General features: G+C 37.3%; 1 protein-coding gene across 3 annotated transcripts; it reads left to right on the plus strand.

Moving 5' to 3' along the window:
- Nucleotides 1-7,032: 7,032 nt before the first annotated feature.
- BARD1 (BRCA1 associated RING domain 1) lies at nt 7,033-94,305 on the plus strand. Of its 3 annotated transcripts, XM_033230382.1 has the most exons (11): nt 7,033-7,326; nt 19,248-19,304; nt 24,261-24,409; nt 39,813-40,744; nt 53,286-53,366; nt 55,287-55,459; nt 69,474-69,582; nt 75,012-75,144; nt 75,707-75,799; nt 90,445-90,542; nt 91,942-94,305. In XM_033230382.1, the coding sequence occupies exons 1-11, from the start codon at nt 7,169-7,171 to the stop codon at nt 92,272-92,274; spliced, it is 2,316 nt and encodes a 771-aa protein (XP_033086273.1). In that variant the 5' UTR covers nt 7,033-7,168; the 3' UTR covers nt 92,275-94,305. The 3 variants fall into 3 exon arrangements, with proteins under 3 accessions (XP_033086273.1, XP_033086274.1, XP_033086275.1); XM_033230383.1 differs by lacking the exon at nt 19,248-19,304; XM_033230384.1 differs by lacking the exons at nt 19,248-19,304; nt 24,261-24,409 and having other exon boundaries at nt 7,254-7,326.
- Nucleotides 94,306-120,892: the final 26,587 nt, after the last annotated feature.

Consider the following 120,892-nt stretch of genomic DNA (forward strand, 5'->3'; position numbering starts at 1 on the left):
ATTTTCCTGCTTTGCATCGCAGCATCCTTTTATTATAGTATCTCCTCAAAGTATAACTTGCTTGCTTTAATCACGTTTACAGAGATTTATGACTTGATGCTTATTCAGTGGTAGAGCTTCTCAACACAAAATGTCAGTGAGCCTGTTATAAATTGCTTCTGGCATTCCTACTCTATCTTTTATTTGGCTGGGAGTATTTCCACCTGAAAGTGATAAATTCCTGTTATAACCACTTTATGTGCTTCAGTAATTACACTGTACAGAAAAAAGGGATTTCTACTGAGGTGTGTCCTTAAAAATAGCAAGCAATAAAAGGCAGTGGAATGGGCTGAACTCTGAAGTCTATTGAACAAAAAACAATGACCAGTGAAATATCTGTGTCAGATTGAATTTGATAAATGATCAGGAAGTACAGAAGATACCAAAACCTTTAAAACAACTACTGTGGGGTCACAGTAATGTAAGTATGCCCTTAGACTAGTTACTTTTAAGCCTGTGACAGAAATTTGGCCGGTGTCCCCAAGAATGGAGTTAACATCCTTTCAAAAACAATCTTAAAACACCTAGATGCTTCTAGAGACTTGGGTAATTCTAAACCAAATGCCAAGGTGTACATGACATAGGGACTGAGTTTGTATATACTAGTCAAAGAGACTGTGGCATGCTAAAACGGTTCAGTACAGTACACTGCAGCCAATAAGTTGATCAATACATATACACACAATCGAACTGATTGAAATACACATTAATCATGATGATATTCATGGGTGGTTTGTTTGCTTCATATACATTGTCTCTAGTACATAGAACAAAAATTACTGTTTTTAATTGCTTAGGCTTTTTTTGTTCTTAAATGAGCAACAAAATGATGTAAATAAAAGATCTTTAAGTTAATGAAACAAAATTATAAACATTTTCATTGTCACATCCTAATATTATACCAACGATGGTGTTATGAATCAGGTGGATACTTTATCTGAGATGATACTAAAATAGATTATAATCAGTAAATATGATTTAAGCTTCCTTTCAAGGTTATTGCATTATATTTGCATAGGAATTGCTACTGTAAGTATCTCTGTTCCAATAGCCACAGAATAAGTGGTTCCTGGCTTAGAATATGTATTCTTTCATAGGCTAAATCATAAGCAAGTGTAGTTGGCTTCATGCAACTCAACAACGCCAGTCCTAAAAATGGAAAAATACGTTGTGCATTTATTGTGTTTTAAGCTTTAACATATGTATTAAAGTTTAGGACCGTCCATTGCAAAGGGATGTCCATTGGTTGTGCTGCACTTCTGGTTTAGGACAGTTTCATAAACTGTAATTCCTTTCTCACCACAACCCTTGGAATATGAGATTGACATACGTTAATCCTAAATTTACAAAAGACGAAACTAAGTTCCAAGATGGGTTACATAATGGACGAAACTGTAGGAAATGGCAAGGCTAGGATTATTATTTAGTTCCGCTTGACTCCAAATCACTGTATACTTAATTATTACGTCACATTGAATTTCAGAAAAAAAAACCAAAACAAAACAGCACAAAGCATATGACTTTACCTTAACAGCATCATATAAAGGCAAGCTCAGTCAAATGTGCAGAGCACATACCACAGTCCTAGATGCTGGGATGGTCTGCTCTATTCCATCAATTACCACATTCAATCGATCCTTATCAAATGTTTCAAACTGCATTTTTTTGGGGGGAACTACATTTCATAGAGGGGTCCTTGCAAACAAAATTTGCATCTGACAAAAAGAATGCTCTCAGGAAGTCAAAGCGGCCCATTCCAGTGCATAATACCATAATTAAAAGTCAGAGAAGAATTAATATAAAGGTAAGAATTTGTGAGATATCTTTACACTCCTTTGGAGTAGTCTGCATATTATGGATATCCCATTTTGCTTGTTATATATGTTTATCCAAGTGAATATGAGGAAGAGTTACTTCTTTGTAAAACACTTCATAACACAACAGAAGAAAAAACAGCATTTTGACTATTTTCAACAAATCGTTATATTAAGCCTGAAGATCAGAAAAGAGATCAAGGGGCCGGGCACAGTGGCTCATGCCTGTAATTCCAGCAGTTTGAGAGGTCGAGGTGGGTGGATCACCTGAGGTCAGGAGTTCAAGACCAGCCTGGCCAACATGGTGAAACCTCATCTCTACTAAAAATATAAAAATTAGCTGGGCATGGTGGTGTGTGCCTGTAATCCCAGCTATCAGGGAGGCTGAGGCAGGAGAATCACTTGAACCCAGGAGGCAGAGGTTGCAGTGAGCCCAGATCATGCCACTGCATTCCAGCTTGGGCAACAGAGCAAGACTCCTTCTAAAAAAAAAAGAAAAAAAAGAAAGAAAGAAAGAAAAGAAAAGAAAAGAGATCAAGGCTGGAGATGCCTTCATACCATGGTAACACTACAGAGGGTAACTGAAGCAGTTGGGGGCATGAGGGGTAAGTAGACCTGGAGAGAGGAGGATAGGTAAATAAGGCTGAAGCAAGCTTATCTGTATGCCTCAGAATCCAACCAGGACTAGAGTGTTACACTGGGGGAGGGATGGATGATTTTGAGTCTAGGATACTTGGGAATACTGCTTACCAGGAAGAGAACAGACTAGGAGTGAAACGGAGCAACAAGACTAAACTTTTATGTACACAGGAAGTCCTTGCAGGGAAAACTCTGAAAAAGAAAAGATACCATTTAGTACTTTTTAAAGTGACAAGAGGTCATTGTTCATGTCCTAAACCACGGCTTTACTGAGACCCTGCTGATGGCTGGAGTTCCTGCAGAACTTTTTCTCTGGGACAAGAATTCCAGGATTTTACACATTGTTGGTGTACCCCATGGGAGAAGGAATTTGCCCTTGAAACTCAGGATCCAGGGTTAAGAGGAAGAGTTGGTTCAAAACAAACATCTCATCTCCACTAAAGGCAAAGCACCAGCAAGCTAAGCTGTAGAAGAGTAAGGCTAGAAGGAAGAAAATGGAAGGAGAAGTTGCACATGGGAGAGTAAACCTGCTTATTCTCTTTATGAGTTTCATTATGGCCACTATTAAACAGCTGCCACGAATGTCATGACCCTTGGGGAGAGGGAATAGGACAATGACAGAAGAAAGGAAGAAAGGAAACTGACAGTAGTAGAAAGAACTCATTGTATCTGCATCATAATTAATTTAATAGCATGGTATGAATATGCCAATTATAAATGTCTGGTCCCAAAGCATTTTACCAAAATGTGAAATTTTCATTTACTCTCATCACAGTTAAATTATGCCCTAAGTGTAGTGGCGCACGCCTGTAGCCCCAGCTACTCGGGAGGGTGAGGCGTTAGAATTGCTTGAACCCCTTTAACCCAGGAGGCAGAGGTTGCACTGAGCTGAGATTGTGCCACTGCACTCCTGCCTGGGTGACAGAGAAAGACTGTCTCCCAAAAAAAAAAAAAAAAAAAAACTGTGCCTTTAATAAAAAAAAAAGTTGATTATAATGTTCAGTGTTATTCTTTAGTAGATGAAACATTAACAGTACTGATAATAAATAATCATCCTCAATCAGTTACCATTTATTGAGTACTTATGGTGTATCTGACTTTACATTTTATTTAATAGTCCTCTTACATCTTATTTAATAGTACTCCAAATCCACCTAATAAATATTATCCCCATTTTGCAGACAAGGAAACTAATGCTCAGACAGCTTAAGGCTTGGTTTAAATCACTCAATTATTTAGTGAAAGTGGGCTTAGAAGTGGAACAATCTGCCCTCTGAAATCCTCAGTTTACTCCATTAACACCACAGTATCGCTCCAGGTTTTAACATTTTCAGTTCTCTTTCTTGCTTTGTTTCTTTTTCTTTCTTTCTTTCTTTTTTTTTCTTTGAGACAGTCTTGCTCTATTGCCCAGGCTGGAGTGCAGTGACACCATCTCGCCTCACTGCAACCTTCACCTCTTGGGTTCAAGCTATTTTTCTGCCTCAGTCTCCCAAGTAACTGGGATTACGGGCGCATGCCACCACACCTGGCTAATTTTTATATTTTTAGTAGAGACAGGGTTTCACTATGTTAGCCAGGCTGGCCTTGAACTCCTGACCTCAAGTGATCCACTTGCCTTGGCCTCCCAAAGTGCTGGGATTATAGGTGTGAGCCACCGCACTCGACCCATTTTAAATTTTCTAGAATTGGATTTCTCCCACGCTCAACAAAGAGTAAGCAATGGCTTAACAGGACTAATAAGGACTAACTTCTTAGGTGCCTCTGATTTTTTTTTTTTTTTTAAATATTGGTTCGTTTGTGTGCTATCATTGTTTTAGTTAAAACACTTAATAAAGCCTTATTTAGCTGTGCTTACTCTAACCAAGTGTGTGATTTTGGCCAAGTCATTTAAACTCCTTGAGCTTTCATAATTCAGTGGAGCTACAAGGCACAGTGGCTCACACCTGTAATCCCAGCATTTTGGGAGGCTGAGGCGGAAGAACTGCTTGAGGCCAGGAGTTCTAGAGCAGCCTGGCCAACATAGAGAGACCCTGTCTCTACAAATAATTTTAAAAAATTAGGTAGGCATGGTGGGGTGTGCCTGTACAGTTTCCAGCTACTCGGGAGGCTGAGGTGGGAGGGACATTTGAGCCCAGGAGTTCGAAGCTGCAGTGAGCTGAGATCGTACCACTGTACTCCAGCCTGGGCAACAGAGTGAGACTTTGTCTCAAACCCCCCCCAAAAGACCAAAAACATAATTTACTGGGTCCATTACTAATCAAAAAGATCTGGGTTAATATTCTGCCGCTGTTCTTATCTGTGCCTCCATCCTGGGCAAGTATGCTTTTCTTTTTACAAATCTTATTTTTCTCTAAAGATGGGGATCTTGCTATGTTGCCTAAGCTGGCCTTGAACTCCAGGGCTGAAGTGATTCTCCTGCCTCAGCCTCCCAAGTAGCTAGGACTACAGGCATGTGCTGAGCCCCTTGGGCAAGTAAATTAAGATCTCTGAGCCACATCTGCCTCCTCTTATTAGCAAGCACTTAGTTGTTACAACAAAATACTATAATCTAGATGGCGTAAGCAACAGAAATTTGTGGTATTTCTGGAGGCTAGAAGTCTGAGATTAGGGTGCCAGTATGACTGGGTTTTGGGGAGGGCCCTCTTCTTTTGCATTATTGCTGTGTCCTCACGTGGGGGAGAGAGAGAGAACTCTCTCTTCTTACAAGGTCATTAATTCCATCATGGGGGCTCTGCCCTCATAACCCCATCTAAATCTAATCACTTCCCAAAGGCCCCCTCCAAATACCATCACGCTGGGATTACAGCTTTTGACATATGAATTTGGGGGTGACACAACAGATACTAATGCCCATTTCATAGGGTCCCGAAAGCACTTAAAGCCGGAGTCTGGCTTGGGTAGAGGTAGTCCAATTATTCAACAAACACTGAGCACCTGCTTGGAGCCAAGCACTGCATGTGCTACATGAAGCTATATTGGGAAATGAGTCACATGCAGCCAGTCTCTGGCCTTTTGGAGGTTTTGAACTAGAAGGGGACACGCACATAATCGTGTGTGTGTATCTACATACACAGGTGATATGACGCACCTGAGAGAATCTAGTCTAGGAACTAGGGAAAGCTTTAAGGAGTGATATTTGAACTGTATTCTGAAGGATGAGGAATGGGGAGGACAATTCCAGGTTCCATAGTGAATCTTTGTGCAAAAGCCATAGGCAGCAAGGTGCAGGGGCTTTTAATGACCTAAGGGAACGCACTGTGGGGTTGGGACCATGATGGCCAGAGGAGGTTTTGACAAGAGGCTAGTCAAAGAGCAGCGAAAAACTTTATAAAGAGTTTTATGGAAGGGAAGTGCCACGATGAGTTTTGTGTTTGGAAATGTTTTAGGCGGCCACACCGCAGTCTTGGAACTGGCTGGGACCTGGATAGACACTTGGATATCAGCTAGAAAGCTACGACAGGAAACCAGGCGAGGATGAGGCAACTGAGGATGTTGTGGAGCAGAGACGGAGAGAAAATGGGTGCATTCGAGACAAGTTAGGGGGAAAAATGCTAGGACTTGGAAATAAACTCAGGGGGCGGCAGGGAGGCATGACGAGTTGCTCTGTAGGTCTTACTGTAAAACACGGTGATCAGTGAAAGATCCAGAGGAGGAAGGTGAACACACTTTCTAACAAAACAAAACAAAAACACAACTTTTTTTGAAATTTTATACCAGTCATATTTTAAAAGTAAACCAGATCTTTTCAAACATGCCTTTGAGCTGATATTTGTAACTAGTTAGAATTAGACACAAACTTTTCTTATTTTTACTCAGTTACAATATACGCCACAGCTGGGGTGAGAGGAAAAAAAAGGTTGCCTTCTCAGGAACAAAGAGAGTGGTACCTTCAGTATCGGGGGCAAAGCTCTTCCAAGTTCAACAGTAGTCAAAACAGCGCTTTTTATAAATAACACTCAACTAAAAGTTTCTGGGTTGGTCACTGTTCCAACGATTAAGTTCGGATGAGCGTCCCTGGAGTCATAACCCCGGGAAACCGCGACTGACTTTCCACCTGGACTTCATCCCTCCAGGCAGCCCAGAGAGGTTTCAGGCCCCGCCAGCTCTCCCGCCAACATCAGCCTAGCGACTGCGGCCCCGCCCTCAGGCCCCGCCCCTTCGGTCAAGCGGCGGGCGCTGGCGGCCTAGCCCCTGGGTCCCGCGCGCAGGGACTTCGGTTTCGCCCATCTTGTCCCGCCCCCCCAGGCCCCGCCCCCTCCGTCCCGCGGCGTGTGCTCGCCGCTCCGCCCCTAGGACCCACGCGCCGGTACTTCGGCAAGTTTCAGTCGTCCGGCCCCGCCCCCTCGGTCCCACGGCTCTCGCGGCCCCGCCCCTGAGCCCCACGCGCCGGGACTTTGCAAAGCTTCAGCCTCCAGCCCCACCCCTAGGCCCCGCCCACTCGGCCAGCCGCTGGCTCTCGTGGCCCCGCCCCTGTGCCCCGAGCGTCCCTAGTTTGGGAGCATTTCGGCCTCCGTGCCCCGCCCCGCCCCGCGCGCCCCGCCCCTCTGGCGGCCCGCCGTGCCGGACGCGGGAAGATCTCGGCCGAGTTTGAGTTGCTGGTCTGCAACTTCCCTGTGGTTTCCCGAGACCTCCTTGCCTCTCGCTCCCCGAGGAGCCTTTCACCCGAAGGCGGGGTGATGCCGGATAATCGGCAGCGGAGGAACCGGCAGCCGAGGGTCCGCTCCGGGAACGAGCCTCGTTCCGCGCCCGCCATGGAGCCGGATGGTCGCGGGGCCTGGGCCCATAGTCGCGCCGCGCTCGACCGCCTGGAGAAGCTGCTACGCTGCTCACGTTGGTAAAGACGGAGCCTTGAGGGGGTGGTCGCGAGGGCACGGGTCGCCCAGTTTCTAGGGGCGGGGGCATCTTTTCAAATCTCCCGTTTCCTCCTTCCATTCCCGCGCTGCAGTCGGGTTGGCGTGCAGTTAGCACCTGCCCAGGTATATGGTATTAACAACTTATGCCTCTCATTCACTTTCTTTTTGGGCGACTTTCCAGCCTCCCCTTGCCCTAAATGCAGCTGAAACGGTAGTTTTTGAACTTGAGCGGGCTGAAGAACCGTCTGGAGGTGTGGCTTAAAAAATGTTCATCCTGGCCCCGCCTCCAGAGTTTGAATCTGGGGCTGGGATAGGGCTAAGGCTTCTGCGTTTTTTACCTGGCTCTGGTATTACCCCGCTGCTTTCCGGGAGCTATGGCGCCTTGGGCTGCTGGGCGCCCCGGAGACCCTCTAAATTAGAAGCAGCTGCCACTCTAAGTTAAACTGGCCTTTTTGACATTTTCTCCGTACTAGCTTTTTCGGGTGGGATGGAATGGAGCATCGGATATCTACCATAGGTGTAGATTGAAGATGGCAGGAAATTTCTGATTTCCTTAGTTTGCTGACAAGACTATATCTGGTGTTCCAGCTCTTAGTGATGCTGTTTGTTGTTTTCCTTCCTGCTGTCACACTATGGGAGTCCTCTCAGGGTTTTCATTCTGTCCAGAGGCATTTTCATGAGAGTTACTTCTTGCTTTTTTTCGTATAGCACTTTCTAGTATGCAAACCAAGAAGGTTTGTAAAACCCAAGAAAGGCTTTGTCTCATTTTCATTTCTTCTGAAAAACATTTTTATTGAGCACTTGCTGTGTGTACAGCTAAGTATTTCTGCATGAAGATCATTGGCAGGTTTTTTGTTATTTGTAGCTGTCAAAAGCATATATCCTTTTTGGACTTTTTTCTTCCTTTGACTTCTAACTTGCAGAACTTAAGTCACTTAGTTGCATAAAGTTTTGTGGTTTTTTTTTTTTTTTTTTTTTTTGAGACAGAGTCTCGCTCTGTCGCCCAGGTTGGAGTGCAGTGGCAGGATCTTGGCTCACTCTGCAAGCTCCGCCTACCAGATTCTTGCCGTCCTCCTGCCTCAGCCTCCCCAGTAGCTGGGACTACAGGCACCCGCCACCGCGCCCGGCTGTTTTTTTGTATTTTTAGTAGAGATGGGATGTCACCGTGTTAGCCAGGATGGTCTCCATCTCCTGACCTCGTGATCCGCCCGCCTCGGCCTCCCAAGGTGCTGGGATTACAGGCGTGAGCCACCGTGCTTGACCGAAATTTTTCAGTAAAAATGAAAGACTTAACTGTCAGAGTTTTGCGCTTATATTTTCTTTTACGAAAACTTTTAGTATCTGTGACAAAAGGACGTTACACTTGTTAGAAGAGTGACACTTTTGCTAGAGTGAGTACATGAAGACATTGAGTTGTGTGTTTGTTTTCCTGTAGCACATGGGTCATCTGAGAATAGGAAATTTATTTATTTATTTATTTTATTATTATTATTTTTTTTTTTGAGACGGAGTCTAGCTCTGTAGCCCAGGCTGGAGTGCAGTGGCCGGATCTCAGCTCACTGCAAGCTCCGCCTCCCGGGTTTACGCCATTCTCCTGCCTCAGCCTCCCGAGTAGCTGGGACTACAGGCGCCAGCCACCTCGCCCGGCTAGTTTTTTGTATTTTTTAGTAGAGACGGGGTTTCACCGTGTTAGCCAGGATGGTCTCGATCTCCTGACCTCGTGATCCGCCCGTCTCGGCCTCCCAAAGTGCTGGGATTACAGGCTTGAGCCACCGCGCCCGGCCTGAGAATAGGAAATTTAAAACTGACACTGCTAGTTGCAATAACGGAAGCATCATAATTCACACCTTAATAGTCCATCGAAAGTTAGACATTCCGTTGGCACATATCTATGTGGAAGCATAGGGCTTCACTTAGACTTTAAAGTCAGAATGCCTGAGTTCAGGTTCTAGCTTTGACACTATGGAATAGGCCAAGTTATTCATCTCTCTGAGCCTCATTTTCTTTTCTGCATGTGAGTAATACTAATGATTAGCTTCTTTTCTTGTGAGGGTTCATTAATAATCGTAAATTTATTGAGCACCCATAAAGTGCCAGACCCTATTGTGGGTATTGGGGATTTGATAGTGAACAAAGCAAACAATAAATTCCAGCCCATATAAGGGAGCTTATATGGAAGAAACTAAATGAAATTTTACATGTGTGTAAAGTGTTGAGTTTGGTGGTTGTCATAGAATAAATGATAAATAATGGGTGTCTTCATCTAAAAGAATGTGATGTTTGCTAGCTACATGATTTGGGAGAGAAAAAATAGATAATATATATGAATATATGTTGTCCTGAAAAATAACAAAACCAGTTTCACTTTTTAATCCCTTACCAAATATTTTTCCAGTTTCTAACTGAAGTGAGTGAACAGTAAGAGCCAAAGGAGTGTAAGTAGACATCAGTAACTAGGCCCAGACTTATAGCATGGCTCACCCATTTGTTTGGAGAATGCTATTGAATGCCATTGATTTTTTTTTTTTTTTAATTTATATCCAAACCTCTATGGATGAATTAAATGTTAACTCTTCGAATGCATGTTTCATAGGGATCTGCAAATTTTTTCAGTAAAGGGTCAGATAATTAATATTTTAGGCCTTGCTGCCCACAAATAGTTTTTGTTCTTATTTATTTTTACTTCCCTTTAAAATGTAAAAACCATTCTTTCCTTAAGGGGTATACAAAAACAGGCTGTTGGCTTGGTTTGGCCCACAGGTAATAGTTGCTAAACTGTCAATAAAGTCTTAATAAACTTAATGTCTTAAGTTTAAAAATCCTTTTTGGTGTACAGTTTTATATCACATGAGCTGCCTTATTTTTTTTTTAGACAAAGTTTCACTCTGTCACCCAGGCCAGAGTGCAGTGGCATTATTTCAGCTCACTGCAACCTCCATCCCCTGGGTTCAAGCAATTCTCTTGCCTCAGCCTCCTGAGTAGCTGGGACTACAGGTGCATGCCACCATGCCCAGCTAATTTTTGTGTTTTTACTGGAGACAGGATTTCACCACATTGGCCAGGCTGGTCTCAAACTCCTGACCTCAAGTGATCTGCCTACTTCAGCCTCCCGTAAGTGTTGGGATTATAGGCTTGAGCCACCATGCCTGCCCTTTACATGGGGTTTAATATTTAGAAATGATTTTGCTTTCCTCTCTAGATGTCTCTGCAACTTTGGCACTATCTATAGCGAAAAAAAATAGCCAGCTGCACCTTACTCAAGGAGGAAGAACATTCTTCCTACCTCTGCCTTTGCCCTGGTAGCCACCTGACAGTGCCGGCAAGGAGCAACTGAGAATGGTCTGCTTCTTACATTTGCTACCCTGCATTCAAAGCAGTGTCATATTATTTGAAATTGTGTCAGTATGTCCTTTTACAGAGTTTCAGAGTTCTACCCAGTGGGCTAGTGATTACCCTGATTACCCTCACATTCAGCTTGCAGCTGTCATCTGTCTTGTGTTGCACATGAATCTGTTTTGCAGCCGGCATTACTTGCTGGTGAGGGTGGATTTGTACATAACCGGGCATCCTTTCTTGACCTTTAACATGAATATGGCTTCAAGGTGAAGCTGATGAAAGTGTTCAAGAGGCCAGATGTGACATTTGTATTAGGATCAAGCCTCACAACCAGATAGAAGCTGTTTAAGGATTTGGAAAAATGAGACAGGAAGACCATATTATTTGAGAGGCTGGCAGAAAGCACAATAATAATGTGTTCCTAAAGGAAGCAGGAAATGATAATAGGAGCTACAGTGTAGAAGCCCCAGGTGTCATATAACACTGTTTTGTGAATTAATAGGTACCTCTTGGCATATTTTTGAGGGTGAGAGTGGGACTAGACATCTATGACAATCGTAACTTGGGCCATTTTAATCAACTTTTAATGAAAAGTTAGAATCTTTTAACCTTTGTGATAAATTTTATATATATATATATATTTTCTGAATTCGTGTTTAAGAGGTGATCAAGCTTAATTTTGTATTCTCTCATACTTTAAGGCAGCATGATATAGATGTTAAGAGCGTGGATCTGGAGTCATATTCCCTGGGTTCAGATCCTGGCTCTGTTATTTAGGTTATTTTATCTTTTTATACTTCCTTTTCTTCATCTGCAAAAAATGAGTTGATATTCATAAGATGCCTTGAGCAGTGTCTGTTATTACTAAATGCTGTATGAATATTTGTAAAATAAAGGATAGGTTTTCTGACTCCAGGTTCAGCTTTTGCCTTTCATCATGAGTTTCGAATGTTCAGAGGCATTCTCACAGCACAGTGATCCCCAAATGGAATGATTTCTCCGTGGCACTGGTTATTCATTAGAATAACAGGAAATCTCTGAGACAGTGCGTAAGGGGTGGTAAGGTGATGCATTTTCTACCTGAGTGTATGCTTAATTATAAAATATATACAAGTTTAGGGAAAATTGTGCAGATCGACATGGTGCTGAGAAGAGTACTTGGGTGGGACCAGTGGAAGGAAGCTTCATGGGCTTTTAAATTGAGATATGAATAGATTTTCTTTTTTCTGAGACAGAGTTTCCCTCTGTCACCCAGGCTGGAGTGCAGTGGCGTGATCTCGACTCACTGCAACCTCCGCCTCCCGGGGTCAAGTGATTCTCCTGCCTCAGCCTCCTGAGAAGCTGGAATTACAGGTGAGCGCCACCACACCTGGCTAATTTTTGTATTTTTAGTAGACACGGGGTTTCATCATGTTGGTCAGGCTGGTCTCGAACTCCTGACCTTGTGATCCGCCCTCCCTGGCCTCCCACAGTGCTAGGATTACAGGCATGAGCCACCATGCCCAGCTGAGATATGAATAGATTTTTAAAATGGAGCCAGGTTGCGGGGAGCAGGGATGGTGGATGTTATTAGCAAATAACTAGCTATAAAGAATTGTAGGATAGAGGGGGACTGGGTCAGGTGAGCAGAGAGTTAAGACAGGGTCAAATCAGTGATTAATAGCCTAACAACAAAATACTCAGTTGGTTTACATGGTTAACTTCCTAAAGAGAGCAATTTGTGTAGCTTTCCTGGACTCTGGTTCCTCATCTATAAAATGAGGAAAATGGACTCGTTGATTTGAAAGTTCTCTCCAGTTTGCAGATTTCATAGTTATTTGTGTCCACTGGATGAAGTTTAACATACATACAAAAAAGGCACGAGTCATTGGTGTTCAGCTTGTATCATATCTTCCAAATTAGAATTTATTTGTGAGATTTATTTATTTATGGAATATTTTGAATGATGTCTGTCTCCTTCAATTATATATTTAGTAAAGCTAGGTTCACGTTTGTAGCCACAATGCCAGACACATGGTTTCTTAGTGTATGTTAATTAATGTACGAAAGAACTTAGGTTAAGGTAGGATCACATTTGAAGGGCCTTTGCAAGTGGTTTCCAGAAGGACCTAGTTAATTTACATGAATTGCTAAGAATCCCCTATAGGTTCCATGTCATTATCCATGTACTTTACTTGTTAAACACTTCATTCTTCTAAAGATAAACACAAGAAAAATTGTTTAATTGGCTTGGTGAGCCTGTACATTCAGATGTTCAACATGTTGGTCCACACGTGAAAATTACCTTGAGGATTCTTTCAAATGTAAGAGCATTGTGGGAGCTGTCTTGCCTAATATTAAATAGCAGTTGATATCTCATGGAAACATAGGGGAGCCATTCTATTAAGAAATAGATCTGCCTCGGTATTATAATCTCAGATGAATTTACTTTTCTTTTTTTCTTTTCAAAGAAAATTTTATATCAGTAAGAACTTCTTTAAAAAAAAAATGTTCTCACTATTTAATTCTTCCCTAAGTTATCCTCTGACAGCACTGATCTTTCTAAATCAACTACATGTAAAGTTACAGAAGTATGACTGTAGATGGGGAAAAAAGTAGAGTAGCTGAATTTTCAAGGTACAGAAATCCTGTTACCATGCAAATGTCTTTTCTTATTTGTGTGGACATTTTCTATCTAATATATATGTATATCAAACAGAAAATAGGGAAAGGATAAAATGGAATTGTTAATACAAATGCCATTTTTGTATATAGGCTTCCATTTGGTTCATTCTCTAAGAACTTACTGAAATCCTGCAGTTAATCTAGCACCATGCTAGTTAGGTAATGGTGGGTTGGGGAGCTCAGAAAAAATGAAAGTAAGATCTCTTGTCTGTAGGGCTGGAGTCTATTTCAAGAAAAGAAAAATAGAAAATCAGTAAGTTAAAATATAGCTGCTCCTGAACTTGAGATGGGGTTATGTCTGGATCAACCCATTGTAAGTTAAAAATATTGTATGTCAAAGATATATTTAATATACCTAACCTGCCAAACATCATAGCATAGCCCAGTCTGCCTTAAACGTGCCTAGAACACTAACATTAGCCCAGCTGGATTAAATCATCTAACACAAAGCCTATTTTATAATAGAGTGTTTAATAGCTCATGTAATTTGTTGAATACCATACTGAAAGTGAAAAACAGAACGACTTCCTGCTGTGGCCCAGCATTGTACTGCATATTGCTAGTCTGGGAAAAGATAAAAATTCAAAGTGTGGTTTCTATTGAATGTGTATTACGTTTGCAGGATAATAAAGCTGAAAAATTGTGAGTCGAACTATTGTAAGTCAGGGATCATCTGTACAAAATATTTTGTTTTCAAGCCTGGGCAACATGATGAAACCCCACCTCTACAAAAAATTAGTCAGTTGTGGTGGTCTGCACCTGTAGTCTCAGCTACTTGGGAGGCTGAGATGGGAGGATTTCTTCAGCTCAGGAGTTCAAAGCTTAGTGAGCTGTGATCGTGCCACTGTACTCCAGCTTGGGCGACAGAGCAAGATCTTGTCTCAAAAAAACAAAAACAACCCCACCCCCACCAAATATTTGGTTTTCAACATTGAATCCCAGAGCCCCAACTAGATGCTGGCTCTCTCTGTAACTTTAGAGCATTTTGTACATCTTTTAAGTCATATTAATTTGGTTTATATGATTAATTGGCCAGATTATAAGTCCTTTACAAAAGAGAGGAACATAGTCAACTTTGTTCTTCAAATGTTACATGGCATGAATTTTGCAGAAGTGATGGCTAGAGACTAAAATCCAAGAATTCCTGTGCTAACTGGTCTAGTGTCATGTTTATTATATCATCCTGAACCGTGTTTGGGTAATGTCTTGGCTTGAGTAGTTGCTGGGGAGAAGGGACTATATTCAAGGCTGGGGAGCATGACTGAGTGAAATCATGGGGTTGGAGTTGGACACAGGCTAATTAGAGTTGTAAGAGACACTGGCCTGACCACAGCAGAGTTTTTGTTGAGGAGCAATGACAAAAAAGGTTGCATGGCTTAGGTGTTACAGTTTGTGAAGAACTTTTTAATAGTAAATTTTTTAAAATGGTAAACAGTATGTGAAAAGAATTAAAATAACACAGTATATGGCCATTCAGTATTTGTTAAATGAACAACAGATAAGTGTGAATCTTCTTCAGTAACTCGTAATTATCAATTTCTTGTGTATCCTCCAGTAAGTTCTGTGTTCATATAAGCGTTGTACTGCCTCAGATAAACGGGCACTAAACACCATGTAGTTGTTGCATGAGTCATTTAACCATTTCCTTATTGGAAAAATTTAGGTTGTTTGTGGTCCTTTGCTGTAACAAGCAGTCCTAGAGTGATATTGATATCATGTGCCTTTACATTTAAAATGTTTTTTAAATAAAGTTATACATGTATATAGTTGACAGAGTCAATAGGACAGACTATTAATGAAAACATTCTTTGATTCATCCTTCATCACCTCTGAGTTCTATGCATCAGAAACATCTTTTGTCTTTTTTTTAGTTTTACAAACATGTACCTCTACATTTCCAAATATGTTTATATTGCTATTGTTTTTATTTCATTTTAGACATTATTAACTTCCTAACTACTCTGAAAGATGAATTTTCTTACTCCTGTTAATTTTGACAGTGAAAGTTGAGTGGATATAGAATTCAAAGTAAAAATAATTTTCAATAATTATTTTGAAGGTGTCATTCCACAGTTCTGTAGCATCTCTTATTACCCTTGAGAAGTTTTATGCTATCCTATTTCCTTTTAAAAATATATATGACATTTAATTTTATTATTCCTTAATCTCTGGAAGCTTTTAGAATCTTGTCTAGATATCTTTGGTGTTTGAAAGTTTCATTTTTGCAAGGATCTAGTGTTGCTGAAGAATAAATTCCTGGCAGTGGAATAGCTGAGTTAAAGTTGGATTCATTTATATTCTTGATAGGTATCTCCTAGTTGTAATAATTTTTTTTAAAAAAGTTTTTTTCTAAAGATACGTGTTCTTGCTGTGTTGTCCAGGCTGGAGCCCAGTGGCTATTCACAGGCACGATCATGACACGGTATATCTTGAACTCCTGGGCTCAAGCAATCCTCCTGCCTCAGCCTCCTGAGTAGCTGGGATTGCAAGCCTGCACTCAGCTGAAAATGTTTTTATTCCAGTATATCTTAGCTGAGCGCTGGCCATCCTCACAAAGTCTGACTTTGGCACAGATGAGTTCACCTTTTGAGCTTTTCCATTGAAATTCTTTTGAATTTGGCACTCCCTTCTCTCTCAGCTTGGCTCACACACTTTCTTCCTTGTTCCCTTCCCCAATACACACAAGTGCACATACTTCTCATTCACATTTCCATTATCTTTCCTTATCTGTTAACAGCAACACAAATATATATTCTAGCTCACTGGTTAGAATAATTAGTACTACTGATCAGTTATTCCCACATATTAAATCATTACTAATAGATGATAACATCTTATTGCTAGAGTGAAGGTTACGAACTATAGCTAAAGAGTTCAGTCATCTTAGGAAGGAAATTTAAAGTTGAAAACCAGAATCAAGGCATTGAGTCAAGTATTGCCAGAGAAAGCCAGAAGGCTATGGACTGCATCCTGGGGGTATGCCTACGTGGATAGGTAGGAGAAGCAGCTAAGGAAATGCTGAAATAGGCAGATAAATGTGTATTAAAATATTAAAATTTGGTGGAAGGAAAGGTTTCGGGAAAGAAGATGAGATCAGTGTTATTTCCCAGAGTGGTCAGAGACAAAGGGACCAAAAATGCTTTGGAGAACAGTTTCAGCAGAGTGGAGGGAGTTAAAGCTAGGCAGGTGAGGAGATGGGAGTAGCTGGGATAGAGCACTCATTTGAGAACTTTTATCTGTTCAAGAAAGGGAAGCGATGGAGCAGCAGGTGGAATGGGAGGTATGATCAAAACAGTGTTTTTTTTCTGCATTGAAGGAGAGATTACCTGTTCATGTGTAAATGCAAATGAGAGAAGAAAGGCAACTATTATGAATATATAGTGCTTTGGGAGGCAGGAAAGATATGGGAACTAGAGATAGAGCAGCACATTTTGGGAAGAGTGACTAAAGGAGATTGAATTTTCCTCTGAGACTCTTGGAAGGGGTATGATTACTGGTGAAAAGATAAAAATGTATTTAGGTGGTAAAAAACCTACACCATTAAGTTTCAGTAAAGTTAATGAGATGAGGAAGCATAGAGATTGTTTTGAATAGCCATCTATTCATTTGTTTGTATACTTATGGAATATCTAATACATGACTTTGGTAGAGAGAGAAAAATGAAGAGGCTGCCGAAATGTTATGTTATGTAACATTATGTTATGTTATGTTATGTTATGTTATGTTATGTTATGTTATGTTATTGTTTTGAGACAGAGTCTGGCTCTGTCACCCAGGCTGGAGTGCAGGGGTGTAATCTTGGCTCACCTCAACCTGTGCCTACTGGGTTCAAGTGATTCTTGTGCCTCAGCCTCCCAAGTTGCTAGGATTACAGGTGTGCACTACCATGCCTGGCTAATTTTTATATTTTTAAAATTTTATTTATTTATTTTTGAGACTTGTTCTGTCACTCAGGCTGGAGTACAGTGGCTCAGTCTTGGCTCAGTGTATCCTCCGACTTCCAGGTTCAAGTGATTCTTGTGCCTCAGCCTCCCAAGTTGCTGGGATTACAAGCATGCGCCACCACATCTGGCTAATTTTTGTATTTATAGTAGAGACAGGGTTTCACCATATTGCCCAGGCCGGTCGAGCTCCTGGCCTCAAGTGATCCTCTTGCCTCGGCCTCCCAAAGTGTTGGGATTACAGGCATGAGCCACAGTACCCAGTTGCTACCAAATGAATTTATACAGAGAAGTTTATACGTCTTTCTTTCTCTCTTTCTCTTTCTTTCCTTCCTTCCTTCCTTCTTCTTTTCTTTTCTTTTCTTTCTTTTTATAGTGGTTATTCACAGCCTGAGTAGGCAAGGAAGAAGTAGGCTCTGGGGCCTATCTAGCATTATAGATTGGCATCCATGGGTGTCTAAGAGGTCAGCACAGTTAGGTAGTGGTGAAGGCGGCTTGGAAATAGTTAACTCTGGCCTGGGCTGGATAGGGAATCCAAGGTCTTGGAAACTGAATGGAATTCTTTCAAGGTAGAGAGCAACTTGAAGGTGGAGGTTTGGCCAGGGTGATGTAATAAAAGAGAGGAAGGATTATTGTGATAGGAGGAGCTTGCCACGAAATAGAATTCAGTACACTTGATGGAGAAAAGGAGGTTAGGTTTGGTAGGTCAAATAACAAAAATTATAGGCTCAGTATGAGTGTTAAAAGAGATCATGTTAATTGGCAGAGTCACAAGTCATATTTTTATCAGTACCTTGTACATACTGTGATACAAAAATCAGGCATGGTGAGTTTTTAAAAAGTAATAGGTTTTGTAATGTCAGTGAGCACCATTTTCAGTATCTTGAGAATAATATTGTGGGTGTGTACTCTGTTTTTAGCAATCTTTCTGAAAAGCTCAATTTCACTTGAATGTTCATATCTATTAAGATGTGCAGTGTGATACTTTCAATCTTTCAAGAAATGTGGAGAATTATTTTTATTAATATGTGCTATGTGTACAGAGGTAATTTGATAATAATGGTGTAAATACCTAAAGATTTTAGAGTTAGTATAATAAACCAAGCACAAAAAGTGCTCATCATTTAAAAGGCTTTACTTCTCTGGGTACGTTACATCCACTGAGTATAATATCTTGGTGTGTATTTATTAGTATCCTTACCTTCCTAGGATTAACAAATGTAGCAGGTATTTTGATGGACAGTAGTAGGAATATTTTGTTTCTGTGTCTCTTTGCTCACTGCAGGGAACTTCATTCTGTCTGCAGACAGACTGCCAATCTGATGATTTCTGTTTACATTTGCTTAAAGAACAATTAACTTGCTTTGAACTGAAAGAATGGCTGCATTTTCCACAATATAGCTGAAAAATGGGTGGCTACTTTACAATAGTAAGAAGCACGTTTTTTTTAATGGAAAACCGTGGTTTCTTACGGTCAAAATGACTAGATATCCTGGTTTGTCTGGGCAGTCCTGGTTTATTCTTATTGTCCCAGTATCCTATTCAATTATCACTTGTCTTCATTCTCAGTTTTCTCATTTGGACAATACATTATATAGTCATTCTATGTGTGGGTGACATTTTGAGGTATATGATCTACACTTTGAATCATCAGGGGAAGATACACCTTAGTAGTTGAAAGAAGCAGCCAGTAGTTGGTTTTGCCTCAAGAGTTTTAGAGACGCTTGAACAAAATTGTTCCTTTCTCCAACCTTCTTTGGTAGTTACTATTTAAAATCAGCAGGTATGTTATGGTATAATATTTAACCAAGGAGTAACAGCCTTTCAAATATTCATCCTTAATACCTTCTGCTTTGAGAAAGTGAGAAATATGGTAGTGTTGGGCCTTGGATGAAGTATTGGGTGTGAAATGTTTATTTAACAGTGACTCAAGTCTTGATTGTTTTAATTTCTTCAAACAGTGCTAACATTCTGAGAGAGCCTGTGTGCTTAGGAGGATGTGAGCACATCTTCTGTAGGTAAGTAATTATGGCTTGATATATATAGTACAACTGTATTTTTTACTAGATAACAGTCATGTAATTTTGTTGATAATAATGTTACTTGATATTTGTGTAACTTTCAAAGTCTGCAGAGTAACCTACTGTATGTTATCTTAGTTTGATCTTTAAAACTGTGTCTTAATTTACAAATAAGAAAACCAAAGCTCGAAGAGGATGACTTGTCCAAACTTACAAAGCTTAGTAGACAGCTTTGCCAAATTTGAGGAAAGAAAATAATACTATTTGTATCATTCAAATAGGTGTTTTAAAATTTTCTAGTCAAGTTTTGAGTCTAGACTCAAAATTATGGAAGTATAGTTCTTGTGGTTATTATATTAGTTTCCTAAGTCTGCCATAGCAACGGAACCAAAAACTGGGTGGCTTAGAAGAACAGAAACATATTGTCTCTCTGGTTCTGTAGGCTAGGAGTCCAAGATCAAGATGATGACAGGGTTGGTTCCTTCTGTGGGCTGCGAGGGAGAATCTGCTCCATGCCTTTCTCCTAGCAATCTTTGCTGTTTCTTGACTTGGAGATGCATCACTCCGATCTTTGCTTTCGTGTACACCTGCCATTCTTCCTTGAGTGCATGCTTCTCTCTATGTCAAATTTCCCCTTTTTATAAGAATACCAATTATATTGGATAAAGGCTCACCCTAATGATCTCATCTTAACTTGATCATCTAGATCCCCTGTTTCCAAATTAGGTCACATTCACAGTTACTGAGGGGTGAAGACTCAAACATCTTTTGGGGGGACACAATTCAATGCATAACAGTTATTGTGAAATTATATCCATGTGACAGCCCTGGCTTATAGGTGAGAAGATTAGATTTTTATCTCTTATTTCTTGTTCAGGAGAAATCAGTTGAGAGATTAAGTGTCTTAGTTTAATTGCCTATGAGACAGGGAAAATATAATCTCCTTTGAATTAATCTTTTAATTATTTCCAGTTATGAGTATGTTACTGTCTTGCATGAATAAACTGCATCCGGAAATTTGAACACGTATGAAAATAACCTTGTGTATTACTTCACGGGCTAAGGTCGTCTGGGAGGCAGCTATGTTTTGGGTGGCAATTTTGTTTCTGGAAAAACAGATCTGTTCTATGAGGGATATCCAGCAGGAGGATGGAGTAGGAGATGGTACCTGTTGCCTACCAGATACGTCTGTTTGGATGATGAAAGAAAAGGCATTTTGAAGTTGCTATGTTCAGAGCTGATCTCTTGATCATCCTCCTCTTCAGCCTTTTCCTGTCTGGGTAGTCTTCATCACAATAAATGGTACCAGTTACTGCTAGGTTGTTTATCCCATGTCACTAAGTTCTGTCAGTTCTGCTTCAAAATGTGTCCTGAATCTTGAATTTTTCCACCTTTTTTTCTGAATTTGCTACTGTTTATAGTTTGTTCCAAGCCACCGTCATATTATCTCTGCTCATACTATTGTGATAAGTTCATAACTGGTCTTCCCTTTTTGGCATCATCACCCCTTCCTCATTTTCTGTGTTCTTGACAGTGATCTTTGAAAAATCTCAATAATATCCGTATCATTACCCTGCTTAAACTCTTTAGTGGCTTCCTATTGCAGTTAGAAAAAAATCCAAACTCTCCCTTCTGGTCTGCAAAACCCTGTATGGGACCTAGACCCGGTCTGCCTCTTGGACATCATTTACCTCTGGCTCACACTGTTCCAGCACTTCTCCTTTTAGTTCAGGAAGTACACCAAATTCACTCCTGCCCCAGGACTTTGACACTTGCTATTTCTTCCACGTGAAATGTACTTAGGCCAGAGTTCTGTGAGGCTTACTTTTTATCAGTTATATATCAGCTGAAATGTCACTGCCTCCAAAACGCCTCCCGTGGATCTGCTTACAAAATGATGCCCACTCCCTGTGCCCACTGTGTAGCAAGCAGATGTATTTTGTTTCAGCTGATGGATGATGGGTTTTCTCACTGTATACAGTGGGTCAGTCACAAAGCTGCTAGAGCATGATGAACTCCATGACATTTTATGCAAAGTTGTTTTGTGTGTCCGGTGGGGTGGGGGATCCATACGTTTAATGAGATTCTAAAGGACTCTGTTACTTAAAACAGCCAATAAAAGGTTGAGACATGAGAACATCCTTTTTTTTTTTTTTTTTTTTTTTTGAGACAGAGTCTTGCTCTGTCCCCGAGGCTGGAGTGCAATGGTGCGATCTCGGCTCACTGCAAGCTCCGCCTCCCGGGTTCACACCATTCTCCTGCCTTGGCCTCCTGAGTAGCTGGGACTACAGGTTCCTGCCACCATGCCTGGCAAATTTTTCTATTTCTAGTAGAGACGGGGTTTCACCGTGTTAGTCAGGATGGTCTCCATCTCCTGACCTTGTGATTTGCCCGCCTTAGCCTCCCAAAGTGCTGGGATTACAGGCGTGAGCCACTATGCGCCTGGCCAGCAACATCTTGAAAGAGAAAATGATTATGTGTATATGACATGAACATAGGAAAGAATTCATTCAGTGCAGTTTTGATTTATGATTATATAATGCCAAAAATTATGGTAGCTATTTTTATTCTTGCAGATTTTGAGTTAAAACTGCTCAGCAATGAGGTTTTAAAATGATTTTGAAATAGCTCAGGTCAACTGATAAAAGTAGTTCATCTACTCTCTCAGATACAATTTACGTGGCAGGGATGCTCAAACATTTTGGTCTCAGACCACTTTGCATTCTTCCAAATTGAGAACCACAGAGAGCTTTTGTGTGTGCATGCATTTACCATACAAAACTGAGACTTAAAAAAAAAATCATTTAAAAATAATAAACCCATTACATACAAACACAAATAACACTTTTTAAGGAAAAATAACAATTTTACAAGTCAAAAAAAAAATAGGAGTGGCACTGTTTTACATTTGTGCAAATCTCTGTCTTGCTGAATAGAAAACAGCTACCTTCTCAGCTTATATATTCAGTCTATTATTATATGTTTTTTTGATTGAAGAAAATCTGGCCTTATACATAATTGTAGTTGGAAGAAGTATTGAAGTATTTTCAGTAGCTTTTTTAGATAATTGTGGCTATTCTTCTTTAATACTACACCAAAACTTGACAAGGGTTTTTTGTTTTTGTTTTTGTTTTTAATTTGTGAAGACATGAGTCTCACTCTGTCACCCAGGCTGGAGCGCAGTGGTGCGATTATGGCTCACTGCAGCCTCAACTACCGGGGCTCAGGTGATCATCCAGTCTCACTTTCTGAGTAGCTGAGACTGCAGTTGTGCCTCACCACACCTGGCTAATTTTTGTAGTTTTTTTGTAGAGGCAAGGTTTTGCCATGTTGCCCAGGATGCTCTTGATCTCCTGGGCTCAAGTGATTCTCCTGTCTCGGCCTCCCAAAGTGCTGAGATTACAGGCATGAATCACCATGCCTGGCCAAAAAGTGCTGTTTTCTTTAGGTTCATCACAGTGTGGAATCTGAAACTGTATCAATAAATTTTTATACTCTGTTACATGAAATTTCATTGGTTTATCTAGTACTTTGGATTTATCTTTTCCTCAGCATGGTTTTATGACATCACACATGGGTCATTTGGGAAATATTCACTTCCTGAACTCTACAGATCCACAGAAAAATGACATTTGTTCAGAATTCCGAATTAATGTATATAAAATAATTTGGGAATAGTTTATAAAATGTTACAGAATATATAAAATACTAGTCTGATCTGAGTACTAGTGCAGTACTGGACTAGTAACTTGAATAACTGGATCTCATTTTCTTCATCCAAAAATGAGGTAGTAGTTCTTGATGAGATGATTTCAGATTGTATTTTACTGATAATTAAGTATTGCACAAATGATTTAAATTGTGTGAGTAGTCAGTTTTATATATTTTTTGTGTGTGTTGGGGTTCCAAGTTAGAGTTCTTAACTACTAGCGAACAAATGTACAGAAGATCCTTTGCTAAAGAAAGTTGACATTTATTGACTTCAGTGACATTTTTTGAATTAGGTGGTCCCAAAAGTGTCTGCCAGCTCTGGTATGGGTTACAGATTCATTTTACAATTATTTTGAGTTAGATTCTGTCAGGAATCATGCTAGAAGCCAAGGATACAAAAATTAGAAATGGCATAGGTTTTGTCTGAAGATAGTTCATGTTGTAAGAATCCTATCTGCCTACAGAGGATTGAGTCCTGTGACAAGGAATGTCCTGTGGTGCTTGGGGAAGATGTGGCTTTTCAACTGTTATATTACCCAGTCCTGCTGGAACCCCATCTCATGAGGCCAATGAAGGAGGAGAGTTATAGAATTCTTACTCTGGAATTCACAGATGGGCTTGGGCGAGGGGGATCGCAAATCTCTCTTTTTACATAAGTGTGTATATATATTCATCAAATTTGCAAAAGGTTTATAAACCCCAAAATTAGAAAAACTCTTCTAACTCTGAAACTTTAGTGCTTAGATAACCCAGGTAATTGAGTCTACAGGTTTTAAAATTATGCAAAAGAGTCAAAGATCTTTTCCCAAAAGCTACTTTAAAGCCTTGAGATACTAGTCCAAAAACAAAACAAAAGGTCTTTCCCGGTCTCTGCAGTAGTTTTAGGTATTTTCATGGAATGTTAAGATAGAAGAAGTTAGGATGCACGACTACCATACATTAGGCATTCTATCTTTCTGTTACATCTCTGTAACCTTTAGAAGCTACAGATTTATTTGTAGGAAGAGTTATGCAGACTAATGTCAGGCTAAGTGAAGTCTCTTCATAGCAAATTACATGAGCAACTTTAGATTTGATGTGTGTATTTTACTCTTTAAAACAGTATTTAACTAGTATATTACAATTGTCTGATATATGTTAGAATAACCTCTGCTCCATTTATTTGTGTTCAAACTGTTTGATTTTTGGAACTTAGATTCTGCTGAATGGGTTGATTTTTTTTGTTTTTTAATTCTTTTACAGTAATTGTGTAAGTGACTGCATTGGAACTGGATGTCCAGTGTGTCACACCCCAGCCTGGATACAAGACGTGAAGATAAATAGACAACTGGACAGCATGATTCAACTTTGTAGTAAACTTCGAAATTTGCTACATGACAATAAGCTCTCAGGTAAGAACTATCCTTGTCTCTTAGTTAAAAACTGATGAATTCATATTCTTCACATGTGAAACATCTGTCTGGAATTCTGAAATACATGTTTCAGATTTTAAAATCTGTAGCTTTTTTTTTTCTTTTTTTATTTTTAATAGCCATTGAGTCTCTATGTTGTCCAAACCAGACTTGAACTCCTGAACTCAAGGGATCCTCCTACCTCAGCCTCCTCGGTACATGCAGGTGACACCACACCTGGTGATTTTTTGGAGGATCATTTTGAGAAATGACAGGAACTGTAGAGATAATTAAAGTCTAACCCCCTTATTTTATAGTTGAGAAATCAAGGTCCAGAGAGGTGAAATAACCTTGCCTACAGCCACATGTGTAGTTAGTACTAGAAGCTGGAAAAATAAAACCCGTTTCTGACTATAAATCTAGGAACTTTTTTGCTGCTTCACACTGCCTGCTTTTTACATTTATGATAAGATCTGTAGAATATATATGGAATACTGATTTTGCCCTTAGTAGCACTTAACTCACTTAAATACACTTTCCCAAGATAGAATACAACATTTTTCCATGGATCACTTTTCTAGACTGAATTAATTAGATAAGCACATTTTGAAAGAGCAGAAATCTAATACTCATTTTCTTTTTTTTTTTTTTTTTTTTTTTGAGACGGTGTCTGGCTCTGTCGCCCAGGCTGGAGTGCAGTGGCCGGATATCAGCTCACTGCAAGCTCCGCCTCCCGGGTTTACGCCATTCTCCTGCCTCAGTCCCCGGAGTAGCTGGGACTACAGGCGCCCGCCACCTCGCCTGGCTAGTTTTTTGTATTTTTTAGTAGAGACGGGGTTTCACCGTGTTAGCCAGGATGGTCTCGATCTCCTGACCTCGTGATCCACCCGTCTCGGCCTCCCAAAGTGCTGGGATTACAGGCTTGAGCCACCGCGCCCGGCCTCATTTTCTTTTATATTTAAGTGGGGGTTAACATTTTTCAAATTGTCCTTAGACTCTGTGTATTAACTATATATCTTTCCATTGTGCTTTCTGCTAAGAACTAATTAACTATGGAAAGAAAGTAAAATGTTTTGAGTCTTCATAATTGGATATTGCTGTTGTCTTTTTATTGACCGGATCATGCTATTTTAGTGTGTGTTTGTAGAAGAACCTGTTCTTGACTGGCAGGATGCCATGGATGATTGATAATGCTCATATAAAATTGTTAGATTTTTTTTTTTAATCTTTTGTTCTTAGAATCCTGCTATGATGTCCTAAAGAACAATTACATTGACTATACTTATATACTTTAGCTACTAAAGATGAAGTTGATTGTACAAAATAAAGAAATGTGACAAAAACTTTTGAGTGTTACTACAGGTCCATATTTTTAAGAATTAGAACTTACATCACTCTGTACCTATGAAAATTTTCCTTCAGCTAGTTATTTGCATCATTGTATTCAACTCCATTCTTTTGTGATAAAATGTGCTATAGTGCAGAAGTTTTTCTTACTTTCAGATGTAACTATACACACACATTTTTGAAAGTTACCCTTTTTTAAAAATGATACTGTAGTTGTAAACCTTTTTAAGAACACACTGAAGAAAAATTAAGTCATTAGTTCGTCTGAACTCTTCTTGTTCAAAGACAGTACTGACAATGTTTATTTTCTAGTTAAAAAAGATTGATGTGTGATCTAGCTTTCTCTCCCCACGTAGATACCAAGGGTCAGTGCAGGGGTTCTTAAGGGCCCATACACCTTTGGCAGTGTTCAGAGTTGAAGTGGGTAAGATGCCAAGACCAGCTTGGTCAGGGAGACCCTAACCCAGTGGCGCTAGGGGAATTAAAGACACACACACACAAGTATAGAGGTGTGAAGTGGGAAATCAGGGGTCTCACAGCCTTCAGAGCCGAGAACCCCGAACAAAGATCTACCTACGTATTTATTAACAGCAAACCAGTCATTAGCATTGTTTCTGTAGATATTCGATTAACTAAAAGTATCCCTTATGGGAAAAGAAGGGATGGGCCAAAATAAAGGGATGGATTTGGCTAGTTATCTGCAACAGGAGCCTGTCGTTAAGGCACACATTACTCATGCTGTTGTTTGTGGTTCAAGAACACCTTTAAGCGGTTTTCTGCTCCGGGTGGGCCAGGCATTCCTTGCCTTCATTCCAGTAAACCCACAACCTCCCAGCGTGGGCGTCATGGCCATCATGAACATGTCACAGTGCTGCAGAGATTTTGTTTATGGCCAGTTTTGGGGTCAGTTTATGGCCAGATGTTGGGGGGCCTTTTCCCAACATGTCCCCTTTATTTGATTTGCAAAGTGATAAAAGCAAGGGCAGCTCTGTCAAGCTGAGCTACTTCTCGCAGGAGTCAGGATCCACATCTGTAGACTACACAAAGACAAACAACACAGATTAAAAGCACAATCATAGAAATGACAGAGCTTCCAAGTGTTTTTATCCATTTTAATGGGTTACTAGCTGCTAATCTATCTGTAGCTCCTTCAAGCACTCCAGTTCTTGGCATTAAGGTCAGGTGTGCCTGGGATGCTTTAAATATTTGTTCTTTTAATTTTGCAATATTCAAAGACAAGTTTGTAGAGTGTCTTTCTGGTTGCTTTTTTATTCTTTCCTAAATTTTGATCTCATTATTAATAGTTTCCACAAATCCTTATGGCTCCTACAATGGGCCATATCATTTGAGGTTGAGGTGCCACTATACCGCCATGGTTCCAGATAATAGGAACTCTTGCTGTACTTCTTATCATTTCTACCATCTAACCCTTTTGTTCAGATCAGCGGAACGTAGTGTTGCCGTGGCACGCAGACTGAGAGGTGCAATTTAAGCTAAATGTCCCCTTAGGGGACCAATCAACAATGATACCATAGGAATCCTCGTGCAGCACCTCTGCCTGTTCTGCAGTGCAATCTTCCTAAACAAGGACGTTCATTTTTTCTGGTCAGGTTCAATTTTGTTTACAAATAGGTTTTTGAGGGTGATATGCCTCTATTATAGGAGCAGATTTTTTATGGTAAATACTGAGATCAGAAAGCATGTGTAACTGCATCATAGAGTGATTACATCTAGGCATTATTGCCAGCCAAGATTGATAAATATGCCCAATAAGTATAATTGTTTTCTGTGTCAGCCCTTGTTGAAGGAATACTCAACGGCAATGGTGATCTTCGCTATCATAGCTACCATTAAATTACTCATTGTGACCAGCTGTCCCGCTTTCCTTAGGTTTTCTTCTGCCATCTGTGACAGCTTCTTGATCTGTCCCCAGGTGGGTGACTGTGTTCAACAGGTGTTGCTTGTGACAGTTGGAGTCCTCCTCAGCATCATCCTCAACATGGCTGCAACCAGGGGGTCCTCGGGATCTTCCCAGAAACTCTTCCTTGGCATCTGGCTCGTGATAAGATTTCAGGTGTCTTGATGGTATCCAAATCGGCTGTTGATTTTGACCTGGAGAAACACAAATATAACCTCTACCCCAAGTTATAATTTTACTATTTCCCAATTTTTTGTTATTGGATCTCTCCACCAAATCAGTTGTTATGCTTCTGTCTTTGCACCTGGTTTTTGTAGATGCTGTTCAGCTGCTGATAACATCTGGCCTTTGGGCAGGCTCAAAAAATTTAAAGTTAGTAATGCTAGATCCAATTGTGTATGGGCTGTGCTATAATCCATTTCTCCCCCGTTTTTGTTTTTGTTATCAGTTGTTCATCTGTATGAAATCGTAACTGAGCATTCTCAGTTAACTGTGTGGACTGAACCATGTATGAAGAATCAGAAATCGTATTAATAGGCATATCAGAAACAGTCAATACCTTAATTACAGCTACAATCCTTGCTTTTTATAGGGAGACTGGAAAACTTTTCAAGCCAGAATAAGAAGCTTTACCGTTACTAGACCTATCTGTAAAACAATGAAAACGCTTAGCAGGCTGTAGGTTGTTTACCACAGGAATTGTAAATGCAAACCATTCACAGTCTTGCTCAGCTAAAGGGATAGTAAAGAAACAGTCTTTTAAATCTATGACTATTAAAGGCCAGTTTTTTGGAATCATAGCAGGAGGAGGCAATCCTGCCTTTAATGCTCCCATAGGTTGTATATCTGAATTGATGACAGTTAAGGCAGTTAACATTCTCCGTTTACCTGATTTTTCCTTAATTACGAAAACTGGAGAATTCCAGAGGAAAAATGTTGGAGCTGTGTGCCCATTTTCTAATTGTTCAGTAACTAATTTCTCTAAAGCCTCCAGTTTGTCTTTACTTAGCGGCCATTGTTCTATCCAAATTGGCGTCTCTGTTAACCATTTTAAAGGTATAGGTTCTGGAGGCTTAACAATGGCCGCCATCAAAAATGATATCCTAATTTTTGGCGGGAACTTTGTCTTTCCACTTGAAGCGGTTCTTTCAAACCTTGCAATTTTTTTTTCTAGTCTTATACCAGGGACATACCTCATTTCATGCATTATATGTTGACTTTGAGGGCTATATAATTGTTCTGGAATTAGAACTTGTGCTCCCCATTGTTGTAATAAATCTCTTTCCTATACATTTATTGGCACAGAAGTTATAATTGGTTGAATAGTCCTAGGTTGTCTGTCGGGCCCTTCACAATGCAAAAATATAACTACTTTGATATACTTCAGGGGCTTTACTGACTCCAACTATGTTAAATTGAGCGGGTTGAATTGGCCATGTGAACGGCTAGTGCTGTAGAGAAATGATTGAAATGTCTGCTTCTGTATCTACCAGACCTTTAAATTTCTTTCCTTGAATAGTTATTACATAGGTAGGACATTTATCAGTAATTTGATTTACCCAATAAGCTGCTTTGCCTTGTTTATTGTGCTTCCAAATCCTCCTGTTCATTTAATTTCACTTTTTCCCATTCCTACATATGGCACAATCAGGGGCTGTGCTGTATGCTCTTCTCGCTCTGCTTTCCAGGGAACAGCAATTTGAATTTCCCTATTGTAATCTGAATCAATGACTCCTGTATGTATTTGTACCCCTTTTAAAGTTAAACTAGACCTTCCTAAAAGTAATCCTATCGTCCCTGCTGGCAAGGGTCCATAGACTCCTGCTGGGACCTTTTGCAGGGGTTCCCCAGGTAGAAGGCTCACAGCTTTTGTGCAGCATAAATCTACTGTGGCACTACTGGCTGTGGCGGGGGACATTGTACAGGGGTGAAGGAATGGCCTGAGCTGGAAATGCCCCAGTTTAGAATGGGGCCTGGCACGGACCCCTCATGGCGTTTCCCAAAATCGGGTTCCCGTCTTTATCAAACTTAGAGTGACACTGATTAGCCCAATGTTTTCCTTTTTTATGTTTTGGACATATTTCAGGATCAGTAGTTTTCTTTTTTCCTCTATCTGGCGACCTGACTTGCTGATTTTTTCTACATTCTTTTTTAGTGTGACCATGCTTCCCACAGTTAAAACAAGCTCCAGGAAACAGAGTATTTCCTTTATCCACTCTCAGTCCTGCCACTGCCTGTGCTAGCAGAGTAGCTTTATGCAGATTACCTCTGATACCATCACAGGCCTTGAAATAATCAACTAAATGTGCTTTCCCTCTGATAGGATGCAGAGCAGCCTGGCAGTTGGGATTAGCATTGTTGAAAGCTAATAACTGCAACACTATATTCTGAGCAGCCAAATCTGCAATCATCTTTTTAAGAGACTCCTGTAACCGAGCTATAAAGTCAATGTATGGTTCTTTGGGTCTCTGTTTTATAGCACTAAAGGAAGGGTATTGTTCTCCACCTGAAGTGATTTTCTCCCAAGCTCTAATGCACACTCCTCTAAACTGTTCTGTGGCCTCATCCTGCATGAACACTTGTGCATCTAAACCAGCCCAGCCGCCAACCCCCAAAAGTTGGTCTGAAGTTATATTAATTTGAGGTTGGGCCTGGGCATTGCGAGCAGCCTGAATGGAAGCTTCATCTGCCCACCAAGTTTTAAATTGTAAGAACTGAGCAGACGTTAAACAAGCTTAAGTAAGAGTGTCCCAGTCAGTAGGAATCATCCGACTGGAAACAGCAACATTCTTTAACAGTCCCATTACAAAAGGAGAACCTGGTCCATAGTGATTTATAGCTTGTTTAAATTCTTTGAGTAATTTAAAAGGAAAAGGCTCAAATGTAGCTATTATATTTCCCTGTTGATCTGGGGAGTGTATTCTAACAGGGAACTGCCAAGCCTATAAGTCACCTTCTTGTCCAGCTTGCTGAATTCCTGCCTGAATAGAACTAAGAGCAGTCGCTCAAGGCGCGCTCGAACAGTCACTGGGGCAACTACTTTTCGCCCACTGTCCTCTGGAAAAGCAAGATCTGGAGGGTCACGCCACTCTTCTTGAAAATAATAACGAGGGAGTGCAGAAGGGTAGGGAAGAACCTCTCCCTCCTTTGCCGCTTTAGCTTTACCTGGCAAATAAACATGCTCTGTAACCTCTTTTGTTATTTCGTTATACTCTCCTTCCTCCCTCTCATCAGTGTGAAAAAGTTCCAAGGTGGAACGAACCACAGCCCATACTTGTCCCACTGTTACCCCAATGCTTCCAAGCTCCCCTTCTTACTACGGGGATTGCTTTAAGAGTACTCAGGTGTCCTCCAGCTAGTTCCACGTTCTCCAAGTGTTGCTCCAGCGACCCTTCAACCTGGATTCGAGCCCCAGATTGGGCGCCACTTGCCAGACCAGCTTGGTCAGGAAGACCCTAACCTAGCGGTGCTAGAGGAATTAAAGACACACACAGAAATATAGATATGTGAAGTGGGAAATCAGGGGTCTTACAGCCTTCAGAACTGAGAGCTGCGAACGAGATTTGCCCACGTATTTATTAACAGCAAGCCAGTCATTAGCATTGTTTCTACAGATGTTTGATTAACTATAAGTATCCCTTATAGGAAACGAAGGAATGGGCTAAAATAAAGGGATGGGCTTGGCTAGTTATCTGCAGCAGGAGCATGTCCTTAAGGCACAGATGGCTCATGCTGTTGTTTGTGGTTCAAGAACACCTTTAAGTGATTTTTCGCCCTTAATGGGCCAGGTGTTCCTTGCCTTCATTTCGGTAAACCCACAACCTTCCAGCATGGGCATCATGGCCATCATGAACATGTTACAGTGCTGCAGAGATTTTGTTTAGGGTCAATTTATGGTCAGATTTTGGGGGATCTGTTCCCAACAGTAAGGGATCAGTGAGTTTCTTGAGTTAATTGTGCAGTATGAAAACTGTTCATGTTTGTGTGAAGATGACTTTTGTTAGATTCTTAGGAGTGTGTGGTCTGTTAGGATTATTGGCTTTGCATTGAAATTTGGAGTGCTACTTTGGGGTTTGTGGCTATGATGATATTTTGATTTGGTTCTTCACCAGTTGCTGTATAGTAATGTATTCATTTGTTAGAACTGCTGTAACGAAGTATCACAGACTGAGTGGCTTAAACAACAGAAATTTATTGTCTCACAATTCCAGACACTAGAAGTCTGAGATCAAAGTGTATGCAAGGTTGGTTCTTTGTTGAGGTCTGTGAGACAGAACCTGTTTTAGGCCAGTCTCCTTGTCTTGTAGATGGCCATCTTTATGTTTACATGGTGTTCTCCTTGTTTGTGTGACATCTCCCTCTTTTAAAAGGACAGGAGTCATATTGCATTGGGGGTCCACCCTACTCCAGTATTGCTTCATTTTAGCTAGTTACATCTACAATGACCTTATTTCCAAGTAAAGTCACATTCTGAGTTATTGCGGGGTTAGGACCTCAACATATGTGGATTTTGTTGGGGGAAGAACACAATTTCTAACATATAACATTTTTAATAGTGATAAATGGAGAGCAGGGTAACCCTTGATCTATTTACTGCTGTCAGTTATGTTATACCATAGGGGTGCAAAGAAGAGTAAGATAGACTCCTTTCCAGAAATTTTACTCTAGCTAGTGATGTTTGAATCATTTATATTTTGAGGACTATGGAATATGAAATGCTTTCTTCATATTTCATCATTAAAGATATTTAGGAAAATTGTGTTTAGAACAAGTTTCTGAGGCCTTTAAGAATGTAGTCTTTCTCATCTAAGTAGAGTTGGAGATTGGAGAGATAATTCTAGTGATTAATTTCCCAAAGACAATTTTGTGTTTGTTTTCTTTATTATGATTAGGAATAATTACTCTAGTCCTTACCAGACTTAAGCACTGGTGCCCTCAGCATTACTTATATTAAGCTGAGTGGAATTTTACTGTTTAGATAACACATAATCCAGAATTTAGGAACATGAAGGTCATCTTTGATCCCATTATTCTGTAGGTAAGGAAACAGTACCCAGGCTACACAGGGCAATTGTGTTGTACATTTCTTACTGTTTTTCTATTTTGCACAATTTTTTGGTTAGAAGTGTAGGTATTCATTATGTTTGTTGAATTGAGTTGCATAAAAATTGGCAGTGCTAATTCATGTCCCAGAGACTAAACTTAAAATTATTTATTTACTTATTTTGAGACAGACAGTGTCCTGCTCTGTTGCCCAGGATGGAGTGCAGTGGGACCATCATGGCTCACTGCAGCCTTGAACTGGGTTCAAGAGATCCTCCCACTTCAGCCTCCCAAATAGCTAGGACTACAGGCACTCACCACCACACACCCAGCCAGTTAATTAATTAATTTTTTCTTTTAGAAGAGATAGGGTCTTGCTGTGTTGCCCAGGCTGGTCTTCAACTCCTGGCCTCAAGTGATTCTCCCACCCTGACCTCCCAAAGTGCTGGGATTAGAGGCATGAGCTAATTGTGCCTGACCTAATTAAAATAATTTAAAAATACATTCTTAGAATTTGGTTTAAATAATTCATTTTATAGTGATAACATCTATGCATTCATAGGCCTTCTTAAAAAATTATAATAGTAATATCTTTCTTTGCTACTTTGATAGAAAATGACAATAAATTTAGAGTATAAACATTTGAATTATAACCTTCTGTTGAGATCTCTAAATTCCATGGTGCAGAGCTTTTTCTACTTTAATATAAGTTGTGTAGTCACCAACTTTTCATCCCAAATTCTTCCAAAAACAAATTAGCCTTAAGGGCATTTGAGATTTTTTTCTGGAACATTTCCCTTTGTTTCTTTACAGTTTATCTATTCTGTGTATTTTATGCAGTACCTTATGTGGTAGTTGATTATCTAGTAAGTACTTCTAGAACTAAAAGGCTAGAAGATAAACGATATACCAGGAACTGATAGTTGGGGACAAAAGACAGTTAGTCTTCTTTATAATAATGAGGACGTTGGAAGAAAATGATCTCACTAGGATAAGTGTATTAGATTAAGTGATTCCTAAGCTGTCATTCCAAAATTGTATGATTCTGTTAAATGGTCATGTGTAGAAGATGATGAATTAAGTGGAATGGTGAACATCTCTCACATTTTCTCTTTTAAAAACCCTGTAGTTCACAATTTATCTTTCAAATGAACCTTGTTACTTGCATTTACTATAATATATATAATTACTGTAATTAAGGTGGGCAATTAGGAAGAACTTGTCAAATCATGGACATAGTGTATGGTATACTGGAGATAAAGAAGCCTGATTTATAGTAATACTTTCTAAAATGAGCTTCTAAATACTTGAACAGATTTTTCTTGGTTCAGTGTACTTTAAAGAGGAGATTGTCAAATTTTGCTGACAACCATTTTTGGATAACTTTACCTTAACATTTATAACACTTTATAACATGATCTTCTTTTTACTAATGGAGTTAAATTTTAAAGTTTTTATTTTCTCTTGAACCATATCATATTAAAGTCAGACCTTGCAGGTGCTGGTCAGGCTCTGTGAAACATGTTGGTGTTGGTGACATTAAAAAAAATACTTTGATTATGCTCTTACAGTATTACAATTTCCCTTTCTATTTTCTACTTTAGAGAGAGATGCTGGTCTTTCTCTAATGATTACACAGTGTTTCATATATGCTCTGATGTTTTTATAATAGAGGAAGATGAATGTTTGAATAGCTGTGTTGCTGTTGTTTTTTTAAATAGAGCTAAATGCTCCCTAAGTTATAAAATAATCATTCTTTAGTGAGGGCGTTAATGTTGCACAGATGGTAGCGAAGGACTTTCCTTTGATTTTTAATAAGGAACTGGTTCGTCAAAGAGATTTCTCAACTTCGGTTGGGAAACCTATAATAGAGAATAATTTGAAAGGCACACAATGTGCATCATTATAATCCTTTGATGTAGATTAATGATAGCTAAATCACATTTTCTAATTGCCTCTTTTCTATAGTTGATTATTAAATTTTAAGAAAAAACTTGGCTAAGCAGCTCTTTAGTAGCACGTGCATCTCTGTTCCTTAATATTTTGTGATGTACCCTGAAATTCAGAGAATAGAATTTTCTTTTAAATATTATCATTAAGGAATTTACTGTGCAGAGGAAGGACCAATGTTTTTCTTCATGAAATGAATATTATGATTTATCATGCTGAGAAGCATTCACCCATAGAAATTGTTGGTAGTTGTTAATAATGTGATTTATGTTCCAGCAGTAGTGTTTTGCTTTTTACAGTTTTATCTTAGATATTATCTTAGATATTCAGAATATCTAATAAAATTCAGAATATACAGTCATCTTTGTTGTTGTGCTCCTGGCTTAGTTATGCAAGATACATAATTAAAATCTTCTTGCATAATGTTATTACCGGATGAATAGTAAAATTGTGTTCATATCAATTACATTGAATATGTTATCTTCATTGGCTCATTTATAAGGTAGGAAATGTGTACACCTGAGAATGAAATTTCTTGTCTTTTTAGATTTAGGTTTTTAGTCAGTTGAGTATGTTGCCGCTATATATAAGGCTTAATTTTCCTTTAAAAGCTCAATTCTACATTTTTAAAGTTTTTCAAACATTGAGAACCTCAGGGTTTGACATGGTTTTAATTGAAAATGTCATCTATGTTTAAAATAATTTAAAACAAAATCAAATGCAAGTTATTACAGACTATCAGAGGATTAACCTTTATGTCTTTGTTATCCTGAGTCTTTCTTGAAAAGTAATCCTGGTAACATTTCATTTTGACCTTTCCTATGGACTTGAGATTGTATCAGAAGTGACTTGGTTTTGAAATCTACTTATCACTGCAAAGAAAAGACCTTGTTGAATCTAGACATAAAGTCTCTATGTGAATGGATACCTCTTTCTGATACTTTCCAAGATCCTGTCTTAATAACACTTTGTGGACCAGGTCATGTTCACCTGTGACATTTAAAGGGTTTATGTAGGAGAATCTGCCCTTACTCAGATGCGTACTCCTGCCTCCAGCAGGTTTATCATTTTACTGCCTTTTCAGTGGTATGCTTCCATTCCTTCTGCAGGAACCAATGGCTACACTTTGGAGTAGAAAATCTTTACTCTTTTGCTAGGCAGGGATCATGTCTGAAATTTCTAGAGTTAAGTAATAATTATTTTATTTTTCAAAGCCTGTTTCCCATTTCTTCTCACCTGTTTTAAGGTTCTTTTACCAGGTGAATGTATTTTTAAAGATAGGACTTTTGTACTCAGGAAATATGAGGTGAAAGAATAGGCAGAAGAAGCAATTTTGAACTTGAAAGAATTGAGATGATCCTAAACAATCTTCTGGTGCATTAATAATTTTAAGCTGGTAAAACAATAAAGCTGTTCTGTGTGAATAAAAAATGACTAAAAGGAAATAAAAAATAATTGATGATGTACTTTTGCTAAGAAAGATATGAGAATGTTGAGAAGAAATTTATTCCACAAAACAGTAAGAAAATGAAAATAATGTATCTCTTGAGTATTAAAAGTTTGCAAGAATAATCACCATTTGAAAATGTTATTGAACACCTTAGTAACATCAGATGTTTATTTCCTATATGGTGGATGTTTTAGCCCTTAGGAATAAGACTAGTGGCCACTGGTTTTCTTCTTAAAGTACCTTATGTTTAGAACTCCATTCCATTAAAATTTTTCTTTGGTTCTGTAATGTAAGTAAAGTTTTATGCAGCATTCTTTTCTATTTGAATGAAGAGCAACTTTAAAGGAGGAAAACAAAATTTGGGTAGTTTCTTTTTCTCTCTCTCTTTTTCTCTCTCTCTTTTCTCCTCTTTCTTCTTTTAATAGGAATCACAAAACATATTGTAAGAAGCCTGGTTGGTTAGAGGAGATTGTCTGTGTTAATTAGGAGAATGTTTGTCAGGCAGCATGAAATCATTTGTTAATTATTGTTTTTAATCTTATCAGGTTATTGTTATTTTTCCAACTTTCTTCTCTTTCTTATGTTCTTTTTTTCTTTCTCTCTTTCTTTTTTTTTCTGGACCTGAAATTACCTTTTGCTAATCCAGTTTGTGTGGAGAGATAAAGCACCAGATTGGGAGTTAGGGGACTCCTTCCTTCTTTTTGTTTTGACTTTAGTCCTTCATTGTTAAAATGAAAGAATTAGACTAAATTATTTTCAAGTTTTCTTCTGGCTCTTAAAATTAATTCTAACGTCTCTTACACAAACATTTGGAAAGATTTAAGAGACTATCAAATAATATATTCACTAGTACTTACTGAGTACTCTCTGTTCATGTGCTTACCACTGTGCTAGGCTGACCTGGGTTGATTTTTACCTATGTTACATGGAGTGGGAGAGAATTTTAAGGCAATTTTTTTTTCTTGAAGAAAATGAATATCCCAAAGACAAAAACAACGTAAGACAACTTGAAGGAAGTTGTCAAAGTCAGAAAAGTGGATGATTTGTATGATTTGTCAATGAAAAAAAACTTTTCCTCTACACTCTTAGGTTCATTGTATGGAGGCCTGTGAATTAAACTGTAAAAAAGTTTAGCAAGAGAAAAGACAGATTTTTATTTATGAATATACATGTAAGTTCACAGAAAAATGTGACTCTCCAAACTGGCAAAAATGGGGGTTTATAAACCTAAATTAATGGGAAGAGGTAGAGGGAAGAAAAGGCTTCTGTGGGAAGAACAAACGGCTTTATTTCTTTTTTTAAAATTATACTTTAATTTCTGTGATACATGTGCAGAACATGCAGATTTGTTACATAGGTATACATGTGCTGTGGTGGTTTGCTGCACCCATGAACTCGTCATCTACATTAGGTATTTCCCCTAATGCTATCCTTCCCATGATCCCCCACCCTCTGACAGGCCCTGGTGTTTGATGTTCCCCTCCGTGTCCATGTGTTCTCATTTTTCAACTCCCACTTATGAGTGAGAACATGCAGTTTTCTGTTTGGTTTTCTGTTCCTGTGTTAGTTTGCTGAGAATGATGGTTTCGAGCTTCATCCATGTCCCTGCAAAGGACATGAACTTACCCTTTTTATGGGTGCATAGTATTCCATGGTGTATATGTGCCACATTTTCTTTTTTTTTTTTTTTTTTTTTTTGAGGCGGAGTCTCGCTCTGTCGCCCGGACTGGAGTGCAGTGGCCAGATCTCAGCTCACTGCAAGCTCCGTCTCCCAGGTTTACGCCATGCTCCTGCCTCAGCCTCCCGAGTAGCTGGGACTACAGGCGCCCGCCACCTCGCCCGGCTAGTTTTTCTATTTTTTTTTAGTAGAGACGGGGTTTCACCGTGTTAGCCAGGATGGTCTCGATCTCCTGACCTCGTGATCCGCCCGTCTCGGCCTCCCAAAGTGCTGGGATTACAGGCTTGAGCCACCGCGCCCGGCCGTGCCACATTTTCTTAGTCCAGTCTATCATTGATGAACATTTGAGTTGGTTCCAAGTCTTTGCTATTGTGAACAGTGCTGCAATAAACATACATGTGCATGTGTCTTTATAGTAGAATGATTTATAATCCTTTGGATATATACCCAGTAATGGGATTGCTGGGTCAAATGGTATTTCTGGTTCTAGATCCTTGAGGAATGCCCACACTGTCTTCTACAATGGTTGAACTAATTTACACTCCCACCAACAGTGTAAATGCATTTCTATTTCTCCACATCCTGTCCAGCATCTGTTGTTTCCTGGCTTTTTAATGATAGCCATTTTAACTGGCCTGAGATTGTATCTCATTGTGGTTTTAATTTGTATTTCTCTAATAATGATGATGAGCTTTTTTTCATGTTTGTTGGTCACATAAATGTCTTCTTTTGAGAAGTATCTCTATATCCTTCGCCCACTTTTTGACGGGGTTTTTTTTTTCTTGTAAGTTTGTTTAAGTTCTTTGTAGATTCTGGATATTAGTCCTTTGTCAGATGGATAGATTGCAAAAATTTTTCTCCCATTCTGTAAGTTGCCTGTTCACTCTGATGATAGTTTCCTTTACTGTGCAGAAAAATTTTTTAATTTTTCTTTTTAAAAACTCTACTGAATCTTTGTATATTCTGTCTACCCTCCATGGAATCTTTGTGTTTTAATTCTTAATTATAAATCTATATTTTTAAAAAACTTAGTTATTTTATATATATGTAGAAAATACATATATTTTCTAACTGTATAGTTTAATGAATTTGCACAAACTGAAGTCGCCCAGAACAAAAACAATACCCTGGAAGTCCCTCTTGTGCTCCCTTTCAGTCACTGCTTTTCCCTATAGGGATAACCAACTACTATTCTGACTTAATACATTAAATTAGTTTTGGCTGTTTTATATTTGATGTAAGTGAAAACATCCAATGTGTATGTAGCTTCTTACGCTTAAGAGATTATGTTTGAGTATGTAGTTATTGTTTATTCATTCTTACTAATCTTTGGTTATACAGCTTGAAGTTAATATTAGATGATACCTAAAGGGTCGTGACTATTGTCTTTAATCCCCTGTATTCATTTTGTCAGAGATAAGTCTTGAAATCATATAGTGTGGGTCCTCCAACTTTGTTCTTCAGTATTATGTTGGTCGTTCTAAGTCTTTTGCCTTTCAAATTGTACCTTTCTTTTTCCATGTAAATTTTATAATTGCTTGTTGAGTTTTACAAACAAGCCTACTGGAATTTACATTGGGATTTGTTATATCTGTAAATCTGTTTGGAACAATTGGCATCTTAACAATATTGTTATAGTTCATGAACATGGTATATCTCTCCGTTTGCGTAGAATTCTTTAGTAAGTATTTTGTAATTCCTAGCAAACAGAACTTACACATTCTGTTAGATTTGTATTTTATGGGGTTTTTTGGTACTATATTTGGAATATAAGTTTTATGTTTTGTTCTCTGCTGTATCTTCAGTCTCTAAGATATGGCACAAAGTTGGATTCAGTAAGTATTTATTGAATGAGTGAATATCTGCTGTCAAAGAGTTCATACTCTAGGAGCTGACAAAGAAGTACATAATTAAAAGATGATACACTTTAGGGGAACTATAAACAGAATTCTTTTGGAGCTCCTTGTGGAAGCAATAAAGTTCATGTAACAGATTTCTTTCTCTTTTTTTCTGTCAGATTTGAAAGAAGATGACCCTAGGAGAAGTTTGTTTAATGATGCAGAAGACAAGAAGAATTCAATTAAAATGTGGTTTAGCCCTCGAAGTAAGAAAGTCAGATATGTTGTGAGTAAAGTTTCAGTGCAAACCCAGCCTGCAATAAAAAAAGATGCAAATGCTCAGCAAGACTCCTATGAATTTGTTTCCACAAGTCCTCCTGCAGATGTTTCTGAGAGGGCTAAAAAGGCTTCTCCAAGATCCAGAAAAAAGCAAAAAAAGAAAACTTTAGCTGAAATCAACCAAAAGTGGAATTTAGAGGCAGAAAAAGAAGATGGTGAATTTGACTCCAAAGAGGAATCAAAGCAAAAGCTGGTATCTTTCTGTAGCCAACCATCTATTATCTCCAGTCCTCAGATAAATGGTGAAATAGACTTACTAGCAAGTGGCTCCTTGACAGAATCTGAATGTTTTGGAAGTTTAACTGAAGTCTCTTTACCATTGGCTGAGCAAATAGAGTCTCCGGACACTAAGAGCAGGAATGAAGTAGTGACTCCTGAGAAGGTCTGCAAAAATTATCTTGCATCTAAGAAATCTTTGCCATTAGAAAATAATGGAAAACGTGACCATCACAATAGACTTTCCAGTCCCATTTCTAAGAGATGTAGAACCAGCATTCTGAGCACTAGTGGAGATTTTGTTAAGCAAACGATGCCCTCAGGAAATACACCATTGCCTTCATGCAAACGTAAAGTTGGTGGCACATCAGGGAGGAAAAACAGTAACTTGTCAGATGAATTCAGTAGTCTTTGTCCGGGTACACCACCTTCTACATTAAATAGTTCAAGTTACAGACGAGTGATGTCTAGCCCCTCAGCAATGAAGCTGTTGCCCAATATGGCTGTGAAGAGAAATCATAGAGGAGAGACTTTGCTCCACATTGCTTCTATTAAGGTAGGTTGCTTACTCTGAAATACCATCTCAGAATGAGGCCAACTATAAAGCAATTTCTTTGGAGTTGGTGAAAAATGGCATAGGATTACTAGGATAATTAACCTTTCACAGACATGATACTTTCTCTGAACCAGAGAAGCCAAATTTACAGGGACAGCATCTCTACTTCAGTTGGAGCAGTGACCCGTGAGTCTGGGCAGCAGGATCTTGTAGGAGAAAACCAATATTTGAATATTTCAGCTTTTATTTTGCCAAGTGCTTTTGCTTTTGTCTATTTTACCTTCAGTTTTTATCATTTTGTTTACCTGTCCTCATGCTTTATGAATGTAGACAATTGCTAAGTTATTACAGGCAACAATGTTTACCTAGTAAAAGAGCCCACCAGAATTCGGAAGGTTGAAAGATGTGGTCTGTACATTTCTCCAATGACCAGGACATTTGACTATCAGAAATGGCTCCTCTGGTTCACCACAAAGGAGCTGCTTTTTGCCCTACAATCAGCCATTCCTTTTACTGACCTGTTTAATGACGTTAATTCTCTAATTATTCTCAGCACCTGGGATGTGGCAGCATTTTTTGGAACCTGGCCTGTTTTCTAAACACTTGGCAGTGGTTAATCTTTGAAATTGACACAAACACTACATGTGAAACAGAGCAGTAGGCACCATAGCTTTATAGGCTTTGCTCTGTGATTTCATGCAAGTGTTAGGAAAGTATGATATGGTAGACCTTAGTACTAAATTAGGATAGCTTTTATGCTCTCTTAGCGACTGTACGTAGTCAGTTCACCCAGAAAACCCTTTGGTCTTCTGGATGGGTAGAGAACTTTGGGGCGCCTGGGAGGAACCACTTGGAGGCCCACAAACATGAGGCACCAGGGTAACATAAAACATTTGGGAAGAACATGGAGTAGACATTGAGCGTGGTCCAAAGATTCCTGTATTTCTGTGTGGAGAAAGGGAATAGCACAAACAGAGCTTATCCCAACTGCTGCTGGTTTGTTTTCCTTGCTTTTCTTCCAGATTAATGAGGAATACAGTCAGCTCTGTGTATCTGTGCGTTCTATGTTTATGGGTTCAACCAACTGCGGATCAAAAATATTTGGGAGAAAAGCCAATAACAATACACAATAAAAAGTAATGCAAATTTAAAAATATCGTATAACAACTATCTGGCCGGGCGCGGTGGCTTAAGCCTGTAATCCCAGCACTTTGGGAGGCCGAGACGGGTGGATCACGAGGTCAGGAGATCGAGACCATCCTGGCTAACACGGTGAAACCCCGTCTCTACTAAAAAAAAAATACAAAAAACTAGCCGGGCGAGGTGGCGGGCGCCTGTAGTCCCAGCTACTTCGGAGGCTGAGGCAGGAGAATGGCGTAAACACGGGAGGCGGAGCTTGCAGTGAGCTGAGATCCGGCCACTGCACTCCAGCCCGGGCGACAGAGCAAGACTCCGTCTCAAAAAAAAACAACTCTCTATATAGCATTTATGTTGTATTACGTATTATAAGTAATTTAGAGATGATTTAAAGTATACTGGAGGATCTGTATAGGTTATTTGCAAATACATCATTTTGTATGAGGGATCTATGGATTTTGTTATCTGCTGTGATTCTGGAACCAGTCTCCCACAGATACTGAAGGATGACTGTACTCTATTTCTGATACCAGTGAGGCAGGGACCTTACAACATGACCTCATATCCTTTGGACATCTTGAATTTTTGGACTTGGCTCTGGTTGTGTTTTAGTTTTATTTCTGAAAGGCCTGACTTACAAAATCAGACTTTTTTTGTCATCTTTGTTATATATATGTGTGTGTATATATATATATATATAAGCTATTGTAAACATAAAGTTATAGACATAAGTAACTAGTGTAATTATTATTTTTGTTCATTTTTCTGACTAATACATAGTAAGTTACATATTTTGCTTTCTGGGAATTTTTTGGACTATCAGGCAAGCATTTGCTTATATTGGTGGAGACTTTTTCTTCTAACCATAAGAATAATTTATTAATGAGGATCCCTAGGGTCTAGGCCAGAGTTTCATAAATTCTTTCTTAAAAGGGCAGTTAGAGTAAACGTTTTCAGCTTTGCAGGCCATGAAGTCTCTATAACTGTTCAGCTCTGCTGTCTTAGGGTAAAAGTAGCCATAGATTGCTTCATACGAGTTTTGTCAGTTTACTTAGAGTTTTGCCAGAATTAGAATAATCCATTTTTATTTCCTTGGACTTAATTATTAAATGTCATTATTGTCACCAGTTATCAGATTATGTGATGGTGCATTTTTTAAAAGTTAATTTTTATTGTTTTTAACATCACCAATTAATAGTGTCCTTTTAAAATTTTTTTATGAGTTGAATGTATGCCTCTCACCTTAGCTTTATTTTAATAGATATATCCTTAAAATCAGTAGATTTGCATATATATATATATATATTATTTTATTTTATTTTATTTTATTTTTGTGACAGAGTCTCGCTCTGTCACCCAGGCTAGAGTGCAGTGGCACAATCTCAGCTCACTGCAACCTCTGCCTCCTGGGTTCAAGCATTCTTCTGCTTCAGCCTCCCGAGTGGCTGGGATTACAGTTACCTGCCATCATGCCAGGCTACTTTTTGTATTTTTGGTAGAGACGGAGTTTCACCATGTTGGCCAGACTGGTCTTGAACTCCTCACCTCAGTTGATCTGTCCGCCTCAGCCTCCCAAAGTCTTGGGATTACAGGCAGGAGCCCACACCCAGCCAATCTTTTTAGAAGCAGTTTTCATTTCATTCCTATCCTAATTTTCTCATTTGCAGCCAAGAATAAATAATCTATGTGTACACATATTGCAGTTCTGCCATCTTATTTATACTTTGTACCCACCTACTTCAGAAAAGGATTTGAAGTGGCTCTAAAGTTAAAACTAGTATAAAATGGAACAAGGAGTTGGTAAAGAGGAAAGAGTTACTACAACTAGAGTGAATTTAGTTTTGGTGACCTTAAAGGCAGCCAAAGCAAATAAGGGGAAGGATGAGGTTTTGTGCTGTCAAAAGGTACGTGTCTTTTTTGGTGGTGATTGTATTTTGTACCCACCTACTTCAGAAAGGATTTGAAATGGCTCTAAAGTTATTTATACTTGCATTGTATTGTTTCTTTCTTTTTTTTTTTTTTCAAAGTTTTCCCATTAATATAAAAGTTTATTCTTTTAGTGGGGGACAAATATTTTAACATATTTAACATAAGCAAATTTTGACATACCTATCACATACATTATAATTATGACATCTTAAACATTTAATGGATAAACTTAATCCCTGCAAGCCAGGTCTCACTATTTTAATTACACTCTTAATTTCAGAAGATGACTGTTAGGCAAATAGCAGAGTTATTTAAGACAGCTCATATACGATATTGAAAACAAATGTATATTTATATAACAATAACATCAAAAAATGAAAATAAATCATTTTCTATGAACAGTATTAATGAAATGATAATGACTGATCGATAATACAATTTCATTGTCATGTATATTAACAGTACAAAAGAAGAAAAATATATTCGTGGTGGCTTACAACAATATTATGTAAAATTTTTGCTTTTTTTTTTTTTTAATTTAAGTTCTAGGGTACATGTGCATAACGTTTATATCATGTATATTGTATTGTTTCTTAAGCATGTTGGTAAACTTGCAGTTTCTACAGTTTGAGCACATGGTTGCACTGAGCATGCTTAGTGTATGCACTGAGGGCACAGAACCCAGCAGGAGTTTGTTCTCCTGCACCAGTTACCTTCCCCCACTGCAGGTAGGGCTTTACTGATTGATTTCTGAACTTGGAAACATTATTAATAAATATTCTATAATACCTGGCCCCAAACTACCTCTGGGCATCATCGTTGGCCATAACCTTTCCATAGCTACCACCCTACTAGCAGCTACTTCTCTTTTCTTGCCCCGACCACTTGCATTAGTTTTCTATTGCTACCAAAACAAACTACCACAAAGCTAGTGATTTAAAGCAATGCAAATTAATTTTCTTACAATTTTGTACACCTGAAGTCTGGTATGGGTCTCATCACACTAAAATCATGTTGTCAGCTGTTTTCAGGAGGTTCTGGGAAAGATCCATTTTATTTTTATTTGGATGGTTGGCAGGGATCTCATCGTTCTTGTGGTAAGACTGAGATCCAGATTTCTTGCTGGTTTTCAGCTGAGAGTTGTTTCCAGGTTCTAGAGACTGTCACATTCCTTGAGTTCGTGGTCCTCTTCTTCATCTTCAAATCCAGCAGCAGTAGATTGAGTCCTTCTCACATCTCATCTTTCTGACATAGCCAGGAAAGATCCTCTGCTTTTAAGAATTCATGTGATTAAATTGAGCTACCTGAGAAATGCAGAATAATCTCCCCATCTCCAGGTGTGTCCACTTAATTATATTGCAGTGTCCCTTTCACCACGTAAGGTAATATAGTCACAGGTCCTGGGGATTATTTGTGAACATTTTGGGGGGTCATAATTTTTTGACCACACCACTGAAGTAGCTTCCTAATTTCCCTTTGTATTTCCTGCAGTCGGTTCTCTATGTAATAGAGTAATCTGACCGAAGTCAAAATTGTCATTTCTCTACTGTCCTATCAATAAGTCTTTTTTATACCCCTCTTCCTATTTGAATATCTTCATAACTCATGTTCCTGTTTGAATGTCTGCATCACCTGTGTTAAACTGCTATTGAGAACACTGTTATGAATGGGAGATTTTATGAGAAAGTATTGTACCTAAGTAGAAACTAAGATACCCATTATTTATTCTTCTGATTTATTACCACAGTTACTTTTGCACCAGCCCAATAGAAAACAAAATACTAAGGATATAGAGAAAATTTTTTATTTTCTATTATGTCAGTTTTGCTTGAGAATTTGTATCATACTAACCTTCCTCTTTTCTTACCCCACCAAGTTCTCTAGCACAAATTCTTAAAATGGTAGTGATTACTCATAATTTATGCCACATCAATGGCTTACTGTGGAATAGAAGAATGACTTGAAGCTGGCATGACATGATGTATTAGTGATGTAGACATAATAGATAATGTTTTGAATGCAACTTACAAGGCATGGTATGCTTAGAACATAACAAAGGTGGTGAAGATCCCCTGGATAGAGAGAAGATCCCTTGTGAGGAGACTCATTAAGAGTTTAATTTTGTAGTTTATTATGCTTGAACATAGTCATGTTATATTGTGTGTGAAATTATGTATCCTTCATAGCAGCTTCATGAGAAGGTAGCAAAGGAAACAAAAGGAGCCTTGGCATATGTGATACTTTCTCAAGAGTTTAATTTCTAAAATACCTCTTGAAGTCAGTATCTATTTTCCTCCTCTTTTGCCTACCACATATGTATAAGTCTGCTTCTGTATTACCAGTAACTTATTGTGCCATTGACTGGGTTATCAGAATTATCTGTTAAATTACAGGCTCACCTCATTTAATTGCACTTCACTTTTTTTGTGCTTCGCAGAGAGTTTTGTTTTTGTGTCTTTTGACAATCCTGCATTGAGCAAGTCTGTCAGTGCTATTTTTCCAACAGCATATGCTCAGTGTGTCTCTGTGTCACATTTTGGTAATTGTCACAATATTTCAGATCTTTTCACTACTGTTGTATCTGTTATGGTGATTTGTGATCAGTAATCTTCAGTGTTACTATTGTAACTGCTTTAGGGCACCACAAACCCTGCCCATGTAACATGGCAAACTTAATTGATAAACGTTGTCTTTTCTGACTGTTCCACTTACTGATAATTCTTCCATCTCTCTCCCTTTGAATCCCTGTTTCCTGGGACACAAGAATATTGAATTTAGGTCAGCTAACAGCACTACAATGGCCTTTAAGTTTTCAAGTAGAAGGAAGAGTCGCTCATCTCTTACTTTATATAAGAAGCTAGAAATGATGAGTGAGGAAGGCATGTTGAAAGTTGAAATAGGCCAAAAGCTAGGTCTCTTGCCAAACAGCCAATTTGTGAATGCGAAGAAAAAGTTCTTTAAGGAAATTAAAAGTGCTACCCTGTTGAATACACAAATGAGAATAAAGCATAACCGCCTTATTGCCAATATGAGGAGAGTTGGAATGGTCTGGATAGATGATCAAACCAACCACATTTCTTTAAGCCAAACCCTACTCCAGAGGAAGATCGTAAATCTCTTCAATTCTGTGAAGGCTGAGAGAGGTAAGGAAGCTGCAGAAGAAAAGTTGGAAGCTAGCAGAGGTTGGTTCATGAAGCTGAGGATAAAAAGCTGTCTCCATAACACAACAATGCATGTTGAAACAACAGGTGCTGATGGAGAAACTGCAGCAGGTTATCCAGAAGATCTAGCCAAGATAATTATGAGAGTGGCGCACTAAACAACAGATTTCAGTGAAGTTGAAACAGCCTTCTGTTGGAAGAATATGCCATCTGGGTTTTTCATAGTTAGGAAGGAGAAGTCAGTGCCTGGCTTCAAAGCTTCAAAGGACAGGCTTTCTTGTTAGGAGCTAATGAAGTCAGTGACTTTAAGTGAAAGCCAATGCTCATTTAACATTTGGAACAACAAAGCCTGGATGAGAGCACATCTTGACAGCATGGTTTACTAAATTTTTTAAGCTCGCTGTTGAGACCTACTGCTCAGGAAAGATACTCAAAATATTACTAATTGACAGTGCCACCTAGTTACCCAACTGTTCTGATGAGGATGTATAAGGAGATTAATGCTGTTTTCAAGCCTCCCAACAAAACATCAATTCTGTGGCCCATGGATCAAGGAGTAACTTTTACTTTCAAGTCTTACTACTTAAAAAAATACATGTTGTGGCTGGGCGGGGTGGTTCACGCCTGTAATCCCAGCACTTTGGGAGGCCAAGGTGGGCGGATCACAAGGTCAGAAGATTGAACCATCCTGACTAACACGGTGAAACCCCATCTCTACTAAAAATACAAAAAAAATGAGCTGGGTGTGGTGGCGGGTGCCTGTAGTCCCAGCTACTCTGGAGGCTGAGGCAGGAGAATGGCGTGAACCCAGGAGGCAGAGCTTGCAGTGAGCTGAGATTGCGCCACTGCACTCCAGTGTAGGCGACAGAGTGAGACTCCGTCTCAAAAAACAAACAAAAAAAAAAACAGAAAACATTTTGTAAGGCTATACCTGCTATAGATGGGATTACAGTGATGGTTCTGGAAATGACTCACCATCCTAGATGCCATTAATATCATTGGTGATTCATGGGAGGATGTCTAAATGTTAACATTAACAGTGGTTTGGAAAACAGTTGATTACAGTTTTCATGGATGACTTTGAGGGGTTCAGGACTTCAGTGGAGAAAGTAACTATAGATACAGTAGAAATAGCAAGATAACTCGAATTAGAAGTGGGGCCTGAAGGTGCAACTGATTGCTGCAGTCTCATGATCAGACTTTAATGGATGAGGCATTGTTTGTTATGGATGAGAAAGAAAGTGGTTTCTTCAGATGGAATCTATTTCTGGTAAAGGTGCTGTGAACATTGTTGAAATGACACCAAAGGATTTAGGAAATTGCATCATCTTAGTTGATAAAACAGCATCAGGGTTTGAGAGGATTGGCTCCAATCTTGAGAGAAGTTCTGCATGGATAAAATGCTACCAAACAGCATCACATGCTACAGAGAAATCTTTCATGAAATGAAGCCAGTTGATGTGGCATACTTTATTGTTGTCTTGTTTTAAGAAACTGTCATAACCACCCAAACCTTCAGCAACTACCTGCTTGCTCAGTCAGCAGCCACAGCATCAAGGCAAGACCATCCAGCCAAAAGATTGTCACCATTTTTTAGCAATAAAATTATTTTCAATTAAGATCTGTTCATTTTTTAAAAAACATAATGCTATTGCACGCTTAGTAGATTACAGTATAGTGTACATATAACTTTTATACGCACTGGGAAACCAGAAGATTCGTGTGACCTGCTTTATTGCAGTATTTGCTTTATCGCAGTGATCTGGAACTGAACCGACAGTATCTCCGAGGTATGCCTGTATTTTATTCAGTAAATTCTAAGAAGCCAGAGAAATATTTAACATATTTTAGAGCTTCATTCCAGGTGGTTAATTTTTGTTTGTTTGTTTTAATGGCATCTAATTGCCAAGAAGGGAAGTTTTTGGTTCCTGGTCAGTTCATTTACATGGAAAAGCTTAATCATGCTAGCCAAGTCATTTGTCTTATACTTAATTGTAATGTTCTGTATTGTTTTTATGAATATGTTTATTAATAATGGTATTTTAGAAGAGCTAAGCTTTATAATAAGGAAAAGTTTTGTTTGTGTGTGTATGTTTTTGGAAAGTTTATATTGCTGGAATATGTGTGGATCTGCAATATGTACAAATGTGTGAAGGATCTTTCCTTTGATTGAAAGATTAGCAATAAAAGATTCAGTGGGATACACACACTCTTATTTTCAGCCTTCAATATATTACTTGAAAATACCAAATTCATTGAAAATTTTTAATAAGCCTTGGCAAATACTTTCCTTAGATAAATTATTTTTGCTATGGTTTAAGAAAAGTTCAATTACTCTTTCAAGTTGTGAGAAGCTCAAAAGTGAGTATTGGAAAGTAATTTAAAGAAGCCAGAATCAAAACTTAATTTATTTTCTGGTTACTTCGTATCAGTTCAAGCTTATCCAGGTACTGTAGACTCTATCTAATTATCATAATTTTATTTATGCGCATGACATTACATTTACATGAAGTAGAAAGATGAAAATATGACAAACTTTCAAGTACTAGGGAGGAGAAAGCAGATTGGTTATAAAAAGCAAGCCTTTTGCTAATCAGCTATACAGTTCAGGGGTGGGGAGAATGTTAACAGAAGACACTTTGATAATATGAAGAGGTGACATGAAAGAAAAATAGCAACTGTCTAGCAACCTTAAAAGAGAGTCTACCTTTATTCTTTAAATTGTCACTCTGTTTCTGTTTGACTATTCCCATGAGACTCTTCCATTTCACAATTGTGTTTGTATTATTTTTGAAGCTTCTTTAAGTTAATGTTTTTTTTTTTTTTTTTTGCATTACCATGTAGAATTAGAATGGGGAAATTTTTGAGAAGGTTTTCTTGTGTGAGTACTTTCATGTTGAAGATAGGGAATGTGTGTGGTTCTGGCAGTTTATCTGCTCACTTATTACAGAATTGTTTTGGAAAAAAAATCAAATTTGTATCTTGGCAGATATTCCTGCATTCATTTGTAACTGATATGAATATAAAGCAAAAGTTGCAGGGGCTCACACCTGTAATCCCAATCATTTTGGAAGCTAAGGCAGGAGATTGCTTGAGTCCATTAGTTTGGGCAACATAGTGAGACTCCCATCTCTACAAAAAAATTTTAAAAAAATTAGCCAGGCCTGGTGATGTATGCCTGTAGTCCTAGCTACTACTCAGGAGGCTGGGGCAGAAGAATTGCTTGGGCCGAGGAGCTTGAAGTTACAGTGAGCTATGATCGTGCCATTGCATTCCAGTTGCTAAATACGTGATTAACTTGCTCTAGAAATGGAATTTGCACTGTTAAGAAATCTGGGAAAATGTTGCCTTTTTTTTTCTTTCTTTCTTTCTTGAAACTAGGGTAATTAATTTGAAACCTATAATCCTTTTAGGCCCATTGAGCATTTAAAATCATTTTGTTAATTTAGGAATATAAAATATGTGTTGCATGCGGATTTACTTTTTTAGAAAACGGAAGATTTGAGCAGCAGCCCAGAGCACAGAAACAGAGACAATTAGAAATAAAAAGCATTTTTTTTTTTTCCCTGAGATAGAGTCTCGCCCTGTTGCCCAGGCTGCATTGCGGTGGCGTGATCTCAGCTCACTGCAACCTCCGCCTCCTGGGTTCAAGCAATTCTCCTGTCTCGGCCTCCTGAGTGGCTAGGATTAAAGGTGTGCGCCACCACGCCTGGCTACTTTTTGTGTTTTGAGTAGAGATGGGATTTCACCATGTTGGCTAGGCTGATGTCAAACTCCTGACTTTGTGATTTGCCCACCTCAGCCTCCCAAAGTGCTGGGATTACAGGTGTGAGCCACTGCATCCGGCCAGCAAAATTTAAAAAAAAAAAAAAACAAATATTGTATTTAGGAGAATTAGTGATTTCTACATTATCAAACCAACAGAGGAAAAAAAATTCATTTCAGGAAAGAGTATTGGGAGAAGGGGTGGGTGGGGAGAGATTTATTCACTAAAGAAGCACAAAACTCATTGAACACAATATTATGCATATAACTTCTGTCTGTAGCCTTTTATTCAGTCTTTTTTGAGAGTATGCTCTGCTGGTTATTTTTGCTTTATATTCATGGACTTAGGTACTGCACCCTGCCCTGTTATCCTAAAAGAACTGATTTGGTTACATTTGCAGTGACTGGTGATAATAGTGTAATTTCAAGAAAATTTTTACCTTCATCCCACTGCATAAATGTCTCCTTCTTCCTAAAGCCTGACATTGTTTTACAAAGGGACAGTATCTTTTATATTACAGCTGGAGATTTTTAAAAAGACTTTAAGAGTTAACACATACTTAAAATGTAATATATAATTAAATATAAACGATAGATGTCAGATCTTTACACATTACATGAAGGGACAAATTTAAGAGACCCTGGTATTAGATAGCTTGAGGATTATTATCTCTCATTTCTAGGAAAATGAATTAAAAAGAAGAGTGGGAGGGCAGACTACCTGAGACCAGTTCCCCTGACTTAATTCCTTTGCCACAGTCTACCTGTGCTGGAGGCTGGCAGCAGAGGGAAGCTTTTTTTTTTTTTTTTTTTTGTTCTCCTTATTTCAAAAGACAGCTTTAAAGTGACCTTAAAAGTCCACTCAGTTATGGTAAGATTTAGTTGGATCATGACACACAAGACCCAGAGGGTTCAAAACTGGAAGGGGGTCTTCAATTTTAATGCTATTTAATAATTGACACTGTCTTAATATGAAAGCTGAATTAATATTGTCTGCCTTTAGAGTATTTTCCTTGCCTTGTACCTCATTTTAATTCACTTATTCCCCAGATCTTGTTCATCTCATTTAAAAAGAGGTTGTGAATTCTAAAGTAAAGTTACTGTATTTCTTACTTTTCCTCATCTGCCTCCTCTCCACTGCATCAGTGTGCTACTGTTGCTACTGTTCCAACATTGTTGCGTAGCTCTCCAGAGTACTGGAATAGAGAAATAGAGTGAGAAATTGAAAACTGTTTGTTAGAAAAGACTTGTAAGGCTGGCCGGGCATGGTGGCTCACACCTGTAATCCCAGCACTTTGGGAGGCCGAGAGGGGCGGATCACGAGGTCAGGAGATCGAGACAATCCTGGCGAACACGGTGAAACCCCGTCTCTACTAAAAAATACAAAAAACTAGCCGGGCGAGGTGGCGGGCGCCTGTAGTCCCATTTACTCGGGAGGCTGAGGCAGGAGAATGGTGTAAACCCGGGAGGCGGAGCTTGGAGTGAGCCGAGATTGCGCCACTGCACTCCAGCCTGGAAGACAGAGCGACATCACAGAAGCTCTATTTCCTATAGTTGAGTTAGTTGATAACGGGTGTTGATTTTAGTCTTGAACTGGGCGGGGAACAGGGGAAAAAAATTTAATGTTGATTCTGTGGGCTGATTTGAATAGGTTTGTACTAATCTCTTTTGCCATTTTAAACAGAGCAGTTGTTGCTTCCTAGAAAATGTTGTTTAACAAATAAGGTGACTATAAACTAGATTAATGTATTAGGATGGAGTAACTGCCAATAAAATGGCAGTTTTTTAACTTTGGTTTCACTTAGTACTCTTCTGAGCTAAACAGTTTTGTTTGTTTTAAACAATACTCAGAAGCCATTTACATATATGCTTAAAAATTGTTTTTTTCCTATTTCAAATACAAAAAGTTATATTTTTCTTAAAACAAATGAAATTATGGCTTTTACAACTTCATTATGAGCAGATGATCTTTGGCCAGGGTCCTTTATTTGGTACCTTGAAATGAATTTTGAATATGGCTTTCTAATAGGTTTTGTAGTCTGTATTCAAGCATGGCTGTATTTCTTGATATCTCAGAATAATTTATACATTGATAATTTCTCTTTTGTTTCATTTTTTTTGAGACGAAGTCTTGCTCTGTGGCCCAGGCTGGAGTGCAGTGACATGATCTTGGCTCACTGCAACCTCTGCCTCCCAGGCTCAAGTGATTCTCCTGCCTCAGCCTCCCAAGTAGCTGGGATTACAGGCTGACACCACCACACCCGACTAGTTTTCTATTTTTAGTAGAGACAGGGTTTCACCATGTTGACCAGGCTGGTCTCAACCTCCTGACCTCTGGTGATCCACCCACCTTGGCCTCTCAGAGTGCTGGGATTACAGGCGTGAGCCACCACACCCAGCCTAATAATTTATTAACTCATGAATAGTAGCCTTAAGAGAAAATGATTTAAGTTTTACTTTATATTGAAGAAGACAGCATTTTTTAAAATCTCAATATTTTCCTTTCTTTCCTTAATGCTTTTTAATTTCCGTTTTGTTCATTTTTCTAGGGTGACATACCTTCTATTGAATACCTTTTACAAAATGGAAGTGATCCAAATGTTAAAGACCATGCTGGATGGACACCATTGGTAGTTGTCTGGTTTTTATTCTCATTCTTTTTGTGTTTTACAGTTACTATAGTTTATAGTTACGTAGTTGTCTGTATATCATCCTCTGCCACATACCCTCTTTTTAGTGTGAAGAATTTGTGTTTTCATCAAATATGAGGAGATGATTATTTTCCTTCTAGCTTTTCATTTGTGACAGGCAAGAAATTGGTTACCTTTTGACATACTACCTTTAAATTTAGGAATCCACTTGTACTATATTGCAGAATTTAGCTAATGTCTGGAGGTAACAGCTACAGCTGACATCAGGCTCCATTCTGTAGCCCTGCATGTTACTGGAACCAAATTTCTTGGAACAAAAAGAGGTCAGAGGAACTGAGTACAGGAAAGTGATCACAAGGAAGTGATTCTTACTGAGGGTCTGTCTTAGCCTTACTTATACCCTACCCAATTGTAGATATATAAGGCAGTAGAAATCTTTGCTTACACTAAACAATTTTTAAAAGTCTTTGCTTATTATTACTAAAAATAAAAATGTGAGGCACAATCTGGAAACAGAATGACACAAATACTTGGAAACAATTGCTATGTAGGCCAATTACATTAGGGCAATAAACATGAGCTTTGAATGCAGCCACAGAAGTGTCAGCAAATGAAGTAGATGCCTTCATCCTATAAACTAGAGATTCAGCCAAGAAATTAGGAGACTCAATAGGCTAGGTGCAAAAAAGCCGGGAGGGTTTACTCTGAATCAGTCACTTTGCTGACTGGACTCTACTGGCTGGCTAACCTTTTCAAAGAAAGGTTAATTTTGGCTGGGCGCGGTGGCTCAAGCCTGTAATCCCAGCACTTTGGGAGGCCGAGACGGGCGGATCACGAGGTCAGGAGATCAAGACCATCCTGGCTAACCCGGTGAAACCCCGTCTCTACTAAAAAATACAAAAAAAAAAAAAACTAGCCGGGCGAGGTGGCGGACGCCTATAGTCCCAGCTACTCGGGAGGCTGAGGCAGGAGAATGGCGTAAACCCGGGAGGCGGAGCTTGCAGTGAGCTGAGATCCGACCACTGCGCTCCAGCCTGGGCGACAGAGCAAGACTCTGTCTCGAAAAATAAAAATAAAAAAAAAAAAAAAGAAAGGTTAATTTTATTTTTTCTTCAAAGCCACTAAGGCAAGTTATAGTCAAGATTGGTTAGTGATTTAGAGGGTTTAGTGCCTAATTTGGATTCCTTTCTCCTAAAAATAGACCTACAGATGTTGAGTGTGTTATCGCTTATTATGAATTGAAATAGATGTACTTAAAAAGTATAGAATGCCAGAGATTTGTTAGAATACAGCATTGTTTGTAGTTCATTAGACATAAGGAAATATTTAGATCTAAGGCATCTGTGAACACTCCATTGTTGCCACTTCTGTCATTCAGCAAGCTCTTTTTGTATTCCTACTCGTGTTATTTCTCTTATCAATAACAGCAGCCATACAGCAATCTGTAGTTTCAGCAAACAGCTTGTCTTAAAACCCTCCTTCATGGATACTTACTTTGTTGTATGATATGTGTATGTACTGGTACAGATTTTATATACCATCTTGTTATTAAATATGCAGTCTTTTTTTCTTAATGTTTTACATTTATTGTAGAACATTTAAGGAGCTACCATTGGTTTAAAACTACATTTTCTTCTTTAAAAAAAAAAAAAAAGTGCTTGACCCAAGGCTCAAATGAGAATAGCCTTTTCTTTTTTCATGAATTACACAGATCTTGATAGAAAGATTATTAATAGTAACTTTCACTCTGTCAACAACTTATAGTCTTTTTGAATATTTAGGTAACAATAAATTTGCTGCCTGACATTTACATTTATTTTTCTAAAGTGTGGTATTATAATATCATCCATTGCTCTTTCTTATCACTTCTTTCACTTCTTTTTCAAAAAATTGAATTAGCATGAAGCTTGCAGTCATGGGCACCTGAAGGTAGTGGAATTATTGCTCCAGCATAAGGCATTGGTAAACACCACTGGGTATCAAAATGACTCACCACTTCACGATGCAGCCAAGAATGGGCACATGGATATAGTCAAGCTGTTACTTTCCTATGGAGCCTCCAGAAATGCTTTGTAAGTAGTTCAACTTAAAAATTATTTTTAAAATCAATCTATATTCTTGAATCAAGGTATGTGATAAAGCAGAGACTTTAATACTCAAGTTGATGGCTTTCTTCACTTTCACAACTAAAATTAGATGTGATCATCAAATTCTGCATTTGTAATCGGCATTCATGCCCTTCCTCTTTATGGTACAGTTGGTCCTTCATATTCTTGGGTTCCACACTTGAGGATTCAGCCAACTGCAGATCAAAAATAATTGGGAAATATCAATGACGGATTGGATAAAGAAAATGTGGTACATATATACCATGGAATACTATGCAGCCACAAAAAAGAATGAGATCATGTCTTTTGTGAGCACATGGATGGAGCTGGAGGCCATTATCCTTAGTAAGCTAACGCGTGAACAGAAAACCCAGTACTGCATGTTCTCACTTATAAGTCAGAGCTAAATGATGAGAATTCATGAACACAAAGAAGGGAGCAACAGACACCAGGGTCTACTTGAGTGTGGAGGGTGGGAGGAGGGAGAGGAGCAGAAAAAATAACTATTAGGTACTAGGCTCAATACATAGGTGGTGAAATATGTACAACACACACCTGTTACACAAGTTTACCTATATAACAAACCTTCACAACTTAAATAGAGACCTAAAATAAAATAAAAGTTAAAAAAAAAAGGGGGAAAAAAGACAATAAAAAATAACAATACAATAATAAGTAATATAGGTAAAACAATATAAATATTTATACAGCATTTCAAACTATTAGGTATTACAGGTAATCTGGAGATGATTTAAAGTATACGGGAGGATGTGTGTAGTTTACAAGTAAATACTGTGCCATGTTTTACAAGAGACTTGAGCAGCTGCACATTCTGACATCACCAGGATCGAATTCCCCATAGATACCAACAGGGATAACTGATATATTTAGGGGAGATTTACTTTCTTAATTCAGAAACAATTGTCAAGTTTGGAAGCCTTCACTTAATGGAAAAATGTCCTTAAGTGTTTATATTCTGTAGATTGATTTACACTTTCATAAGCAATTGTTGTAGAAATAATTATTTTGTATGCTTCCTAATAGTTTGGAATTATTTTAAATATTTCATTCCCATTTTATTTTTTCTGCGTATTTACTATAATGACAGGTAAAGCATGTAAGAATTTAAATATTGGGCCAGTGCAGTTGAATTATTTCTTAGATTTTTCACATCATTCACATGAGGTTCTAGGTGAACTTTTTGCAGTATCAGGACACAGAGATGCATTAGTGAATGCCAGCAGCTGGATTTTAAAATTGGTATTGTCAAGAGTGTCACAAGTAAATGCTGTATGTAGATTTTGTATCTTTAATCTGTAACTTGGTTCATGTCTCCCTATGTATTATTTTATTCTTTTCAGTTAATTAAGTAATCGAAATGAAAATGTAGGTATTGTCTCTCTGCCCTTGTTGCTTCTATAGCTTTGAAAAGAGCACACAAAAATTAAGTTTCCAATGGTAACAGATGCAAATAAGAATTATAAAATGCAAAGCCTCTAGGTTGTAATTTTTTATTGGTAACTATTTAACATAATTGAAAACCAAATTAATAATGCAAGAATGTACCATACCTTGGTGCTTTAGTTTCGGTAAATGTGTCTAATCTCTTTTATCTCTCATAACAGGTTATAAGATAATTGGGGCAAATTCAGGGGATGTGTGTGTGTGTGTATATATATATACATACACATGTGTATATGTGTGTGTATATATATACACACACACATCCCCTGAATTTGAATTCATATTTGAACATATATATATATATATTTTTTTTCTTCTGGTTTGTGTGTGTGTGTGTGTGTGTCTGTGTCTCCATATACATGGACCTAACAGAGATAACTATTTCTTTGTAAGGACCTAACCAATATGACCCTCCTGTATGTGTTGCAAGCTATTTGGTAAAGCAGATTATTGCTTGGGTCAGGTGAAACTGACTAGTTATCATTCTAGGGTTCTTAAATCAGCCATGACTACTTTAATGAATAGAGCACTGGTCAGGGCGTTAGGGAATCTAGCTTTTATTTGTGACTCCATTATTGACTTTATAGCTTCAGGCAGGTTAATTTCTGTGCCTTGGTGTCCTCACCTATAAAACATGGGTGATGCCTGCTGCGTTTCTATTTCTTCAGAGCATAGTGAGGATTAATGAGCCAAAACACAGAGCCTCTCTTGTGGTTTGTACACCATGATTCGTCACTGCACTGTGAGGGCTTATTAATATACAAGGAGTGGCATGAGACAGTGAGTCTGCCTTCACAGGTACTTTCAGTGTTGTTTTAAGTAGGACTACCTAGTAAAGTGGCAACTTTAGGTATATCTGTACCTCAGCACTGTCCAATAGACCTTTCTGTGGTGATGGAAATGTTTGTATCTATGCTAGACATTCAATAGCCACTAGGCACCTCTACTCTTGAACACTTGAAAATTAGCTGTTGCTACTGAGGAATACATTTTAAAATGTATTCTATTTTAACCACATGTGCCAGTGACTACTGTGTTGGACAGCTGGTTGATACAGCTGGATAGTTGGGAAGTAGGGTTTATTTCACACAAGACGTTGGGATCGATATTGGATAAAGGATAGTAGCGCAGATGAAAGCATAGATCTAATCCTACGGTACAAGAGTGTGGTAGCTGTTTCCAAAAATTTCCTTTCCAGACTATTGGTCTTCATACTTCAGTATTTTCCTGTGTTTTTTGCCTTTTAAAAAATGTTATAGTCATTGTTCATCTGATTGGCTTTACAAATTTCCTAACTGTTCTCCTCCTTTTCATATTACTTTTCTTTAATTCTCTTTCCGTACTGTAGCCAGAGTGCCTTCAGAAAAACCAGATCATTTATTTGCTTAAAACCCTTCCATGGCTTCCTCTTAATGTTTTTTAAAATAAAGGTTAAACTCCAAAATATGATTTATAAGACCCTGGATGGTCTGGTGCTACTTTCCTCTCTGTTCTCATCATTCTTTCCACAGCTTCTCCTTTCCCCCTTTCCTTCAAGCATTTTTTTGCACCAGCTTTTCTGAATTTTTGTTTCCTTAAAATGTTTAGGATCTTTTATCTCCTAGCCTTTGTACATGCCTTTGCATTGTCTAGAATATTTGTTTTTGGTAGCCAGTTTCTCATTTGAGTTTCACTTGGGTTATCCTGTCCTTTTGGCTGCCTTTCCTGATGTGGTGCTTCTCCCCAGTCACAGGACTTACTATTTCCTACCTTCTCATGAGGCTGTAAACTGTATGGGCCAGAGATCCCATCTACCCTCCCTAGCTCTGCCAAGTGCCTAATGTAGTCTATATCCACATTTGTTTGTAGAGTGAATTCGTGTTTGAATGAATGAAGATTATGGTATACTTTTTCCTCTTTTCTGATAAAAGATCAGATGACATGAAAATGGGAATTGCGTCCTTCTGCCACTACCTTTACTGTATGACAAGATGTCTAAAACTAAGTTTCCCTTATCTGTGCCTTTTCTAAGGTGGCTGAACTGGTTCCTGGTAGCTTTTGCCCAATTGGCATCCATGGCATATTACTTTTTGTGGGATTGTGGCTACCCAAAGTAATTCCTATAGCCTTGACTTTTAAGTGCATGCTCTCTCAGTGTTCTAGATACTGTCTTCTAGAATTAGGTAGTAACAGGTGAGAATAGATGAAATTTATTCCTGCCCTTTTCTCCATTCCTTAAGAAGATCATGGGAAGGGAATCTGGAGCATGGAGACTATGGAATTCTTACTACTATTTTTCTTCCTGAAGCTCTTATTCTTTATAAGCCATTAACAGCTCAGATTCTGGAATCTGAGTTGGCAAACAAAATTTTTCTTTCTCTGCTTACTGTATCTCTTACTCTTGGTGGAACTCCTTTCTCAATAAGTAGGCCTAAACTCTTCCCATGGAAGAAGGGTAAGAACCAGCAAGGGCAAACACCATTCTGTCTGACCCTCTTTAGGGTTTGCTACTTTGACTGATTGAAGAAGTAAAGTCGTTTTTGCTTATTGTAAATTTCTAAATGGCCTCCTTTAGCTCTAGGATAGACGTTTTGGCTGTCTTCTTCATGACCTCAAGGTTGAAGTTTTCTCTTAGATGCCTTCCTCTCCTCTTAAGTCTTCTCATAGTCCCTCCATTGCTCCTTTGCCTCATCACCTCCTCAGTTGTCTGGCTGCTTCTGTTCTAGTAGGAGTAAACAGGCTGTTAAAGCACTGATTATAGAATGGTGTGAGGCATGCCTTCATAGCATGGTGCTCACAGTAGTATGAAAGTCTCGACTAGGGCTGCAAATAAGACCAGAGGAAGTCACAGAAGGCTTTCTGGAAGAAGAAGAACTCTGAGTTTTGAAAACATAGAACAGGAGGATGGGCTTTTCAGAAAGATAAAATATGGGTGCTAAAGTACTCAAGGCCAGACTGCTTCTTCATTCATTCTAGGAACTTCTGTTAGTGATGTAAGTGGAATAAAAGGATGGAGGAGGATGAGAGGCCAGAGAAGGTGGGCAGGGACTTTGAAAGGCTGTGTGTGCTAAACAGAGTGCTGATTTTAAGGTGAAAACTTCCTCCTCCACACTGGGGAGGGAACTCAGTTAGGTTTGTGCAGTAATCCAGGAAAGGAGTGATGAGAGTCAAAGTAGTGACAGTAGTGGTGGGAGGGGGGTGGGAGGGGGAATAGCCATATTTATTAATTTATTCTTTCAAATGATGTTTGATTTACTTTGTACTGTTTCAAAAATACCATATTAGGATGTTTTGAAGTTAGGTAAGTACATAGATTCTAGTGGAGTACCGATTAGGATGTTGATTGAAACTGGGTAAGTGTATAGATTACAGTGGATTCGTAAAGTTGGTTTTTATCAAGTGGATTGATAAACTTGATGTTGTGTGTTATTCTTTAAATGAATACATCAGTTTGCTAGGTTTTTATTTAGGAATTTTGCATTTTAAAAGTTAGAGTGATTTGTGATTTTATCTTTCATTTTTTACCCTTAGATTTTGATAATCAAAATTACACTTACAGCTTCTAAAAACTGGGACCAAGATACATGTCTCCATTTGTTTAAGCATTCTGTTATATATATCTTAGTAAAGTTTTTAGTCTGTTTCATATGTATGTATGTATATACATGCATATAACTATTAATTTAGGTTATTCTAGGTGTAGGCTGAGTATTCCTTGCCCAAAATGCTTGGGATCAGAAGTATTTTGGATTTCTTTCACATTTTGGAATATTTGCATATACAGAGTGAGATGTCTTAGGGATGGTTCCCAAGACTAAATGTGAAATTTATCTATGTTTCATAAATGTTTTAGACACATAGCCTAAAGGTAGTTTTATACAATATTTTTATACAATATTTTAAACAATTATATACATTAAAAAGGTTTTGTAAGTACTATGTTTGGAATTTTCCACTTGCGTCATGTTGGTGCTCAAAAAGTTTCCAATTTTGGAGCATTTCAAATTTCAGATTTTTGGGTTAGCAATGCTTAACCTGTATAGTATTTGATTATTTGTTGCTAGTAAACTGGATATTGTGTTAATAAACATAATTGTTATTCTTGATACATAGGAGAGCTGTTAATGTAGTACATTTCTATCCAGTCAGCTTCTAATTCTAAAGATCTAATTATCATTTATTAACTTCTGTTTCTTATTGCATTTGTCAGTGCTTCCAGAATGATACAATAATGATAGTTGCCTTGCTTGCTTCGTTCTTCCTTTTTTAAAAAAGTACTGACCCGTAGAGTTATATTCAATTTTAATATCCATATTAAATACAAAGACTAATGTTCTTTATTGCTCTGTGGAAGCTTTCTTCCCTTTATTATTTTCTAACAAGACTGTATTTTATTTTATTGAATGATTTTCAGCTTCTGCGGAGATGATCTTAAACTTGTTTGTTTTTGTTTTGGACATAGGGTCTCACTGTGTTGCCCAAGCTCGTCTTGAACTCCTGGGCTCAAGCGATCCTCTCACCTCAGCCTCCCAAAGCTTATGTTTTTTTGACTATTGATGTTATTAATACATTTTTAAATATTAAATCATGCTTGTATTCCTGGGATAAACTTGACTTGGTGTAGTATGTTATTCTTTAAACACAAATTTTACATAAATTTGCTAGGGTTTTAGGAATTTTGCATTTATAATTATAAGTTAGAGTGATTTGTGATTTTATCTTTCTTTTTTTATCTCAGATTTTGATACCAAAATTATACTCATAGTTTCTAAAAAGTAACCAAGATGCTTTTTTTTTTTTCTTTTTACCTTTTCTGTTCTCCGGAACATGAATAGAATATCTTCTGGAAATATCCTGCCCCCCTGCTAAGTTGGCATAACATTATCTATTTTGATAACTCACATATTATATAATTTTTGGAGATCTCTCCATTTTTGTTAGTAGTAGTAATCTGAAATACTAATATATTAATAATAAAATACAGACACTAAAGAGAAAATGGGCTTTTCTTTTTATCCCATTAAGTTCATCCTTAAAAAGTCCCTGTGGACTGTAAAAATTTTACCTATTTTGCCATTTTGTCTGAGGCTGCAATTTTGATTAACTGTATAACTTTCCTGTTACTGTAAGAATATTAGTTTGAATTAGAAGAGTAAATATTTTTGTAATGCAGCCCTAGGAGAGAGAAGAAAAACTAAGACAAAGTCCAGCCTTAGAGTTAGTCTCGGATGTCACTGGGAGAGAGGAAAGCTTGTATAAGAGGGCTAAGTAATCCAGGTTTTATCCTGATACATGTTCTGGTATTATTAATAAGTTATGGGTCGGGCGTGGTGGCTCATGCCTGTAATCCCAACACTTTGGGAGGCCAAGGCGGGTGGATCACTTGAGGTCAGGAGTTCGATACCAGCCTGGCCAACATGATGAAACCCCATCTCCACTAAAAATACAAAAATTAGCCAGGTGTGGCAGTGTGTGCCTGTAGTCCAACTACTCGGGAGGCTGAGGCACAAGAATTGCTTGAACCTAGGAGGCGGAGGTTGCAGTAAGCCAAGATGGTGCCACAGAACTCCAACCTTGGCCACAGAGCGAGACTCAGTCTCAAAAAATAATAATAAGTTACCATGAATGGTGCTAAGTAAGATGTGACTTTAAATATTGGAGACCAGGCTTAAGAACTGTCTTTTCAGTAGTGACTTATAAAATACAAAGATAACTGAGAGCTTTTTTTGTAGCCCAGGAAGTGGGTACAGTTAACACCTCAGTCATATAAGTTAGGCATTGAATGTGTGTGGAAAACTAGACATAGAAAAAAGAATGGAGTATGTTTCTGCTGCAAAGCCAAGTGAATTTAAAAGCATCTTATTGAATATTGGTGGAGGGAAATCTTGAAACCTTATAAGGCAAGGCATAATAGCTAAGAATTAACCATATTGCGGTATGAATTTAAAGTCAATGATACTCTTTATTTGCCATCTTCACTGTTTAATTTTAAAATAGACGAGCTTTTAGAGTTCACCAGTGAAGTCTCCCAACCCTATTTTTTTTCCCATAGAGGCTATGTTCTTTATTAATTTTCCTACTGCAATGTTTTTGGGCCCTAAATCTTTATAATTATGGAGGATTCGAATATATCCTCCATAATTTGCCCTCCATAAGGGCAAAGTCATATATCTACTTCAGACTTTCTCTTTTGTTTTGATTTAACTCTAATATTCTGGCAACTTACTTTTTTATGTGTCTTGCATTTAAATAACAGTATTAATTCATTTAACCCCTAATTTTTTTTTTTTTTTTTTGCATAAAAATGTACCTTTTATGAGCTAAAACAATAAGAAAGAAAATCAGTTCTTCTTTAACCCTAGATCATGAGAAAAAGGTTTATATAATCTTTGTTGTCTGGGAATATTTATAACTGTTCAAAACATCATTGGTAATCTATCTTCCCCACTGCCTTCTGTATATCCCAGTGTGCAGCTAGAACCACAGCCCTTATGGTCACATCAGAACCATTTTGAGTGTGTGGAGAGTAACATATGCTTTTTTTTTTTTTTTTTAATGGATATGTGGGATTTTAGAATGTGGTACTTGATCTGCCATTAACAGAGTTTTCCTTGGAAGGATGTTGAATTCTGAAGTAGAAAATATTATATGGACCATTGGACCTATTAATTGTCCCACTGCCCTTGGTTAGTTTTAAAAAATTAATTGCCTACAACAGAGATAATTTATGTTTTATAGCTTTAAAAACCCATGTCACTATTTTGAATTACTCTGCTTTATCCTGCTCCATAGCAAGCAAAGTGACTTGAAAAATTAAATCTGTGTGTTTGCAATTTTGTGGTTGTTCATGAAGGATTTCATTCATGAACTCTCTCGGTATCCTGTCATGGTGATAGATTTAGCATTAGTAAAAATGCATTTTTTCATATGTTTTTGCAGTTTGGATGATCTGTACATGGAAGGACAAGTTTAAATTTGCCCATCTCTCCTTTCTTTTATTAGTGGTATAATGAATTCAGATCACCATTGTGTACCATATTATTACTGAGGCTAAAAGGATATTAAAAGGTTTTACTGCATCCTGAATGTGGCCTTTGGGACAAAACTGAAACATTAAACACCACAGTTTAACCCTTTCATAAGTACTTCCTTTTCCTCATCTTCAGGATCAGAAAGATTCCTAGTTAGGAAGAGGATTTTCAAAGTTTTATTCTTATTCTGTTTATGTACCCGCTTTTCTTCCTTACCCTTTCAGGTCTGGGAAGCTTTACCAGACTGCAAAACCTTTTCTGTGTGCTTCTCTGCTTTCCTCCTCTGAGTTCTGTGAGGACAGAAACTACCTTTTATCTCATTGTTTCTTTAGTGCCAAAAGTTGTTGGTAAGTTTTTTTCAAAGTACTTGTTGAATGATGAGTATTTTCCAAACTAATTACAAAACAGTGTTTATGACTTTTCCCCTACATGGTTATACAAATATACTCATTCCATGTGTGTTAAATAAATAAATGATTAATGCTACTTCTGATATATGCAGTATGTATATCACGCATTATGTATATTAATACATATATCCATTTTCACATCAAATCCATCAACATCAGAAACAAATCATTCAGTATTTCGTACTACATTTTAGATAGCAAAAAGCAATGGCACATGAACACCTGGATTGTCTGTTTAAGATTTTAAAACTTACAATCTCCAGTCATATCTTTAAAGATTTTATATGAAACCTGTTTTCCACATTATGATTTAAAATCATAGGTAAAGGAATAGCGCAAGAGTATATTAGAGAGAAAAAACTGGTGAAATCTGCCAGTGTACCGTGTTGTCAAGGAACAGAAAAAAAATTAGAACCTTTGAATTTTTAGGATTCGTTATATGTATTGGTCCGTTCTCATACTGCTATGAAACACCTGAGACTAGTAATTTATAAGGAAAAGAGGTTTAATTGACTCATGGCTCCCCAGGCTGTATAGGAAGGGCCTCAGGAAACTTAAACAGTCATGGTGGAAGATGAAAGGGAAGCAGGCACGTCTTCCATGCCTGGAGCAGGAAGAAGAGGCAGGGAGGTGCTATACCCTTTTTATTTATTTATTTATAATTTTTTTATTTCTATAGATTTTTGGGGAACAAGTGGTATTTAGTTACACAAGTACGTTTTTTAGTGGTGATTTATAAGATTTTGGTGTACCCATCACCTGAGCAGTACACACTGAACCCAATTTGTAGTCTTTTATCCTTCACCACCTTCACACCTTTTCCCCGAGTCCCTCAAGTCTGTTGTGTCATTCTTATGCCTTTGCATCCTCATAGCATAGCTCCCACTTAGGAGTGAGAACATACAATGTTCAGTTTTCCCTCCTGAGTTACTTCACTTACAGTAATTTTCTCCAATCCCATCCAGGTTGCTGCAAATGCCATTAGTTCATTCCTTTTTATGCCTGAGTGGTATTCTATTGTATAATACACCACAGTTTCTCTATCCCCTTGTTGATTGATGGGCATTTGGGCTGGTTCCACATTTTTGCAGTTGCAAATTGTGCTGCTATAAACATGCGTGTGCAAGTATCTTTTTCATATCGTGACTTCTTTTCCTCTGGCTAGATACCCAGTAGTGGGATTGCTGGATCAAATGATGTTCTACTAGTTCTTTAAGGAATCTCCACTGTTTTCCAAATGGTTGTACTAGTTTACATTTCCACCAACAGTGTAGAAGTGTTCGCTGTTTACCACATCTATGCCAATATCTGTTATTTTTAAATTTTTTAATTATGTCCATTCTTGCAGGAGTAAGGAGGTGTCAGTGTGGTTTTGATTTGCATTTCCCTGGTCATTAGTGCTACACCCTTTTAAACAACCAGATCTGGTGAGAACTCAAACACTATCACAAGAACAGCAAGGGGGAAATCCGCACCCATGATCCAGTCACTTCCTACCAGGCCCCTCCTCCAGCATTGGGAATTATAATTTGACATGAGATTTGGGTGGGGACACAAATCGAAACCATATCAGTATAAGTAAAGTATATTATCTACACGTACTCATTTGCAATTCACTGAATTCGAGAGTGTCTTTGATAAGGCATTAAAAGAACTGACTGTCGAAAGTGGTACATGTAAAAGATATTAATATACTGTCATGTACTAGATGTAAATTCAGCAGTTAAGATCTCGACATTTTCTTATATTCCAAAATAGTTTTAAATACTTTGGTGTTGCGTTGACCCATATCATTTAAGTAGTAGATACATGTGCCTTTCCATTTTCACAGCGACGTACACTTTTTATCTCTAATGTTTGTTTCTTTATACCTGATTTTTTCATTGGTTTTGCATACTATGTTTGGTTTCTACACATGGGCACACAGTGCCTAGAAGGTTTGATAGAAGGCTTTCTTCCATCAGTTCCATACATTTCAGTAATCATGTTGCTTATTCCCTGCACAGGCCCTTAATGGCTAACCACCATATTCCAGTTTCTAGTCCTGGGCTCAAGGCCATTTAAATCCATCTTTTATTTCACCTTATTACTTATTTTGATTTATACTTTATCAGTTTGATACCTGCTTGTTGAAGGAATGTTTATCCTCAGTAGGATTATAGGCAAGGACAGTGTTTTCTAAGTCTTAATGTGTCTCTCCAAAATACCTAATTTGAGTGGTAAAGCTTTAGTTAAATCATGCTAGAAAAGAGAGAATTTACTATATTTAAGTGTATTTAGAAAAAGCCATTTTATAAGCTTCCCTGGTCACCCATTCTAATAAATAGCACATCAAGTTCTTGATGTCTGTTTTGAGTCCATGATGTAGTAAATCTTAAAAAGTCTTCTTCCCTTGTATAATGATGAATAATAATGTATTTATCACTGACTTCTCTCTTTAGTAATAAGTCATATTAACAGTGCCTGAGATATGTTGCAACATAACTTTTCCTCTATGTAGTACCTATTTGTTTTATAATGGAAATAAAATCCACCTCTGTGCATTTTAAATTGATTTTTCACACTAATTCTCTAAAGTGTTAATCTCTTCAAATATATCAATGGGAAGAAAGCACGCATTATTGTGCCCAAATCATAAGAAATCTTACCCACGCCCCATTTTTCCTTGCTGTGGTCTTTGAAGGTTTCACATGTAAACTCACATCTACTTCCAAATGTTAATGGTTCATGACAAAGCAGAAGCAACATGACTGGATTTAATAGGCTCTATTTCCCATTATACAGGACTGAGATTAACCGATTATCTTTCCATCTGTAGCACTTGTAATGTGCCATTCAGTTCATTAGCATTACAGGAGGGCTAAGAGTTTAGTGAATTGTGTGTGAGCAGAAGCCATCCATAATCCAAGCAGAGAAACCACATGTTTTAAGACCATATGAGATAGTAAGCTTTGTATAGTAAGGATCCTAAATGTAAATTGGAACTCTGGTAGTCACTTTGTAAAATCATCTTACTGGCTTAGACCATGTTTTACCGGTTGATTTTTGGTTTAAATTCCTCCCTAGCTGATGGTGGTACTTTGAGAAGCACTTGAACAGTTTTTCGTGTTGTCATCATGGACTTTTTTTCATATATGTGTAAAATAACTACGCTAATGTGATTAAGTTGCTGTGCATTAAAATGCACTTGATTGGGCTCTTTTATTTTTTTGAGGTGTAAGATCTACGTTTGTCTCTGTCAAAAAGTCCTAATGTATGCATGGATTTTTTTTTTTCTCATTTTTTCTTTTTTCATTGAAACAGTGTCTCTTGCTCAGGCTGGAGTACTGTGGCACAATCATGGCTACACAGTTATTTATTTATTTTTTTTGGATGGCATATAATGTGACGTATTTTTGTTGTTGTTTTGTTTATTCATATTTGCACTTGGTGGTTTAAGACCTAGAACATTGGTTCTTCAACTCAGATTTCTGTTTTTTTATTGTCATGTGTATAGCATATGTGTGTGAAGAGATTGTGTATTTGGTATATGAACATAATAATTTAGAGAATGAATTAGGAAGTATCAAAAATAGTGGATGAGTTTCTTTTAAAATACCCTGAGATTGTCTGCTCTAAATGTAAGCTGTGATGTGTGTCGCTTTGTTTTAAATTATAAAGCTGAAATGCAATCCACTGTGTTATATCTTGGCTGGAGAAAGACTGTTGCCAGAGGAAGGTTGTTGGACTTGGACATAAAGAAGAGTCAGAATACAAACTTGTCAGTGTTTACCCAGGACTGTCCAAAGAAGAAAGCAACTGGACCTGATAGTCACGAATTGCAGTCATTAGAGAAACATTTGCTGTGGTTCATTTCTTAGTCTAATACACTAGCTTTCTTTTCCCACTCTGCCATCAAAACAATTTTCACCAAGGTCATTAATGACCTTGTCTGTGAACTCAGTAGATGCTTATATCCTTCATCTACATGACCTCTATGCACCATCAAACAGAATTGGCATTTTCTGCCTTCCACTTCCCTTGATGTTTCTCTCTGTTTCCTTCCAGATCTTTTTCTATACATTTGATACAATTTACAGAGTTAGTATTATACCATGTTTATAACTTTATATCCCATTTACCACATTGCATTTTCACATGAACTTCAGTGGCCATTATATGAATATAGCATAATCTTTAATAAAAACCATAAAAGACTATGAAAGAATTACTCATTTTGAAAACTTTTTGCCACAGTATAGTGTATTTAAATCATATTCTGAAACCGTATGTAAGGAAACAGAATAGTAGACAGAAGTCCTTTAGTTTTAACAAGTTACTTATGATTGAAAGACTTTAGGCTGGGCAATATTTAATTTCAGTGAAATTGAACAAGGAGAATATGACCTTAGTTAAGCCATTGGAACTTGTTCTTCTCTCTTTGTTTTCTTGTCTTTAACAGGATCAAACTGGGATCTCTAAAATCTCTTCCAGCATAACGTTCTGTGACTCGTGAATTAGTACATGCTGAGACGTTTTTATCTCTCTGAGCCATAATAGTTTGTTCTGCGATGGTTGTGATTATTACAAGTTATTGTATGCATACATGTTTAAATTAATTTTGAAAGTACTCTTTTTACTACATTATTAAACTGTTTGTTATGTGGCATAATTTTCCTTCTAACAGAACAAAATCCCTGTCCTGTGAATTTGTCTAATTTTGTATTGGTTTATAAAGACTATAGGGCCTATAATAGCTGTAGTAAATGATTTTTATTGGCATTTGAAAGTCTGTCACTCATAGTGATTGGTGATTATGAAGCTATATTTTAATATGAATAAGAATGCAGAATACAGTTTTGAAAAAATTCATAATACTATATTCAATAAAAACAATCCCTATAATCTGATGTCAGACTGAAATTTTGTATCATTTCTCCTTTGAGTTCAGCAGCTTTTGATTCTAGATTCTTCTGCCTCATGTGAGTTCTGAGTAATTTATTTTAGTTAAAATTGTATATTATTAAGGATGTTGAAAAATTGTTCTGCTGGTGCATTCATGTAGTTAAAAGACTCATTTGACTTACTTAAACACATCTGCACTTACTTTACCAGTAACATATTTGGTCTGCGGCCTGTGGATTATACAGACGATGAAAATATGAAATCACTATTGCTGCTACCAGAGAAGAATGAATCGTCCACAACTAGCCATTGCTCGGTAGTAAGTATGGATTCAGCTTTGGGATATTTATATATTTTATTGAAATTGGTTATGAAAGGAATATAATAGAAAAATTTCCATTTGGCAAATTGCTTACATTCACCAAACAATTATTGAGCACTTCCTGAGTGTTAACTACTGTGGATTCAAAGACATAATCAGAGTATGACCATCTAGAAATACTTACTGAGCCTGCTGTGTATTTTAGGCAGCATTCATGAAACAATGACTATGACTGATAGAACACTTATTCTCAGGGAGGTGCTTACCATCTGGTGAGAGGTAGGAAAGAGACAAACTGGAAATATGTGAACTAATATAAATAAAATAATTTCAGAAACTTAAACATGAGTGCTTTGAAGATGTTGTAGAGTGTCGCTGGATGGAGGTAGTGGGCTTCCGCAAGGCCACTGCTTTAGCTAGGGTCACAGAGGGGAGCCTTAAAGCACTGATTTGAATTGAAACCTGAATGTGGAAGTGAGGAGGCTGCCAGGTGACTGTCTGGAGGACACAGTGTATAGGCCCTTCAGTGAATGAGACTGGTATGTTAGAAGGTTAGAAAGAAGTTTGTTATTGCTGGAGACTAGCAAGCATCTAAACAGGACTTTCAGATGGATTACATATGAAGTGTGGGGAAAGAATGGAATAAGTATGACCTTAGCAGTGAAGTAGATGGTAATGCCATTTTTTGCCATGGAGAAGGAAATCAATTGTTCTATGTGCCAATTTGATGTCTATAAAACATCAAATGGAGATATCGAATAGATCATTGGATAGGAAACTATGGAGCTTAGGAGAGAGGTACAAGCTAGAGATAAAGTGGAAAGAGTGCCTGTTTCTTAGGAACCCATAGCTTAGCAGGGATTTCAGATGTAAAAACTTTTACTGTACATTGTAATAAATTTGTAAAATAAGCTATAAAAATATACAATAGAATCAAGGTAAGTAGAAACTACAGGAGACGTCAGGAAAAATTTCACAGAAAGACCAGACGCAGTGGATCGCACCTGAAATCCCAGTACTTTGGGAGGCTGGGGTGGGCGGATCACTTGAGGTCAGGAGTTCGAGACCTGCCTGGTCAACATGGTGAAACCTCGTCTCTATGAAAAATACAAAAAGTAGCCAAGTGTGGTGGCGCACACCTATAGTCCCAGCTACTAGGGAGACTGAGGAATGATAATTAATTGAACCCGGAAGTAAAGGTTGCAGTGAGCTGAGATCACGCCACTACACTCCATCCTGGGTAACAGAGCAAGACTGTCTCAAAAAATATATATATGCATATAGAGAGAGAGAGGGGGAGAGAGACAGAGAGAGAGAATTTCACAGAGAAGGTGTCCTAAGTCTTTCAGGGTAAACATTTTAGCAAAGTATCTAATAGAATGCTGTTGGCTGCCAGTAACAGAAAACCTTTACTCAAATGCTTAAAGACAATTTATTATTTTATATAGAATTAATCCCAATGCAGGATAGCTCTGCATTTGCTTAATTTAGCACTTAGTGGTTACATCAAGGAACCCAATTCTTTGTACTCTTTACCTTGCCGTCCTCAGTTTGGGGGATTTGTCCTCACTAAGAAGTTTCCTTTAGTGGTTGTAGAATGATTGCCACAATTCTAGATATGACAGTGGCCAACTGAAAAGAGACACTAAAGTCTTCCCGTGGGCTTTCCCTGTGTCTTATTGTCAGAAATTGATTTGATAGCCCCTCCTGGGCTGGAGGATAGGGTCAGTCTTTGAAAGGGAGGCTACCTGAATAAAACTGGGCTTCTATTAGTGTGGAGGAAGTGAGCAATAGATTTTGAGGGGACAGCCAACATTCCCCACTGCAGTCAGGTGTACAAGGTGCGAATGGCAGCCCACATCTAAGGAACAGCTGCTCAGAGACAAGAAGGCATAAAGGACCTTAGGAATTTGAGAAACTATAGCATTTACTGTGAGAGGAGTATGACGTGTGTTTAAGAGGGATTCAGGGTAAAGGGCTAGGTTGGGACCAGATTGTGAAAAGCCTTAAATTCCCCGATACGAGTTTAGACTTAATAGGGCACCTTCAGTGTGTTTGTAACTGAAATAGGACTGTCTGCAGGGTAGCTGAGAGTGGGAAGAGACTGAAGGCTGATTGGGAAGCTGCAGTACTGGAGTCCAGGTTTGAAATGCTGAGGACTGGAATTATAGATGGTAGTTATGTGGGGATGGAGAGAAGAAGAGGAGTTTTAGAGAGAGTTGGTAGACTCACCATATCTAGTACTGCTCAGATGGGGGAAAATAACAGAAAGGGAGGAGCTGAGGTCAAGGATCATTCACAAGAGTAGTAATAGATGCCATTGTTGAAGATAAGAGGTAGCCTTAGGTAGCTACAGTTTGATACTCTCATAGATGCTTTCATGAGCTAGTTACTTTCGTATCGTGAATACCCTGTGTCTTTTGCTTTAGACTTCAGCCTTATAAATGTGTTCCAAACTATAGTTTTGGTAATGAATTGGAAGAGAAGCTAGAAATCAGCAGTTTAATTTTCCCCGTTTACAAATGAGAAAAGTGAGACCTAAAGAGGCTGATTTGCCCCAGGGTTAACCAGCCATTTAGAAAAAAGGTTGTTTTTTTCTTTATTAATGGACCAGTTAGAACTCACATTTCTGAAACCTTAGGTCAGTACTCCATTCAGTCCCACCATACTCAGCAACTGTAAATTGACTTGTTTTCTTCATTTGTACTTGCAGTCTGACAGCGTAGAATAACAAAGTTGTCCTTTGCTGGTGTTCCTTTTATGTAAAAGCTGGAAAATGATTATTTTAAAGGTGTCAAGAATAAAGATATCTTGATGATATTCTTGGAGTCTGAGGGTGGCAGTGCCTTTCAGAAAAGGAGGGTTCTTATTATGTAGAAGAGACCTATACTTCGCGCATGTCATGTAGACGTGGCCTTTTGGATATTATTAATTACTGTCTTAATGGTTGGTACTTGGCTAAGGAAAAGATAATATCAAGTCCTTGAAGTTTAAAGGGTAGTTTCTTAATGTGCAGTCCTTAAGATGGAACCTCTGGAGTCTACCTTCCCCCAGCCACTACCAGTCTCTTCTTCACTCACTCTTTTTCAGTCACATGGGCTGCCTTGCTGTGTCTTGAGTCCACCAAACATACTCTCATTTCAGGTGTGCAGCACCACCTGTTTGTTTGTTTGTTTTTTCTTCCAGGAACTAGATGTTCCCATGGCCAGCTTCCTCACACCCTTCAGACACAGCTCTAGCACAGTCTTAGCAGAGAGGACTCTGTGCTGCTGCATATTAAATAGCAACCTCCCAATGCTGCCTAGCCCCCTTCCCCTGCTATGTTGTACCATACTATTTCTCATTTGATGTAATGTATTTTTATTTTATTGTCTTGTTTTCCCCTCTCAAGTAGAATATAAACTGTGTGAGGGCAGGGGCTAGCTCTTTTGTTTACTGTAATAGCCCTAGCATTGAGAACAAACAGTGTTTGGCACATACTGAGTGTTCAGTAAGTGTCTGCTGAATTCATGAATGAGCATTAGAGTATTCTTTATGATACATACTTGCCTATGAAACAAGCACAAGTGCTTGGTAGCTTAGTCTGGAACCCTTTAAATAGTGGTGTCCAGTGAGCTGCTTTAGGGAATATCACACAGATGGGAAGGGGTTTGAATTTCTCTGCTTCCCCTTTAGGATTTTTATGTTTCAAGTAAAATTTAGTGGCTGTTGGAAAACGGCTTTAAGTTTGAGAAGTAACCTCTAATCTTTTAAAAATTTAAAAAGCTCCTTATCATTCATTCGTTTTGAGACTTCTCCGTTCATGATTCATTTTGAGCAGCATGTTTATCTAAGAAGATTTTTTTCTAGATTTTTTAACCCCATTTTTGATGAACTTAAGAAAAACTAATGATTTTATCTAAGAAAAAGTACCCTATTTAATTATTCCTTTGAATTTAATGCTAATGAACATAGTATCTAATCTCTATAAAATCAAGGTATTCAACCTTTGGGGTGTTTTTTTGCACCTCTTTTGAGCCTCATGGGTCAGAGACCTACGCTTATTCAAGTCACATCCCCAGCCCCCATGCCACTCGCCCCAAATCAGACACGTGGCTTTGGCAGCTGTTTGCTTTATGTTTTATTATAGCATTCTTTAACTGTGAGAAATGAGTGCCAGTTTCTATTTTTTATGCAAATTTTTTAAAGTATGATAGGAAAATACTTGACCCACTTTGATGGTTTCCTTGGGTTGGTAGAAATAGTATCATATGCTATATTTAGAAATGATATCTTTTTCACTCTTGTATTTTGTGCAGAGAACCAGTGTAGCTGAAGTAGTGTTATATATTAAGAAGTAATGTGTTCTATTTAGATGTATTTAGTAATGTGTTCTATTTTTATGGTATTTGTGTAACTTAAGAATTTTTGAAATATTGTAGTGTTTTTAAATATTATCAAAGAGTAATTGAATAATCCATAAAGTACACTGAATTATTTATTTTCATGTGAGGCGTATTTATAACGTTTAGGTTAGATGTGGTTACATCATCTTATAATTTAGTGACTAGGAAAGATGAGCTGAACTTTTAAGTGCTGAATTCTGTCATTTTTACATCATCTTACAATTTAGTGACTAGGAAAGATAAGCTGAATTCTGTCATTTACAAGCACTTTTATGTAAATATATATATATATATATGAGATATATATGGACATATATTGTTTCCTTGAGTCTTTCACTTCTCCGCTTTAATGCTATCCACTGTTACCTTCTCTTTATTTTTGTCCTCTTTAACTTCTGTGAATTCTAAGTCTAGATTTTAAAGTGAAACTATTAGTCTTTGTTAGAGCACTTCTTTCTTAGTCATGAGCTGCATGGACTTCTTACTATTTATGGATCTGATCTCCTAAGTTTTGAATTAATTTGTCTGTTTTTCTCTTTTCTTAGTTTCGAGGGGTTACTATTTTCATAATTTGTTTTCTATTTTTTAGATCAGCACTGTTCTAGAAGCCTTGACATTCTTTGATTTTTCAGATAATGTCAGTTTAATAACAGACCAAGTTTGAGTTACTCTTTTGGGACAAGGTAGTGGAGGTGGAATAGGGAACTGCTGATTTTAAGTGGATATTTTGGGTTACTTGGGGAAAGAAAAAGGACTTACTGGTATCAGAATGAAGTAAAACCTTGGAGAGACCCAATTTAAAATTGAAGAAACAAGATGCCCTGGGTATAGAGAGCTATCTCAATTGACATTTTCTTGAGGGAAAAATAAAGAGAAAAATAATTAAAAGGTTCTGGGTGTCGATTCACTGGAAATTACTGAGAATTATTAGAGTAAACTAAGTAATGAAATTCAAGTTTATATCAAGTAACAGTCTGTTTAATGTCTTTGTCTAGTCTTCTAATGTTTTTAACACTGTGGCATCTCCTTTTATATTAACAGATGAACACTGGGCAGCGTAGGGATGGACCTCTTGTACTTATAGGCAGTGGCCTCTCTTCAGAACAACAGAAAATGCTCAGTGAGCTTGCAGCAATTCTTAAGGCTAAAAAATGTACTGAGTTTGACAGTACAGGTGAGGATTTTGAATTTTGGTGGAGAGGGGGTAGGAAAAAATGTTAGATGATCCTTTTGGAGAACTACCTTTGACAGTTTACATATGTTTTAACCATTGGGTGATGGCTGTATACTTTGCATCTTGTAATAAATCTAAGTTTTTTTTCAGTAATAAACTACTTATAGACAATGTAGTTAGGAAATGTAAAGTTTAAAGATTTGCATATATTTTAGGACAAGACAGTATTTCAGAAGAGCAAATTTGTGACTTTGCTAATGACAAATAAATTGTAGTGCAGTGTAATGTCATAATCCCTTAGGTGTAATTTGAAAATAAAATAAAAATTTGTGTTTGCCAATATGACTTTAAGATACATGGTTTATGATCTGATTTTTCATATTGATGGCCAAGTTAGAGAACAAGGTACTAAATAGAAGTAGTCTTACACTTAAGTGTAAAAATTCTTGCCTTTGAAGATTCATATACAAGTTTTTAAAATATAGATTAGTTATACAAAGCAGGCCAAAGAAATACTTTGGCTTATATCTTTCTGTCTCTTACTGCCTTTTTTGTATTTTAGTAACTCATGTTGTTGTTCCTGGTGATGCAGTTCAAAGTACTTTGAAGTGTATGCTTGGAATTCTCAATGGATGCTGGATTCTAAAATTTGAATGTAAGTGTTGGATTTGAGAGAATTAAGAAATGAATTAGACTAGTTTCATTTTTTATGGTTATTAATGCCTGTGATTAAGGAACTTGATGTTAATTTTCTTACCTCTGGTTAGTCACAGCATTTTGAAAAAGCTTCTCATATTTATGGTGTCATTTAGATGTTCTTAGTAAATGTATACACATATGTTCTGGTTTTAAAGTCTTTTTTTCCTATAATACCAACTATTTCGATGAAAAGTAAATGGAGTACATAGTGCACTTTTAAGCCAGCAATTCTTGTTACCGTTAAATGATATATTGAATTTAATAATACATGTTTTAAATATACGGCATGACATGTCTGTGAAATGAAAGCAGTTTATTACTTTTCCTTTATGATGACCTGCATAACACCCTTTTGGTCTTAGTTAATTTAATCCAGTATTTTTAGGAAGCTGTTGGGAAATGACTGCCATGTACTACTTTAGTTGGAGTCACTACACGAGCTTTCTCGACCTCCACTGAAAATGTGTTCCTGTTCCCCTCTTCTTGCTGACAGTCAACCCACCACCACCTTCAGAGCTGCCTCTCACCTCCCCTACCGTCACTCGCTCACAGTTCTACTCGGATTCCCTTGGGACTTAAAATGAAAAGAAAGCTCATACACAATTATTTTCTACTCCTTAATAGTCAACACATCTCCTTTTGATACTATGGCTAACATAGAACAGTAGATACACTTTTTTGTGTTTATTAATTATTTACAAAAGATTAGTGGTTACAAAAGATTAGTGGTTACAAAGGAGGAACATGGGGAACAATACAGTTGAGTATTTTGATGTTAGTAGTGGTCATGTAACACAAGACTACCTGAGATAAAATTAAATGAGTGCATTTATAGCTAGTGAAATCAGGCTGGGCACGGTCGTTCATGCCTGTAATCCTAGCGCTTTGAGAGGCCGAGACAGGCAGATCACCTGAGATCAGGAGTTTGAGACCAGCCAGGCCAACATGGCGAACCCCCTTCTCTACTAAAAATAGAAAAATCAGCCGGGCATGGTGGCACATGCCTGTAATCCCAGCCACTCGGGAGGCTGAGGCAGAAGAATCGCTTGAACCCGGGAGATAGAAGTGATCTGAGATGGTGCCACTGCACTCCAGCCTGGGCAACAGAGTGAAACTCCATCTCAAAAAAATAAATGACTATTGAAATCTGAGTAAGCTCTATGGATCATATTGAAGTCAATTTGTTGGTATTATGTTATAGTGGTGTGAGATGTTAACACTGGACACTGAAGGAAAGGTACGTGGGACGTCTGTACATTCCTTTGAAACTTCCTGTGACTATAATTATTTTTAAATAAGATGTTAAAAAAGAACAGTGGGTATATTTAATGAAACCCTTTATGAAGCAACTGATGGGTTAAAATTACTTTACAAAAATGGTTTTATGGCTTTGTGCTTTGAAGGTTTTATGGTAGAATGCTTGATTTATCAAGATCTTAATTATATTATTAATTTAATCTATAGTTTGAAGTTGATTTGGTTTGTAAAACAGTTTTCTTTCATCAATTGGTATTCATGTCATTTTCAAATACAGCTACCACTTCTTTCCTTGTGATGCTTGTCTCAACCGATGCAGTCTCATCCAGCTAAGAGGCTGTGACTAGCAATGCCACTCCATCTGTTCTCATCAATCCCTATTAATTAGTCCCTCCTAGTTATGACGAGTTTGAGAAGTATAAGTAATTGGACTAATGTGTCTCACTTTTTTTTTTTTTTTTTTTTTTTGAGACGGGGTCTCGCTGTGTCGCCCAGGCTGAGTGCAGTGGCCAGATCTCAGCTCACTGCAAGCTCCGCCTCCCGGGTTTACGCCGTTCTCCTGTCTCAGCCTCCCGAGTAGCTGGGACTACAGGCGCCCGCCATCTCGCCCGGTTAGTTTTTTGTATTTTTTTTTAGTAGAGACGGGGTTTCACCGGGTTAGCCAGGATGGTCTCAATCTGCTGACCTCGTGATCCGCCCGTCTCGGCCTCCCAAAGTGCTGGGATTACAGGCTTGAGCCACCGCGCCCGGCCGTCTCACTTACTTTTGAACTTTCTTTTTCCTTTTAAATCTGTGAAAGTCTTACTGAGCCTCAGTGTTTTAAAAATTCATTTAAAATGGTTTCATGATCAGGGATGCTTTTGTATCAAACCTGTGCCAGAGACCTTTTCAGTGACTATAGGAAGAAATAGATTTTCTTCATAATAAGGTTGCAGTAATAAAGAAGCCATATGCAATTTTGAATGTTAAGACATTTACCACTTAACTTTTGAGTCTAGTTCTTGTGAATATGCTGAACTGGCATTTGGTTACCTATATAGGCTACATGATTCATTTCCATAAAATCTGCCTTTTTTGGGAAATGTAGGTTTTGTCACTTTAATATCTTGGCCGTGTCATTTTTATAGAATCACTGATGGACTCAGACTGACTTAATAGTGTGCTGTTTGGTGATTCTCACAGTAGTGAATAACATCCTCTAATATCAGTGGTTCTTTTAGGATAAAGGATGGATGGAATCCCTTATTGAAGTTCATATCCTCATATTTTCTAATATAGAGTCCAAAGAGAGACAGGTTCAAAGTTTGAGACAATTCCTTTAAGTAGTCACTGGGTTTACAAAAAGAAGGCAAGAACCTTCAAATACTTCTTTCCTAATATATATTTCTCATAGTTTCTATACTGTGTATAGAAGATGTATAGAAACTGTTTCTATACATAGTTTGTATACTATAAAGTTTCTATACTTTCTATTTCTATCAAGCATCTCAGTTTGATTCTTTGTTTTTCAAGAGACGAGGTGTCACTCAAGCAATTCTCCAGCTTCAGCCTTCTGAGTATCTGGTGCTACGGGTGCACATCACTGCACCTGGCTTAGTTTGACTTTTTAAAATGTTTCAAAGCTATTTAAAACTATTTGAAAACCATTCATACTAAAAGATAATAGGTGGACCAAAGCTTTCAAAATTAATTTTAAAGATTTATGACTTTTTAAAACTAGGTCTCATGTTTGAGTCTGTCCATTAACTTGCTGGTAGATAAAACTTCAGGATTAACTATTAAGAAACTTTCATATTAACTTTTCATGAGATTTTTCATAAACCAAATAGATTCAAGAGGAATTTTATTTGTAATTTTTTCTGTAGATAATCGACTCATTTTACAAACTAAACAATTTAACAAAAAGAATTATACAAAAGATTTGGATCCATTGGATCCAAATTTAACTATGAGAAGTTTTCTGTTGAAGTATTCTGTCTTAATTGGTTAATATCTTATTCTCCTACATTGTTTATGCAGAATATCTTACAGTGCCACAATTAACGAACTTAGCATGAAGATTCTGAGACTAAGCCATAATTTTACAGACTATCCAGTCTTATATTTCTTTTACAGATATTTTACAGAATGATGTTTATTTTATATTTTACAGAAATAGGAGCTATAGATAAGAAAAGTCCCTTCTTCAACATCAAATTGGTGAGGGAGCCTCTACTTTAGTCCTAGTTTGGGTGCTAATTTCTCACAGGCCATTAGTAGCCACCCATACAAGGGTGATTTTCGTATTAAAGAGGTGATAAGAATAAAAGAATGGAAGGTATATAATAAATCATCTTACTAATCTCATAGAGTATGAATAAGATGAAACTGTATCCTAAAGATGCAAACTAGGCCAAGATAAAATGTTTTCTACTGACCTGTTCTTTCGGTACACTGCTTTCAAATTTTTTTTCTATCTTAGCCTTTTTACTAAAAGAAACTTAATTCTGCATCTTCTTTTCTTATCTCATTATGAAGGGGAGAACAGATTGCTGTCATCTTTTCTTTAATAATCTTTCTCTCTTCTCCACTCTCATCTAAGTTTAAATAAAATTGCAGCTATCGAAGTTGTAAAATTCCCCAGTACCTAAGGGAATTACTGAAGGAATGTGCCAGACATTTTATGCTGGATTTATGTCTGTGAGATGGTGAAGGGCTAAATTGAGTGTTTTTTCATTTTTGTTTTAGCTGAGGAGAGATGGACCCTAGAAGACAATCATTACATCATCATTTAAGTAATAACCTCATAATCAGGCTAACACATTAATTCTTTTCAAACAAATTCTAACAAGTTTTCTTCTTTAAATGGATACTGAGAGTACAATGGAATTTTAAAATTAAATACAACTTTTATTCTGTACAAACTTTGCTAATTATAAAAAAAAGTACCAAAACATTCCTATAAATTAAGATTGATTAGGCAACTTTATGCTGACAGAAGGCCTCCACCAAAGATTGTCTAAGAATAAAAAAAAATTAACATCCTTTGATCTAATAGTCCCAGTTCTGAGAATTTACCCTACGCAAGAAATACAGAAGAAAGAAAGAAAGTATTTGCAGTGTTACTTCTAATAGCAAGAAGTAGGGAATATGACCTACATATGAAAGATTAGGAAAATTCTGAAATGCTTGAAGATATTCTCTGGAAAAAATTCATATTTTATATGATAAATATTAAGACTAAAATATGAAAAATGGAATTGTTTAGCTTTTAAACACATCAAATAATTATATCTTCACTTTCAACAATATATAAATGTGTGCATGCATGTGGATAAAAAAAATCAAAGAGAAACAGCAGTAAATGGTGGATTACTGAAGAGGACTATTTGTTTATAACAGTTTTAAAAATAATGGGTGCCTGTTAGATCAAATTTAAGTTGTCTAGGAATAAATTAATGCTTTCAAATTTTCAAGTTGTAATAATTGAAAGTATTTCACTTTTCTAAAGATTAATTGGATAGGGAAAGGCTTTGGTCTTAATTAGGGAAATTCGAACCTACATGTATTTATTCCTCCCGTCTGATACACCAGGTCTTTTATACCTGTTTAATGCATACCCACCAAATACAGTTGAATATGGTGATTGCCCTAATCAGAACAGACATTTTTACATAAAAATTTGAACTTTTAATATATGACTTCAAAAGAACACTAAGCGTGAGTTTACTAATAGAACAATTTTGGGACATTAGACTGTTTGGTTTTTAACCATACCTATATAGAGACAGTTAATTTTGATATTCATAATACAAGAGACAGACTATTTTGATATTTTGATATTATTCATAATATAAGGTCTTAGAATTGATACCCAAGTTTTGCCTAAGAAAAAATTATGAAATAATAATATATTTTTGCAATAGAATTTGACCTGCTTCTCAATGCATTAGGTAAAATAGCAAATTACACATATTGTCATGTGCAGAAATATATTTCTACATATAAATATGCTGATAGAATTTTTACTAAAATGTCAAAAAATAAATAATTGCTAAATGATATTTATATGGAGCCAGGATTTAATGACCCGCGACAGTATTTAATGAGATATCTCAAATCTTAAATGGGAACATTTAGCCTTTATTTTATATTTTCAGCCTTTATTTCATTGTCCTTTCACTTTTGGCCATGGAAGTTTCAAATTTCAAACTCATTTCTCTGTTCTTTTACTTAAGTTTTTCAGAAATTGCAGTGATAGTATGCTACTGTTTTTTCATTTTTGTCATTGTTGTAGGCTGCCTATTGTGATTTCCCTTTTTACTAAAGTTTGGTGCTGTTATAGTCTGCTTGACTAAAAAGTCTAAAATAAAATCATTTGCTAAACAATTGTTTTGCTTCTACAATCTGAGTGCTGATTTTTAATAGAATCAAAAGGAAATTCTGTAATGTTTATTTTGCTTATATACTGTTATCTTGAGTGACACACATCCCTAGTTTAAACATCCCTGGTTTAGATCTAATGACATATTTTATTAGAACGTTTGTTTTCATATGGAGTAGTGATGTTTGACTTTGTATTTTAATTTTTTTTTTTTGGATATTTTGTATTGACTAAGAGTGGTTAATTCTGATTCCCATAGCTATTTCAGTTACAAATAGCCATTAATTCCAGAAGAATAACAACCCTTTTTCCCCTCCCTCACTCTGTCGCACAGGCTGGAGTGCAGTGGTGCAATCATAGCTCTCTGCAGCCATGAACTCCTGGGTTCCAGTGATCCTCCTGCTTCAGCCCCTGAGTAGCTGGAACTACAGGCACTCACCACCATACCTGGCTAATTTTTTTTTTTCTTTTTAGTTGAGGCAGAGATCTCACTTTCTTGCCCAGGCTGTTCTTGAACTCCTGGTTTCAAACAATCTTCCTGCCTCGCCCTCCTAAAGTGCTAGGATTACAAGTGCGAGCCACCAGGTCTGGCGTAAAAATCCTTTAAAATGTGGATCTGTTTACTACTCTGGGATTTGAAGAGTGAGAAAATTCTACGTAGGGCTTTCCATGCAGAGTTAATAATTGTCTCCTCCTTTGGGCATTTAACAGATCTCCATTTTGAAGTTTTCTTCCACCTTCATTGTATTCTCTCATCATTTTTGTTTAACTGTGGATTCAGGAACACCCTCCTTTTTTAAATTTCCTTTTATTTGTATTATTTTTTTTATTATAGGAAAAGTAAGCTTAATATAAATCCGTGACCATCATTAGTGGTCCATGCAGCTAAAATAGAAACATACATCTACTGATGTATATGCTTTTATGAGGTAGGAGGAGAGAGTGGTTATTAGCAATTTAGAATAAAAGAATACCTTCTGTACAGTAGAAGTTTCTTTATAGAAAAGTGTTGTAGCTCTGGAATTCATAAGCTTCATTATTATGCAAAAATTCCAGGCTTTGCTAAGGTAGACAGAGCTACCTTAATGACTTTTGAGTTAATTACTTTGGGTTAATCAGTACTTTAGGAATGGGGCTGCTTACCTCTGTTAAAAAAGTATTAAGATCTCAGGGAAAAAGGAAAGCTTACATGAAGTGGAGAACGTGATCAGGAATACATCTGGGCTAAAAGGATCTCTTAGTTTTAATAGATAAGTAGTTCCTCCTTTGTTTCTGCAAAGTGATAGCTTCAGTCAAAACCTTCAACTATAAAGGAACATATGAAAAGTAACAAAGATGAAATAAAGCATGCATTTTATAAGGATAGTGGCTTGACACATGATTTCAAGTATGTATCATTCTGGCATATGCAAAAGTTATGTTTACATAAATAACAACTGATTCATGCAAGGTAATTTTAGTAAGGAAATTATTAGCCAAGAAAACTAAGTAAAATGTGGTCTTATATTTGCATTTTTTGCTTTTTTTTTTTCTTCAAAAGGAAGTATAAGAGTTTGTTTTCTACTAACTGATGGAATAATGATGGACTTTATCAACTATTTATTACAAATATAAAATAGTTTAAATCTTAAGATGTAAGTGTGTTTTAAATGGAAAATAGGTTAAAAATTCTTGCTGCAGATTGCTTAACTTTTATTCTGTAAATAAAATCTTAAAATGTTAGCCATTATTTAGGCTTGAGTTAATTAAGTAATGTTTGCCTGGTAGATTCTTCCATTGCATTGATAATGTATCACCATTTGAATTACTGAAAGTTTATTTTAAAGCATTTCATTCTTATTTTACTTTTTAGTAAATCAACTCAATTGATTTGTCTTAAAAAAGGTTCAGTAGGAAGTTGATATGAACTTGTAACTATGGTAATGTCTATGGAGTATGTCATCATTCTGAAACTCACAGGGTACAAGTTAGAGAGTAGCAACCTTAGCATGTCAGATTGAGTAAACACGTTGTTCCAACTAAGAATAAAGATTAACAAAAAAACTTGAGATGTGACATGTAGGATATTTCAGTTCTCATCTCAGTTGTGTCACTGAGAAAGCCACTTAAATCTCTTGGGACTTAAGTTTCCTTATCTATAAAAGAGGTTGATTAGACAAAGCATCAGAAGTTTCAAATTGGTAGACTGAGGACTCTGAGGGCTGAAGGAAATACAATGTCTGTGGTTTTTTCTAACATAATTAAATTTTATATATTTAGGTATGATGTTTGTTATAGTCTCCATAGCTTCCTACCACTTCATACCAGGTTCTTCACACATTTATGTAATCTACTTGGCTTTTGTAGGCATTTGAGTCACAATCCTTGGAGTAGATGTCACTCCCAGCTTTGAAAAAATTCTTGAGATTTTCTATGCTGTGACAGCAACTCTAATAAAACACTTTGCCACCATTCAAATGTAGTTATAGACCTGGAAACTTCCTTTGTTTTCAGGAAAAGAAAAAGAGCTACTTTCATTCTTCCTTAGTTGGTCTTAGATGACATAAGAATTTTGCAAACTGTTGCTTGGAGTAAAAGCATATTAGAGGAGTGTATTTGTTTAACTCAATCATTATAATTAGAACATTGGATTTGCCTTACTTGACAGAAACTTACTACACAACTCTCATGAAACTGAATACTTAATGAATTAAGACTTACACTGGCTCCTTCCCATTGAATTACCATGCTGCCCTGTTGGTATCTGCCATCTTTTTTTTCTTGATGCCATGCTTATTGGATTCTGGTATCTATTAAGGTTAAATTCTGTTGATTGACTAATGCCAGCACGTTGTCAGGAGCAATAGATGTCATTTTAATGTATTTCTTGTAAATAGTCAAATCAACCCATAAAATGGAGAAGCAGCTGACGTAAGCACAGCCTACTTAATTCTGCAATTAGACATTAGCCATTCATTTGATACAGGAGATATCATAGAAGTGTTCAGTCCTTGACTTTCTGTGCCACCATATTCAGTTAAAGATACAATTATGAACACTCTGCAAGTATCATTGGGAAGGAGATTTGGGAAGGGGAATAGATTTGGGAAGCAGAATACCTGCTTATGTAATGAGGAAAATTAAAAAATTTACATATAGTGAATTTGAGTTAACCATTTCACTGGATTCCTGATGGTTTTTGGTTTGATCTTTAATATAGAAACAATACATGACATAATTCCAGCACACTGGCAGGGCTTCTAGTATGGTATTTTGACCTAGTCAAGAATTTTGAGTCTCATTTTCAATGTATAATAAAGTTAATATTTTATATTAGCTTTATTAGAAAGGTAGTTTTTAATTCAGTGAGTGCTTATTAAAATTTATGCCCTTTTTAGAGTATAATTTTTATTATATGTAAAAAACAATTTTCAAAGCACATTTATGATCATTTAAAATTAAAAGATTCAGAAACTCAGCTGAGCAAACTTGGGTGAATATGATTTTTATATTAAAAATAATGGGGGAGAGAGAGATGAGTGTCAAATAAAGCACAGATAAAACTAACAAATTAAGATTGACATGATGGGTAATTATAGATGTCCTGAGTGTGAATGTTGAATTTGAATATGCATTAATGACCCAATTCAGGAAAGACTCCGTCTCTTGACAAACCTCTGCTTTTGGAGAGATGGAGTACTCAGTTGTTAGTCTTCTGCTTCTGGCCTTTTTTATAATAAACAACATCTTGGAACACTCAATTCAAGCAGCTTTTAAGCATTTGACATATGCACATCAAGCTAAGATAATACCCAAGGTTTATCTTGTGTACCACTAAGTTATATTCCAGTGTGAAATACACAGCCTTTAGAAAACTAAGCAGATTTAGGTTCAGATTCACATTCTGCCACTTAATGGCTGAATGGCTTTAAGCAAGTTAACTTCTTAGCGTTTCAGTTCCCCTGAATTGGAAGTAATATACAGTAAATCCTCATTGTTCGTGGATTCTGTGTTTGTGAGTTTTCTTACTTGCTAAAATTTTTCTTGTAATCCCCAAATCAATACTCACAGTGCTTTTGTAGACATGTACAGAGTAGTGAAGAACTTTACTTGCCAAACAGGTGTGTCCCCAGCTGAGGTCAAACAAGGTGATACTTGCCTCCTTTTTCCTACTCTCACACTGTAAACAAGTGGCCCTTTCACAGTCTGTTGATGCCATGTTTTTTGCATTTTTGTTGATGATTTTATTATTTAAAATGGCCTCATAATGTAGTGCTGAAGTGCTGTTTTATGTGTCTAAGCTCAAGAAGATTGTGATGTGCCTTTCAGGGAGAATATTAAATACTGTGTTAGATAAGCTTTGTTAAGGTGTTAATTGTAGTACTGCTGGTGCTAAGTTTAATGTTAATGAGTCAACAGTATACAATAAATAATGTGTATAAACAGAAACATACATAAAACAAAGTATTCATCAGTTGATGAAAATGCTGGAACCACAGGCTCACAAAAACATAACCCTGTATTTCCTTTAACAACAGTGGTTCATTATTCACTAATTCGGTGTTCATAGCATCTTTATAGAACATAACTACTGCAGATAATGAGCATTGGCTATACTACTCTTGCTGTATTTGGGGAAGGATACAAGTACTTTTAGTAGCTGTTATCACAGTAATTTTGATCAGGATCTTTTCTTAGAACAAACAGTTGTGTCCTTGGTCATTTAAAGTTAGAAAAGTAAAAAGAAAACGGAATAGAATAAGTTGGTATTTTAAGAATTTTTTTTTTCTCCTTTGACCAGAACATATTGGTGTGTGATTTTTAGCATTGGATTGGTCAGGCCTTATGATTTATGAGTGTTTTATTCTACATTATGGAAAAATTAAAGTTTTCAGAGCACTGCACAGTGTACACATTCAATCTATAGTAAAGTATTTTGCTCATTGGGTAAATATTAGGTAACATAGCATTCATAGTTTTTATAAAATGATGCTGCTCTCATGGTTCTCTATTAATAACAATTTATAAGAATAGAGTTCTGTCTTAATATTTACAGGTGTAAAATAAACTTATATACAATCAAATAAATTCTCAGGTTCTACTCAATTTAAACTCAGGGAAGTAACAATGGAACAACTTATTCCTTATTTTATTAATGATATTCTACTTTTTCTTTTCATATTTAATATTACCATTTCATTTTTGTTTAACAAGAGCTATAAATGACTAAAACTCTGGCTGTGTATTATTTCCTGCTTTATTAGTATTTTTGAATACCACTTCACTAATACATGTAAATCATTAATACTTCCAGAATATTTTTTTTTTTAGTATTTAAGATATATTGGTCCTCCATTATTTCCATAAACAACTTTGCATTCAAACATTTTTTCAAAAAACCTATTATCTTTGCTTTTAACATTTGAAATAAATGCAAAATATAAAAGAATATTTTATTATTTTTCTGACAATCAAATCTGCTCCCAAATTTGTTCTTCTTTGAAAGGTTAGTCATTTTAAATAGAAAAAGAGGGAAAAGCTGGATCTGAAAAATGAATCTTCTCATGTTTGTCTGTGTAAAAACTATTAACCTTTGTTCTGTAATTGACTTTGTAACAGAAATTTACATAATATGAAGTTCTTAGAATTTCTGGACAAGAGTAGGGAGTTTTCTTTGTTATTATATATACCATGACTTGAGATTATCTCAGTGGCATCCTTAATGTCTTTAAAACATGGATGTAATTTTAAATGTGCTTGGAAAGTTAAATTTGATAATGGATTGCTTGTTGATAGAGGAAAATAAAGCAATAAAATTTCATTTAAAATTAGGCAGTCTGAGATAGAGCATTCTAATATTAATGAAAGTTCAGGATTAGATTATTGAAATAAAGTGACAGGAAACAGCAGGATTTTCTTCTTAGGGAAGAGATTATGACTTCTCTTGTACATAATAGGTGTTTAACACAGTTTGAGCATTCCTAATCTGAAAATCCAAAATGCTGTAAAATACTAAACTATTTGAGTGCCAGCATGACACACTTGACCTCACATGATGGCTCACAGTCTAAACGCAGACACAACTTTGTTTTATGCACAAAATTATTAAAGATAGTATATAAAATTATCTTCATATATGTTTTATCTGTATAAAGTGTATATGAAACATAGATGAATTTCTTTTTTAGACTTGGGTCTTGTTGCCAAGATATACCTAATTATGTATGTGCAAATATTCCAATATCCAAAACAAAACTGAACTTTAAAACACTTCTGGTTTCAAGCATTTCAGATAAGGGATACTTGGCCTGTAAATATGATATAGGAAGAGCACCAATGTGGAAGTCTGTTGCTTTAGGAAGTGGTTCACTTCACCTTTGCTATTAGTGATCTTAGCAAGTCACTCTGTTTCTGCACTTGACTGTGCGAATCTATAAAACAAGAAAGTAGGACTAGCTCTTCAGGGTCTTTTCTACCTCGTAAGTAATTTGATTCTGGGCATTTTCAAAATTCAAGTTACAAGATTAGCATAAATGAAACATTTTATAAACAGGACTCAAACACATTTTTTTCCCCAGAAAGTACCAGTTTTTTCAGTTCTGTCACGTTCTCCAAATTCTGCTGATTGACTCCTGTAATCCGATGAAGTTTTGTTATTGTGTCATAGTGGGGTAATAAAGAAGAAAGTTTAAAACTGATTATACCATAAAGTTTGAGTCAGTCTAAAGTGAACCATTACTTAACTCTTGGAAAACACTGCATTTCTTTGTCTTCTCCAGTATAAGTTTTTGCTCTCAAGATAATCATTATAGGTGTGGTGGCTCACGCCTGTAATCCCAGCACTTTGGGAGGCCGAGGCAGGTGGGCGGATCATGAGGTCAGGAGATTGAGACCATCCTGGCTAACACGATGAAAGCCTGTCTCTACTAAAAGTACAAAAAATTAGCTGGGTGTGGTGAGCGCCTGTAGTCGCAGCTACTCCGGAGGCTGAGGCAGGAGAATGGCGTGAACCCAGGAGGCAGAGCTTGCAGTGAGCCGAGATGGTGCCACTGCACTCCAGCCTGGGTGACAGTACAAGACTCTGTCTCAAAAAAAAAAAAAAAAAAATCATTGTAGGTCAAGAGACATTTCACTCATACACAAGTGAATCTAAATTTATAGTAGATGCAATCCCAGGACAGTTCTGGGTAGCAGATTAACTGCTGGTTCTTGGCCACCCTTCAGTCAAGAAAGGAGCCCTTTTACAGGCAAATGCAGAGTTTACATGCCGAGTAGTGATTCTGCTCCTGTGTTGGAATCAATTTACTGTTGAAGTAAGTAGGGATCAGCCGGATAGAACTTTATCACTAGCATTTTTCAAGAGGTTTCCAAAACACTGTAGTATATCCAACATATATGTCTAATCCTCGATCTAAAGTATATGTTTATGCAGCCATAGATTTTTTTCTGGTCGTTTTAAGCCATTAGATATCAAGTGATAACAGGATATAATAGTTTGATATTCAAAACTATGTGTAACTCTGAACTCTTACAGGTGCTATACAATTACTTATTTTTATTGGTGTGGATACAATCTATCAGTGCTGTGTCCGTAGTGAATTTTAAAAAACTTTTGTTCCTTTGTGTTAACAACACTAGACAGTGAACGGGATGCCTGAGTTGTTGTTCCAACTTTCCCAATACCCTCTGCTGTTAAACTCCTATTCTATGGGAGAGTGTATGAAATTCTGAAGAATGCATAAGTGAATGATATATGGTTTCTGCCCTCAGTGATAAAATGAGATATTGAGCAAAACAACCTCAAAGACAAATAGGAAATTGTATGGAGGGTTTGTTTTTATAATGAAGATAATTCATTATAGTATCTAGTTTATAGAATGCTTCTTGCATTTTATCCACAGAAGCCTGGTGAAAAACACTGTTTTCATTTTTTATTTCCTTAGGCAAGGAAGCTTCCAGAACAAGTAATTGGGATAGCCAAGTCCTTCAACTCCAAATCTCAAATTTAGTAGTTATATGCTATCAGAACAGAAGCATAATAAATACATATATACATGCCATCAGTTCCCTCGCCTGTTGGTGAACAGGTGTTATCCAAGATGTTGCCTCTAACTGAAGCTGACCATGTCCTTCATGATTGGTCCTGGGCATCCAAGGGTTCCTTTCATTTCTAGAGCCTAGCGAGACAATTGGTACTGGCTGCCAGCCAGTGGCCCTACTTAGGGTTTCCCCACCCAGGTGCCAGGCAGTGGAATGACTCTAAACAGTGCCAGGCTGAGCTGTCTCTATTGCATCTTGCTTTTTAACCTGAAGCTGTGAACAGACTTACTCAAGCCATCAAAAGAATGCTTTTTTTTTCCTGCAAAGCCCAACCAAATCATCTCTAGACTGGCGACCTCAGTTGTGTTCCTGTCACATTCCAAACCTATCCCAAGCTCTGCTTGTTTACTTTAGCAAGCACTGTTGAGCCCCTGTTGTGTGGCTAGCTGAGCTGAGCTAGGTGCTGTAGACTAAAGCACATTCCGTCATGTCAGATCACGTACAGTTTAACAGACGATTAGACATATAACTGCCAAAATGAGCAGTGTAGATGGTAAGTGCTCAGTTTAGGTTATTGTGGGCAGGACTGCATCATGGACTTTTTATTCACCTTACATTTGGGTAATTGCTATGAGTGAAAATGTAGACTTTTGTGTGTGTGTTTGAAATAGTATCCTGGCTTAGGTTTTTCAGAAAGGAGATTAAAATTACAGTTAGTGTTCAGTACTAACTTATGGCTTAATCCTCCAAAGAAAGAATATTTTAAATCTTTTCTTTATATGGAAAACCAATTGTGTTATGCTTTGTTTTGGCATAAGTAAGATTTCTGTTTGCGTTTTAGAATAATACTTAAAAACTGCCATGAAGAAGAAAAACCACTTAGGTAAATTGCTTAATTTTAATGAGAGAGAAGTAATGCTCACTTGATATTTATTTTGTTTTAATTCTTGTGTTTCTGTCAGGGGTAAAAGCATGTCTACGAAGAAAAGTATGTGAACAGGAAGAAAAGTATGAAATTCCTGAAGGTCCACACAGAAGCAGGCTCAACAGAGAACAGCTGGTATTTTTCTTTTAATACAACTTTCATTGTTCTTATTATGACATACTATTATTATCACCATCACGAAAAACTTCTGCCCTTTCAACAACTACAGGTGACTGATTAAAATTTTAATTGTGCTTATTTCAAACACTTGATTCTGAAAGATGATCACGATGAGCAGTAAAATCCAGAAGGTAATAATTTCATACTGTTAATGGATTTTTGGCATCTTGAACATTCCCATAAACCTTTCAGAATTGGAGGTAAATCTCAGATACAGGAAGTAGCTTGGAAGAAGACTTACAGCTGCTGCTCGGATTTAGTTACCATATGTCTTGATGGCCACATATTGTAGTTTTAATGGATAATACTGCATTATCCTGTTGATATATATATATGTATATTAGAAGTGACAAAGAAAATTTCCGTAGAAGGGAATTACGAAACTTTTTAAAAATTTCCAACAAGCATACAGAAATGTGTTTCATAGCTAATTGGATCCCTAGCCTCAGCACAATAATCTCTTGTGCCCGTGAATACATTTCTGGAACCATGGAGGGCACACCCCCCACGGTGGCTGCCCTGGAGACCTTAGGTTGGTAATATGTAGGGACCTGAATGTGGATGGGCAGAACTGGATAAAAGTCCATGGAAAAGATGTTACTCTTGTAATTACATTTAGCCTTATGTCTCTGAAGCCTGTTTCATAAAAGCTAGGAGTTGTGGGGGTTTTAAGTCCCACCACTTAAGCATAAACATCCTGATGAAAAAAGTTTGATGAACAGTTTTTTTTTTCTTTATACCAAACACATCTAAAATTTTAGAAGAATGAAAAGGAACCAAAATGGTGACTGAATCTTCGGGAAAAAATTGTAAATAGGAAGCCCCTATTTGCCTAAGTATTTTTCTTGATCCAATTAGTATGCTTGAAATTTAACTTGTCCCAGCACCTCATTAAGTAGCTTCTTAGCTGCTCATAATTATTACAGATTGAGCATCCCTAATCCAATATCCAAAATGCTCCAAAATCCAAAACTTTTTGAGCTTTGACATGATGCCGCAAGTGGGAAGTTCCACACCTGACCTCATGTGGCAGGTCTCAGTCAGAACACGGTCAAAATTTTGTTGCATGCACAAAATTACTGAAAATATTGTGTAAAATTACCTCAGGCTGTGTGCATAAGGTGTACAAGAAACAAATGAATTTTGTGTTTAGGCTTGAGTCTCATCCTTAAGATATCTCATATATATGCAAATTTTCCAAAACCCAAAAAATTTCTGAATCTGAAATGCTTCTGGTCCAAATGTTTCAGGTAAGGGATACTCAACGTGTATTTTTATTTTCCTCATTCATATGCAGTGTTTTTGAATACAGTATTTTGATCTGCCTTTAACAAATGTTTTCTCATTATTTCAGTTGCCAAAGCTATTTGATGGATGCTACTTCTATTTGGGGGGATCTTTCAAACACCATCCAAAGGACAACCTTATTAAGCTCATCACTGCAGGTGGGGGCCAGATCCTCAGTAGAAAGCCCAAGCCAGACAGTGACGTGACTCAGACCATCAATACAGTCGCATACCATGCAAGACCCGATTCTGATCAGCGCTTCTGCACGCAGTATATCATCTATGAGGATTTGTCTAATTATCACCCAGAGAGGGTTCGGCAGGGCAAAGTCTGGAAGGCTCCTTCAAGCTGGTTTATAGACTGTGTGATGTCCTTTGAGTTGCTTCCTCTTGACAGCTGAATATTGTACCAGATGAACATTTCAAATTGAACTTGCACGGTTTGGGAGAGCCCAGTCGTTGTACTGTCTTGAATGTTTCACATTTTTACAAATAGGTAGAGTCATTCATATTTGTCTTTGAATCAAAAAAAAAAAAAAAGGGTCTAATGCCAGATTAGGAATTCATGTTGTGTTTACCATTTAGATGCTGGGATTGCTTTTAAAGGTTTTTCTTTTTAAAATTGGCATGTTTTTTGATTCATCGTGTCTTTCTATTCAGATTATTGAGTATCAGAGATTAATGAGAGGACGCCAGAATCCTGGTTAAATAGACAAGTGGTGTCATTACTGTTTGAGTCTTTTAATATTCTTTAATAAAATCCATACCTGCCACCAGTGAAAAAACCTGCCATTTTTTTTAAGTAAACAGAATATTATCAAATATTTTGGCTTTATTGCAAAGAGAATATTTGGTCTAAATATACCAACCACCTTAGGTGTTTAATTCTCCTATCTGCAGTTGTCTTTATCCTATATTGTGTTCATTTCTTTTCTTGTAATTTACTTTGTTGTCTGTTTCTACACTTTTATCTCTGTTTTTTATGTTGTATATTCATCAGGAAATTGTGATTTAATCTTTAACATTTTTTTGTAAAAATCTACACTAGGCTCATGGTACACATTTTTATTCTGTACATTTGCTTATAACTATCAATATATAACTCTGTTTATCTACTCTCTCTATATATACTTAGAGCATTTTCTCTAACACATTTTAATATCAGTATTTTTTTAAGAAGTCTGACCAATCTAGCACATTGTCAGTCCAACGTCATTACTTTAAATTAAAAAGCAGTCTTCTTCTGGTAAACCTTGTTGATATTTGCAAAATAATTTTGAAGGTCCTAATTTCTTCCTTTGTAAAGTTTTTAAAAGTGTTTAGGTTGGCATGGAGGCAGAAGTTGGTGATTACTTGATTTACAACAGATTTTTTCCAGATCATACAAAAGGCCCTACAGTAAGTGTAGAAGGAGGCATGGGGAGGGCTTACTAGTATCAGACAAGGCCTCAGTGAGTGGGCGGGATACCACCGGAGAGTGGCCAGACCTGGGGAGGTTATTCTGCTCTGGGTGCTCTCATTCCCGAATTCACAAGGATACATTAGATTATTTTGAAACATTTTTTTAAGAAGCAGAATTCTTTAATAATTCCTTCCTAGACATTGAATATACTTATAAAATTAAAGACTTGGCGAAGGAGACACTGAGAGACCTGCCAGTTTGGTTGCTCATGAACAAAAGAGGACAGTTTGATAACAACTAGAATAGAATATCCCTAGTTTTAAAATACTGAGAATCTCTGAAGTTCATCAACATTTTAAGATGCACTTACTTGAAAGTTTGAGATTCTGTTTATCATTTGAAAATACGTTTTACTTTAATTCTTTCTTTGACATATTGTTTATTTCATATCAACAAATATATTGTATGAACAAAATAACCTTTTGACCCTGACCTTGCTGGGTGAATTAGCTCTGAAACACTCTGCAACCAGTAATGCATTTGTCCCACATTTCATTCTGATGGAAAATGACGAACACCATAGCACCAAACAAAAATCCGACGAGTTAGATAATGTCTGGATTAAATAATTTAAGACTCTCTGGGATTTTGGTTGTCATTTTGTATTTATAACTGACTTCAAGTCACTTTGTATTGCCTCATAGGTCATATTTTAGACAGGTTTGTGTCTGTTCCTTGCATCTGAATTCCTGTTTGTAAAGATACCTTTGAGGTCTCTTGCTCAGTTTTTGTCATTCATTTTCTTGGTTTATCACCCCTCCCTTCTTTTTGTTGTTTTTCCCTGACTGTTAAGCAGTTTCATCTTTGTTTTGTTAAATATTTATTTTGACAGCAGTTAGTTTGTGTTAAGCTCTTGGAACTTGTAATTGTACACTCTGTTTAGATATATATGTAATTTTTATTTTTCAGTCATAGATTCAAACTTCCTCCTTATTTACCATAAATCATTAAAATTATTTGTGTTTCCATATATCTGTGTCTTGTATAAAATTGGCTTATTCGGTGCTGTTGAATGAGGCCCAACATGACTTGGTGAGGAAATGTATTAACTAACAAAATCTTATCATTTTGAACATAACACTTTTGAATAAAAGTATTTCTAAAATGTACTAGATACTTTATTACCTTAGATTATTCCGAATATAGTATAACTTTGATAGTTGGGAATCGTCATTAAGAAACAATTACACACGATTCCTTTGTGTCTCTATAAAAGGTGAGAGGCTGGTAGCTTTTCCACATTCTCATGGCTGTTTTCTAGTTCTACTTGAATTTGTAGCTGTTCCTCTTTTTCCTTGACAGCTACCACTTTGTAGCTATTTTTCTGTCTCTGCTAATACTTTACCATATCTAACTTACTTTTTTTTTCTTTTGACCTGCTGAAAAATAGAAACCAGATGGGAAGTATATTAGAATTATGATTGAAATAAGGGTAAATGAGCAATGTGTGAGGGTTATCACTGACTTCACCTAAGAAGTAATTTAGCTACATGAATTTTAGTAAATAGAATTTTTCCTTTATTTCATTAGTCCTTTTTTTGTTTTGTTTTTGCACCTGCTTTGTGAATTTAATTGTTAAGTGACCTCTGCCTAGAGGATGATATTTGGGGAGGTTTGATGTTTTCTGTGGGAATAAGATGATTCACGGGTGGGAATGGGGCTATATTAGCTGTTATTGTTTCCATGAGTCAGTGTGGAAAGAACCTTAATTGTACTCTAAATGTTCATGGACCTCATTGCAGTCACAATTGTCTATTCTGTTTCCTACTCTGAACACATTAAAATGGTAGGAACTAATGAATAGCTACTGAAGTTGTCTTCGGTTAAGAGCTGTAATTTTTTTTTAGTCAACTAATGCGGCTATGCCTGGCTAATTAAGCTGCAGACATTCTTATAAATTAGGGATTGTTGATTATTTGTGTAGCTTTCTAAGGCACAAGGTGCACTTTCTGATACCTATATGCTTCTATTAGAATGGTGATGTGAGAGAAGTGGGAAAAGCATGTTCTTTGACTAGGCTTAAAGGGTTAATGACTAATACTCCAGCCCTAGGGAGGATTCTGGGTCAGCTTTGAAGTTAGACATGGGTTTGTTAACAGTCTAACCTGTATCATCAGTGATAAAGCGGGGGAAATACTGTTTATTTCACCCGGGTGTAAAGATGTGTGAAAGTACTCAGCACACGGTAGGCATTCACAACTCGCCTTCCAGGACCCCAGTGAGCAAGCTCATGGAAAAGTGGCTATTGATAGCACAGCTTGTGTCAGTCCTGAGTATCCTGGCTTTTGTGTCCCATGCACATCTACTGCTGGGCGTCTTCCTGTCTTCACTTTACTGGTTTTAGCCTGAACAACAACCAGAGCCAGGCCCTCGTTTCCTGTTTCTGACTTCTCGCCATCCCATCTGCACTGGTAAAGTTTGCCCATCATATATAGCCACCCCTGCTCGTTTAACTAAAATGTTTAGCTTTCATCCCCTCTGTGTATTTACCGTGGATACCACGATTGCTTAGGCCTCCACAAAGAAGTGTACCTTGGACAGTACTGGCAAAGCTTCTACTGTTACCATAATATCATAAACCCTTCCGCCACCTCCACTTGAGGCCTAAGACAAGAATGTTTATCTTTTCTGCTTTAGTTTATAGTTTGTTAGACTCATATTTTCATTAATACCACTAGTTTGTCAAAACCATTTGCCTGCTGTGTAAGGCCCCATTTGCCTGCTGTGTAAGATAATGTAACCTAAAAATAAAGGTCTTTTTCTGAATCTTTCTCATGTAAATGTCTGGGTTTTTAAACAAATCTGTTTACAAAAGTATTACATAGTTGAGAAATACAAAAAGAATTTCTGCAGAATACAAAAGCACAAGGAAGAAAACAGGCACAAAATCCAGGGGCCATTAAACCGAAACTATTTTGTGTGGCCTTCGTAGTGTTAAAAGTACGTCGAATGTTGATAACAGGGGACATGAGCTTCCGTTCACCGCATCCTCGCCACTTCTCTCTCACCCCTTAACGTTTATTCTTTTAGTTGGGCCTTGGAAACATTGACTTAATCCACAACTATTAACATTCTTGTCTCTTTTTCTTTCCCCATAAGTTATTTGGGTACAGGTGGTATTTGGTTACATACGTTCTTTAGTTGTGATTTGTGAGATTTTGGCGCACCCATCACCTGAGCGGTGTACACTACACCATATTTGTAGTCTTTATCCCTCGCCCCCGCTCCCAGTCTTCCTCCCAAGTCCCCAAAGTCCATTGTATTATTATTATGCCTTCTCATTGTCATAGTTTAGCTTCCACATATCAATGAGAACTTACGATGTTTGGTTTTCCATTCCTGAGTTACTTAGAATAATAGTCTCCAGTCTCATCCAGGTCATTGCAAATGCTCTTAATTCATCCCTTTTTATGGCTGCATAGTATTCCATTGTGTATCTATATATGTATATATACACACACACCACAGTTTATCCACTTGTTGATTGATGAGCATTTGGGTTGGTTCCACGATTTTGCAATTGTGAATTGTGCTGCTATAAACATGCGTGTGCAAGTATCTTTTTTGAACAATGACTTCTTTTCCTCTGGGTAGATACCCAGTAGTGGGATTTCTGGATCAAATGGTAGTTCTACTTTTAGTTCTTTAAGGAATCTTCACTGTTTTCCATAGTGGCTGTACTAGTTTGCATTCCCACCAGCAGTGTAGAAGTGTTCCCTGTTCACTGCATCAATGCCAACATCTACTGTTTTTTGATTGATTGTTTGATTATGGCCATTCTTGCAGGAGTAAGGTGGTATCGCATTGTAGTTTTGATTTGCTGATCATTTCTGATGTTGAGCATTTTTTCATATGTTTATTGGCCATTTGCGTATCTTCTTTTGAGAACTGTCTATTCATGTCCTTAGTTCACTTTTTGATAGGATTGTTTGTTTTTTTCTTAGTGATTTGAGTTTGTTGTAAATTCTGGATATTAGTCCTTGTCAAATGTACAGATTATGACAATTTTCTCCCACTCTGGGTTGTCCATTTACTCTGCTGACTGTTCTTTTTGCCATGTAAAAGCTCTTTAGTTTAATTAGGTCCCAGCTATTTATCTTTGTTTTTATTGCATTTGCTTTTGGGTTCTTGGTCATGAAATCCTTGCCTAAGCCAATGTCTAGAAGGATTTTTCCAATGTTATCTTCTAGAATTTGTATAGTTTCAGGTCTTAGGTTTAAGTCCTTAATCCATCTTGAGTTGATTTTTGTATAAAGTGAGAGATGAGGATCCAATTTCAGTCTCCTACATATGGCTAGCCAATTATCCCAGCATCATTTGTTGAAAAGGGTGCCCTTTCCCCACTTTATGTTTTTGTTTGCTTTGTCTAAGATCAGTTGGCTGTAAGTATTTGGGTTTATTTCTGGGTTCTCTATTCTGTTCCGTTGGTTTATGTGTCTCTTTTTATACCAGTACCATGCATTTTTGGTGACTATGGCGTTATAGTATAGTTTGAAATCAGGTAGTGTGATGCCTCCAGATATGTTCCTTTTGCTTAGTCTTGCTTTGGCTATGCAGGCTCTTTTTTGGTTCCATATGAATTTTAGGATTGTTTTTTCTAATTCTGTGAAGAATGATGGTGGTATTTTGACGGGATTGCATTGAATTTGTAGATTGCTTTTGGCAGTATGGTCATTTTCACAATGATTCTATGCATCCATGAGCATGGACTGCGTTTCCGTTTGTTTATGCTGTCTGATTTCTTTCAGTGGTGTTTTGTAGTTTTCCTTGTAGAAGTCTTTTGACTCCTTGGTTAGGTATATTCTTAAGTTTTATTTATTTATTTTTTCAGCTATTGTAAAGGGGGTTGAGTTCTTGATTTGCTTCTCCGCTTGGTCGCAGTTGATGTATAGAAGAGCTACTTATTTGTGTGCATTAATCTTGTTTTCAGAAACTTTGCTAAATTATTTTATTAGTTCTAGGAGCTTTCTGGAGGAGTCTTTAGGGTTTTCAAAATAAATGATCATTTCGTCAGCACACAGTGACAGTTTAACTTTCTCTTCACTGATTTGGGTGCCCTTTATTTCTTTCTCTTGTCTGATTGCTCAGGCTAGGACTTCCAGTACTCTGTTGAAGAGGAGTGGTGACAGTAGGCACTCTTGTCTTGTTCCAGTTCTCAGAGGGAATGCTTTCAACTTTTCCTCATTCAGTATTATGTTGGCTGTTACATTAAGCTATGTCCCTTGTAGGCCAATTTTGCTGAGAGTTTTAATCATAAAGGGATGTTGAATTTTCTTTAATGCTTTTTCTACATCTATTGAGATGATCATGTGTTTTTTGTTTTTAATTCTGTTTATGTGGTGTATCACATTTATCATGACTTGCATATGTTAAACCATCCCTGCATCCCTGGTATGAAACCCACTTGATCATAGTGGATTATCTTTTTGATAAGTTGTTGGATTTGGTTAGCTAGTATTTTGTTAAGGATTTTAGCATCTGTATTCATCAAGGATACCTGTCTGTAGTTTTCTTTTTTGGTTATGTCCTTTCCTGGTTTTAGTATTAGGGTGATGTTGGTTTCATGGAATGAATTAGGGAGGGTTCCTTCTTTCTCTATCTTGTGGAATAGTGTCAAAAGGATTGGTACCAATTCTTTGGATGTCTGGTAGAATTCTGCTGAAAATCCGTCTTATCCTGGACTTTTTTGTTGTTGTTGGTCATTTTTAAATTACCATTTCAATCTCACCGCTTGTTATTGGTCTGTTCAGGGTATCTAATTTTTCCTGATTTAAGCTAGGAGGGTTGTACTTTTCTAGGAACTTCTCCATCTCTTCTAGGTTTTCTGGTTTATGTGTGTAAAGGTGTTAACAGTAGCCTTGTATGATCTTTTGTGTTTCAGTGGTGTCAGTTGTAATATCTCCTGTTTCATTTCTAGTGAGGTTATTTGGATTTTCTCTCTTCTTTTTTAGTTAATCTTGCTAATGGTCTATCAATTTTATTTATCTTTTCAAAGAACCAGCTTTTTGTTTCATCTGTCTTTTGTATTTTTTGTTTTGTTTTGTTTCAATTTCATTTAGTTCTTCTCTGATCTTGCTCATTTCCTTTCTTCTGCTGGGTTTGGGTTTGGTTTGTTCCTATTTCTCTAATTCCTTGAGCTGTGACCTTAGAATGTCAGTTTGTGCTCTTTCAGTCATTTTGATATAGGCATTTAGGGCTATGAACTTTCCTCTTAGCACTGTCTTTGCTGTATTCCAGAGGTTTTGGTAGGTTGTGTCATTACTGTCATTCAGTTTCAAGAATTTTTTAATTTCCATCTTGATTTTGTTTTTGACCCAGCGCTCTTTCAGAAGCAGGTTATTTGCATGGTTTTAAAGGTTCCTTTTGGAGTTCATTTCCAGTTTTATTCCACTGTAGTCTGAGAGAGTGCTTGATACAATTTCAATTTTTTAAAATTTATTGAGGCTCGTTTTATGGCCTGTCATATGATCTAACTTGGAGAAAGTTCCATGCACTGTTTAATAGAATGTGTATTCTGCAGTTGTCAGATGAAATGTTCTGTATGAATCTGTTAAGTCCATTTGTTCCAAGGTATAGTTTAAATCCGTTGTTCCTTTGTTGACTTTCTGTCTTGACCTGTCTAGTGCTGTCAGTGGAGTATTGAAGTCACCCACTATTATTGTGTTGCTGTCTATCTAATTTCTTAGGTCTGTTAATAATTGTTTTATAAATTTGGGAGCTCCAATGTTAGGTGCTTATATGTTTAGGACTGTGATATTTTCCTGTTGGGCAAGGCGTTTTACCATTATATAATATCCCTCTTTGTCTCTTTTAGCTGCTGTTGCTTTAATGTCTGTTTTGTCTGATATAAGAATAACTACCCCTGCTCACTTTTGGTGTCCATTTGCATGAAGTGCCTTTTTCTACCCCTTTACTTTAAGTTTCTGTGAGTCGTTATGTGTTAGGTGAGTCTCAGCAGCAGATAGTTGGTTGGTGAGTTCTTATCCATTCTGTGGTTCTGTATCTTTTAAGTGGAGCATTTAGGTCTTTTACAGTCAATGTTAGTATTAAAATGTGAGGTACCGTTGCATTCATCATGCTCTTTGTTGCCAGTACACGTTAGTTTTTGTTTTTTGTTTTTTGTATTTGCTTTTTAATTTGTATTTTATTTTATAGGTCCTGTGTGATTTATGCTTTAAAGAGGCTCTGTTTTGCTGTGTTTCCAGGATTTGATTCAAGATTTAGAGCTCCTTTTAGCAGTTCTTGTAGTGGTAGCTTGGTAATGGCAAATTCTCTCAGTATTTGTCTGTCTAAAAAGACTGTATCTTTCCTTCATAAATGATGCTTAGCTCTACTGAATAGAAAATCCTTGGCTGATAATTGTTTTGTTTGAGGAGGCTGAAGATAGCACCTCAATTCCTTCTAGCTTGTAGTGTTTCTGCTGAGAAATCTGCTGTTAATCTGATAGGTTTTCCTTTATAGGTTACCTGGTGCTTCTGTCTCACAGCTCTTAAGATTCTTTCCTTTTGTTACCTTTGGATAACCTGATGACAGTGTGCCTAGGCGAAGATCTTTTTGCAATGATTTTCCCAGGTGTTCTTTGTGCTTCTTGTATTTGCGTCTCTACGTCTCTCACAAGGCCAGGGAAGTTTTCTTCGATTATTCCCCCACATATGTTTTCCAAGCTTTTAGAATTCTCTTCTTCTTCAGAAACACTGATTATTCTTAGGTTTGGTCATTTGACATAATCCCATACTTCTTGGAGACTTTGTTCATTTTTTTTATTCTTTTTCCTTTGTCTTTGTTGGATTGGGTTAATTAGAAGAGCTTGTCTTTGAGCTCTGAATTTCTTTCTTCTACTTGTTCAGTCTTATTGCTGACACTTTCCAGAGCATTTTGCATTTCTAAAAGTGTCCAATGTTTCCTGGATTTTTTATTTTCTCTTAAGCTATTTCCTTGAATATTTCTCTCTCCACTTATTGTATAATTTTTTTTATTTCCTTGCATTGGGCTTCGCCTTTCTCTTGTCCCTCCCTGATTAGCATAATAACTAACCTCCTAAATTCTTTTTCAGGTAAGTCAGGGATTTCTTCTTGGTTTGGATCCCTTCCTGGTGAACTAGTGTGATTTTTCTGCGGTGTGTTGAAGAGCTTGTTTTGTCATATTGCCAGGGTTGCTTTCCTGTTTCCTTCTCATTTGGGTAGACTCTGTCAGAGGGAAAGTCTAGGGCTGAAGGCTGCTGTTCGGATTTTTTTGTCCCACAGAGTGTTCCCTTGCTGTAGAACTCTCCACCTTTTCCTGTGGATATGACTTCCTCCTGAGAGGTGAAGCCAGCTGGACTTCCTGAGTCAAGTGGGGACTTGGAGAACTTTTCTGTCTAGCTAGAGAATTGTAAACGCACCAATCTGCACTCTGTGTCTAGCCAAAGGATTGTAAATGCACCAATCAGCAGTCTGTAAAAAATGCACCAATCAGCACTCTGTGTCTAGCTAAAGGATTATAAATGCACCAATCAGCACTCTGTGTCTAGCTAAAGGATTGTAAATGCACCAGTCAGCTGTCTGTAGAAATGCACCAATCAGTGCTCTGTGTCAGCTAAAGGGTTGTAAACACACGAATCAGCACTCTGTAAAATGGACCAATCGGTAGGATGTGGGCAGGGACAAATAAGGGAATAAGAGCTGACCACTCCAGCTAGCAGCAGCAACCCACTGGGGTCCCCTTCCACACTGTGGAAGCTTTGTTCTTTTGCTCTTCACAATAAATCTTGCTGCTGCTCTCTGGGTCCGTGCCAACTTTAAGAGCTGTAACACTCACCGTGAAGGTCTGAGGCTTCATTCTTGAAGTCAGTGAGACCAAGAACCCACCGAAATGAACCAACTCTGGATACACTGTGCCAAACTGCGGTGATTGTTGTCTCTCTTCTGGGTCTAGCCACCCAGCGAGTCTCCCTGGCTCCAGGTTGGTACTGGGTACTGTGTGCAGAGACCTGTGATATAAACCATCTATGGGTCTCTCTACCTTGGATACCAGTTCCTGTTCCTGTGGAGGTGGCGGGTGGGAGGAGAGCAGTGTGTGCAATGGACTCCGTGAGCGTTCTTAGCATTGGTGGTTTAATGCTCTATTTTTGAGCTGGTTGGCCTCCTGCCAGGAGGTGGCACTTTCCAGAGCATCAGCTGTGGTAATATGTGGGTGAAACAGCAGTGGGCGGAGCCCTAAAACTCCCAAGATTGTATGCCCTTTTTCTTCTGCTACCAGGGTGGGTAGGACCCTCCGGTGGGGGTGGGGCTAGTCATGTGTGAGCTCAGACTCCCCTTGGGCGAGCTTGCTGGGGATGGGAGTGAGATTCCCAGGTCACTGGGAATCGTATACCCAGGGGTTGTGTACCTAGGAGGATTATGGCTGCCTCTCCTGAGTCATGCAGGTTGTCAGGGAAGTGGGAAAGCTGGCAGTCACAGGCCTCACCCAGCTCCCACGCAAATCGAAGGACCGGTCTCACTCCCACTGTGTTCCCCCGACCACCAGCCCTGAGTCTGTTTCCAGGTAGAGGGCTAGACAGGCTTGAAACTCTGCCCCAGGCCGCTCGCCTCCCAGCTGGGAATGAAAAGGGCTTGGTTCTATCCCTACCTGTGGCATCTGCACACCAGATTTGTGCCCGCCCCCAAGTTCTGGCCAGGAGGTTTCTCACCCTGTTCAAATTGTTACAATGTTCCGCTAGAGATTCCCTCTTCCTGTGGAGTTTTAGCCCCTGCTTCTCTGGTTGCCCTCCATATGGATCCCTGTTTTAAACCAGGCAGGAATGGGCTGCTTGGGGACCCAGTGAGCTCCCAGGGTCTTTCTGCTGCTTCCTCTACCCCTGTATTTCACTTGGCCCTCCAGATTGACTCAGCTCCAAATAAAGTCGGTAACTTCTCCCACACACAGACTTTCAGCCTCTCCAGTAGGGGTGTGTGTTCAGGAAACGAGGGTCTCCCTTTCCCACTTACGCAATTGGGGCACTCACAGTATTTGGGGTGTCTCCTGGGTCCTGCAAGAGCAGTTCGCTTCCTTCTGAGGGTCTGTGGGTCTTCTCGGGATTGCTGGTTTGTTCTTGAAGTCAATCTGGAGTTAAAACTCATGATGTGAGCCTCTGCACGCTGCTCTGTCCAAAACTGCAACCTAGTCCTGCCTCCTGCCCCCATGATGATCCGAGAATTTGTTTTCCTTTTTAGGGAAATAGGATTCTGAATCTGTTTTTCCCCTCGTTTAAGCACACCTATTATAGCTTTTATAACTAAGGCATTAAACCTTGTGTATGATTTTACTTTCCTTGTTTTTCCATGTAATTAAGTATTCTTATCCATAATTTCAAAAAGTATAGTATCTTATCAACAAGATGTATCATGATTTATTAAACTGAATTCCTGGTGTTGAATATTTGGATTGTTCTATTATAGAAACAATGACTATATTATTATTATTACTTTTTTTTTTTTTTTTTGAGAAGGAGTCTCACTTTTCGATGGCTCACTGCATGCAGCCTCTGCCTTCCGGGTTCAAGCAATTCTCCTGCCTCAGCCTCCCAAGTAGTTGGGACTACAGGCACGTGCCACCACGCCGAGCTAATTTTTGTATTTTTAGTAGAGACAGGGTTTCACCATGTTGGCCAGGATGGGTCTTGAATATTATTATCGTTATAATGAATTTGGAGTGGGAGGGGCAAAGTTTCTTTAAAAGGTCACGCTAAGTCAGTATCCATGGCTACCATCTCTGTAGAATGCACTGCATAGACTACGCATTTAAATTATAACCTGTAGTTGCATCTAAAATACAAAAATTAGAAAAGGAGCCTTAACTAGTTGCTGTGATTTTCATGAGTTGGTGAAACTTAACCTGTGTGATTAAAAACACCTTATGCATTAAAAACTAACCATACAAAGGAAAAAGAGAAACAATCTGCCTTTTGGTAGAGACCTTAGAGATTATATTGCTTGTGAGAAGTTCTTTTGTTAAGATGAGGAAACTGGTCCAGAGAACTCTAGTGACTTGCCCAAAATCATTCTACTCACTAATGGCAGGACCTACATCAAATGCCTGTGTTCTTTCTCTATCCCATAGCATTTGCTGTTATGCTTTAATAGAGCCTTTGATCTGATATCTACTTGAATGAACTTACTGGACTGTTCTAGGACAACCAGAAGGAAAGACTGTCTGTCCCACGCTTGGGGCAACCTCACCTCTACCTCAGCAGACTTACTAATCACTATACTTTGGTTTTGAGACTGCAAAGGATCTTGAGATCTTTCTCAATTTTTGTTTCAGACAACCACATCTAGTTGGTCAAGTTGGTTTATCAGCTGGAATAAATTTACCATTTCTAAACTAAGCCATGCTTAAAAACACAAGTAATTTTTAAGTGTGTGTGTGTGTTGCTTTCCTCTGCAGCAGACTAGAAGTACATCATATTCCCGTTAATGATATTCCAGTCCATAACTGTGGCTCAGTACAAGTGATTTTCAACTGAGGGCCGTGCCCTCCTAGTCGAGGGTAGAAGGGGTAAAAACAAACGAAAAAAACACCATCAAAGGGCAAGAGAAAGAGAGTGGAAAGAAGGAATATGGTTCAAAAAAATTCTCTAGGTGATTTTTTATGCCTGCATTTTCCCACAGTTTCAAGTCACTACTGCTTTAGCACCATTTATTGCTGGAATTTACTTGTGACATCATCACACCATTCAGAAATTATATTTTTGATTTAAGTACCTATTGTGATGCGAGAAGTATGTGTATGTGTGTTTGACTATAACTATATATTATGTATGCAATGTGTCTGATTACCCATCACACACATTTCTAAAGCTAAGATATGTGGAATTTGCTGTAGAATATGATGATGTGCCTTAAAGTCATTACCATCCTCTTTGTAATAATTCTTTCCTTTTTTCTATACGTGCTGAAATTTTGGCATCTGGTGGTAAATTCAGATTAATTTTCTGGGCTGTAGAACTAAGGATTAACACTTATGGCATTTATATTAAAAGAAAATTACCACATTCTGAAAAATAAATGAAGTCAGTTGAGTTTTTTTTGTTTTTTGTTTTAGACAGGGTCCTGCTGTCACCCAGGCTAGGGTGCAGTGGCACGATCGCACCTCACTATAGCCTCGAACTCCTAGTCTCAAGCAATCCTCCTGCCTCAGCTTCCCAAGTACCTGGGACTACAGGTGCATGCCACCATGCCCAGCTAATTTTTGTATTTTTTGTAGAGATGGGATCTCATGTGTTGCTCAGACTAGTCTCAAACTCTCGGCCTCAAGCAATCCTTCCATCTCAGCCTCACAGTGTTGGGATTACAGGTGTGAGCCACTGGGCCTGGCCAAGATACTATTTTTCTATTGACCTTTCTTTTGCAGATATGTGCCAGAAAGTACAAAGATTAGGCATTTGACTTTTTCAGTAAGTATCCTCTTAAAGTGCCATGCAAAGATTCACTTGCAGTGATACATATGCATTTTATCTTTTTCCTTCCTAAAGATTTGGCTTTACATTTTAAGAGAGTGAGGAAGAATCTGTTACTAATTAACCCAATAATTTGTACTATGTTGATTCATTGACCATGAGGACCTACTGGGTATCAGACAGTGTTGGTCACCTAGAAGAACAAAGGTGAGCAAGATATAGCCCCAGTCCTCAATGGACTTACTACACTCTAGTAGAAGAGCCAAACGAATAAACACATGGTTGCACAGGTATTGTTTTTGGCAAGGCAGACCCCCTATTTTCCTGTCCAAGAGAAATATCATGTTGGAGACCTGCTTGCTAGTGGGTATTGCTGTGTTTCAACAAAGTCTACCTTGCTACACATGACTTACTTGTTAAAAGAACCAAATCAGTGTTTGCTCTGGACACAATCAGGTATTTTTTGGCAAGGTATCTATGATTTACCCTACTATCAGCTGAGTTAATATTCACCGTATGTACTAAACATTGTTTGATTACTCTTGAGTGGTACTTCTAGTCTTTTGCAGAAGAGAAAGGCATTTTATCAATATTTTATTAGCGTTTTGTTTTTTTTTTTTCAAATTACGAATTCAAGTCAGAAATAGGAAATGCAGTTTGCTGAAACCATGAATGGAAAATGAGTTTTTTGCCATCCGTATGTAATTTGCTAAGTTAGCAAATTTAATCTGAAGATAATTTAAACAGTAGTTAAATCTATCCAGATTTATTTCGTCTACCTTTCTAAAAAAAATGCATCTTTTTAATATTCATGCTGGTTTTCTATGAAGTCAGATGTAGTCATTACAAAGGGTTTTGTTTTTTTTTGTTTTTTTTTTTGTTTTGGCTGGGCAGTGGCTCACGCCTGTAATCCCAGCACTTTGGGAGGCTGAGGTGGGCAGATCATGAGGTCGGGAGATCAGGACCATCCTGGCTAACACGATTAAATCCTGTCTCTACTGAAAATACAAAAAATTAGCCAGATGTGGTGGCACATGCCTGTAGTCCCAGCTACTCAGGAGGCTGAGGCAGGACAATCCCTTGAACCTGGGAGGTGGAGGTTGCAGGGAGCCGAGATCACGCCACTGCACTCCAGCCTGGGTGACAGAGGGAGACTCTATCTCAAAGAAAAAGGAAAAACAACAACAATGAAACAAAAAACAAAACAAAAAAAAAAAAACAGGAAAAAAGGGGGAGAGTGGTTGTTTATGTCAGAGAGGTTTTTAAAGCAGATTATTGGCATTTAAAATCTTTTTATTTTGTAGCAATTTGTGCATGTAGTTTAAAAATGCAAATATTGCTAAAAGATTTAGACTAAAATATATGCCTTCTCTACCTCTCTCAACTTCTGCCTAGAAACACTTAGTACTCCTGTAGCAGTTTATTTTGGTATTTCACCTTCTACTTAGTAAGTATGTCTGTACTGCATTTTCTTGACTCCTTCATTTTAGGTAGCTATTGATTCCCTGTTGGATTGGATGATGATTTTGGCACTCAGATTCCTTCTGTCTCCGTCTCCCCATCTTCCTAGTGGGTAATTTAAATCTCTTTCAGGGGTTTTCACCACAATGCCTATGGAAATATTCATTGCTCTTCCAAGTCATTTGCAAGAATTGCATTTTTGTAAACCTTGTTTATCTTCATTTTATTAGTTCTTAAAATTTGTCTAAATTTTTGAACTCATATCTAAATCTTCCATGACTTTGATATTTCTAAAAGGTCTCACAGTCTTACAATACGATTTTTTCTCCAAGACAAACCTATGCAGGCAGTAGATGAATAGTTTCATTTTTTTTTCCTGGAAATACTTACCCTGGTACCCCCAGTGCCTTCCCACTCCCATCTGGACTGGCTGCCAGTGAGACCTGCCACCTCACCTTCATCCTGGGACTCCCCTTCTTTCCCAGTTGCTGGGAACCCTGTTGCTTTTCTTCTCTATTGGATTCCCTGTTTTCTGCTTTATGTTTATATTTCGATGGAGTGTATCATTTGGTTTGTAAGAAAGAATACAATCAATAAATATTTTGTCTGGAAAAGATTTTCATTTGGCCATCACACCTGACTGTTTGGCTTGGCAATTATAAGGTGGCAGTTGTTTTCCTTTAGTGGGGTTTTGAGGGGTGAATCAGCTTCTTCCTTATTGTCTGTGTTCCCAATGCCGGCACTTGGGTTTGAAAGTACCTCCTTTCACTCATCATATGTTGTATTGAGAGGTACACCAGGTTGTTCATTGTGTTATTTTACTGTGGTTTTCAGGCAGATAAAGGGACATTCAATGGGAACAACACCTTTAGCATCCACACCCATTCTTCTGAAAACCAGAAACTCAATATATATAAAATGGTGCATTGGATTACATTTTCCATTTGGAAATAATTGGCACAGACTTGTTTAAGATGATGTAACTGGCCCTTTGAAAGGAATATTTGATAAAATAAGGCAACTTGGTCATTTGAGGCTTGGGACAACTTGCAGACAAAACTTAGTAAGCATTTTCCTTTCCAAATGAGATGTGGGCTCTTGAATGATCACTGTAAATGACCAGTCATCCCCTGCCCAAATGGCTACTGATTTATCCATAGTATTCTATACCAAAAAACTGTACATTCATAGTTAATCTTTTTAGCAGCAAGTCTTTGTAATGTTTCCTGGCCAGACACTCTCCTTTTGGTAATGCTATAGAGATGTATAAAAATCTTGTTATTATAACCCAAAAGTAAAGGCAGTATTCATAGGAGATCTGCTAAAATGCAAATGTAAGCCATGTAGGTGCAGAGTGGGTGATGGGGATTTTTAAAAGGGCATAAGAAGAATATACTCTTAAAAGCCATGTTAATTATGATACAAAAATATAAGGCTATCAGTGGATGATTATCAATTAGACATTTGGGGCTAGCGGATATCAAGTAGAAACCCAACCAATTTCCTATGACCATAGTTGAAAGAGGAAGAAAGAACAAACTAATGGAAGTATATATAATAATTGCTTTATGTCTTTTTATGTTATTCTATAATTTCTTAAGAATTGACAGGTAAGCTATTTTGCTTCACTGAAAGATAAGCTTGTGATTTTGTGGTTGTTTTCATCTGTAAGAAAATACAACTATTCAATTTTCATTATATCTGTACATTGTGGGAATTAGGGTAAATAAACCATTTATCCTTCTTTGAGTAGTAAATAATCTATAGAAATACTATACTCAGGTGGTTACCTCTGGGGAATATTTTAAATATTATAATATTTGAAGGAAAATAATTCATGTAACAAAAAAGAGGAATTTAAGACTTTGCCGTCCTCAATGGGATCATGCCTACTGAAATCTTCAGCACGTGCTTAGTGTCAGGAAACAGTGAATTAAAATATTGATCCTGAGCCATTTCCTCCTCTTGTTTTGAAGCTTTTCCAAAATTTTGTTTCTTTACAAATCTTTTGCATTTGTAGGTGATCATCAGGATTACTAAAGATAGCAGCCTGCTTCAGTTGTCTTCTTATTTTAAATATTATGTCACATGTATGCTAAAAGGCTACAGAATTGGAGCTCAAAGTATTGTTCTCCCTTAATTATTCCATTTTCTTTGTTTCTCCATCTTAAATTTGAGTGTTTTCTTCTTGCTTTTGGTAGGATCTTCCCTCATAAAAGGGTTTCTGCCTTCATCCCTGTCTTAACATCTTGAACAGAAGGCTAATCACATTGTCTTTGGCTTACCGTTATTATTTTTCTGCTGCTGCTGGACTTCCATTCACCCCATACCACCATTCTCCTGCCTTGCTATGTATTTTTACCCCTTATTGACCTTTCAATGGCATTAAGTCTTAAAAACTCTGAGCTTAGATGCTCTCTGGTTATTTTCTACCTTTGTCATCTCAGAGGGAAAAAAATGTTCTGCAGAATTCTTGGAATTGCCTATTTTATAAGCCATCAGAAGTTCACCCACTTCAATGAATGCAACATGAGTTTTTATTTTCCATTTGCCCTTTACATTATTAGCTTGCTTTCTTTCTCCTCCCCTCCTTGCCTCCAGAATTTGGCTTTTACCCCAACATTCACTCACTGTAACTATCAAAAAGTTAGGGAAATTGTTGTTTCCAGTTTCTGTTGAAAGTCAACGGCCCTTTGGCTTTTATTAGTAAAGCAAAAATGCTCTAATTTGTATAAACTCCTTAAAGCTAGTAACATATAGTAATCATAGATAGCAACGAATGCTTTCTTGTTGCCTGCCTAGTATGATCAGACACTGTTTTCATTCTTTTACGTGTATTAAATAATTCTCACAACAGCCTTCATTTTCTCAGTAGTGTTGTTGTCGTCCCATTTTAAAGATGAGAGTTTAAGTAACTAAGCTCTCAGGGTTATGCAGGTAGTCCTCGTCTTGCTGAGAGTTGAGCCCAGATTGTCTGACTCAAGAGCCCAAACTATCGACTACCACTTTATCCTTCCACAACAATTTTGAACTTAGATGTGGTTAGGAAAGAGTCTGGCACAAAGAATCAGCCCCTGATTTCCCTGAAGCAACATCTAACAAGAACTAACTGTGAAAGGCAGTGTCAGAGGCCACACACCATAGTGTTTAATACTGGGCTGACTTTGTTAGAAAAATTAACTTGCATGATTGTGACAAGCACCTTCACATCTGATACTCAGTCTCCTCATCTGTAAAATGGGGAAAGTGATATTTTGAAGGGCTATGAAGATGAAATGGGAACCTATAAAGTGCGTGGTGTAAGGAGGGCAATACATACTTGGTCTATCTCAGATCAGTCACATGCATCTGAAAGTCAGCAGCCTAAAGCAGGTAGGGGTTTGTTTTTCTCTTCTGTAACATGAAGTCTGGAGGCTAGAGCAGTGGCTCCCATTTTCTACCTTGTATCATTGTTACATGGTGTCCACTAAAACTCTGACCACCACGTCATTTGAGACTGAGAGGCAGACAAAAGAGCCCACTAGTTCTGTCAGCCACACCCAAAAACTACTTCCTTTATCTTATCGGCTAGAAAGGCACATGAACACTGACAACGAAGTGTTGATTCTAACAACAAGAAATGTAACTATTAGTGAGAAAGAAGGTATGTGTGTGTGTGTGTGTTTACATGGTGATTATATGTGTGTATTTTATACCAAAGAAGGAGCAGAAACAAACACAAAAGGGGGGGAAAAGAGAACGGCCTACCACCAGTAGCAATCCTAAGCAGCTAATAAAGGCTGGAGGGAGAATGAGATGTTCCTGCTACACACATTAAAATATCTTTAAGACAGGAAAATATGAGCTAGGCCCTTTCAAAACAATGGCATGCAAATATATAAAAGGAGGTCACATTCAGGTCTTAAGAAGTTGCCTTAATTGGTTAGACAGAGTGATAACAAAGCCTCTGTATTGGGCTTGGACTCTGCAGGGAATAATTACCTGCCCCCTTACCCTGTGAGGGTAAGTCCAGACAATAATTTGAATTTTTTAAATTTTTTTCTCAACCTCAACAGTGCTTTTCCACTCCCAGGGGAAAAGCAACCCAAAACTACAGAACACTCATTTAATAGAAAATGGCTGATCGCATCATTTCTGCTTAAAAGACAAGAGTTAGTATATGGTGATGGGCTGACATAGTTGGCTTGTAGTGTGGGAGCCATCATAGGGGGCCCATTTGTCGTCAGCCCGCTGCACACTGGAGTGACCCTTTCACTTCACAGGTCTCCTTAACCCTGAGTTGATCCAATGCATTACCTGGCATTTGACCTGCAAATGGTTGATTTCATTAGCTTTATTGATCTGCAGTGGAAAATAAAGACTTTCAAAGCTCAGACTCCATTGTTCAGACCAAGTATATAATCAAAGGTTAATTTAAACTTGAATGCATGATTGGAGTACATTTAGATAGATAGCATTTTGGTATCATTTTGTTTGATAAAGTTCAATTCATGTGAAGACAAATGCAGATACAGTTATTCCAAGCACATTTCTAAGGTTGAGATAAAGGAGAAAATGGCAACTCTAAGAACAGGGTAATATTTTAATGATACTGAGTTTCATTTGAAAAATCCAGTTGTCAATATTCAATATGTAAGATGATAAACAACATATAAATGGAGTTTTTAATAACTGTGTAATTGTAAAATTAATGGATTAAAAAAAGAATCTTCAAGAGTTCTGATGAAAGACAAATGAAAGAGAAATATAGCCATGAAGGATAGTGTCCAGGTTCAGTGCTAAGAGTAGATACCTTATAATGTTGGTGAATGGACTGGATGAAAAATATAACTATGATTTTCCCCCATCTGCTTTAAAATATGAAGGTAATGTGATTTTAATGTGCCCAAATTTAAGAGAGGCGAGTGACCTGGATTCAATGGGGTTTTTTGTGAGGTTTTTTTTTTTTTTTTTTTTTGCCTCTGTGCCTCTGGTCTGATAAAGTTCATTTCTGCCATTTCACAAGATAGGCCATTTCAGAGAAGATTCTTGCTTTTTAAGTTAAAGGTACTAGTGACAAAAGAATGTAGAAAGGAGGCAAAAATTCCTATCTGGTGCAGAAGGAACATTCAAAAATTTGGAGAACTATTTAAATGCTGGATTGCCTTTCAATTTTACCAAGAGTTGTCTACATCTGTACCACCCTGAATGTGCCTGATCTTGTCTGAATTGTACCAAAAGTTCCTAACTAAACCTTTAATGTTGCAGGTTGAAGAGTCATTATTGCCCTTGGAGAAAGATAGGCATTTGTGTCCTACAGTGAACAGTTGAGCAAGTTTCACCGTGGCATTGATTGAGTTTGCTGGCTTCAGCTGCTGGATCTTTGCCATTATAAAGATAAGAGCTGATGCAATCATACAGACACTCCTGATATTTATGTAGATGTACTTTCTGTGGCTGAAGAATTCTCCTTTACCCAATTTCAAATCACTGTTAGACATGATTGGACCAGAACAGTGTTTCTCAATTTCTTGGAGACTTGCTGCTCTTACTATCACATAAAAATAAAGGATTTCTTAAATTAAATCTCTATCTCCTGATAATGAGATCTGTGACTGCCACTCATATCAGAGCCCACTCCCACATTCATGACTTGAGATGTCAAGCATTTTTGTCTCTATCAGGATAAATTCAAGTATTTCTAAAACAAGGTTCAAATATAACATTTTGCCAAATATTTATGTGTATTCTATACATTAAGAATATAGCATTGGAAACATTAAAAAAAAACAAAAAACAAAGAAGGGTTCCTCTTGCCATGTATTTCATTGACAACAATGGTGACTCTGCAATCAGAATTTAGTCAGCGATATTTTTGATTCGTGAAGCAGAATAGCATGTATTTTGCTCTTCTGTAGTAATATTGGTTCTGCAGGGCAGACGGTAGTATAATATTTATTTTTCTGAGTAAACTAAAGCAGACATGAATCAGAAGACACATGGGAAGGAAATAAATGTTCTTCTGAGACACTGTTTTGCAAAGCCTCTTTTTGACAATAACCACACTTTATATCTCTGTCCTTTTACAATATTCTATAATTTCTAATATACCATAAAATAAATTTATGTTTTCCTTTTAAAGACAGCACTTATAGGTTCTGCTATCAATCCCTCAAGTTAAAGTATATTGTGTGATCGGAAGCAGAGTGATATAGCAGCAAGGGCATTAGCTGCAGGTTTTGGAAGTTCTGGATTGAGTCCCCACTGCGTCATTTACTGTCAACTTGAACAAGGCTTTTTAGAGTCTCATTTTCTTGACTTATATTACAAAAATAATAATCTTTAACCATCTTGTGGGGTTACTTTAAGCATCAAATAAGATAATGCCTGTACAAATTGTTAGGTTCTCCATGGATATGCAGGACTATAATTTAGGACATTTTTGACACCAAACTATCCATTATTCAGAGCTTTTCTACCTAAGGACAATAAAGCTGATGGATGTACTTGACCAAAGCAAACAGTTTTTGGCTGTCATGAGAAACAGGAAGAATTTTTGACATAAAATAAATCTGACATCTTGGAGGTGAGTAGCATCTTCAGAAACTCCCTAGTTCTGAGATGTAGACTTGCAATAATTATAATATTACTGTCAGAATATTTACAACCTATCTAAATTTCAAAATATTTTAACACATTTTAATAGATACATAATAAATATACATAATTATGGGGTTCATGTGATATTTTGATAAATGCACACAATGTATGATTAAATCAGAGCATTTGGGATATTCAGTCCTCAAATATTTATCATTTCTTTGTGTTGGAAATATTTAAAATCTTATTTTTGAGCTATTTTGAAATATATAATACATTATTGTTAACTATATATCACCCTATCATGCTATCAAACACTAGAATTTATTTCTTCTATTTAACTGTATATTTGTACCCATTAACCAACCTGTCTTTACACCCCTATCCCACTTCCCAGCCTCTGGTAATCATCATTCTACTCTCTACATCTGTGATTTTCACTTTTTTAGCTCTCACATGTAAGAGCATGTGATATTTGTCTCTCTGTGCCTGGATTATTTCACTTAATGACCTCCAGTTTCATCTGTGCTGCTGAAAATGACAGTATTTCATTCTTGTTTATGGCTGAATAGTATTCCATTTTGTATACATACCACATGTTCTTTATCCATTCATCCATTGATAGACACTTTGGTTGATTCCATATCTTGGCTATTATATGAATAGTGCTGCAATATACATGGAGGTTCAGGTATCCTTTGATATCCTGATTTCCTTTCGTTTGGATAAATATACAGTAGTGGGATTGCTGGATCATATGATAGTACCATTTTTAGTTTATAGAAAAAAAATCCATACTGTTTTCCATAATGGCAATAATAATTTACATCCCCACCAACAGTATATAAGAGTTCCTTTTTCTCCACATCTTCACCAGAATTTATTTTTTGTCTTTTTGATAATAGGCATTTTAACTGGGGTGAGATGATATCTCAGTGTGGTTTTGATTTGTATTTCCCTGATAAGTGATGTTGAGCATTTTTCCACCTATCTATTGGCCATTACTGTGCATTCTTTTGGAAAATGTCTATTTAGATCCTCTGCCTAGTTTTTAATGGGATTATTTGAGTTTTTGCTTTTGAGTTGTTTGAGTTCCTGGTATATTCTGGATACTAGCTCCTTGTCAGATGAATAGTTTGCAGTTTTTTTCTCCCATTCTACAGGTTCACTTTCTTGATTGCTTCCTTTGCTGTGCAGAAGCTTTTTAGTTTAATATTGTCTCATTTGTCTAGTTCTGTTTTTGTTGTCTGTGCTTTTGAAGTCCTAGCCATAAAATCTTTGATGAGACAAATGTCCTGGAGTGTTTTCTTCTACTAATTTTACGGTTTTAGATGATACTCTTAAGGCTTTAATACTTTCTGATATGGTGGGAGATAGGGGCCTAGTTTTATTGTTCTGCAGATGGATAGCCAGTTTTCTCATCACCATTTTCTGAAGAGGAGGTGTTTTCCACATTGTATGTTCTTGGTGCCTTTGTTGAAAATCAGTGAGCTGTACATATGTTGATTTTCTTCTAGGTTCTCTATTCCATTCCATTGGTCTATATGTCTGTTTTTATACCAATACCATGCTACTTTGATTACTATAGTTTTGTCATATATTTTGAAGTCAGGTAGTGTGATGTCTCCAGCTTTTTAATTTTTGCTCAGTATTTCTTTGTCCAGTTAGGGTTCTTCGTGGTTGCATAAAAATTTTAGGATTTTTTTTCTATTTTTTTGTTGAAGAATGCCATTGGTATTTTGATAGGGTTTGCACTGAATCTGTAGATTGCTTTGGGTAGTACTGTCATTTCAATAATATTAATTATTCTAATCCGGGAGCATAGGGTGTCATTGTGTTCTCTTCAATTTCTTTCATCAATGATTTATAGTTTTCATTGTACAAGTCTTTCACATCCTTAGTAAAATGTATTCCTAGGTATTTTGTGGGTTTTTTTTTTTGTGTAGCTATTATCATTGGGATTGCTTTCTTGATTTCTTTTTTATGCTAGTTTGTTATTGGTGTATAGGGATGCTGCTAATTTGTGTATGTTGATTTTGTATCCTACAACTGTACTGAATTCATTTATCAGTTCTAAAAGTTTTCTGGCAGAGTCTTTAGTTTTTTTAATATATAAAACCATGTTGTCTGCAAAGAGGAACAGTTACTCTTCGTATTTTCCAATTTTGATGTCTCTTTTTTGATTTGTTTATCTTGATGTCTATTTCTTTTTCTTGCCTGATTTTTCTGGCTAAGACTTCCAGTAGTATTTTGAATAAGTGTTGTGAAAGTGGGCATCCTTGTCTCATTCCAGTTCTTAGAAGAAAGGCTTTTCAACTTGTCCCCATTCAGTATAATGTTAACTATGAGTTTTTCATATACGGCCTTTATTATGTTGAGGTATGTTTCTTCTATGCCTAATTTGTTGAGTGTTTTTATCATAAAGGGATGTTGAATTTTACCAAATGCTTCTTCTACATCTATTGAGATGATCATATGGTTTTTCTCCTTCAATCTGTTGATATGATGTATCACATTTATTGATTTGTGTATGTTGAACCATGCTTGTGTCCTTGGGATAAATTCCATTTGATCATCATGTATTATCTTTCTGATGTATTGTTGAATTTAGTTTGCTTTAGTATTATTTTGTTGAGGATTTTTGTGTCTATGTTTATCAGGGATATTAGCCTGTAGTTTTCTTTTTTTATTGTGTTCTTATCTGGTTTTGGTATCAGAATAATGCTGACCTCAAAAAATACATTAGGATTTCCTCCTCCTTAATTTTTAAAAAAATAGTTTGAGAAGAATTGGTGATAGGTCTTCTTTATAGGTTTGGTAGAATTCAGTAGTAAAACCATCCTGTCCTGAGCTTTTCTTTGACTATAGACTTTATTACTGATTCAATCTCTTTACCTCTTATTGGTCTGTTCAGGTGTTTTTTCTTCCTGATTTCATCTTGGTATATTGTATGTCTCTAGGAATTTATTCATTTTTTTTGGTTCTCCAATTCGTTAGCAGATAGTTGTTCATAATAATCTCTAATGATCCTTTGTATTTTTGTGTTATAAGTTGTAATATCTTCTTCTTTGTTTCTGAATTTATTTATTTGGATCTTCTTTTCTTGGTTAGTCTAGCTAGCAGTTTGTCAGTTTTATCTTTTCAAAAACAAACTTTTTGTTTCACTGATCCTTTGTATCTTTTTTAGACTCTATTTTGCTTATTTCTGTTCTAATCTTCATTATTTCTTTCCCACTACTAACTCAGGGTTTGCTTTGTTCTTACTTTCTTAGCTCTTTGAGATGTATTGTTATATTGTTAATTTGAAATTTTTCTACTTCTTTGATGTAGGTGTTTATTGCTATAAACTCTCTTAGCACTGCTTTTGCTGTATCCTATTAATTTTGGTATGTTGTGTTTCCGTTGTCATTGTTTCCTTAATTTCTTCATTGACCTGGGGGTCATTCAGGAGCTTTTTGTTTAAATTCCATGTATTTGTATAGTTTCCAAAGTTTTCTTGTTACTGATTTCGAGTTTTATTCCACTGAGGTCTGAGAAGATACTTGATATGATTTAGATTTTTAAAAATTTGTCGAGACTTGTTTTGTGGGCTAACATGTAGTTTATCCTGGAGAATGTTCCATGTGCTGATAAGATGGAAGAAATGTCCTATAAATGTCTGTTAGGTCCATTTGGTCTATAGTGCAGATTAAATTTGATGTTTTTTAAAATTTATTTTCTGTCTAGGTGATCTGTTCAGTGCTGAAAGTGGGGTGTTAAAGTCCTCAACTATTATTATGTTATGCTTTATCTCTCTAACTCTAATAATATTTGCTTTACATATCTGAGTACTTCAGTGTTGGGTGCGTATATATTTACATTTGTAATATCCTGTTGCTAAATTGATCCTTTGTCATTATATAATGACCTTCTTTGTCTCTTTTTAAGTTTTTTGACTTAAAGTCTATTTTGTCTGATATAAGTATAGCCACTTCTACACAATTTTGGTTTTCATTTATGTGTAATATCTTTTTCCATCGCTTTACTTTTAGTTTATGTCTTAAGAGGCGAAGTGAGTTTCTTGTAGGCAGCATATGATTGGGTCTTGTTGTTTTTAATCCACTCAGCCAATCTATATCTTTTAGTTGGGGAATTTAAACCATTTACATTGAAGGTTGTTAGTGATATGTGAGGACTTACTCCTGTTATTTTGTTGAATTTTTTTCTGATTTTTAAAATATCCTTTGTTTCTTTCTTCCTCTTTTACTGTTTACTTTTACAGTTTCATGGTTTTCCACAGTGGTAACATTTCAGTCCCTTCTCTTTCTCATTTGTGTTATCTATTCTACCAATGAATTTTTTACTTTTGTGTGTTTTCAAGATAGTAGATGTTGTCTTTTTGCTTCCAGGTGTATGACTCTGCTATAGTTTGGATGTTTGTTCCCCAGATCTCATGTTGAAAGTTGATCTTCAGAGTTGGAGGTGGGGCCTAAAGGTGTTTGGGTCATATGGGCAGATCCCTCCTTAATGGCTTGGTACCATCCTCATGGTAATGAGTGAGTTCTCATTCTACCAGTTCCTATGAGAGCTGGTTGTTAAAAAGAGCCTGGCATCTACTTGCTCTCAGTCTTTCTCTCTCACTATGTGATCTCTGCACTTGCCAGTTTTTTTGTTGTTGTTGTTGTTGTAGTTGTTTCCTGCCATTGGAGGAAGCAGCCTGAGTCCCTTACCTGATGCAGATGCCAGTGTCATGTTTCTTGAACAGCTTGCTGAACCAAGAGCCAAATAAACCTCTTTTCTTTATAAATTATTCAGCCTCAAGTATTTCTTTATAGCTGCACAAATGGACTAAGACAGGCTCTCTTAAGCATTTATTTTAGCACTGGTCTAATGATGATGAATTCCCTCAGTTTTTGCTTGTCTGGGAAAGACTTTATTTCTTCTTCAGTTTTGAAGGATAGATTTGTTGCATGTAGTATTCTTGGCTGACAGGTTTTTTTTTCCTGCACTTTGAATATATCATTCCAGTTTCTACTGGATTTACGTAAAGTTTTTGTTGAGAAATCTGCTGTTAGTCTGATAAGGATTCTTTTATTTGAGACTTGACACTTTTCTCTTGTTTTTAGAAATCTTTGTCTTTTTCTGACAATTTGATGATAATGTGCCTTGGGAAGAGATTTTTGAGTTGAATCTATTTAAGAATTTTTGAGCTTCCTGTATCCAGATGTCTATATCTATTACAGATATTTTCAGATATTATTTCATTATATAGGTTCTCTGTATTTTGCTCATCTTTTCTCCTTCCAAATCATGCCACATTTGAATATTTAGTCACTTTACAGTGTCCCGTATCTTATATAGACTTTCTTCTTCTTTTTTAAAAGTTCTTTTTCTTTGTCTGGTTTATTTCTATAAACCTGTTTTCAATGTCAAAAATTCTTTCTTCTGCTTGACTTCATCTATTGTTGAGCTCTCAGGTGCATTTAAAAAATTTCATTGATTAAATTATTCAGTTCCAGGATTTCTGTTTAGCTTTTTTATAACTTTTTTTTGAATTTCTCATCTAGACATGACTTTTTAAAGTTTACATATGTAATAATATGACATATCTATGTGTAACATTGCTAGGACCATTGAAGAAACTATACAATGATGTTCAGCATTTTCTCCTTCCCATATGGACTTTAAATTAAGGGTGATAGCATGAGGAAATGGAGCCAGAAGCACAGAAATTATATACAAATAACAGCCAAGGAGTCTAGGGGCCAGGGACTCCAGGGATACTGCTCTCTTCATTCCTTCCTCACCAACTTTCTCCTGTCCAATCTGAATGACAGCCTGACAATTGAATGGCCAGTCAGAAGAGAAGTACATACACACCTTATCCCCCTATATGCACATCAGCAAGTTCATCAGTCATTCTCATTGGGCCACATGTTTAGCATATTGGAATTTGTGATATAAGAGGGCAAGGGAGGATTACAGAATCTTGCTCTCTTGAATAGTTAGTTCTCACCCTGGCCTTCTCTGTTATAACTAGCAGGTTGTATTCAGTTAGATTCAGTCCAAGCTGGTGAACTAGACTGTAGATGCTGGTCACTTTCAAGTCCTTTCGTCCTCCTGTTCATGAATCACCAGCATTGCTGCGTCTCCACATCACACAAGAGCTGGGTTGCCAAGTTCTGGAAGGCAGAGATTTCTCAGTCTTCCTTATCTCCCTAAACACTTTCCCCAGCTTCCTCCAAGGTGAATCATCTCCTAAGTACCTCCTCATCCAGCTCCGCTGTAGTACTAAGCCCCAAAGGCTAGTTCAGTTTATCCCTTTTCTTCCTCCTTCCCCAAAATACACCTGGTATCATATTATATCTGACTGCATATGCATACATGATTGAGCATGTCTTCCCAGGTGCACGCTTCTGCTGCCAGAGCAGTTTTTAAGAACCTAAGGCCCCAGTGTAGACTGGAAAAGTGGGCTGCGTCAGAGGCAAGAAGCTTCCATGGCTAGCTGCTGCTGCTCCTCCTCCTCCTCCTCCTCTCCTCCTCCTCCTCCTCCTCCTTCTTCTTCTTCTTCTTCTCTTTTCTCCTCCTTCTCCTTCTCCTTCTCTTCTTCTTCTTCTTCTTCTTCTTCTTTCTTCTTCTTCTTCTTCTCCTTCTTCTTCTTCTTCTTTTTTTTTTTTTTTGACCCTCAAGACCATGCCCTACATGAGGTTCAGGTTCACTTGCCTGCCTGGATTTGTATTCCCAAATCTCAACTTTCTCTCTCGTCATATAGCCCTCAAATGGTTCCCCTGTGTAATACTTTCACAGTATTTCAAAGCACCACAGTATTACTTCATCACCTGTTGCCTTCCTCACTTTTAATTTTACAATGAGCAATACAGAGTTTTTCTGCTGAAAGTTATAGGGCTTTAGAATCAGAATCAATCTTGTATATATTTAACTATATTTTAGTGATGAGGAAATCAAAATCCAGAGAGGCTAAATGACTTAAAGGTTATACATGAGCTCTGCTAAGACAAAGTAGAACTAGAACCCAGATGCCTTGACTCCTAAACCAGTGCTTTTCCCATTATCCCACAATACTTTCAAAAGCAACATACTGGAAGAGAGTAAGAGAAAAAGT

The sequence above is a fragment of the Trachypithecus francoisi genome, unplaced genomic scaffold (assembly GCF_009764315.1).
Source record: "Trachypithecus francoisi isolate TF-2019V2 unplaced genomic scaffold, Tfra_2.0 Lachesis_group13, whole genome shotgun sequence".
NCBI lineage: Eukaryota > Metazoa > Chordata > Mammalia > Primates > Cercopithecidae > Trachypithecus > Trachypithecus francoisi.

Excerpts from the sequence above, each read along its gene's own strand:
- BARD1 (XM_033230382.1), top strand. The coding sequence starts at position 7,169 with ATGCCGGATAATCGGCAGCGGAGGAACCGGCAGCCGAGGGTCCGCTCC. Across the intron at positions 40,745-53,285 it reads TCCACATTGCTTCTATTAAG|GGTGACATACCTTCTATTGA; the intron begins GTAGGTTGCTTA and ends TCATTTTTCTAG. Across the intron at positions 53,367-55,286 it reads ATGCTGGATGGACACCATTG|CATGAAGCTTGCAGTCATGG; the intron begins GTAGTTGTCTGG and ends AAATTGAATTAG.